At 44.0% G+C, this 144,179-nt stretch overlaps 1 protein-coding gene and 1 long non-coding RNA gene across 3 annotated transcripts; one reads left to right on the top strand and one right to left on the bottom strand.

Annotated features, from left to right (window-relative positions):
- Window positions 1–28,453: 28,453 nt before the first annotated feature.
- Window positions 28,454–35,186, bottom strand: LOC143942902 (uncharacterized). The gene is made up of 2 exons (XR_013264855.1): window positions 34,658–35,186; window positions 28,454–30,795 (listed from the first exon to the last, which is right to left on the bottom strand). It is a non-coding gene; the product is annotated as an uncharacterized LOC143942902 (long non-coding RNA).
- A 9,101-nt stretch (window positions 35,187–44,287) lies between these two features.
- Window positions 44,288–99,264, top strand: LOC143942901 (NACHT, LRR and PYD domains-containing protein 12-like). Of its 2 annotated transcripts, XM_077464312.1 has the most exons (12): window positions 44,289–44,585; window positions 50,486–50,646; window positions 55,100–55,277; window positions 57,633–57,698; window positions 60,619–62,332; window positions 63,332–63,418; window positions 66,959–67,129; window positions 73,014–73,184; window positions 84,607–84,780; window positions 90,895–91,065; window positions 91,888–92,046; window positions 97,389–99,264. In XM_077464312.1, the coding sequence occupies exons 1-12, from the start codon at window positions 44,570–44,572 to the stop codon at window positions 97,456–97,458; spliced, it is 3,138 nt and encodes a 1,045-aa protein (XP_077320438.1). In that variant the 5' UTR covers window positions 44,289–44,569; the 3' UTR covers window positions 97,459–99,264. The 2 variants fall into 2 exon arrangements, with proteins under 2 accessions (XP_077320439.1, XP_077320438.1); XM_077464313.1 differs by lacking the exon at window positions 57,633–57,698 and having other exon boundaries at window positions 44,288–44,585.
- Window positions 99,265–144,179: the final 44,915 nt, after the last annotated feature.

Raw genomic sequence — 144,179 nt, 5'->3', positions numbered from 1 at the left:
TGACCGCTATGACCTAGGAGTTGGAAGTGACGTCACTTCAGGTTTAGGGTAAACAAGTTTTTTTTTTTTTTGGAAAGCATCGGATCAATGTTTTTATTTTATTTTTATTTTTTGAGCTATGTATGTTCTGTTTTTATTTTTCATGTGTCTGCCCTTCCATGTGCTCCTTGCTGTGGAGGCCAGTTATAGGTGGGGGCGGGGACCTTTTGGTTGTTGCAGTGTGCTCCTGGTCCTTTAAGGGGGATTGGGCTTCCTCCATGGTCCACCTGCCCCTCATCTATCCATTAATGCATGTGCTTTCATTGTGGAGACGCTTATAAACATAAATTCATTAGTGTTAGGACTGCAAGCATACACAGGGTGCCGTGAAGAGGCCTTGCAGCTTATGAATGCATTTGCAAATATGTGCTAACTAAACCTCTGTTTTTAACGCAGACTGTTGGACAGGTTAATTTGGTCAGTTAGCAGACTGGTTGGTAAGTTGAGCTATGGTATGTTCTGTCTTTGTTTTTTAAACTACAATTATACATAATTTAGGTGTATTTTTGTTCAGTCATCTGTTGGAAAGAAGATAGAACTAAAGATGATTTATATGCGTCAGTAACACAGTGCCATCTTGTGTTCATATAAAAGAATGCAGTTTTTACACCATTATAATTTGTAATTCTTCTGACCTAAAGAATTTTTGTATTTAAAGCCAATGAAAACATGAAAAATATATTTCAGTGGCGACAACTGCATGTGGTATTAATAGTGTGGCATATTATTAATGGTTAATGCAGATAATGTTATGTTGCAGTGCTAGGGAACTGATTGTTTTAGGGCATACAGGCTAACCGAAATAAAAATGAAAAAAATTGATATTTTTACAGATTTAAAGACAAAAGATATTGATTGTAAAAAAATTTATGAATATGTTAAATAAACTGTAAAGAATAATATAACCTTGGTCTAAACACACACACACACACACACATGCACACACAAACACACACCTAAATAAAAACATCACCCTTTTATACGATCTAATAATATAATATAATACAATATAATATATCCACTCATTAACAGTTATGTCTGTAAATATAACCCCCCAAGAAGCCAGGTTAATAACCATGACAATGATGCCAAGAACAGAACTCAACCAACAACAGAGTAGCTCAAACAGGAGAATTTTGTATTTTTGTTTTTTTAACTACTTAAATTCCGTGCACTTATACATCTTCCTGCCCAGACCAATTTTGAGCTTTCAGCGCTGTCGGGTTTTGAATGACAATTGAGCAGTCAGGCTACAGATGGACACTGATAGGTGGCACTGATGTACACTAATGGATGGTACTGATGGATGCCAATCAATGCCAAACAATAATGCCTGTCAATCAGTGATGCAGATTGTAAGCACTGATTGGCATCCATTGTGGGCATTGATTGACATCCCAGGTGACCATGGGTAGCATACCTGATGATGTCTAGTGGTGGGCATCCCTGGTGGTCCTGGTGGTCCAGTGTGGGCATCCAAGGGGGGGCTGTGCTGATAATAAATCAAATACAGACCCCTCCTGTCAGAAGAGCAGCCGATCAGCTCTCCTCTACTTGCGTCTGACAGACACGAGCAGGGGAGGGCTGGCAGCCTTAGGCCTGGGGGGCAAGTCCAGTCAAGTGGCCCATAGAACCGGTGGTGGCAAAATGGTGGATCGGGAAAACAGTCTCTAAGGTTTTTCATGATCGCAAAGGTGGGGGGTGCAGGGAGGACAATGTGGCCCTCCAGGGCCTGTGGGGGACTTGTACTACCATGGCCTCTAGGAACTAAACCGCAAGCAAGTCCCTGTATGAATCCCTCAGAGCTGAGGACCTGCCCCCCACCCGCAACTAGACAAACTACAAGTCCCAGCATTAACCCCTGAGATCTAAGGATGTGTCCCCTTAGATCCCACGGATTCATGCTGTGCCCTGTAGTCCTTCACTTTTGGGGTGTTACATCCCAAAAAGTAAAGTACTTCAAGTTTCAGCATGAACCTGGCTGAGATTTAAGGATGTGATCTCTTCCTCTGCTGCTGGCTCATGCTCCCATGACACACGTATGTTCTAATTCATTCACTTCTCCCAACCTCACCTCAGGCAGCTTGACCATAGGGTCTAATATGCTTCAAAATAGGGTGGACTCAGAGCGCAGATCATTGTGCTCAGAGCCCATCCAGGCGTGTTAGAAAAGCAAATTAATATTTGCTTTTCTAACACTGAACTGCCTCTCTGCCAATCAGGAAGAGAGGGTCTGATATCCGTCACCTGAATGGCTGAAAGGACAGGCGCTCCTATTGGATGTCTAGCAGGAGGAAAAGCATGGCGTAAGCATAGAGAACACAGGAGCCGCTGCCTGTCCCACAGCTCCCAGCCATCACTCGCTGCCTGACCTGCCACCCAGATGAGGTAAGTGCCGGTCAGACAGCGGGCGAGGTGGGGTGCTGGTTAAATGCCGATGGGGGGTAACATTGGCTACATTTGACGGGGCACAGCGAGGCTGTATTTGATGGGGCACAGCGAGGCTGCATTTAATAGCAGAGTGAGGCTATTTTTCAGTATTTTTTAGTTTGCACCAGACAGAGAGAGACATCGCTCCAAATTGTCCGCACAGAGAGACCACTCCTCAAGAAAATTGCTTGATTCCTTTATCAACATAGTAAAGCCTTGTACACACCACTATTGTTTTTTTTCTCAATCCAGTGAGTTGAACAAAAAAAAAAAAAGCTGACAGCTCGGGTTGGAGCTGCTGAGCATTAGCAAAAGTGACCTGGGCATTGATCACTTTTCAGTGGAGTGGCAGTGCCTGCTGCAAGTGTGTACAAGCCTTTCATCGCACACTGGTGTGCTGCAGTGCTTATGCACACAGTTTTCCTTAGCCGCAGTCCCATAGGCTTATTTTAGGTTGTGCATTTTTGCTGCAGTTTTTTTATAGCACACCAAAGATGCAGCCGTTTTTGTGCACTTTCAGAAAATGCAGCAAAAATGTGCAAACTAATAGAAGTCTATGGGACATGCAGGAAGACCATCAGATGACCAACACTGCAGCAGACCAGTGTGAGCTCACATTATAGTACATAGGAGCAGGTACTGCACATGCTGCTGAAAGAAACCTCCTTATCTGCAGAGAGAGAGGGGGAGAGGAATTTGGGAGAGAGAAGGGAGAGGCCGGTCACTGCTCACTCACTTGGAAGGACTCAGCAGGCAGAAGGCTCGGTTATCAGCTTCCAGAGCTTCCCATACAGATCACCAAGGGATCTCAGTTTGAATGTTCCCGCCCACATGTCTGATTGAAAGACGCAGCACACAGGCTGCCCCGAGTGTGGGCGGGCACAGTGAGAGAGGGGGCTGGAGGAGGCGGAGCGGATCCACCCTCTTACATTCGGCTGTGCTCAGTCTGAATGGAATGGACACAGACTGTCAGCTCAGAAGCAGGGAACAGCACTGTGACATGACAGATGTCCAATCACAGCGCTAACGTTCCTGCATGCTTCTGGGCTGTTATCCAGCCCTGCCGGCCTCCCTCAGTAGTAACACTCTGCCAACTGCACATGCTCAGTTCTCAGCTGGCAGCACATCGGCCTTTTTACGGGGATTTAGAGAGCAGCCTGGGGGGAAAATGCATCCCTGCCCCCTGGCCCAGCCCGCCCCTGGACACGAGTAAGGAAAAGCCTATCAACGGCTCTTCCTGTTTACATCGTGATCAGCCGTGACTGGACATGGCTGATCACATGGTAAAGAGTCTCTGTCAGAGACTCTTTAACTAGATCAGAATTGTGGTGTGTCAAACTGGCACACCGCAACAAAAATCGCAGCGATGCGTGCCCCCAGGGGTGACTTGATATCCTGGCGATGTCATATGATGTCCGGTCAGGATATCGCAACCACTTTGCCTACGTCATATTGCTATATGGCGGGCGGCAATTGGTTAATCTTAATTATTTTATATTTTCTATTCAGTAGGTTTCATTATTAACATGTACATGGAAAGGAGTGAAACATTGTCCCTGGTAAGTACAAAAGAAAAGATAGGCCAAGTGATATACAGGAAACCTATTGCAGAATCAACATTGTCCAAGTGTGGGAGCATAACGACTGAGCCTCAACTGAGAGATCAGAACCTGAAAAGTGGCCTGAAGGTTCTGGGGCCTGGTATTGAGACAAACAACTTAAAGTGGTTGTAAACCCTTACAACCAACTTTGACCTACAGGTAAGCCTAGATTAAGGCTTACCTGTAGGTCCAAGAAATATCTCCTAAACCTACACGGTTTAGGAGATATTTGCCGAAAGACAGGCACCGCTGTCTACGGCGCACGCGCCATAGACAGTGGCGCGCACCGAGCACGCCGCCATCAACGGCGATATGCCGCGAGTGGCGAGTGACGTCATCGCGGCTTCCGAATGACAGCGGTGGAGCAGCGAGACCCACCGAGAAGATGGATGCGCTGGACTACAGGGGACAGCGGTGACTTCGCTGGCTTCTGTGTCAGGTAAGTGACACATAATGGACTACTATGCGATGCATAGTAGTCCATTATGCTTTACCTTTGCAGGGAATGAAAGAGGAAATAAACTCATCAGGGTTTACTTCCTCTTTAACAGACTGATATTAATTAGGTGGTGACCAAGGTGGGCAAATTTGACAGAACTTTAAGGTATCCTTGTTGTATTGTAACCTCCACTGATATGATTCTAATGAGGTTATCCAGTATAGCTATAAGAATCAGTAATATGAACTGGGCATAGATGTCTGCTTTCAGTGTTCGATTATAAAATAAGAACTGACTTCCGGTAGAACTACAAGTACCACCAAGCTGAACTGTGTAAATGATGTCTGAAAACAGTGTCTTATAACAACAATATGGGCTATGCCCGCTCACTACTCAGGAACTCAGATACTGTACAGCTGGCAACTAGGTAAGTGATGAAGAAGACTATCAGGAACTCTCTCTGTATCCTGGCTCAGGGAAATGGCACCTACCGCGCCACACTGCGGACTATTTGGATCTGAAGTGCAGGTGTCAATGGATGACCTAGAATACCCTCCGCTCCACAGCAAGGTAGAAGCGATGCTGTCCACAGAGGCCCCTCTCGGTATAGCTGAACAGTTCCCCGCTATGCAGGCCACAAATAAACAGCAGCTCACTGTCACCAGACCTCCTGCTGGCAGAGTCAAATGGCGTTCCAAGAGACTGATCTAGGTCCCGACATCCCATTTTATATCCTTTCCCAGCATTCTGTTCTGTCCACTCAGCATTCTGTTAATTGAAGTTCAGATCAGTCATGCTGGCGTTGAAACTTCAGCATCCTGAACTACATATCCCATGATGCTTTGCTCTGAATCCTATCACAAGAAAAGGAAATGACACATAGGGGCTGATTTACTAAGATGAATGCGCTGTGCCGGTTCATACCTCAATTTGCCAGATAAATTATTAAGCGAGCTTATGAACCACACACACATAAGCGCAACAGATAATATGCGCACGCGATAATAATCTCCCATTGATAATATCGCACTCCGTATCCTTAACAGTCCATTCACACAGGGGAAACACGACTTCCAGCGTGACTTTGGGAGGCAACTTGGACACAACTTGAGTGTGAATCCCAGCGCAACTTGGGGCAACTTACAACATGACTTTAAGTCGCCACCCAGGCCAGGCGACTTTAATAAAAAAAAAAACACATATAAATAATGATATAGCGCTCTATCCAAAACAAACATAATATATGAAATAATTGAAAGTTCATAAACAAAAATAAAATGAATGGCTTCAAAATGCGATATCCTCAGATATGGTAATCACATCCATAGGCAGAAGAAGGAATAGTCATGATCCATTTCATACGCTGAAGAAGAGGGGAACCATCACCAATACCCAAAATCACTGACTCTTACCATAAGTCTGCAGATAAAAACGCATGTAGTAAATCACCAAGGGGAAGGCAGTTTTCTATGCTGATTTCCCTTCGTCTACAGGAACGCAATCATCTCAATGGGAGTCATCCAATGGGGAAGGGAAAGAGGATTCCTATTCCTGCTTAGTGGGCAATCTCCAGACCAACAATCCTCCCAAAAACCATAGAAAACATAAAACAAAGTGGCCTCATTGCGCAGGTTTACTGATAAATCAATAATCTTTTATTCTCTAAAAACGTAGTTCAACTCACATTTAAGATGAGGTATACAAGCGTCAAATGACAATCGGCTCCTTCTGATGTCACAAGTCCCAAAATACGCCCGACGTTTCACCACCAACGTGCGTCCTCAGGGGCATGACCGTGACAGAAGAAGGAGAGCTATAAATACAGATAACTATCAAACAATTAGTGGCCTACCTTGATTCAGGTGTCTGCCTGTGGCTGCAATGTGCAGCCCATTAGAAATCACCGCCGTCCCGCCATGTTGCCAGCACATTCAGTTGCATTCAAACAGGGGGAAGGTAAGCAAGGTGACCACTTCCGGTGCGCCGTGCGTGTCAAAACACCGGAACTTCCGGTCTAAAGATGCGCTCCGGCGAAAAGAAAAGCTCCAAACAAAAACAAAAGAACTGAAAAAAAGTGTCCCACACAGAAAACCCCAAACAGACTATATTAGTTCACCCAACGAGTACCTCAGGGCATCCAGCTCCTGAGGTAACCCCGTCAGGTCACTCAGTATACCCGGAAGTGAAGTGCGTCACACGGCGCACCACTTCCGGTGTATATATGCGTTCCACCTCTCAGAGCCACCGCATGGATGACAGACTTCCGGTCCTGCGCAGAGCACTCAGCAGCGAGGGAACGATTCCCTCAATTCCAATGCGCTCAGCAGGAGTAAAAACCGCCCACAAACAAGCAGTCCACAACGGAGACGCCCAATCCAGCTAATCCATACAAAGAACATACAAAAAAAAAACACAGCATGGGTTCCTCTCCAAGAGCATACCAGGACCTTCAGGTCTGGCATAGATTTGTAAGGGGAACACCGCACCAAAAAAACCCCCTGCCAGTTTGCGTGCTCGGATAAGGGTCTGGTATGGATTTTGAGGGGGACCCCCATGCCATTTTTTTCTTTTGGCGCAGGGTTCCCCTTAAAATCCATGCCAGACCTGAAGGGTCTGGTATGGATTTTCAGGGAGAACCCCATGCCATTTTTTTTTTTTTGGCGCAGGGTTCCCCTAATATCCATACCAGACCTGAAGGACCTGGTATGGAATTTTGGGGGACCCTCACGCATTTTTTTTCTTAATTTTTTTTTTCTTAATGCTAACATGACCTGTGTGCAAATAGCCTTGAAAAAACCCATAGAAGTGAACCAGTGCAAAAAAAAGTTGAGAGGTGCGCCTGTTCAGCTTATGCAAATTAATCTACGTGGCTTGACATTTACTAAGATTTTGCCGACGCAGTGAACCAGAGCACTTGAATGTGTGCAAATGTTGCTTGCACATGCGCAGTGCATAAATTGACCTTGCATGTATTTGCAGGCGCAGCAAGCTTTTTCAGAGAAAGTTACTTTTCCATTCTATTTTGGGCAAATTTGTTACTTGGGCAGTTATAATTATACTTCCTCACATTATCCTACATCACCCCCATAATATTGGCTCTTCCAATTGCTTTTAATTCTGAGTTGAATAATGCGTGCGCCAGGTCTATAGCGGCGCACATCTCCCACACGCCGCCATGTTATTAGTAAATGGGGAATTGCGCTGTGTTACAGGCGCGAATGCTTCGTGAATACGAAAACGGCCGTTGCGCATCAGCGTGCACCGCAACTCATGGCGCAAACCTTTTGTAAATCAGCCCCATAGTGTCCAGCAAACACTAGAGGGAGCCAACCTAGCATTAATACCACAGAAAAATGTCTCTGAATTGCAGGCATACTAGTCAGCTTCTGGCTACAAATATGTGAAAAGTGTTGGGTACATTTGTATTCAGACCCCCTGAGTCAATACTTTGTAGAACCATCTTTCTGCAATTACAGCTGCAAGTCTTTTTGGGATGTCTCTACCAGCTTTGCACATCTAGAGAGTGACATTTTTGCCCATTCTTCTTTGCAAAATAGCTCAAGCTCTGTCAAATTAGATTTAGGTCTGGACTTTGACTGGTCCATTCTAACACATGAATATGCTCTAAACCATTCCATTGTGGCTCTGGCTGTATGTTTAGGGTCGTTGTCCTGCTGGAAGGTGAACCTCTGCCCCAGTCTCAAGTCTTTTACAGACTCTAACAGGTTTTCTTCTAATATTGCCCAGTTTCCCTGTCATTGCTGAAGAAAAGCATCCCTACAACATGATGCTGCCACCACCATGTTTCAAGGTGGGGATTGTGTATTCAGGGTGATGTGCAGTGTTAGTTTTCCACCACACATAGAGTTTTGCTTTTAGGCCAAAAAGTTCATCTAACCAGAGCACCTTCTTCCACGTTTGCTGTGTCCCCCACATGGCTTCTCGCAAACTACAAATGGGACATCTTATGACTTTCTTTCAACAATGGCTTTCTTCTTGTCACTCTTCCATAAAGGCCAGATTTGTGGAGTGCACAACTAATAGTTGTCCTATAGACAGATTCTCCCACCTGAGCTGTGGATCTCTGAAGCTCCTCCAGAGTTACCATGGGCCTCTTGGCTGCTTCTCTGATAAATGCTCTCCTTGCCAGGCCTGCCAGTTTAGGTGGACGGCCATGTCTTGGTAGGTTTGCAGTTGTACCATACTATTCAATTTTCAGATGATGGATTGAACAGTGTGCTGAGAGATGTTCAAAGCTTGGGATATTTTATTATAGCCTAACCCTGCTTTAAGCATCTCCACAACTTTATCCCTGACCTGTCTGGTGTGTTCCTTCGCCCCTTCATGATGCTGTTTGTTCACTAAGGTTTCCTAACAAACCTCTAATGGCTTCCCAGAACAGCTGTATTTATACTGAGATTAAATTACACACAGGTGGACTCTATTTACTAATTAGGTGACTTCTGAAAGCAATTGGTTCCACTAGATTTTAGTGGAGGGGTGTCAGCGTAAAGGGGGCAGTGTCACAGATCAGCTGCGGAGCTGATCTGTGTCTCACCTTTACTGCAGTGGCTCAGCTGGCATCTGTTGTCCACTGTTTGTTGTTCAGCTCTGTGCACTCTCCAGCTATGGGTGTCGACGCCCTTCACCTGTTGCGTAATATATGATTCCTTCCTGCTACTTCCTGTCCAGCCCTCATGTGCTTTTCTATTTAAACCCCTTTCAAACCTGCTACTGGTTGCTTGAGCAACGTTTGTTCCTAGCTCCCCTGTGTAACCTGTTTATCTGTCTTCTCGTGATCCCCTGACCTTGGCTCACTACCTGGCTTTCCTTGCTTCATCCATCCATCCTTGTCTACAGTGTCTTCGGGTTCTTCCCTAGCGAGCAGGGTGAACCCGGGGGTTGTGACCTGGGGTCAGCACGCAGCTAAGTCCAAACCTTCGTGAGAGGGTCACTGGCGGAACACCGGCTGACTCTTAGATTCCACGCCCTGGGGGATCCCGTGTCACCTGCTCACCTGAGGGTTTGCTGTAAGTAGTACCGTGACAGGCAGAATAAAAAAAATTGAAAACCATTTTTTTATTTTCCTTCCACTTCCCAATTATGTGCCACTTTGTGTTGATTTATCACCCACGCAATTTTTGGATGCGTAGTGTCACTGTGCAGGAGGACCACAGCCATCTTGTCCGATTTAAACCACCAGGAGCTTTTATGTGACATGCCTGTTTACATCTGCCACTATGTTAGTATAAACATGTGCTTTTAATAAATTTAAATGGTTTTGATATACTACACCATGATGGGTTTTTTTTTGTCTTTACACCGTTCAACATGAGGAGTGATGCCTGGATTCATGCTGGAGCAGTCCGCGGTGGATTGATGTTTTGTTGTTTTTGACCACCTATAATCTAGTGGTCCATTTGTGAGGGTAAGAGGCTGGACACACTGTGCTGTTGGCGGAAAATTACTGTTCACCATTAATTAAGATTGATTCACCTACTGGGTGACTCTCGGGATTGATGGACGTTTTCTTTGTTACCAAGGACATTTAGGCGTTGCATCTCTCTATTAGATACTTGTAGATTGTTGCCCACAATTTATGCTAGTTGCAGTCTGCCTGTCATTTTTTAGCCTGAGCACAGTATTATCTATTTTTATATTAATAAATGTGGCTAATCTAGACTAGTTCAACGGGATGGATCTGCAGAGTAAGAGTCACACATTAATAATGCAGAGAATGTAGTGTTGTTCTAGATCAGGGGTCTCTGTCCTTCAGACATTAGGGAGACCAGACTGTGACTGTCGGGTGTACAAAATGTCCCACCATCAGTGGGAGTGAACAATCCCTCATTGGTGTCGTTGGGAGGATCTGTGCCCCTTCATTGGTGTCATCGGGCCCCATTGTTGGTGTAATTAGAAAGAACTGTACCCCCTTGTTGATGTTATTGGTAGGAATTGTGCCACATTGTTAGAGCCATTGGGTGGAGCTGAGCCCCATTGTTGATGTCATTGGTAAGAATTTTGTCCTATCATTAGTGTCATTGGGGGGAACTGTGCCTCATCATTGATGTAATTGTTGGGAATTGTGCACCACCTTTGGTGGCAATGGGAGGCCCTTAATTGGATTCAGTGAATAAAATAGTGTCCACAGGCTGGATGATAGCAAGCAAAGGGCTGCCTCTGGTCCCTCCCTGTGCCACAGTTTGAAGACCAATGTTCTAGACAAATGAAAAAGGAAAGCCACAGATTACAAAAAAAGTGGACAGATAAACCATAACCTTGATCTGCACACACTTAAATAAAAGCTATGTGCCTTTTTAAGCTCTAGTAGATTGATCCACTCAATTAACATTAGTTAATACTAGTTTTTATCTGCACAGTGCTGTGCATACTGATGCATGTTTTACTTGATGCTTCCAATGGAATCATTGTACCTCTTGTTTAGAGCAGGTTGGCTAAGTGTCTTCACCCTATATCCACGAAAAGCCTTGAGAGGGGCATTCAATAAAGTAATAAGGAAACTTTTCTGGCAGTAGAGCCCCATTAACAAAGCTACATAGTTACATAGTAGGTGAGGTTGAAAAAAGACACAAGTCCATCAAGTCCAACCTATATGTGTGATTATATATCAGTATTACATTGTATATCCCTGTATGTTGCGGTTGTTCAGGTGCTTATCTAATGCCGCGTACACACGACCGGACTTTTTGACAGCAAAGGTCCGACGGAACGAGTCCGTTGGACAATTTGATCTTGTGTGGGCTCCAAAAATCCGGCGGAGTTTAGAAATAGAACATGTTTTACATTTTTCCACCGGAACTCCGCCGGACCGAGAAATCACTTCGTGTGTATGCTAGTCCGACGGACAAAAACCCACGCTAGGGCAGCTATTGGCTACTGGCTATGAACTTCCTTATTCTAGTCCAGTCGTACGTCATCACGTTCGAATCCGTCTGACTTTGGTGTGATTGTGTGTGGCCAAGTCCGTTCATTCGGAAAGTCCATCGGAACTCCACCAAAACTCCGTCGGAAAGACCGCCGTACCTAGTCCCTCGAAAAGTCCGGTCGTGTGTACGTGGCATAATAGTTTCTTGAAACTATCAATGCCCCCCACTGAAACTAATGCCTGTAGAAGGGAATTCCACATCCTTGCCGCTCTTACAGTAAAGAACCCTCTACGTAGTTTGAGGTTAAACCTCTTTTCTTCTAATTTTAATGAGTGGCCACGAGTCTTGTTAAACTCCCTTCTGCAAAAAAAGTTTTATCCCTATTGTGTGGCCACCAGTACGGTATTTGTATATTGAAATCATATTCCCTCTCAAGCGTCTCTTCTCCAGAGAGAATAAGTTCAGTGCTCACAACCTTTCCTCATAACTAATATTCTCCAGACCGTTTATTAGCTTTGTTGCCCTTCTTTGTACTCGCTCCATTTCCAGTACATCCTTCCTGAGGACCGGTGCCCAGAACTGGACAGCATACTCTAGGTGCGGCCGGACCAGAGTCTTGTAGAGCGGGAGAATTATCGTTTTATTAGCCTGCACCTAATTCATGAAAGCTGTGCACCAATTTTAGTACCGGTACAGATACATGCACCAGATTTGGGTAGTTCTTACAACCACTTTTAAATCCTGTTGCTATAGCTTTGACAAATTCCAAAAGAACTATCACCAATTTGTGAAACCAGTGGTAATAATTCAGACCAGTCGGTATACAGAGAGACACCAGTGCTCAGCATTGAGCATATGTGCTAGGAAGCTGTCATTACTGTGACTACTTTCTTCACATGACTTACGGGTTGCTTAGACACTGGCGCCGTCAGCTGATGACCCATGCACAGCCCTGTTCTGGCTGGGAGATTCCCATGCTGACAGCTAGGGATGAGCTTCGAGTTTGAGTCGATTGCATGTTCGTCTCTAACATTGCCTGTTTGGCAAACAGTGAACAATTTGGGGTGTTTGTGGCAAATTCAAAAAGCCGCGGAACACCCTGTACAAGTCTATGGGAGAAATCTAAAGTGCTAATTTTAAAGGCTAATATGCAAGTTACTGTCCTAAAAAAGGTTTGGGGACCGGGGTCCTGCTCCAGGGGACATGTATCAATGCAAAAAAAAAGGTTTTAAAAACTGACGTTTTTTCAGAAGCAGTGATTTTAATAATGCTTAAAGTGAAACAATAAAAGTGTAATATTCCTTTAAATTTCGTACCTGGGGGGTGTCTATAGTATGCCTGTAAAGGGGCGCATGTTTCCCGTACTTAGTACTATGCCTGCACAAAGTGTAATTTCTGCAGGAAAAAAAGTCATTTAAAATCACTCATGGATATAATGAATTGTCGGCTCCCCGTAATACAGAGAACACTCATTGAAAGTCATTGATAAAAAAATAAAAAAAAGCGTGGGCTTCCCCCAAATTCAATTACCAGGCCCTTCAGGTCTGGTATGGATATTAAGGGGAACCCCACATCAAAAAAATTTTTTTAAATGACGTGAGGTTCCCCCTAAATATCCATACCAGACCCTTCAAGTCCGGTATGGATATTAAGGGGAACCCGCGTCAAATTTTTTATAAAATGACATGGGGTTCCCCCTAAAAACCCATACCAGACCCTTTATCCAAGCATGCAACCTGGCAGGCCGCAGGAAAAGAGGGGGGGGGACGAGAGAGCTCCCCCCCCCTCCTGAACTGTACCAGGACACATGCCCTCAACATTGGGAGGATGCTTTGGGGTCCCCCCTGGCCGGCAGTTGTGGGGGTCTGCGGGCAGGGGGCTTATCAGAATCTGGAAGCCCCCTTTAACAAGGGGACCCCCAGATCCCGAGCCCCCTGTTTGAAATGGTAAAGGGGTACAAAAGTACCCCTACCATTTCACAAAGAAAGTGTAAAAGAATGTTAAAAAAGACAAACACACTTTTTAAAAAGTCCTTTATTAAAAATAAAAAATAAATAAAAAAAGATTCCAGTGGTGGTAATCCACTCTTGCTATCCAGCGACGGATGATCAGCACAGCGCAGTCCATCCATCCTTCCTCTGTCTCCACTGGCGGAGACACTGCGGGATTCCAGCAGCTTGACATTTCTTATATGAGGAGGGCGGGGTCAGGTGACGGGTGGCCTGGCTTCCCCAATGACGAATGGGTGACCCTGCCCCCCTCTGATGTAACGCAGGTTTCCATTACATCAGAAGGGGGCGGGGTCACCCACACGTCATTGGGGAAGCCAGGCTTCATAACCACCGGCCAGGGTTGTGGGGATGAGACCCTTGTCCTCATCAACATGGGGATATGGTGCTTTGGGGGGGACCCCAAAGCATCCTCCCAATGTTGAGGGCATGTGGCCTGGTACGGTTCAGGAGGGGGGGGCGCTCTCTCATCCCCCCCTCTTTTCCTGCGGCCTGCCAGGTTGCATGCTCGGATAAAGGATCTGGTATGGATTTTTAGGGGGAACCCCACGTCATTTTTTTTTTTATTTGACGTGGGGTTCCCCTTAATATCCATACCAGACTTGAAGGGTCTGGTATGGATATTTAAGGGGAACCCCCACGTCATTTTTTTTTAAATTTGACACGGGGTTTCCCTTAATATCCATACCAGACCTGAAGGGCCTGGTAATTGAATTTGGGGGAACCCCACGCTTTTTTTTTTTTTATCAATGACTTTCAATGAGTGTTCTCTGTATTACAGGGAGCCGACAATTCATTATAGCCATGAGTGATTTTAAATGACTTTTTTTCCTGCAGAAATGACACTTTGTGCAGGGACAGTTCTAAGCACGGGAAACATGCGCCCCTTCACGGGCATACTATACACACCCCCAGGTATGAAATTTAAAGGAATATTACACTTTTATTGTTTCACTTTAATCATTTTTAAAATCACTGCTCCCGAAAAAAACGCAGTTTTTGCATTGATACCTGTCCGCTGGGGCAGGACCCAGGTCCCCAAACACTTTTTAGAACAGTAACTTGCATATTAAAAGCGAGAAGGGACTTTCACTGTGTCAAAAAATGTGGCCTGGCGGTCCCATCCCTAAATCTAGTTCAAAAAGAAAACCCCCTGAATGGGACTTTAATAGACCACCAACACCACCCAAATTTGCAAGTAAAACTTATATTTTATTTATACAATACAAAATGCTAAAAAGAGACACCCAGACAAAAAATTTCTCCAATAAAATATACAATAAAAAAGGTACACAAAAAAACATTTATACAAAGACCACTAATATCATTGGTATCCCAAACCCGACGCGTTTCCAGTTTCTGTTGTTACAGAACTTTCATCAGGGGTGGAGAGCAGGAAATAACAATACCGTGGTAATTCTACAATAAGAAGACAAAAAAGAGAGAGACATGAAAAAAAAAAAAAACCTCCTACACGGTTAGTAGGGAGTGGTGTTGGCGCATGTTTGTTTGTTCACATACATGATCTCCATTATATCAAACTATGGTCCTTTCTTTTTGCATTTTCTGAGTATACGGTTTGGTGGAGGCTGCTATGTACCTTGAGTCATTTTGGACTTGGACACCTGCATATATCCATATCTAAGACTATTTAAATCTTTTATTAAATGCAGGTTATAGTCTGACACTTCCTCTTTTTCACGCTTTGTTCTTCTAAACTTGTATTTTCCTTTTACAAACACTTTCCCCTCTCCCCTTCCCCTTTTTTTTATTTTTATTTGGGGAGGACAGATGGATAGTTCTGTTTTCTATATATAGTTTTTCTGTGTTATAAGGAAGCGGATGTATACGTTACATCCCCTACAGTGAAATAATTTCAGAGGACTGTGCCGAGACCATGAGTTATTTTCCAGCAAAAGGCCCTTAAATTGCGGCCAAATGATCTTGGCATCTTCAAGCGTTCCTACCTTACATATATGAAGGCGTGCTGTTGATAAAGTAGGTATTAGGCCAATTTGCCGTTTAGGTGGTCCATGTTAGGGGCATGAATGTATAAATTTGTAAATTAATTTAAAATTTGTATTTTTTTTTTCATGTCTCTCTCTTTTGTGTCTTCTTATTGTAGAATTACCACGTTATTGTTATTTCCTGCTCTCCACCCCTGATGAAAGTTCTGTAACAACAGAAACTGGAAACGTGTCGGGTTTGGGATACCAATGATAGTATTAGTGGTCTTTGTATAAATGTTTTTTGTGTACCTTTTTGATTGTATATTTTATTGGAGACATTTTTTTGTCTGGGTGTCTCTTTTTAGCCTTTTTGTATTGTATAAATAAAATATATGTTTTACTTTCAAATTTGGGTGGTGTTGGTGGTCTATTAAAGTCCCATTCAGGGGGTTTTCTTTTTGTAACTTGCATATTAGCCTTTAAAATTAGCACTTTTGATTTTGAATGTTCGAGTCCCATAGACTTTAATAGGGTTCTAAAGTTCACACAAAGTTTAGGTCTGTTCGCAGGTTCTGGTGCGAACCGAACCGGGGGGTGTTCGGCTCATCCTTACTGACAGCTGAAAGTGAACAAAGAAACGGGATGCTGGCGACATCATTGTCAAAATATGGCCAAATTTGGGTAATGACATTGGTCAGAATCTCCAACCGAGTTCTTTTCCTTTCAGCTTTTAGCTGGCAGCTGATTGGAGCTGAGGATGAGTCAATGTTTGCTGCTATGCAGTCACCTGCAAAGCTAACATTGTATTAGCTAGCAAGGCGCTGATCATGCACCAGGGATGGGACTGTCTGCAATATGGACACTCCAGGCTCAGTTCCATATTGCCCTCTCCATGCAACAGATTCATGTACCTTAAAAAATGTAAAAAGCACTGCTCCACATGAAAACATGCAACAACTTGGTGAATCCAGTACCATCACGTCCTGGCATCCAACATGGCTTACCCAGCCTCCAGAAAGCTAGTTGTCCAAAAGGATAAGGATCAGCCCAGCTATAATGTGTAAAAAAAATCAGCTTGTCTTCTTCCAAGCCACGCCCCTCTGGCGTCTTTCAGGCTTAGTCTTAGCCCTTGTACACACGGTCGGACATTCTGCCAACCAAATCCGTTGGATTTTGTCCGACGGATTTTGTCCGACGGATTGTGTCCGAAACTGTTGCATACACACGGTCGGACCAAGTTGTCGGAAAATCCGATTGTTCAGAACGTGATGACGTTTTTTCGTTACGACGGAACTACGTTCACGCTAGTAGCCAATAGCTTTGGTGTAGGAATTTGATCTGAGCATGCGTGCCACTTTGTCCGATCGGAATTCTCTACACATGATCGGAGTATGTCCGATCGGACCAGTTTGTCGGAAAATATTTCCAACAAGTTGGAAAATTGGGTCCGACGGATATTCAGACGGAAACAGTCCGATGCATACCACACACAGTCGGATTATCCGATAAAACGCTCCGATAGGACACATTTCGTCAGAATCTCCGACCGTGTGTACAAGGGCTTAGAGCCCTAGATGCTCTATGACTAAGCCTATGGGTGATTGAAATGCGTTAGTGGGGCGTGGCTTGGAAGAAGACAACCTAAATCCAAATCTTTACACAACTACTGGGTTGATAACCAGTATGAGGCTCCTTATCCTTTTTGACAGCTAGATTCATATGCCTGTTCCAAACAGATACATAAATCTGTTGTCTGCACCAAGATTTGTTGTGCAGAAGAACAAGTGAATTCTAAAGAGTCTACAATAATCTTTGTAACTTTTCCAGCATGTGGCCTGTTCATTTTTTACTCCTTCTCCAACCTCACATACATGCAAACTTTCAACCTCTTCTTTAAAGTAGGACTTTAATCAGAAAATAATATTGTGGAATGTATGTTCCTTGCAAAAGAACATTATTTTTTATCAGGTTGTGATAGGTAAAGTTCTGTTTTAATTAGATTGGATCATTGTAATTCATTTGCATAGACCAGCTCAATCTAGAGACAAAAAACATGTTTTTCTTATTAATTTTACTTTTTATTTTTAATTTTTACACTGTCCTTTTAAAAAAAATGTTTGGGTCACTTTTATTCCTATTGCAAGGAATGTAAACATCCCTTGTAATAGAAAAAAAGCATGACAGGACCTCTTAAATATGAGATCTGGGATCAAAAAGACCTCCAATCTCAAATTTACACTAAAATGCAATAAAAAAATTTAAATGTCAATTTTTTTTATCACAAAAAAAAAAAATCCCCTTTAAGAGCATTGGGCGGAAGTGAAGTTTGACATCACTTCCGCCCTCCAATGCTATGGAGCCAAGTGGGGGCCATCTTTCCCTCACTCAGCATCCAGGCAGTGAGGGGTAAGGATCGGAGCTGGTAAGCGGTGGAGACGACCGGAGCGTGGTGGGAGGGGGAGAGCCCCCCCCCCCCTCAGATAAAAATGAGCTCACGGTGAATCTGCCACTGAGACCACTTTTAGCTAAAAGAGGACCGCTGGCCATTTAAAAAAACACAGGGGTTATGACAGCTAGCTGCTGCCATAACAATGGTATTTTACGCCAAAATAGCGACGTATAACAACAGTGGGCAGTCTTTAATGGCAGTTAGAATTTGAACTATGGCTATCTCACCTTAATTTCACATAAATGCAGTCAACCCTTTGGCATAACTCCCAACTTTCTGAGATGAGAAAAGGGGACACATTTTAGGACAATGCAAAGGACATACCCCTGCCATGCCCCATATTTTTTGGAACACAAAGAATTACTATGCAAAAAATGAATGGTTAACCACATGTAGCGGTACCCCCCATGGGGTCTGCTGGGTTGTTCATTATCATCTTGCCAATCACTCCACTTCCATTCTCCCAGCACATGCACATGACACCAACAGTCAAAGTTTTCATTTTTACACTTTATTCGTGGAATAAGTCCAGGGTTGTTCACTGAGAGATATGAGATGTTCCACCAGACCCCAGTATAATAGGGTGCAATCCATAGCCGTAGCTTTGTTACTGGACTCCCCTAGAGCAATCCTTCCCTGATTCTATTATTTCCTTTAGTGCAGCACTCCCAAGTTAAGCAAAAAAGGCAGTACTCTGAATAATTCCCTTCGCTGAACTGAACTGATCGATTTTCTTTGGGTGTTGGGCCTAGAGCCACAGGCCATCATCACCTATTTCCATGACTCACACGCCAACATCCCTAAGTCATTGGAAGTACTGTCTTATGATTTATACCGCCGTCCTCACAGTATATAGTTCCAAGCACGTCTGTACTAGTTTCTCTGGGTTTCCACTGACCTGTTCTCTCCCAATCAACAGTCCATGTTTCACTCACAGAAAGTCGATTACCGGGTCGGGGTGGTGGAGAATCTAAGGGGAAACCGTAAGTCACTTCTCTAGCACTACCATGGCCGGACTTACCATTGGGCTTGCCTGGGCTCAAGCCCATGGGCCCCGCCCAATAGGGAGCCCTGCAGGCCCCACCAAGATACATAGCCGAGTGTACTCGGCTCTGCTCCACTCACAGTCATGCCCAGTCCCGCCCTTTGATGGACACAACACAGGGACTGGGCGTGACTGTGAGCCAAGTATACTCGGCTACTCTCGGCTTGGGACTGCGAGAGGACCCGAGAGCCGCTGTAATGACATATTTGGCGACCCATTGCAGTTTGCTACACCCCACACTCGTCCACAGTAAGGATACACTAAGAAGGTGTAAAGCGGACATGTTGTTACACCCACCGGAGTTTTGTATTTTCAACGTATTTATAACAGTAAAGTTAGTATATAGTGAAATACAGTACTTACAACTCCGTCTGACTACTTAGATGTTGAATTTTAAAAGCAGCGAACTTCTGTCAGATTAGCAAACCTGTGAGATGAGCAGGGTTGCCGCTGCTTTTAAAATTCAACATCTAAGTAGTCAGAAAGAGTTCTATGTCCTGTATTTCACTATATAAATTGACTTTACTGTTATAAATATGTGTAAAATGCAAAACTCTGGTGGGTGTAACAAAATGTCCACTTTACCCCTTCTTAGTGTATCCTTACTGTGGGCCATCTTGGGGTGTACCAAGATGGTGGTGACGGAACGTCACTTCCGTAGCAAACTGCGAGGGGCCGCCGAATATGTCGTTATACCACCGAGAGAACCCAAAAGTCATTTTTAAACTTCAAGACTGCAATGACAAGGCTGCAGATGGACACTGATAAGGCCGCATTGATGGTCATTTAAATGTATGTTTTTTCCTTCAACTTCCCTCCTAAAAGTTGTTTTCCTTAAAATTCCCTCCTAAACTTGGGGTGCATGTTATACGCCGGAGCGTGTTATACGCCGGAGCGTGTCATACGCCGATAAATAGGGTAATGTATAGAAGGTAGGGCCCGAAAGTGACTCAAGCCCAGGGGCCCCAACCACCCAAGTCCTGCTCTGATCACTACAGATGTATATAGGACATCACTAATAAGTCTGGCACAATAAGTCTTTACCTGAATTTCAACTGACCCCAGATACAGAGGTGTGAAGCAGGAAAGGGGTATATTATTTACACCACATAACTTTTGAAGAACTCCAAAATCCATATATGCTCCCTAGATCCATGTACTACAGATTTCCACAACTACGCCATGCAGTACACTCCCAGGTTTCCCCAGCCCAAGCCCCCCCCCCCCCCCCCCCCGCAATCTGCCTCTAATGTTCTGGTGGCGGTGATCAAGGGATCTGACCCACGTCGGCTAATTTCTGATTTCTACAGCATTCTCCATACCTCATTGGCTACTGTATTATCATACATCCTTAAGCCAAGATGGGAAAGGGATGTGGGGCCTATGGAGGATGAGGAGTGGAGTGAAGAGCTTGATGCCTGCAAGACTGTTTCCCCATAGCTATCTGATAGTCTATCGCAATTATATATCTTGCACCGAGCATACCTTACCCCTCTCAGAGTCACCTGTTTTAGGCCTGAAACCACTGCAACATGTATGATGTGCACACAAGAGATGGGTACATTTTTCCATTTTCTCTGGAAGTGTCCCATGCTTCAGGGTCTATGGAAACAGATTGCAGACTTCCTCCATGACAATATGGGCTCCACCCTGTCCTTAGACCCAAAACAATGCCTATTAAGCATTTTCCCTGACCCTGGCCTTGACAAATTTACCAAACTGTTTCTCCATGAGACACTCTTCTCAGCTAAGAAAATCATAGCCCGACAATGGATGAGATCCACTCCCCCAGCTTCAGTGGAAAGCAGACATGAATATTAACTTACCGTACAAAAAATGTATGAATCTTAATAGAGGCTGTCCTGATAAGTATAATAAAATCTGGGACAGATGGCTTAAGTCCTCTAACGCATGTATGGATCACCCCTTAGGGTTGCAGATCATGGTATAACTAGGTCCTGCTTTTGATAGGGAGTTTGTACATGTTTTCAACCTGGCGCCCCTCCCTCATTCAGTAACATCTATATGAAGTCTTCAAGATGTATCTTCACCAAACCCATCTGTGTTAATACATGTATCTACCGTCTCTGTTGGATTTCTCTGTTACTACTATTGCCATGTGACTTGCAATGTTATGTTTCACTTGTACAATGTTCAATAAAAAATGTTTAATATATATATATAAAAAATTGCTGTCCCCTCAAATTGCTCAACACATAGCCATTAATGTCTAAACCGCTGGCAAAAAAAGTGAGTACACCCCTAAGTGAAAATGTCCAAATTGGGCCCAAAGTGTCAATATTTTGTGTGGCCACCATTATTTTCCAGCCCTGCCTTAATCCTCTTGGGCATGGAGTTCACCAGAGCTTTGCAGGTTGCCACTGAAATCCTCTTCTACTCCTCCATAGCAACATCACAGAGCTGGTGGATGTTGGAGACCCTGCTCTCCTCCACTTTCCATTTGAGGATGCCCCACAGATGCTCGATAGAGCTTTGGTCTGGAGACATGCTTGGCCAGTCCATCACCTTTACCCTCAGCTCCTTTAGCAAGGCAGTGGTCATCTTGGAGGTGTGTTTGGGGTCATTATCATGTTGGAATACTGCCCTGTGGCCCAGTCTCCAAAGGGAGGGGATCATGCTCTGCTTCAGTATGTCACAGTACATGTTGGCCTTCATGGTTCCCTCAATGAACTGTAGTTCCCCAGTGCCAGCAGCAACCATGTAGCCCCAGACCATGACACTCCTACCACCATGCTTGACTGTAGGCAAGACACACTTGTCTTTGTACTCCTCACCTGGTTGCCACCACAAATGCTTGACACCATCTGAACCAAATAAGTTTATCTTGGTCTCATCAGACCACAGGACATGATTCCAGTAATCCATGTCCTTAGTCTGCTTGTCTTCAGCAAACTTGCGGGCTTTCTTGTACATTATCTTTAGAAGAGGCTTCCTTCGGGGATGACAGCCATGCAGACCAATTTAATGCAGTGTGCAGCATATGGTTTGTGCACTGACAGGCTGACCCCTTCAACCTCTGCAGCAATGCTGGCAGCACTCATACATCTATTTCCCAAAGACAACATCTGGATATGACGCTGAGCACGTGCACTCACTGTTCTAAGTGGAACCTGTCCTGTTAAACCTCTGTATGGTCTTGGCCACCATGCTGCAGCTCAGTTTCAGGGTCTTGGCAATCTTCTTATAGCCTAGGCCATCTTTATGTAGAGCAACAACTTACAACGTACAAGGCCAAGGTTGGAGTTAAACGCATATTTCTGGCAATAAACTTAAATTAATTCTGCACTGAGGAAAGATGGTGGTGGCCATTCCTAGTCTCTTCAAACTTTCAAACTTTAACTATTGACCCAAAACAAGTTTTCCTATCAGGAGATTGTAGTAGGCGTTTTTGTTGCATCAAATAACATGGGCTGCAGTGCCCACACACAGATAGAGTCTTCACTAAGAATTTGTTGGAGCTGATATGTTGTCAGCTGAAATGGAATATTACTTTCTCCATAAGGAATAGCTGACATGGCTAAGAGTAAAGCATCAAACCACAGCAATGCACATCAATTAAGTGTATTGTATGTCAATTGCTATCTAAGTTTCACATCGGAAATGACTGCGGATCGCACAGGAACGCTATGCGCCCCTGTTCTCCATTTCAGGGATGAATCTGGGCCGAATCTTTGCCTGAATTTGGCCCAGAAACAGAGCCAAAGATGCACAGTGCAAGCCGCGCCACAGCCGCCCTGGATATATGTGAACCGGCTCATAGAGAGATGGTCACATTCTCCTGTCATGCGAGTCGGATGCAGCAAATCCGCATAGGTGTGAACCCAGCCTTATGCCCCGTACACACGGTCGAATTTCCCGTTGGAAAATGTTCAACGGGAGCCTTTTATCGCAAATTCTGACCATGTGCAGGCTGCATCGGACATTTTCCATCGGAATTTATGTTGCATAAAATTCGAGATCTGAAATTTTCAGACAAAAAAATCCATTTGCATAAATTCCGAGCGTGTGTACACAATTCCGACGCACAAAGTGCCACACAAGCTCGGAATCAAGTAGAAGAGCCGCACTGGCTATTGAACTTCAATTTTCTCGGCTCATCGTACGCGTTGTACGTCACAGCGTTCTTGGCGTTCGGAATTTATGACAACATTGCGTGACCGTGTGTATGCAAGACAAGTTTGAGCCAATATCTATCGGAAAAAATCCCATGGATTTTGTTGTCGGAATGTGCAATCGTGTGTACGCACCATTAGAATACAGTTTATTACAAATATAACTTGATGTTATTATGCCATCTACTGGCAAAATTATAAAACTGAAGGTGATTTATACATGCCAGTAACACACTACCATCTTGTGGTCATGTATAAGAATGCACCTCTGCACTGTATTCTATTGTATTGTGTACTACTTATGTCCTAAAGAACTCTCATTTTGAAAACATTTAAAACTTTACCCAAGGGTAGTTAAATACATGCAGTTTTAACAAGGTGCATATTAATAAATGGTGCGGCTAATTTAAACACTTGCACTGGATGGATCTGCAGAGTAACACAATAATAATACAGGGAATGTGCTGTTGTAATGTTAGGCAACTATTTGTCTTACCTCATAGTATTTCCAGGGAAATAGGAAAAACACAAATGATAAAATATATTTTTACTGATTTAGAAAGGTCAACTCCATACAGGCGTGTGGAGGGATCGTACATCATTTCTCTCTCTGTTCTCTTTTAAGTGTGGCCCTAATGTCTCTCCTACTGTATGGCTGCCTCTTTCTCCCTTCATTGTCATCATGTGTGACTACTGGAGTCCACATTTCCAGAAAGTGAGGTAGTGATCACAGTATATGTAAACATTGTCGAGGTGCACACAAGGTTAGGACATACACAGAGCACATACAAGGAGCTGGCAGACAGAGCACATGCAGTTGAAATACACACAGACCTAGCAGATACAGTCAATGCACAAACAATACTCAGAGCACACTCACACAAAGCACTCACAGCCAGCATATGCATATTAGGCACAGAGACCACACACAGGCAGAGCACACACTACAAACACTAAACCACTTAATAATATTTTGGTGAGCACTATAGAAGGGCATGGCAGTATTGCAAAATAACTATTAATGCCCTTAGCATTGATCTTTTGTATGTAAGATATTTATGTGCACTCCTCTCTCTGTTTTGTGTCACCTACTTTTTTCCCTTTTGTTCCTTTGCTGTGGCTTCTTAGACTTAAAGAGAAGTTAGGCTCTTAGGGCTCATTTAAACTTGCTTCGGCTTCAACAAGGCTTCGGACTGGCTTTGTTAAAGTGGTTGAAAACCCTTTACAATTACTTTAAACTACAGACAAGTCTATAATTAGGTTTGCTTGTAGCTGCACTTGTTATCTCCTAAACCTGCACGGTTTAGGGGATATCCCTGTATTTGCATGTGCCGACGTCATGCAGCACATGCGCACTTAAAGTGGAGGGCCACCCTGAAAACAAAAAAATATTAAAAATTAAAAAAAAATATAAAAATGAAAAAAATTTTTTTTTTTTACTTACCAGAAATGCCTGTTGCTAGGCACTTTCTCCTAATCTTCCTCTTCCTCCTCCGCGGAGATCTTCTGTCTTCTCTCTTCGTCGCGGCGTCTTCTGGGTAATGGGTCGCGCTGTGTTCTGGGAACTGTGTGTTCCAGAACACAGCGCGTCCCATTCAGAAAGCGCTGCGGGACTCGCGCATGCGCAGTAGCTGCGGGACTCGCGCATGCGCAGTAGGAAACGGGCAGTGAAGCCGTAAGACTCCACTGCCTGTTTCCCTTACAAGGAATGGCGGCGCCGGGACCCGAGAGCAGAGGGACGGGTCGGCCTCGGGCGGCCGACATCGCGGGTGCCCTGGACAGGTGAGTGTGTTTATTAAGTCAGCAGCTGCAGTGTTTGCAGCTGCTGACTTTTTTTTTTTTTTTTTAAACGGACCTCCTCTTTAAGAAAACGGAAGCAATGGCAGTATGTGCCGTTGCTTCAGTTGTACTGTGCCGTTCCTGGTGGCTCCCGCGCGCATGAGCGGGAGAGACGTCATCGCGGCTCCAGTCAATCATGGCACCAGAGCCGTGATAGCCGGATCAAGCCCTGGGTAACATGTCGGTGGCCTGAGGGGGAGACAAGGATGGCTGCGGGGGATTCGTTCTTGGGTAAGTAATACATAATGAGCTAGTATACTATGAATACAAGCTCATTGTGCCTTTATCTTTTAGGGTGTTTTTATTTTATTTTTTGCAGGAGAGTTTACTTCCTCTTTAAAGCTCTCTGAATGCTAGTGAAAGCTCCTGTCACTAAATAAAATGGTTAGCTTACAGCCCTGTTTACACTTGTTTATACTTTGCTTTGTTTCAACTTTGCTTCAAAAAGTATACCCCATGAAGCTTCAGTGGTACTTCAAAGCGTCTTCCAAGCCTTCATAGAAGTCTATGGCAAAGCTCACTTGAAGCTCTACTGAAGCCCCACCGAAGCCCCACGAAGCCTCCTCACTGAACTTCCACTGAAGCCCCACCAATGCCCCATCTAAGCTCCACTGAAGCCCCACTAATGCCTCATCAAAACACCAAGCAAAGGCAGGTGTAAACAGGACTGAAAGCTAACCATTTTATTTAGTGATAGGAGCTTTAACTGACGTTCAGAGAGCTTTAACAAAGCCTGTCCAAAGCCTTATTTTCAAGCAAGTGTAAACTAGCCCTAAAAGTGAAATTAAAACCTACAAATTTTTTTTTTTAACCACTTGCTTACTGGGCACTTAAACCCCCCTCAGTCCCAGACCAATTTTCAGCTTTCAGCGCTGATGCACTTTGAGTGACAATTGCGCGGGCATACAACACTGTACCCAAATGAAATTTTTATCATTTTTTTCCCACAAATAGAGCTTTCTTTTGGTGGTATTTAGTTACAGCTCGGAGTTTTATTTTTTGCTAAACAAACAAAAAAAGATGCAAAAAAAAAAAAAAAAAAAATCATGTTTTAATAGTTTGTTATAAAATTTTGCAAACGGGTCATTTTTCTCCTTCATTGAAGTGCGCTGATTAGGCGGCACTGATAGGCTGCATTGGTGGGCACTGATGGGCTGCATTGGTGGGCACTGATGGGCTGCATTGGTGGGCACTGATGGGCTGCACTGGTGGGCACTGATAGGCATAGTTAAGGCGGCACTAATAGGCACAGATAAGGCGGCACCGATGGGCACAGATAAGGCGGCACTGATGGGCAAAGATGGGCACAGATAAGATGGCACGGATGGGTGGCACGGATAAGTGGCACGGATGGGTGGCACGGATGGGCACTGATAGGTACCACAGATAGATGGGACTGATGGGCACTGATAGGTGGCACTGATAGGTGGCTCTGATAGGTGGCACTGCTGGGCACTGATGGGCGGCACTGCTGGGCACTGATGGGCGGCACTGCTGGGCACTGATGGGCGGCACTGGGGTGCAGCACCTTTGAGGCAGATTGGGTGGCACTGTGGGTGGCACTGTGGGGTGGCACTGTGGGTGGCACTGTGGGTGGCACTGTGGGTGGCACTGTGGGTGGCACTGTGGGTGGCACTGTGGGCACTATGGGCACTGACAGGGGGCACTGACGGGGGGCACTTACTTTTTCTTTTATTTTTTTTCAGGATGGCACTGCGGGAGGCAGGTGGGCACAGGCAGGTGGCAGGTGGTCCCTTGTATTGATGGCCGTGATCGGGACTGATGTCCCGATCACGGCCGCCGGTGATCGGCTTTTTTTTTCTCTCCTCGCGCTGTCAGCGCGAGGAGGAATAATAGCCGATTACCGGCTCCGTTCTATCACATGATCAGCTGTCATTGGCTGACAGCTGATCACGTGATAAGGGGTCGGGATCGACCCCTTACACGGATCGGTGATCAGGCGAGTCTCACGGACTCGCCGATCACAGAGCGCGCCGCGCGCGCCCCTCAGGGGGCGCGCAGGCCGCTCGTAACCAGGACGACGTCAATAGACGTAGTCCTGAAAATGTAGGTCCGCGCTAATGCCGTCATTTGGCAATAGCGCGGATCTGAAGTGGTTAAATTATAAAAACATACTGGCCCTATTGGTCTCTTCTGTCACAAATGTTTTCTCCTGTCTGTCAGCATATACATGCACTGAGCCACACATGCACAGCTCTGCATACATTTACAGCACCACTCTGCGTGTTGTGATGCTGTGACTCCCCTATGCACGTGCGGAGTGATGTCATCACAGCCTAATCAACCAAGAGGCCAAAGAGTCGGAACCCAGAAGGAAGGCTGGGAGAACATGGCAGTGTCCTTGACCAGTGGGAGCACTGACAGTGCAGTGGTGCAGTTTTTTTTCTCACAACCTCATGGCTGCACTTTATAAATGCCACCTTAGTTATATAATGATAGACTTACTTTCATCTTTTTAAAGATGGCCTCTGTGTCCTGCCAACTCCACTTCATGTCAGAGAGGCACCTGCAAAGGAAAGTGTCCGTGAGATTAGTAACAGACAATAGAATGACAGGACATATATAGGAATGCACAAAACTCAACATTTGATTTCTAAGCAGCATGTATATATATATATATATATATATATATATATATATATATATATATAGTGGAAAAAAATTGTACGCACAGAATTTCTCTCTGACTTCCTGGGCCACCTCCATTTTGTCAGAGATCCAGTGAATGGATTATCTGATTGGTAAGGGGCGGTGATATTATAAATGGCCGCCTAGACTTCATACAGAAGAGCAGTAAAGGATTACACTCTTCTCTGAGCAGGATACAATTTCACCATAGACAAGTACAATAAAGGTTTTGTACCACCAAGAAAAACTAGGCTGATAGAAAAGTAAAAACTGTTGTCAAAGGACTTGTGTAGATATATTTTGGCCTTGTGCCTATCGCATCAGTTTGATATAAGAGCCTCTAGTGGAGGCATATGGAATACCTACCCCCATAGGTTCCATGGGCGCATACAGTACCTGGTGCATTGGAAAGGGTACGGTCCGGAGGAACACTCTTGGGTCTCATCCTCTGACGTACATGCCTCTGTCCTCCTCCATGATTTCCATAGACGTTTTCCTCTCAAGCCTGGTGGTCCTCCAAGGGGGAGGGGTCGTTGAGGAGGGGGTACTGTCAGGGTTGGGCTCAGCCCTTCCTTCTCAAAGCTGGCCGCTCAGCTGTCGGCTAATTGCCAGCTCCCTTCTCTCCGCAGTGACTCACCTGTTGATGATATCCTGCTTGTCAGTCCTGCCTACTTAAGCTGTCCAGCCCAGATGATCTCTGGCTTCGCCTTGGTCACAGCTCTAGAGATCCTCTCCTGTGTTGCTGTTAAAGACTTGCATGGCATTCCTTCTGGCTCCAGATCCTGCTTGCTGTTCTACTATGCTCATCTCTGGCTCCCTGATGTTTTGGCTTGTCTGACTATCTGTTCCTGAACTCTGGCTATGTTTTGACTATGTTTACTGTTAGGTTGCTCGTCTTCTGTAAGTAACCCCTGGTAGCCTAGGCTAGGATTGAAGAGCGGAGGTCCCTTTCACCGGTGGACAAAACATTACACATACACACTATTGTACGTGAATAATGAATGTGCCTATTGAAGCACACACAACAGTTTTATTTAGTTTGAGCAGAAGGACAGCCCTATGGTTTAACCAATCAGGTAATTCATACATACATCGACATTTTTCTTAAACTCATGACATTATCTAAGTCAAAGGTGAAATACAGTCTTCTGATAGTTATTTCGTCATTTCAACATCTGCTGACTGACCATATTCTTGCGTAACCAGTCCTATCTTAGCTTTGTACCTCTTACCGCAGACAGATGCATCCTAATATGTCAACATCTTGCATCTTAATTCTGAACTTAGTGAAATGCACGCCTAAGCATATTATCTTAGACCTTTAACCTAGTACCGTATATCTTTTGGTAACCTTAATAAGTATTCCCTTATAATCCTTCCTTTGATCATTCTGTGATTTACATAATGATCATTCCTTTTCTAATTTAATAGCACAGGCTTCATACTCCGAACCCTTGTGCTCTTGGTTTCTATACCATACCGTTGGATCCTTAACAATGGAAGTGAGTTTCAGATCCTTCGGAGCGACCGTGTTTCCCTTTTTACATAAACATTTGATTATCTTATAACAGGCATATAAAAATAGAATGAAGAGAATCACAGTGACAATTGTCATGGCAGCATTTCGGAGCCAAGATATTAATCCCCCAAAACTAAAACTGCTCGAGAAGGGATCCCAGTTTTTTCCTATGTTCCTTGCCTCTTTCTGTAGTTTATTTACCTCTTCCCTGTGTTGGGCAATAACGTCATAGTAGTCTGGGACTTCGATGCTGGTATTATGAATCCAGGTACAGCACTCATAATCCTCAGTAGTCTCACAGAGGCCAGTAAGGGCTGCACTCATACTTTCTATAGCCAACTCATGTAGTTCTAGTTGCTTCCTAATTGCCCTAGTTTCTAGATTTAGTTTGGTTATGTCATCAGAATTTTCCTCCAGAATCTCATCAATTATGCCAGTGTAATTATTTAATCTTTTCATTAGGTCAATTCCCCACCCTGTCCAGGAAGGGAACCATGCCCAGGCCATATCTTTTTCTAAAAACAATTCTCGTTTATTACGGTGTCTAAGGGGATATCTAGGATGCATGCTGGCTTCAAGGAGGTGACTTCCCTTGTTATCCCCTAATACCCCCATGATAGGAACCAGGGCTGCAAGGCAACACCACCCCTGGGGTTTGGTTGGGATCCAGGGGTGACAGAGTTTGCCGCAGCATATATATATGGTATTTCCTAGAGCTAGGGGTCGTTTATGGAACACGTTCCTAAGAGTATCAGAAAGGCCAGAGAGCACCAGTATTGACATTAATTGGTGTATTGTAGTCTTGGTACTGGAGCTAAGAAAGTCTAAAAAGGTGGCATTTAGGGTGGGATCTGAAGTATGGAAGAAAGAAGGACTGTTAAATGATGTCATTGAAATGTTAAGTTTTGCTTGTTTGCAAACCTCGGCTCCATCTGTGGTGTTTCCCAGTCGGAAACACCAGTCTGGGAAGTGGCTTCTACCTATAATTTGGAAAGTGAGGGTTTTATTTGGACGGGTCCTAGTAACATTCGTTAGGACGATAGGGGGTGTTCCATTAAGGAGGGGGGTAAAATTCAAGGGGACTGCCATGAGAGGGATTCTAGCTGTACTGGGATGTAGCTTGCTGCAAATCCAGCATTTCTCAAAACCAGATTTTTGAGCATAGCTATATTTGAATTTTAGTAGTAACATCTTGTTAGTCAGTCCCTTAGGTGACTCATTAACGGGTACAATACTTCTACTATGTCTTTGGCCGGGGGTATTATTCATCTTAGGTGGTCCACATATCCCTTTTAATAGACCTAAGTCTTCTGGATGATATATACAGTTGGCTATAAACCATGTGGGCAGGAATACAAATAGTACCAGACTACCCCAAAGGCATACAGCCTTCCCTGACACTGATGGAGAAAGCATCTTTTTTTAAAGTTCTGATTATTTGTTATCTAAGAGTTCTGTTCTTCTTCTTCGTTTCTCATCCCGGCAGTTGTTGGCTCTGTTTTGTCCTTTTGAGGGGGTGTGGGATCTTCCAGGGAAATTTGTTCTATGCCTCTCTGAACTTCTTGTAGATCTTGTTCTTGGGAGTTGCTGCTCTCTGTCACTGCCAGGGGCTCTGGAGTCGAGGGAAGCTGGGGACACTTTTTAAGACGGCTGGCGTGGATCCAGGTGTTTCCTAGGTCTGTTAACACTGCGGTCCTGGATACCTTTTCCACCTTCCATGGTCCTGAGAAAGCCGGTCCGATACTCTTTCTTTGTGCTAATTGTTTGATCAGCACTTTATCCCCAGGGATGAAGGGATGCGTTGGTTCTGTGGGAAGAGGGAAAAAAGGTGACAGAAACTTGTTCGTTTATTTCGTGGAGCATACTTACCAGGTTTTTCACGTACATTTCCTGTTGGGAATAAATGTCAATATCAGTGTCTTGGTCTAATGGGGGTAATTCTATGTTTGCGGGGATTCCCATGAGGACCTCAAAGGGTGATAGTTTTGTTCTTGCATGTGGATCTTCCCCTCTTTTGACCAAAGACCTTCAGGGTCTTTGGTCAATCCTTCCTTTGTCCAAAAATGGACATCATCTTCTGTGGCCATTGATTGCATCTGTGCTATGACAGTTTTAAAGTTAGGTGCTGCGAAGTGTTCCTTGAAAAACATTGTTGTGGGGGCAGGTGGGTTAGGGGAAAAGGCAGCAGCTCTTTTAGCTTCTCTGTCAGCAAGAGCATTCCCTTTTGAAACACGACTGCTGTCAGAGGAGTGTGCCTTTACTTTAATTATGGCTACCTTTTTTGGAAGAAGAATGGCTTGGAGGAGAGCACTAATCTGTGTGGAGTTGCCAATTATTTTGTTGTCTGCTGTTTTAAAACCTCTATTGGCCCATATCACACCAAAAATCATGCACCACTCCAAAAGCATATCTACTGTCTGTGTAGACGTTCACCTCTTTACCGGTGAATAGAATGCAGGCCCTAGTGAGGGCTTCTAACTCTGCTACCTGGGCTGAAGAAGGAGGTAATGATTTTGCCTCCAGTACGATGTCTGGTAGTTGAACAGCTGCATAACCGGTTAAAAAGGTGGAGTCAGAGGGACGTGAGCAGCTACCGTCAATGAAAACATCCTCTGCACCTGAGATAGGGGTGTCAGTGAGATCCGGTCTGGGACTGGTAATAGCAGCAACCTTTTCCGAACAGTCATGTATAATGTCTGGGTCATGTGGTAAACGCAACATGGAATGCAAAAGGCGCACAGCGGGGTTGCTGGCAGGCACATATTTGAGTGTGAGGTTATCAGTGTTCATCAGTGTTATCTCATAACCACTAAGTCTTTGCGAGGTCATATGTTGGGTATTCATGTTCTGAATAAGATGCGTGACTGAATGAGTGGTATAGAGAGTCAATGGGTGACCTAGCACTAATTTGTTTGCATCTTGTACAGCCATTGCACAGGCAGCAAGATTTTGGAGACAGAATGGCATTCCCTGTACTTGGATGGGGAGTTTTTTTTTTTTTTGATAGATATGAGACAGGGCGATACCCTGATCCATGTTGTTGTGTTAGCACGGCGGCAAAAGAGCTTCCTGAAACTACACAGTACAGCTGAAAAGCTTTACCATAGTCTACCAATCCCAGGGCGGGAGCATTTGACAGACTGTTTAATAGAGCTTGAAAAGCTTGTAGTCTGTCTTCAGTCCAATCTATTAATTTAGGGGCTGTCGAGCCAGTAGCCTCTCTTAGGATACTATCATAATGAGAACAGTCAGGGATCCATTGGCGGCAATATACAATTGCACCCAAAAATGAGAGTAGGGCGGCCTTGTCTTTTGGCGGACTGAGAGCTTGTAGGGCTGCGGCACGTTTAGGTGACACCAGCCTTGTTCCTTCTCTAAGGATACAACCTAAGTATTCAACCTGGGACTGGCACCATTGCACCTTCTTCCTGGAGGCGAGGTGTCCAGCTCGGGCTAGGTGTCCCAACAGTGATGTTGAATCGACCGCACAATCTTCAGCAGTTTGACTGCACAGGAGCAAGTCGTCCACATACTGTATCAGTACCGACCCTCGCTCAGATGTCCAAGACTTGACAGTCTCGTTGAGCACCATAGAGAAGGCGGCTGGACTGTCTACATACCCTTGCCAGGTTAGTTGGCCCCCGGCCCAGGAGAAAGCAAACATAGGTTGGGCTTCCTCTGCAATGGGAATGCTAAAGAAAGTATTCGCTAAATCAATTACTGTGTAGCATAGAGAGTCTGCCGGTATGCATGAGAAAATAAAAGTGATGTCTGAGACTAGGGGTGGGAGGGGAATCACTTGTTTGTTTACTGCTCTGAGGTCTTGGACGAGTCTCCACTCGCCACTGGCCTTCTTTACAGGGTAAATGGGTGTGTTCCAGGGACTGATGATTGGTCTCAGGATACCTTTTGATATGTAATCATTAATTTGAGGGGAGATGCCTTTGACTTTCTCTGGGGGTAGGGGATACTGTTTTTGATATTGTATCCCTGCATCTGACCGCATTTGGGGTGCATATGGTGTGCAATTAATAAAGCCCACACTACCTTTGTTTTCTGCCCAAATTGTGTGATGGTCAAGGGAGGAAGGTATCATTAGAAAGAAACTCCTGTGTGCATGTCTTTTTGGGAACCCTCTGTGTGCATGTCGCTTAGGGCCATGTAAGTCACATAATGGTGAACTAGCGGTAAGGGAACCTTCTTTATTAAACTTAATGGTAATACACAGTTGTGCCAAGAGGTCCCGTCCCATAAGGGGCACAGGGCATGAGGACAAGACGGCAAAAGTTTGGGTACATAATTTCTGTCCTTCTGGAGTGGCTACAGTCAGTGGTGGAGTGATGGGATGGGTGACAGGTGTCCCATTAATACCAACAGAGTTTCCCTCGGTGCATTATTTGTGGCTGTGTAGGATATTGGGGTAGTGGTTGACGAGGGTTCTGGTATGGCAGATAACGGGGATACTGTGGGCGGGTCTGGGGGTTAAATCCCCTGCCTCTGCCTCTTGCTCTAATCTGTCCAGTCCTATAAGGGCACTGGGATTTCCAATGTCCTTGCTGTCCACAATTGCCTATATTTTCCAAGGCATTTGTTCCATGCACAGAAACAATCCTTCATGTATTGTGGGTCAGCCCCTTTGCAGGGAGGATAAGAATGCTTATGTACCTGACAAATTTTACTGACTTCTTGCCAGTCTTCCTCTGAACAAGGACCTTATGGCCCTGGGTCATGTATCCCCAATTGCTGACACCTTTCTCGGACTTGTGTCCAAAATGGTTCTACCTGGGGGCCAGGGATCATATTACTGACAAATTCATAGGGTGATGGGGTGGCCATAGCTTGGGTTGCTGCAGTATTCCCCATCTAGTAGTCTGGGCAATGTGTGTCTAGTGGCAGGACACAGGTGATAACACCCGGTTTGTCCAACAATCCGGTCTCTGGTCTGGGAGTAGGATCCCTGATCTTTTTTGGGGCAGATGGACTTATATAAAACTATGAAGATTTACCCTTAATATACGATGAAGGGTAAATTTTTCCTGGTGGCGGGATATACCCCTCTTACACCAAGTCTGCAAGAGAACCCCCCTGGTCTGGTGGTCAGTAAAATCCACTTGTCATCTATTCTTAGGAAGAGTAGACCTAACGTGCAATGGGGGCAGGCGGATGCTATGTCACTACAAGAGGGCTCCTCATATTCTGCACTCATTTAAACAACAACAATTATTTTCCTTATACTCTATATTAAAACTTATACTCTATATACTTACACGTGTACCTAGAGAGAAACAGACATATTCTTAATATACTTTAAGACATGACATAACCGTATTGCAATACATTTATCAATTTATAGTGCACTTTTTTTTTAAAAAAAAAATTTTTTTTCAAATGGGCGTCCACTCCACCAATCCCTTTGTCACGGGCGTAATCTACTACTTCCCGTGTTAAAAATATTATCACCAATAGTTTTAAGTCAGACCAACCTAGTCGGACTCCCCTAAACCTATAAATTCCTTGCGAGCCCTTTTAACCTCCCGAGGGACCAGCCTAGTCCACCGCGAAGGCACAGTTACTTCTTTTAATTTTAAACTAAGTTCGTAGCGGCCGCCCGGACAGAGTAAGTGTTTACACCATTCACCAATCAGGTAAAAAAGAGTAAAGTGACTTACCTGTCGCAAGACGAGACGAACCCCACTTTGCTGGTACCAAAACTGTTAGGTTGCTCGTCTTCTGTAAGTAACCCCTGGTAGCCTAGGCTAGGATTGAAGAGCGGAGGTCCCTTTCACCGGTGGACAAAACATTACACATACACACTATTGTACGTGAATAATGAATGTGCCTATTGAAGCACACACAACAGTTTTATTTAGTTTGAGCAGAAGGACAGCCCTATGGTTTAACCAATCAGGTAATTCATACATACATCGACATTTTTCTTAAACTCATGACATTATCTAAGTCAAAGGTGAAATACAGTCTTCTGATAGTTATTTCGTCATTTCAACATCTGCTGACTGACCATATTCTTGCGTAACCAGTCCTATCTTAGCTTTGTACCTCTTACCGCAGACAGATGCATCCTAATATGTCAACATCTTGCATCTTAATTCTGAACTTAGTGAAATGCACGCCTAAGCATATTATCTTAGACCTTTAACCTAGTACCGTATATCTTTTGGTAACCTTAATAAGTATTCCCTTATATTTACCTTTTTATTATTATTAAACAAGTGTGATTTAACCGTACTTCTGTCTCAGTCTTATTTGTGGTTTTTGACACCCACTGACTGTCCGTCTGGCTCTTTAATTATTAGCCTCTAGTTTGCTATTTTCAAATCAGTCTCCCAAAGACTATTACTTTAATGTGCTTCCCAAAAGCACAGCAGTTTACAATTTTGCACTATACAAGGATGCGGTATTGTCAGAGGGAAGGCAAGAAGAACAGTGTCAACAAAGTAGGCACAATTCATGTACCCCAGATGATCATCGCATTCCACATGCTGCCACCAGTGACTGTAAGGGTTAAATCTGCTTAGACCTGGACAATCAGTGAGAAATTTTGTCAGATCTCTGGAAGCATTCAATGCACAAGACAAAATAGCCGTTTCAATGAATGCTTAGTTTTAATGGCAGGTGAGCTGTACCTTTTATACAAAATATGGACAAAGAATATTGCACAACTTAACCACTTCAGCCCCGGACCATTTTGCTGGCCAAAGACTAGACCACTTTTTGCGATTCGGCACTGCTTCGCTTTAACTGACAATTGCACGGTCATGAGGCGTGGCTCCCAAACAAAATTGATGTCCCTTTTTTTCCACAAATAGAGCTTTCTTTTGGTGGTATTTGATCACTCCTGCGTTTTTTTTTTTTTTTTTTTGCGCTATAAACAAAAATAGAGCGACAATTTTGAAAAAAACGCATTATTTTTTACTTTTTGTTATAATAAATATCCCCCAAAAAATAATAAAAAAATAATAATTTTCCCTCAGTTTAGGCCGATACGTATTCTTCTACATATTTTTGGTAAAAAAAAATCGCAATAAGCGATTATTGATTGTTTGAGCAAAAATTATAGCGTTTACAAAATAGGGGATAGTTTTATGGCATTTTTATTAATATTTTTTTTTACTAGTAATTGCGGCGATCAGCGATTTTTATTGTGACTGCGACATTATGGCGGACACATCGGACATTGTTGACACATTCATCGGACATTGTTGACACATTTTTGGGACCATTGTCATTTATACAGCAATCACTGCTATATAAATGCACTGATTCCTGTGTAAATGTTAAGTGTTCCTAGGGGTGTGTTACTAACTGTTGGGGGCTGGGCTTTCATTTAGTGAACACTGATCTCTGCTCCAATCACATGGAGCAGAGATCAGCGTCACTAGTTGCTAGGCAGAACGGGGAGATGCTGTTTACAAGGGCATCTCTCCGTTCAGCCGCCCTGTGAGACGATCGCGGGTATGCCCACAGCGATCGAGTCCGCGGGACCCGAGACTGGACTCACAGGGGTCCCGACCAGCACACGAGTGCGCCGCCGGTGGCACGGTCGCGATGGCAGGGCAGCAAATTTAAAGGGACGTACAGGTACGCCCATTTGCCTGCCCGTGCCATTCTGCCGACGTACATCGGCATGCGCTGGTCGGGAACCAGTTAAAGAGAAAGAAGGGAGAGAGGAAGGACAAAGACAAAGTTCATCACATGACACATAACATCTCAGAAATAATTTAAACTATTTAATACTGACGATTTGACTTTGTCTGAAGACATCATTTCAAAACCAATTCTTACCAGACCTTATCAATCCTGTGGTCATTGTGACAAACAGGACCCTAACATAAAGATATTCCTCTGTCAGCTATTTTAAAGTTTTAGTTATGTTAACTCTTTCTCACTTTTCAGTCCTGAAATAGGTTCTGACATTGCGATCTAGTTTAGATCTAGTTGCGATCTGGTTTTCTGAGCCCCAGTATAGGCAATAAATCTGCTTACTTAGGCTAGGAAATTAAAGCAATCAATACAGCAATAACCAAAAAGCCAAATCACTGACTATAAACAAGAATCACAGCAAACCTAACAGCATCAACTACTCATACTTCAACATGCTCATCCAGCTTGCCACTACTCCTGTGCTACGCATTAGACATGTGCATTCGTTTTCGTCCGAATGCATTTTCGTCCGAATTTCAGCTATTTTAGTTTTCGTTTTGACAAACGATAACGAAAGCACAAAATCCGAAAAACGAAAGATCCGACATAAATAAATGCTTTATTTTCGTTTTCATTGTTACAACAGTTCGATATAGAATAGGAGATTCGACATGACTCTGACAACAATCTGTGTCTATAGAACCTGTGGTCGAATGTGCTTAACCTTACCTCTATTAGTCCAAGATTATATAGAGAAAAGATTCGACAGAGAAAAAAGATTTGACAGAGAGAAAAGATTCTGCAAGTTACTGTCCTAAAAAGTGTTTGGGGACCGGGTCCTGCCCCAGGGGACATGTATCAATGCAAAAAAAAGTTTTAAAAACGGACGTTTTTTCGGGAGCAGTGATTTTAATAATGATTAAAGTGAAACAATAAAAGTGTAATATTCCTTTAAATTTCGTAGGGGGGGGTGTCTATAGTATGCCTGTGAAGGGGCGCATGTTTCCCGTGCTTAGAACTGTCGCTGCACAAAGTGTCATTTATGCAGGAAAAAAAGTCCTTTAAAATCACTCGCAGCTATTATGAATTGTCGGCTCCCGTAATACAGAGAACACTCATTGAAAGTCATTGATAAAAAAATAAATAAATAAATAAAAAAAAAAGCGTGGGGGTCCCCCAAATTCAATTTCCAGGCCCTTCAGGTCTGGTATGGATATTAAGGGGAACCCTGCCTCAAATTTAAGAAAAAATTTGACGTGGGGTTCCCCCTAAATATCCATAACCAGACCCTTCAGGTCTGGTATGGATATTAAGGGGAACCCCGCGTCAAATTTAAAAAAAATTTGACATGGGGTTCCCCCTAAAAATCCATACCAGACCCTTTATCCGAGCACGCAACCTGGCAGGCCGCAGGAAAAGAGGGGGGGACGAGAGAGCGGCCCCCCCTCCCTCCTGAACCGTACCAGGCCACATGCCCTCAACATTGGGAGGATGCTTTGGGGGTCCGTGACCCCTCAAAGCACCTTGTCCCCATGTTGATGAGGACAAGGGCCTCATCCCCACAACCCTGGCCGGTGGTTGTGGAGGTCTGCGGGCGGGGGGCTTATCAGAATCTGGAAGCCCCCTTTAACAAGGGGACCCCCAGATCCCGCCCCCCCCCCCTGTTTGAAATGGTAAGGGGGTACAAAAGTACCCCTACCATTTCACAAAGAAAGTGTAAAAAATGGTTAAATAAAACAAACACACTTTTGAAAAATTCCTTTATTAAAAATAAAAAAAAGATTCCAGCGGCGGTAATCCACTCTTGCTATCCAGCGACGGACGGTCAGCTCTCCATCGATGTCTAATGTCATCCAGCGCAGCGCAGCATCCTTCTTCTGTCTCCTCCACGGAGACACTGGAGGCATTCCGGCGCTGACGTTTCTTATATACGGAGGGCGGGGCCACCCGTCACCTGACCCCGCCCCCCTCTGACGCAAGGGGAAACCCGGGGTTCCCTGTGACGTAGGGGTGACCCGCACCCCTCTGATGTAACACAGGCAGGTTTCCGTTACATCAGAGGGGGGCGGGGTCACCCATACGTCACGGGGAACCCTGGGTTTCCCCTTGCGTCAGAGGGGGGCGGGGTCAGGTGACGGGTGGCCCCGCCCTCCGTATATAAGAAACGTCAGCGCCGGAATGCCTGCAGTGTCTCCGTGGAGGAGACAGAAGAAGGATGCTGCGCTGCGCTGGATGACATGAGACATCGCTGGAGAGATGACCGTCCGTCGCTGGATAGCAAGAGTGGATTACCGCCGCTGGAATCTTTTTTTTATTTTTAATAAAGGAATTTTTAAAAAGTGTGTTTGTTTTATTTAAACATTTTTTACACTTTCTTTGTGAAATGGTAGGGGTACTTTTGTACCCCCTTACCATTTCAAACAGGGGGGGGGCCGGGATCTGGGGGTCCCCTTGTTAAAGGGGGCTTCCAGATTCTGATAAGCCCCCCGCCCGCAGACCTCCACAACCACCGGCCAGGGTTGTGGGGATGAGGCCCTTGTCCTCATCAACATGGGGACAAGGTGCTTTGAGGGGTCCCGGACCCCCAAAGCATCCTCCCAATGTTGAGGGCATGTGGCCTGGTACGGTTCAGGAGGGAGGGGGGGCCGCTCTCTCGTCCCCCCCTCTTTTCCTGCGGCCTGCCAGGTTGCGTGCTCGGATAAAGGGTCTGGTATGGATTTTTAGGGGGAACCCCACGTCAATTTTTTTTTTAATTTGATGCGGGGTTCCCCTTAATATCCATACCAGACCTGAAGGGTCTGGTTATGGATATTTAGGGGGAACCCCACGTCAAATTTTTTCTTAAATTTGAGGCAGGGTTCTCCTTAATATCCATACCAGACCTGAAGGGCCTGGTAATTGAATTTGGGGGACCCCCACGCTTTTTTTTTTATTTATTTATTTATTTATTTTTTTATCAATGACTTTCAATGAGTGTTCTCTGTATTACGGAGCCGACAATTCATAATAGCTGCGAGTGATTTTAAAGGACTTTTTTTCCTGCATAAATGACACTTTGTGCAGGGACAATTCTAAGCACCAGAAACATGCGCCCCTTCACAGGCATACTATAGACAACCCCCCTCTACGAAATTTAAAGGAATATTACACTTTTATTGTTTCACTTTAATCATTATTAAAATCACTGCTCCCGAAAAAACGGCCGTTTTTAAAACTTTTTTTTGCATTGATACATGTCCCCTGGGGCAGGACCCGGGTCCCCAAACACTTTTTAGGACAGTAACTTGCAAATTAGCCTTTAAAATTAGCACTTTAGATTTTGAACGTTGGAGTCCCACAGACTTTAATAGGGTTCTAAAGTATGCTATATACGAGCTCCATCGAATCTTCTTTATACATTCGACAGACACCATAAGCCTTCCAAGACAGATTCGACCGTAATTCATGTGGATTTTCGGACGAATGCAATTTTTGAACGAAAAACGAAATAAATAAAAACGAATTTCGGGAGTAACTAAATAAATTAAGTTTTCAGACGAAAACGAAATTCCGAAACGAAATATTTTACTCTGCACATGTCTACTACGCATGTGCAAATTTGCAAAATCCAGTCTCCCCAGTCATAGCTGTAGCCCTACTTACTGGTTGTTACTGGTGGTAACCTTGTGTTGTGAGAAGGTCCTGTCCGGATCCAAGGGTAGGCCAAAGGTCAACCCCCCCCCCCCAGACTGGGGAGCTCTCACCAAGTCCACGACTGCATAGCACTCCTTCTCCAGCTTCCACTCAAACAACTCCTCCCCAGCTGTGCTGACCCTAAGTATTTAGGAAGGCCTGCCTGCTGCCAATCCAGGTTGGGGATTGGTCAGGGCTCCTTAGAACACTCCAGGCAGCTCCACCTCTCCTCCCCTCCTTCCTTTCCAGAAGAGTCCAGCATGTTCTAGAAAGAAGTGGGAGGTCTTAGTGATGCTTGCCTGTGAGTCACCCAGCTCTGCCTGAGACACTCCCAACCCAGATAAAAACAAAGGCTTGGCTGCCAGCCAAACCTAAAATGTACCTACACTACAGAAAGAAACCCTAACCACTGTAGCAACCTAACAACAACACTAGAGGGTGCTACACCAGAATACTATGGAAACCCCCCCAAATGGCCCCTTTTTTAAAGTAGACACCTGAACAAATTTTTGGCAACATTTTTGAGAAATTAACTGCTTCAATACTGGGCACTTTTACCCCCTTCCTACCCAGGCCAATCTTCAGCTTTCAGAGCTGTAACACTTTGAAAGACAATTGGGCGGTCATGCAACGCTTTACCCAAATTTTTTTCACACAAATAGAGATTTATTTTTGTGGCATTTAATCACAGCTGTTTTTTTTTTAAACTTTGCTAAAAAATAAAGGCTGAAAATTTAGAAAAATAATATGTTTTTGTAAATAAGTACTTTTTCTCTGTCACTGATGTGCGCTGAGAAGGCTGCACTGGTGGGCACTGATAGGCGGAACTTATGGGTAATGATAGGTGACACTGATAAGCAGGCACTGATGGGCACAGATTGGACTCACTAATGGGTACAGACTGGCATCACTGATGGGCACCATTGGGGCTGCACTTATAATCAGTGCACTGATTATATGTACAGGTCTCCTCTGTGAGGAGATGCTGCTGATCGGTTCTCCTCTCCTCACACTGTCAGTGTAAAGCCGCGTACACACGGTCGGAGAATCCGTCGGAATGCGTCTTATCGGACCGTGTCGTCAGATAATCCGACTGTGTGTGGTATGCATCGGACTGATTCCGTCCGAATCTCCGTCCGACCCAATTTTCCAACATGTTGGAAATATTTCCCAACCAACTGGGCCAGTCGGACGTAATTAGATCATGTGTAGAGAATTTTGATCGGACCAAGTGCCACGCATGCTCAGATCAATTACCTACATCAAAGCTATTGGCTACTAGCCTGAATCTAGTCCCATCGTAACAAAATTACATCATCACATTCTGAAAGATCGGATTTTTCCACAACTTAGTCCGACCGTGTGTATGCAACAGTTTCGGACACAATCCGTCAGACTAAATCTGACGGACAAAATCCGACGGATTTGGTTGGCAGAATCTCCGACTGTGTGTACAGGGGCTAAGGCGAGGAAACTGATCTAATTTCTGTGTTTATATGTGATCAGCTGTGATTGGACAAAGAGCCACGTCATCGGCTGTTTACCGAGATCGGATTGCACCATGTCACAATGACACAGTGTGTTCCAATGACACAGCGTGCCCCCATGCAAGCACAATGAGACTGGGGCAGCGTCATATGATGTAAAGTAAACACAGAGGGTTGATTTACTAAAACATATTCACTCAGAATCTGGTGTAGCTGTGCATGGTAGCCAATCAGCTTCTAATTTCAGCTTGTTCAATTAAGCTGTAACAATAAAACCTGGAGGCTGATTGGTTTCTTTGCAGAGCTGCACCAAATTTTGCACTCTCCAGTTTTAGTAAATCAACCCCACAGAGTCCAGGTTAGGCATTAGCAATACACTGAAGGAAGGTCCAACAACACAGTTAGGCCTGACGGGCAGGCACGACTGTCCAGAGCCCCTTACGAACTGTAACAGTGCGCTGTAGACTTGAAAGATGTTGGCAATGTCTGCAACGAGGGGTGGAATGCGGCCTGGCCGACTCACACCCAAAGCAGAGGTTATCTGAAGCAAGATAGACGTAGTCATCTCACTGTCTCTACTCCTCCGGAACCAATACATACCTTTATGTACTGTCTCTGTCAGATGAAGAACCTGTCCCTACACTAGCCATTCGCATACAGTGTGCCAAATCCAGGAGTCAGAGTCTTAATAGACTTTTCCTGACCCAAGAAGGCCGCCAGAGTCATACAGGGGGGGGGGGGTCAGCGTCCAATCGGTTAGCTGTCTCCTGTGACTTCAGGAAAATCAAAGAAGAACCAAGTTGCTCACAACTTCCTTCCACAGTGGTGCTTCAGTCGTGTACCACTCACAGTAGGGAGTACAGACTGCACCTGCCTACACTCAGGTCACATGCAGTGGCAAAATTGAGATCAAGGGGTGAATGTTCAAATGTGCAGGTTAGGGAAGGTGAAAGAGTTAGTATACAGGTCACATGAAGATGGATAGTAAGTGTAGGAGAGGAGGGGGCATAAAAGGGTTAATAAAGGGTCCCTGTATTGGCCCTTGGATCAGCTGGTAGAGGTATTTCCTACTGACAGCTCGGTATGCAGCAATTATTGGGGCAGATCCGCCACTGGATAGCTATTTATCCAGTGATGTCTATGAATGACACTGGATGAATAAAGGATCACTGATCCGCCGTTTAAAGAAGCACCGCAAGAGCAAAGGGATTCCTTCCAATCGGTCTCCAGTAATCCCCTGTACTCAGAATGGGAGAGGAAAGGTCAGCACTCCAATCAGGTTTTGGGTATTTATTTGGGGTGGAGTGGGGAAGGATAAGATCCTCTATGGATTTTATTACAATATTAGTGATAGTGGCAGCATTGGGGCACTTTCCCCTAATTTCCTGTCCTGGTGCCAACATTGTCACAAAAGACAGGAAGTGAAGAGAACTCGCCAATGGGATAATGAAAAGCAATACAAGCTGATTGTAGTTTTAGCCTTCCTCTACAAAAAATATTGTCCAAATTTGTGTTCATACCGGGACAGGAAATGAGGGAAATCTCTCCAATGGTGCCACAGACAGTATTACATATATGAAAATGGTTCTAATACTTTCCCAATCTGTCAAAAAAATAAAGTTGGTGTGGAGTTCCACTTTCCACATTTACCTTACATTTATCAGGGGAGGGACTGATTTCTTTAATTTGAGAAAAGGGAGGAGAGATTGATGACTCAATGTGAAATTTAGGTGTGATTAAGGACTCTAAAGTGAAAGGGGTGTGGGGGGGGGGGGGGGGGGGGACAGTGGTGGAGTGAGGAATTTAAAGTGAAAAAGGGGAATAAGGACATAGTTTGAATGTGGGGGGGTTGAAGTCAGAACACTAATATAAATGGGTGGGCATGAGGACTTGGGGGGGCAGGGGAGTGTGTTTGAAATTGGAGGTGGTGAAAAGGAGGGCTTTAATGTAAAAAGGTGGTGTTTGGTAGGAGGAGGCGGGACTGAGGACTCTAACTTGAATGGAAGAGGGGGATTTGAAGACTTGATGTGAAGGGGGATGAGCACTGTAATCTGTAATGTGAAAGAGGGGAGAGGGGGTAATCTAATGTGTGTGTGGGGGGGGGGGGGGGGTAATAGTGGAATGAGCACTTTGATGTGAAAATGGTGAAGGGGTTGAATTGAGGACTGATGTGAAAGAGTGAGTGAGAATGCTAATGTGATAGGGCAAAGGGCTGCAGTTTAAACTGTGGCCCTTTGCTAGCTTTTATCCAGCCCTTGGGGTACTATTCCATCCACTGAAACCAAAAAGTTTTACAAAATTGATTGTATCCTTTCGACACTTGAGCCATGGACGTTTGTAAATTGTAATACGTTAATAATTGTACTTCCTGTGTCTGCAATTCCTGTGTCTGCAGACATGGCACAAAGGTTGTTATATTTCACACTAACGTAAAGATGAATTGCTATCATTAATCGGGTGAAGGTCAACAAATGATCTTAAAGACTGCAGTAGAAGAAAACAAAACAGGAATTGACGTAAGATTACATAGAAGATCAACTGATATATGCCTATTACTCAGAGGAAATGGACTTCTGGAACTAAAATGTGTCGAGGTAGTGAGACCACAGACACTGCTAAAAAAATGCTTTAAAGCTATCGTTGAGTAGTGTTGAAGTTAACACAGTTAAATATACCCAATGATTCTAAGGAGGCAGTTCCGAGTGGCTGCCAGGATATGACACAGAGAAGGCCAGTTGTATCCTCTGTGCAACTTAACTCATGGACACCATAGCAGGTAAGTCGTGAACTGAATGCAGTGGTACCTGTTGTTCCTTCTAGAATGTTTGTCTCTTTCCTCTTCATTATTCAAATGGAATAATCATGGGGCCATTAGTAGCTAAAAGATACTTCCATGTTTCCAAACTCTGTGAAAGATTGTGTGTGTGTCATTAGCACTTCTTTGAATGGAAAAAAAAACACATTCTTTTAGTGTATCCATGAAAGTAGTTTTGATTATTATTGTTTGCTTGGCATCTTAGATCTTTGTTGCCCCATGTACACATGGCCAAGTGAGGCTCCTTATTAGGGTGCTGTAATGGGTGCAACTGAGCCTCTCCTGCCTCTGGCTCACCTCAGAACATTCCTTCCAACATAAGACAGGATCATGAAACTGATAGCCCAGCCCTGCAGAATACACAGAGGAAGCAGAACTCCGAGTATGATCAATTGAACCCCACTGTCGGTGCAGTTTGAACCCCACTCTTTAACAGGAGTGCCAACAGTGGCCTCCACAGAGTGTGGGAGGCTGGCTGTTTAAGGTGCAGTCCTTCATTTTCTCTCTGTGCCCCTCCCAGGACCTTCTGCTTTTGAGCTCCCTCAACATCTTCTCCAGAGCTTCTCCCATCTATTGGAACTCCCTACCCCACTCTGTCCGGCTATCTCCTACTTTGTTTGCCTTTAGGCGATCCCTGACAACATATCCCTTTGGGGAAGCCTAGCCAAATCTCCAACTAATGTGTGAGTTTTTTTGTTCTTCATCAACTCATCCCTCCTAGTTATTACCTTTGGTAACACTTGCCCCTCCTTTTATATCGCAAGCTCTCACGAGCCCTCCAAACCCTCTTCCATTGAATTGTATTTAACAATTTGTATTGTATGTAACTTTACTGTCTCCCTATACATTGTAACGGAAACGTAAAGATATACTAGACGTTTTGACACTAATGGCTGTGTTTGAGTTATTTTGAGGGGACAGACAATTTATACCATTATACAAGCTGTACACTCACTACATTACATTGTAGCAAAGTTTAGTTTCTTCAGTATTGTCACATGAAATGATATAATAAAATATTAAAAAAAATGTGAGGGGTGTACTCACTTCTGTGAGGCACTGTATACTGACAGTCAGTAGAGCAATAGATGGTGTCAGTCGGGTTTGAGATTGGTGTCAGTAGGGCAGTGGATGTGTCAATAGGTTTTATTTGTATTATTTTATTTTTTATTATTTTTTTACAATTGTATTTATTTTACAATTTTTTTATGAGCCCCGTTAGGGGGCTTTGGTGAAATATCAGGGGTTTACACAGGGGGAATCTGCGTCACACAGGGTGATTAGGGTGTGCCCAGGCACACTATGTGCACACGCCTATGCGATTGCCTGTTCCGGTCTCTTGTACAGACCTTTCTTATGCAATTTAATGTCACACTTACCCCTAACACAGGTGCTCAGGCACTATACAGTAGCTAGCTTATGCGTTCTTTACCTAAAGCAGCCCCTTTCACATAAGGCAAGTAGGCCTACCGGTACTCGGTTGCCCCCAGGATTTATACACAATGTTATAGTACCTAGCCACCTAGTCGGGGCAGGGGCGAACTGAGCAAAGCAAACAGGTACTTGTGATTGGTATATAGGCAGAGTGGTTCAATGACAGTCCAGGTACAAGGAAGTCAAGGTTCAGAATAGCCAAGGTCAAATCCATAGAAAAAAATGTTCTAAATATTGCGCTGTCCAAAAAACGGGAGGGAAAGCTGCCAGCACCGCAAATGACAATTGCAAAGAGTAAAAGTGGAAAAGTGATGGTGCAGCGCTAATAACAATTGGGTGATCTATACCATATGTATAAAATGCAGTGAAATCAGGTGATTACGATTTAATCAGAGAATCGGAAAATATGGGTACAAGGGCAGTCATGTCCCTAGATGTGGTCAAAGCTTTTGACAGCTTAGAATGGGGATATATTTGGCGAGAGCTGAGAGAATTTTGATTTGGCCCCTCATTTTTTAGCTGGATAATAACTTTGTATAATGTCCCTAGTGATAAAATAGGGGTTAACAAAGACTATTCAGGCAAGATCTAGTTAGAGAGGGGGACAAGACAGGGGTGTCCATTGTCACCCCTGCTCTTTGCACTTGCGATGGAGCATTTGGCCATCGCAATGAGATCGAATATAAATATTGAAGGTTTCTGGAGAGTGATGTGCGAGGAGAGAATCACATTGTATGCGGATGATGTCCTCCTCTTCCTTGGGGATAAAGAGCAAACCCTTGGGCAGGTGATTAACATCCTTATGGATTTCAGTAGACTCTCAGGACTAGTTATAAACTGGGAAAAATCAGCCCTTATGCCTGTGGACTCCCCTGAGAATCAGAGGTTATCGGCGATCCCTCAGTTAGAAGTGGTTGAGAGAATGAAATATCTAGGCATATGTATAACAAGAGACTCCAATAAATACATAAACAACAATATAGTTCCACTTTTAGCTAAATTTAAAAGTAAAATTTAAATGGTCGCAGGGAGATGCAACCTGATCAAAATGCTGTGGATGCCACAGCTATTATACTTGTTGCATAACTTTCCGATATGGATAGATAAAAAATGGTTTAAAAAAAATCAATGTATTATTTAGAGAACTTATATGGAAAGGCCAGCCTAGGATTGGTTTGCAGTTACCAACCAGGGGGGTGGGGGGGTGGGGGGGGGGGTTTCAGTGCCGCATCCACGGAGTTACTTTTTAGCAGCTCAACTGCAACATCTAGGAGCAAGTAAAGACTCAGGAGGAGGCACAAACAAGGGATTAATGATTATAGGAACACCCCATAAGACAATAGTGGAAGTACTGGAGGCAAATTCATTTATTAATAGAAGCCCCACTGTAAGATTAGTCTTAAAAGTGTGGAAGGCAGTAATGGCATTAAAGGGACTAGGTGGTGTGACAAAATATGCCCCCCTCTGGAATAACAAGAACTTGCAGGAACTGGAGGCGATAGGGAAAATTAAAGAATGGGAAATAAAAGGGATAGATAGGTTGGTCCAGTTGTATGAGGGAAGTATGTTAAAAACATTTACTGCACTGAGACTGAAATATGATATACCTAAACTCATTTATAAATACTTTCAAATTAGACACGCTTTAAATATACAATTTGAGAAACAAGGACCGGTTTGGAGTAACTCCCCTATCTATCAAAGTTTAGGCACCCCCGGTAGGACAGGGGAATTTATAGCAGAAATATACCCACATATATGTGGAGGGAGCATAGAAAGCCCGGAATGGCTTAAAAGTAGGGGGAAATGGTAGGAGGACCTAGGAACAATTTCGGGTGAGCAGTGGAAGAGGATATTAGAGAGAGGACACTTGGTATCGGTCTCGCCCACACAGAAGGTCTCATATATGATGTTATTACATAGGACATATTATATGCCTAAAAGACTGTTTAAGTTTGGGGGGAGGGTGGATGCCAAGTGCCCTAGGTGTCAGGATACATTTGATACATATGATCTGGAAGTGTCCAAAATTGTTTCGTTATTGGTCAGAGATCCTCAACACTCTGAATATGACATTCGACGTAAGGTTGGAAATGGACCCTAGACTATGCATACTGGGATTGGATGAGGGAATAGGAGGTGCGACCCGCACACTTAAAGTAGTGATGAGGTGTCTGTTCCAGGCAAGAAAATTAATAGCGCAGAGATGGCAGGCAGAGAAACCCCCCTCGGTAGGCGATTGGGCTAGGTTAATTACAGGAACAGCTTGGAAGGAAAAGGTAGTTTATACAAGGAGATGAAACCTTAAGGAATTTAAAAAAATGTGGAAACCATGATTGGATAGGATGGGACACCCTTTGTTGTGGATAGGTAAGGAAGAGATGGAGGGGAAAGGAAAGAAAGAGAGGAGAGTAATAACAAATGGCCCCATAGAAGTAAAATAGTTAGAAAAGCAAAAGGAAAGGGAAAGGAAAGGGAGAGGAAAAAAAAGGAAAAGTGAGTGAGATATAAAGAATACACTAGGAGTTAGTATGGGGGGGGATAGATAGAGTGTTAGAGGAGATATTAGTAAACTGTGAGAAAATGTCTTTCTTTTATTGATTATTGGATATATATTTATAAAGAATGTATTTTGTATAATAATAAAGAAAATTAATAAAGATTATATAAATTTAAAAAAAGATATGTATCAGGTTATCTATGCACTTTAGATGACCTAATTGTTATTAGCGCTGCACCATCACTTTTCCAAGGTCAAATCTATAGTCAAAAGGCAGGCAAAGTTCTGAGTTCTAGTCGAACCAAACCAAGGTTATCAACGAGGGAATCCAAAAAGCAGGGCAGATAAACAGAGAGCTTGGAGCATGTGTTACAAATGCAATATCACAAGTATGGGACTGCTGGTTTGGCTGGCTTAAATCAGGTTGGCTATGTTAATCACCTTGCAGGTGGGCAGGCAGACATGGAAAATGTATCATGGCCATAACCAGGATAGGATACTGGACCAGCAGCTATGTTGGAGCAGGAGCACACATGCTCCTGACAGTAAATATAAGTGTTGGGGAGGAAGGCAGCTTTAAGTGTAGTTAGGGTTAAATTGGAAATCCACTTTGAGATCAGAGGTACCAGCACAGGTAAATTTAAGTGGCCTATTCTGTAAGCTAGGCCTATTTTTTTTGATCTGGGGGCAGGGGAGTGGTTTGGTATAGCAGTAGGTGATTGACATATACTTTAACTCTTTGGTGCCTCCTCTGTTTCCGGGGATAATGTTCTGTAAAAGGGGCAGGGCAGAGAGCTGGAGTGACATGGGGTGTATGTGAGGAGCTCTGACCAATCCCCAACTAGGATTGGCAGGGGACAGGCCTCCTACATATACCCATGGTCAGCCTGCTGGGGGGGAATTGTAGGCTGGGTGAACTGGATGATGGGGAGTTAGTCTGTTGTTTCTCAGGTAACCCCCTTTCTGGGGGAGTGTACCTCAGGTGGGGAGCTCGCGAGCTTGGAGGGAGCCTCTCCTTACACGGTCATGGAGAGGTGTCCTGGAACAGGAGCTGGAGGAGACAGTTGGTCCGCACGTCCGGAGTAAAGTCATTCAGGAAGGATCCAGGGCAGGTGTGGGTGAGTGAAAAGCACAGTGGAAAGCTCTGGAAGAGTCATGCCAGGGGAGCTGGATGTAGAGCCAAAGGGAGAGACTGTGTGAGTTTTGTGTCAAGTCGCTGCAGCCAGGAGGGCGGGCATGATTTGCAAGTCAAACTTGCTGGGATCAGTAGTCCATCTACATTTATTCTTCTCAACTAAATCTTTGCTGCCACAAAGGGGTACTGCAGGCCCTGGCCTACAAAGGACTATCAAATTAAGACACTGGGACTTATCCAGAATGAGGCCTAGTCATGTTCTGATGGTGTGTCAGGATTATAAAATTTGGACAGTGAAGTAGTGTGCTGGAGGAAGGGAGCTGGAAGAAGTGTTCTGAGGTAAAAGTCTGTAACGTTTAGGGTCAGTTACTTTTTTTCTACAAAGTAAACTTTATCCTATGGGCATCCCATGTCCCCTTTCCCCAACCAAGTGCAATCCATTAATAAAAACAACAAAAACAAGCAAAAGACTTTGACTAAGAAGTGTGTCTAATGGAGGCCTGGGAGCAGGGTGAAATGTGTGGATTCTGTAACATGTAGCAAACCCATGGGGGTCATCGCTACATAATCATATTGTCCATGGCCAAATTTAACTCACAGTAGACCTCTGCCTGGGGGCAGAAGAACATATGCAACCTTACCGTTCAATTCATATTTTCTTTCCTGTCTTGTGGCCCTTCCAGAAGAGCCATCAAATGTTCTGTATAGATTGGGGGATGAGTTAGTGGGGAGATGAGTACATGATTGGTTTCCTGCAGTCTTATCATTTCTCTGGTTGTGTCTATTATTCAGGTGACAAGTGGAAGTTCCGCCAGCAGTTATCTGCATATGAGGATTGGGAGCTTGGTAAGATATATGAGTACTTCAGAGATGACCTTAACGTCATTGTGGAATCATTGAACATTACCCAACTTCTTGCTGAACTGCAGTCTCGGACACCCCAAAATTGGGAGGTAGGTGGATACAACAGTTACAGCTGAACTGCAGACAAGTAATGTAGTTCTGTATGCAATAATACATCATTAAATGTATTTTTGGGAAATTCAAGCAGTGGAAGGCCCTAAAATGTACCGACACCCAAAGACCAATTTTTCTGCAGCTGTTTGACAGATGCATATCATTTCAATTTTTTTTACAGCAAGACCAATTCTTGTTTTTATCAAAAGTACCTCTATAGCACTAATAATGGAGCCCTTGGCGATTGCACTTCGTTCCTCCCCCCAGATTCAGGGCATTAAGGTAGGCCCCCTAACTGAAACCACAGCACTGCACAGCGGACAACTTGGTTCTGTTTGTCAGTGACACCGGACCTTCGTTACAGGCTGCGTTGGCACTCTTAGGCAGATTCACACTGGTCTCTGGGCTCAAGGTTAACTGGTCTAAATCCAAAATACTCCCATCCTATCCTCGAACAGGCTGACCCCAAATCTCCATACAATGGGTCTCCCGAATCAAATACTTAGGGCTCCAGATCACTAACTCGGTGTCTGACTTCATCAATCTTAATATTTCCCCTACCAATTTTTCTGCACCTGTTTGACGGGTGCATATTATTGCAATTTTTTTACAGCAAGGCCAATTCTTGCTTTCATCAAGAGTACCTCTATAGGGTTACGGTGGGAAGGCGCCAACACTCAAAGACCAATTTTTACGCACCTGTTACTTCTATCCAAAGTCAAAGTGACACCAGAATGTATCCAAAAAATCTCTAATCTTGTTCCCAGTGCACTCCATTGTGCCCTCCTCATACACACTGGCTCCCCAGCTGTTGCAGAGCAAAATAAAGGCAGCTTGCAGGGAAATTTTCTTTTTTTTGGCTTTATAAATGCAATTATTGCTGCAGCAGATTCTAGACATGGTACAGATCTGTCACTTTACAGGTAGACTAATGGGACCCCCAGGTACTATATTGGAAGGATTTTTTTCATTTTTATGCTTTCACTTTAAAAATCAAAAAATCATTGCTCATTTAAAAATGAAGTTTTTGACAAACTTTTTTTTTATTGATACATGTCCCCCAGGGCAGGACACGGACCCCTATAATTGCTGTATGTCCAATTACTTGCATTTAAGCCTTCAAGATGGTCACTTTTGATTTTTGACATTTGGGTCCCATTGACTTTAATGGGGTTCGTTATTCGGGTCTGAACTTTCGTGGTGTTCAAAAGTTCTGGTGCGAACCGAACTGCGGTCCATTCGGCCCATCCCTAATTAACACAGAGAAACCCTTGAAATAGTTTTCATGTCTCAGGGGAACCCCTGATAAACGATTACATCTTTAGCTCACGACACATTAGTGAGGTCAAAATGTTGTAAATAAACCTTTTAATACATAAAATTACAAAGAATGTAGTGAATCTAACATATTTGATACTAAGAGCAGATAGTTGTTTTTTTTAACATTACCCTTTTTTATAAGAAGAAAAATCTTTCTATAACAATCATGAAATGGAACAAATAATAATAATGGCTAAAGAAAAACCAATGGTGACAATTGTAGTGCCTTTTACATTGACAGTCAGTATAAAGGTGCCTTCTTATATTGGCAGTTGGTGTAGTGGTCTAATATATTGGTGGCCAATGGGAGAGGGACAAGGAGCTAGAAACTCTTCATTGCTCAACGAACCCCTATCAACCTCTGGAGGAACCGCAGGGTTCCACAGAACCTTGGTTGAGAAACTCAGTATTTGACACTAACACACTTGGGTCAGGCATGTCAACCAGTACAAAAAATTAAATGAGCCTTTAAGTATTGATTGTGGTGTTCAGTATGGTGATAGCCAGGTGTCTCTTAAGCTAGTGTATACTTACCTTTCACCCGAGGACTCCAAGATGTTTTTGGTTGTACAAAAACTGTTGCATATACCAACTTCCAGACAGTGAAAAGTTCCTCCATGACTCTAAAGCTGTAAGTTTTGTTCCTTTTTAGGACCAGAGTGCAAGATTTATTGTAGCAGCCATCTGTAGGCTATACAGCTGCTGGGTTACTTCTATGGTGCTTCTTTATATGCACAGCCTATATCTGGGCACTCACGTCCCTGTGCTCACCTGCTCCTCCTGGGAGCCTGAAGACACATCAGGATGATCGGTGGGGATAGATAGAGGAATGTCAGTTTCTCCATCTTTCCTTTAAAATGTGAACCTTGAAGTGCTCAGCTCTAAGTACTTTAGGGTTCAGAGCCATCAGCTCCCGGCTAGGAGAGCCAGCTAGAGCAGCTGACTGATGACACTGTTTCCTCAAATTTGCCTGGGTGCAGGGGAAGCATGAGGGGTTCCAAAGACACAGAATGTCCCAATAAAGAGTACCTGTCACTCAAAAAAGTGCGATCACATAGGGGATATTGTGATAGCAATAGAGATAAAGATAAATAAAAAGAAACCAGGGCCGTCTTTAAGGCAGGGCAAAAGGGGCAGCTGCCCTGGGCCCTGTCATTGTTGTGGGGCCCAAAGCAGCTGCCTCATACTTGCCATCTATCCCAGTTTAAATTCCCTTGTCCTCTAAAGTTTTAGTCCTGTGCTGTATCCCGATATCTCAGTGTCAAGTGCTGATAGTAATGCTGCCCAGCTCTGCCCTTTTGTTGTGTACAGATGACTCACCTGCAGACCCTGTGTTTACATGTAAATAACAGCCATTCATATGTAAATAGTGGCGGCATTCATACATAAGTAGCTGCAGCCAGTGGCATTGATATGTAAATAAAGGCGGCATTCATATGTATATCATGCCCCCCTGCAGTGAGGAGATGATGTGCTGTAACCTCTAGCAACCAATCACTGAGCTGTGATACTGTACTGTAATCTCTAGCAACCAATTAACAAGCAGAAATCATTTGCTGTAACCTCTAGCAACTAATCAGTGAGCTGAAATGTGTGCTGTAACCTCTAGCAACCAGTCAGTAAGCAATAATGATATGCTGTAACCGCTGGCAACCAGTCACAATTGCTGCTTGATCTGATATAGTAAACTGATTTTAAGTCTAGCTGCTATTTCTTTTATGTCTCAGAGCAGAGGGAGAGTGAAATTGAATGGGGGGGGGGCCCAAGAAATGTTTTGCCCAGGGTCCAATCTATATTAAAGATGGCCCTGAAAGAAACAAAAAACCTGTACCCTTGCACACACACACATAGGGGGTACAGGTGTACATAAATGAAGTTTGAACAACACATGCTGTGAATCACCTCTCACGCCAAAATGAAAACAAAATTCCAGGCCCATCATTTATGGTTGAAGTGGTTCTAAAGCCAAAATTTTTTTTACCTTAATGCATTCCTTGCATTAAAGTAAAAACTGTTTAGGTATCAGCACCCCCTCTCAACCCCTCTTTTACTTACCTGAGCCCTCATTTGATCCAGAGCTGTGCACGTCTACAGCTCTTCTCTCCCCTCACTTTCGAGTCTCATTGGCTTTGCTGGGGCACCGAGAGCAATTGACTCCCATTGCTGTCAATCAAAGCCAGGAACGAGAGAGAGGGGGGCATCTGTGTCAATGGACGCAACAGTGGGGCTCGGGAGCGAGCACTCATGAGTGCCCCCATGGGGTCCGTGGGGGGCACTGAACAGAGTGGAGGAACCAAGAAGGCTGTTGGGGGATCCGAGAACTCAATTGCACTGAGCAGGTAAGTATAGATATGTTTTTTTTTTTTTCGTTTTGTTTTTATTTGACCTTTGCAATCGCTCTAACTCTAAGTAGGTGACCTATAAAGGCTTTTAATCATCTTCTATGTACAATTTTGGTTTTTTTAATTTTCACATTTGTTACCTATTCATTCAAATCTGTCATTTCTTTTATATTTTACAGAAAAAATCTAAGATGTTGTGCTTGAGTTCATTAAAATGTATTTAAATACCTTTTTTTTAACCAAAAATATAAATATTTGATGAAACAGTTGTACTGATATCATGCACTATAAAAATTGAAACCACCATATGTTTTATATATATTATATTATATATATTATTTAGATATACTGTATACATATATGAGGTGTGACAATTTAATTCCCAGAATTGACTGTGAAAATAAGTTTGCTTACCTATACACTAATAGCTGTTGTCTCCTTCAAAATAGTACTTGTGAGGCAAAGCACTTTTCTAGATGACTGTGCCATATTTGTGTCGGGATTTTTTTTTCCAGAACGCTACACAGTATCTTTGTTTTGGCACTCTGGATGTCCAGAATGTTTTCAAATCTGTGTCCTTTTGTTCATTTTGGAAACAGCAAAAAGTCGCAGGGTGCTAAGTCAGAGAACTAAGGTGGTTGGTCAGGTTTCAGAATGGATTTTCAGGGCCAGGAACTTGGTAATACTTAATGCATCATGTGTATATATATATATATATATATATATATATATATATATATATATATATATAATATTCTATTTCATGTCTACTATAACTCTTCTTTAGGATCACGTGAAAATTAAAGAAGATTTGGGAGCTTCTGAATTCTCAGTGAAGTTAATTCAGGACATTCTTCATGCAGGAAGAGAGGCTATACTGGGATTCTGGGAGAGTCTCCATGTACTATGCACTGACGCTCCATCCCCTAATCTATCCTCAGTACTGGATGAGATCATTAAGACAGGTAATGTAGAAATATCTTTGTCTTGCTGCAGCCTACCTGTTTACTGTCTTAAATTCATGATTTATATAACAGCCTCTCTGACTTGACCAACTCCAACATTATTATTATTATTATTATTATTATTATTATTATTATACAGCATTTATATAGCACCGACAGTTAGAACAGCACTTTACAACATTAGGGCAGACAGTAGAGTTGCAATACAATTCAATCAGAGGGCGTTGCCCGTTAGAGCTTACAATCTAAAAGGGAGGGTCAAGAGATACAACGCTGGATGAAAAACGGTGATAATAGCATTTTTGTGCCAGCTTCTAGTAGCGTTTTACTAGCTTTCGGAAGCTTTTTGACAGTACATCAAGCTAAAAAAAAAATAATAATTGCTTGAAAAAAGCTTTCAGGAGCGTTTTGAAGCTTTTAGGAGCGTCTAGCGTTTTTTTTGTTTTCAGCTAGAAAAATGCTTCCACAAACTCTACAAAAACATTTTTTTCTGCTCATAGACGCTAAGCCTGTCACACCGCTGCAGTTCAGACACCGCATGTAATTCGCACAGGAATCACAGCACATTCCTGTGCGAATTACATGCGTTGTCTTTGGGGTGCGAATTGAGCCAAACTGGTGCAGGACCCTTTTTTTGTTCGCACCAGAATCGGATCACATGGGGGTTCATAAGCTAAAAAAAAACGTTAATGCCCTGTACTCACGACTGGATTTTCCAGCAGACTAGGGTCTGACAGAGAGCACCCCCCTTCCCCAAAGCACCCACCCCTCATGTTGAAGGCATGCATCTTGGTACGGCTCGGGGGGGGGGGGGAGCCCTCGCTCGTCCCCATCCCCTTTCCTGACCGGCCGGGCTGCATGTTCGGATAAGGGTCTGGTATGGATTTTGGGGGGGGGCACGCCGTTTTTTCGACGTAGGGGCTTCCCCTTAAAATCCATACCAGACCTAAGGGCCTGGAATACCCCTGGAGGGGCATTCCCCCTCGCGCTCGCTGCAATAGGAAAATGTGTTTTTCCTATTGCAGCGAGCCCGAGATGTACAGTACCCTGTCGCCGAGAATCTAAACATTCTCGCGGGCAGGTGCTGCATTTGCCCGTGCGTCCTATTTGGTCCATCGGACCTGCATACAGACGAACAGGTTTCCCACTGGGAACTGAGTCCGGCGAAGTTCTGGCGGCAAAATGTAAAACATGTTCTATTTCTAAAGTCCGTCGGATTTTTGGCAAGCAAAGGTCCGATAGAGCCCACACACTATGGACCTTTGCTGTCAAAAAGTCTGGTCGTGTGTACACGGCATAATAGCCTAAAGTAGTGTGCATGGACACATAAGATAACACTATTTAGCTTGTATAAGCAGAAACCAATGCTAATAACAGCTTCTAGAAGTTTTTTTGGGGGATTAATAAAGCAGGGTAGATATAAATCAATGATTTTTTTTTAAAATCAATAAAATCTGCTTTTTGTAATTTAAATTGGATTTTTTTTTTATTTAAATAGATTTTATTGATTTTTATCAAATTCATTTTAATAAAATGTTTTTGGAGTAAAAATATATCTAAAGATAGTTTTTTATTTATTTAAGATACATTAATCATTTCGTTTATTCAGCATGAAATGGAGCTTGATATTTATGTAGCATGAAGCTGTATATTTTGCAATATTTACACTTTTGGTAAACCCATTCAATGAATCCAAGCTCTGCAGGCTGAGATAACATGCACTACATTGATGTGTTCACACAATTTCACAGTAACCATGAGATAAAACAAAGTTTAGGAATATTCCTTTATCCTATTGTTTTGCAAATCTATGTACACTACAAACTGTATGATTGAATTGTTTCTGATATCACTGTTTTACTAACCTGACAGCTTATTATTCTAAATAGGAAACCTTCAATTTGTTTGCAAATATTAAAGATTCTAACTACCAGCAAGAAGAGTTCTTACATTTAAAGAGCACCTGTCATTTCAGATCCATCATGGCAGCGCCTGTTAGCGGGCATCTACTCACCAGCTGCCGCCACGTCTCTCACCTTGTTGTGTCTCTGTCACATCACCAGCCGTCCCATTAAAGTGAATGGGACTGTCGTTGTGTCAACAAGAGGAGTCGCTGCGGGACAGAGATGACAGTTGCTCTTTAAAAATTATGATTTAAATCGAGTTGATTTAAATCAAGCTTTTTTACTAGTGATTTAAATCCACCCTGGTAAAAATGCATAGTAATATTTTCCTATCCTTAATATGTTCCTGAAAAAATATATGACATACACGTAAGGGCCACATAAATATATAGTGAACTTAGCAACCACTAAAGGTTAATGTTTGCATCATGGATTGATGTTTTGTGTTTAGGTGAAAATCTGGTACAGCAAATCTTATTGGATGAGTGTGGCCACTCGTTTATTCCGGAAATTAGAGGTAAATAGTTAACTGAATTTGTGCTTAAAGGGGTTGCAAAGGTTCATTTTTTTTTGTAAAATAACAAACATGTCATACTTAGCTCCTCTGTGCAAGGGTTTTGCACAGAGTGGCCCTGATCTTCCTCTTCTGGGGTCCCCCAGCGGTGCTCCTGGCTCCTCCCCACATTGAGTGCCCCCTTGGAAACCCATATTCCAAGGGGATACACGTGCGGGCATGCTCCCGAGTCCTGCTGCTGCGTCCATTAATACGGATAGCAGAACTCTGCCTAGCCCCCCCGGTTCCCGCGTCACTGGATTTGATTGACAGCAGTGGGAGCCAATGGCTGCGCTACTACCAATCGATCCATTGAGGACCCGAGACAGCAGCTGGAACTGCTGTGCTCGTTCTCATCTCTGGAAAGATTGGAGTCAGGTAAATAAAAGGGGGTTCTGGGGGGATGCTGAACTACAGAAGGTTGTTCAATCTAATGCATAGAATGCATTAAGGTGAAAAACCTTGAGGGTTTACAACCCCTTTAGGCCGCGTACACACGGGCGGACTGTTCGCCCAACTTTGTCCGCTGAACAGTGTTTGGGCGGACAGTCCGCTCGTGTGTGGGCTTTCAGCGGACAGTTTCAGCGGACAGTTTGACGGACAAGGTTTTTCGGAAATTCCGTAAAACTGTCCGCTGAAACCTTGTTTCAGCGAACAGTCCGCTCGTGTGTAGGCTTGTTCGTCAAACAAAGTTGCGCGCATGCTCAGAAAGGATTTTCACGCCGAAAGCTATAATGCAGTGTATAGGACGTCGTATTTTTCGTCCCGTCGTACGTGCCGTTCACGTCATCGTGCACGGTTTCAGCAAACTGTTCGTACGTCGTGTGTGGCCATGTCCGTCCATGCTAAGTTTGAGCGGACTGTTTGCCGAAACTGTTGGACGGACAAAGTTGGGCGAACAGTCCGCGCGTGTGTACGCGGCCTCAGTTGACTGCCTTCTATATTACACTAATTCTCTTAAACTGGCAAACAAAAGCACTAAAAAAATGAAAATGGGGATGCGTATACCCACACACCAATGGCCAATGACAGAGTAAGAGACTTCACCTTTCTTAGGTTTTTAAAAGGGAAACAAGTGTGTGTTATGCTGCGTACACACGAGCGAATTGTCCGGCGAACTTAGTCCGCCGAAACGCATTTCAGCGGACAATTCGATCGTGTGTGGGCTTCAGCGGACTTTTCCAGCGTAAAGTCCGGCGGACTTAGAAAGTAGTTTTGCACTCCAATATTTCTGCCGGTCTTGGGTTTCAGCGGACAATATGTTCGTGAGTATGCTAGTCCGGCGGACTAAGAATGACGCATGCTCAGAAGCAAGTACTATTAGGAAGCTATTGGCTACTGGCTATTGAATTTCCTTTTTCTAGTACCGTCGTACGTGCTGGACGTCATCACGCTAGCAAACGCCGGACTTTCTGTGTGTCCATGTGTGGCCAAGTCTGTTCGGTAGAAAGTCCGCCGGACTATCCGCCAGATTGTTTGCCAAACTAAGTACGCCGGACAATTCACTCGTGTGTACGCGGCATATGTGTGTATACTTTTAGGATAGGTGACATGTGCACGAAAGAAACAATAATTGATGAATAATTGTATCTCCGCTACTACAAGGTTGGAGGTGCAGATCCAACCCAAAAGGTATCTATATGTTTGTCACAGGATACCAAAGAAGAGTGTAATTTGAAACAAGAGAGTTCCTTCTCTGCAAAGTTACAAACACAGTGGAAGTTACTAGCACCGTCCAACCATATACAATATGACCACCTACTATAAAGTTACAACATTGGATGGATTATGTGCTAGACTTCTATATCCTTTCATTGATCAAAGTTTACAATGATACTGTAAGAGAGAGGAGGGGGATTGAAATGTACACACAAAATATAGCCTAAATCCACCTCTCTACTGCGATTTGTAACTATCCGATTGACTGACCAATTACTGTGATATGGTGTCATGCATCCAAGCCACTCGGTCAAAAATGGATCAACTCAAACTCCAATACCTCCATTGTAAAATGCTCAGTCCCCATCCTAGTAAAACCACACTTCACCCCAAAATTAAAGTGAAACTAAAATAAGGTGCAGTGAACTAACTCAACTCTACATGCTTGGCTCATAAAACATTGTTACATACATAATTGGTAAGGTTGAATTAAGACCCCAATTTATCCAGTTCAACCTGTTGTGTGTTTGTGTATGTGTTTATGTCAATAGTAAATCATACAGTGCCTTGAAAAAGTTTTCACCCCCTTGGCTTTTTACCTATTTTGTTACATTACAGCCTTTAGTTAAATGTTTTAATCATGTGCTTAAAAAAAACCTATTGAAATCTATGCGTCTGGCACCCTGCATGTAGATTAGGGTCCAGGCGCATGGATTAGGAGGGCTGCACCCTGTATGGAACAGGCTACCACTGCTGTAGAGCAAGCAACAGGCTGGTTCTTGGGAGATGTTATGTAAATATCAAAAATGCATTTATGGGTGGATATCAGTCTAGAGGGGTGGGCATTCCTGGACAGACTGCATTTGCATGCGGACTGCCCTTGGTAATGCCCACATGTAATGCTGGTCCTCCATGATGGAAAGGACTGAAATCTAATGAGTGAAAGAGGTGGACCAGGGACAATCAGGTAGGGGAGGGAAGGGCTAAATGTTGTTGTATGTCCTCAAGCCAGGGTAGGCTCTATTTGACTGCATTTGCATGTGGACTGCTCTTAGTAATGCCCACATGTAATGCTGGGCCTTCATGACTGAAAGAACTAAAACCTAATGAATGAAAGGGGTGGACCAGGGACAATAAGGTAGGGGAGGGAAGGGTTATTGTTGTTGTTGTAGGTATGGCTGGAATTCAACTTTAATTATTAATTAAGCTATTAATTCATTTTTAGAGATTCATGAATATCATAAGAACTGCTTACTGAGGGCAAATCAGAATCTTGTGGAAAAGCAACCCCCCAGGTCTACTTTTGAGCAGCAAAGTTTCCAATTTTCAGAACGTTTTGTAAACCTAGTTGTGGTCTCCAGCAATCAGTTCAGACAACATTCTAAGAACGAGCTAATTGAGACAGGGATAAGGCATGAGAGATGCTTGTATACAGCATCAAGTAGATTAGAGCATATTTCTCCAAACAGACTCTTCCGCTGGTGTCATCTGTCAGGGCGTGTGCCTCGTATGGTAATGATAAGCGGAGTACCGGGAGTAGGAAAGACCACACTGATGCAGAAATTCGTTTACGACTGGGTAAATGGAAAACACTACCAGAGGTTTTCTTTTGTCTTCTTTTTCAAATTCCGAGAGCTCAACAAAATGACTGAGATCAGCTTGGAGAGGCTGATCCTTAGCCAATATCCATATCTGCAACCACAGCTTGAGAACATTTTACAAAACCCAGAACATATATTGTTTATCTTTGACGGGTTAGATGAGAGTGTCCACCAAATGGATTTCAGGTCAATTCCACTTTGCTCCAACATGAAACATGCCAGAAGTCTCGGAGTACTTGTGGTCAGCCTGGTAAGGCAGTCACTTCTCAAGGGTTGCTCTGTGTTAATGACTAGTCGGCCAACCAAACTGGCCTCAATAGATCTGGAGGCTTTTCAGCGAGTATCTGAGATCATGGGGTTCTTTTCCAAGGAAAGGCAATTGTACTTTGAACAATTCTGTGTAGACAAGAATGTAGCCATTAAGATGTTTCAATACGTCAAGGAGAACGACAATCTATACACTTTCTGTTACATTCCATCCTACTGCTGGATCATTTGCACAGTATTATCAGCTTGCTTTAAGGGCAATAAGCAAGCTGCTAATGACCAGCTCATGTCCTCAATGCCCAGAACAGTGACACAACTCTTTGTAACTTATATTGCCAACATTCTGTTCAATCACAGCCAGGAGTGTAGTGGTGCTCGCCAACTCTTATCATCCATTGGACAGATGGCAGAATACGGTGTTATGAACCACATAGTCATTTTTGATGAAAAACATCTGAAGTCATTTTCCGTGGACATCCACTCAAAACTTTTATCAAGTTTTATGGCAGAAGCTGGTCAACCTCCAGCAGTGACATTTTCCTTCTTACACCTCACAATTCAGGAATTTTTTGCTGCTCTAGTTCATTATATTGACTATTCTCCTGAGAAGTTACAGAAATCCCTTAGAGAGGCCAAATCATTTGAGGACAACCGCGCTGACCTTTTTCTTCGTTTGCTCTGTGGTCTTTCGGACTTCTCCACTAGTAAGCTTTTCAAGCCGTATCTGGGGGAACTATCTACTGCAACTCCAAAGGTGATCATCAACTGGCTCCAGAATTCCATTCGTGAGGTTTGGATGTTAGATGAGTACAAAGACGATAACCGACAACTTCTCACCGCTTTCGTGTATCTTTCTGAGACCCGGAATAGAGCTCTTGTGTTGGAATCTCTTGGATCAAACAAAAGTTTTGACTTTTCCTATGTCCCTCTTAGTCCTTTGGATTGTAGCCTGTTTCCATTCATTTTGGAATCCTGCAAAGAAACAAAAAGGCTTAATCTAGAGTCCAGTAGTATTCAGAAGGAGGGTTTGGAGAGACTTGTTCAAGCTCTACATACAGTGGAAGACCTCAGGTAAAGGCTATACCACAACCATGTTTTTTTCATTATTAAAACTCACCCACATTTTTTGTTATCAACAGGAAACTCCAGGAGTTATATATATATATATATATATATATATATATATATATATATATATATATATATATATATATATGGAAAGGACAGCGTTAGGTAGGTGTAAATTGTTTATTACACTTACCTAAGTTCTGTCCTTTCTGAGAAAAAGCCAAAACTGTTAGCTCATTGCTTGTGCTTTCCAGTTTTGGTCCCTGTCAATGTGATTACTTATCTATGGGACTTTCAATGCAACAACTAATTTAATTTAGATAGTAAACATGGTGTGGAGCTGCCATACTTCCAGTTTTAAATTAACCTTAATGGTATGTTGACAGAAAATATTACAAGTCCCAAATTCAACAGGTATTTGACTTTTTGCAAGATGCATGCTGATAGGAAGAGAGAGCAAAGTGACAGAATGATCAGCTTGTCACTGGGCTGGTTCTTTTTACTGCCTTGTCAGAGGGTGAGGGTGGAGAGGAGACCTGAGAGTGAAAGGGAAACTGCAACAGAAAAAAATCAGGTCGATTTTGTTGCCAGAGAGGACTGTGCTGTTTGGCAGATCTATAAAACTCATAATTGGATGAACAAATATTTTTGGCAGGTAAAGCCAGACCTCGTTTATATATTTCATACCTAAACGTCAGCTTGAGCCCTGGTTCACACCAGTGCAATTTGGTATGTAATTTGAAAGTTCAAAATCGCATGACAAGTCTAACCCCACTTCCGTCAATGGAACTGTTCAAATTGTTGCGACTCAAGTCACATAGTATCAAAGTATAATTTGAATGAAATTTGAGGTCCAAAGCGCATTGATCTGCAGCTTAGAGATCACGCTGAAGTAGCAAAATGTCTAAGCCGCACTAGTGTGAATGTGGCTTAAGGTTTTTGAATCATTGTAGATTGCATTAGGGTTATAATAATACTTCCTTTACCATCTTATATTTGCAGCTTACGAGATAATAATTTGAAGGATGAGGGCATTAGGATAGTATGCACTGTTCTAAAACACCCTCGTTGCAGGATCCAGAAGTTATGGTAAGTAGCAAATTACTCAATGGATCTAGTTATTCCACAAAAGCTTTTCATGCTGCACAGACTTATATGCAGTGTCCTGAAAAAGTATTCATACCCCTTGACATTTTCCACATTTTGTCATGTTACAACCAAAAGTGTAAATGTATTTTATTGGGCTAGACCAACACAAAGTTACACATAATTGTGAAGTGAAAAGAAAATGATAAATGGTTTTCAATTTTGTTTTACAAATAAATATCTAAAAAGTGTGCATTTGTATTCAACTCCTCTTGGCAATACTTTGTAGAACCCCCTTTCACTGCAATTACAGCTGCAAGTCTTTTTGGATATGTCTGTACCAGCTTTCCACATCTAGAGATTCTTCTTTGCAAAATATCTCAAGCTCTGTCAGATTGGATGGAGAGAGTCTGTGAACAGCAATTTTCAAGTCTTGTCACGGATTCTCAACTGGATTTAGATCTGGACTTTGACTGGGCCATTCTAACACATGAATATGCTTTGATCTAAACCATTCCATTGTAGCTCTGGCTGTATGTTTAGGGTCGTTCTGCTGAAAGGTGAATCTCTGTCCCAGGCTCAAGTCTTTTGCAGATTCTAACACAGTGGTCATCAACCCTGTCCTCAGGGCCCATTAACAGGCCAGGTTTTATGTATTACCTAGTGGAGATGCAGACTAGAATTCTGCAATCACTGAGCAGCAAATGATATCACCTGTGATGTATTTCAGTTATCTTGCAAGCCTGGCCTGTTATAGTGGGCCCTGAGGACAGGGTTGATGACCACTGCTCTAACGTTTTCTTCTAAAGCCTTGTACACAGGGTAGGATTGTTGGCCAACCGAGCATCTGATTTTTGTCAAAAGGGCGTGTGCCAGAATCTTGTCTTGCATACTAACGGTACACAATTGTCGTGCAACAAACATGAACATAGTGATGTACTACTAAGAATTTCAGCTCTTGAGCACCACCCTTTGGGCCCCTTCTGCTAATTTCGTGTTTGGTGAGCATTGATTCCGAGCATGCATGTTTGTACTTTCAAATTTTGTGTGACAGATTTGTGTACTGACAATACGAAAATCTGATGTCAAACCGTTGTCCTCCGAAAATGTACTAGCCTGCCATCCAACATTTGTTGGGCGAAAGTTGGACAACAATTGTTCGTATTAACAGTAAGATTTTAGGACAACAGTCTGTCAACAGACAATCCCCTGCCAACAATCGTACCGTGTGTATGTATGAGGCTTTAGATTGCCCTGTATTTGGCTCCATCCATCTTCCCATCAACTCTGATCAGCTTCCCTGTACTGCTGAAGAAAAGGATGGTGTGTTTAGGTTGATGTGCAGTGTTAGTTTTCCGCTATACATAGACTTTTGTATTTAGGCCAAAAAGTTAAATTTTGGTCTCATCTGACCAGAGCAACTTCTTCCACATGTTTGCTGTGTCCCCCCGCATGGCTTTTTGCAAACTGCAATTGGGACTTCTTATGGTTTTCTTTCCACAATGACTTTCTTCTTGCCACTCTTCCATAAATGCCAGATTTGTGGAGTGCGTGACTAATGCCCCGTACACACGGTCAGACTTTCCGACAGAAAATGTGCGATTGGATCGTGTTGTCGGAAAGTCTGACTTTTTCAGTCGGAATTTCCGACACACAAAGTTTGAGAGCTGGATCTAAAATTTTCAGACAACAAAATCCGATTGTTTAAATTCTGATCGTGTGTAAACAATTCCAAAGTTCCACGCATGCTCAGAATAAATTACGTGACAAAAGCTATTGGTTACTGCCTTCTATATAGTCCCACCGTACGTGTTTTACGCCCACCTCGTTCTGAATGAGCGGATTTTCCAACAACTTTGTGCGACCGCGTGTATGCAAGACAATTTTGGGCCAAAATCTGTTGGAAAAAATCCGATGGATTTTGTCGTCCGAATGTCCGACCGTGTGTACAGGGCATAATAGTTGTCCTGTGGTCAGATTCTCCCATCTGAGCTGTGGATCTCTGCAGCTCCTCCAGAGTTACCATGGGCCTCTTGGCTGCTTCTCTGATTAATGTTCTCTTTGCCCGGCCTGTCAGTTTAGGTGGACGGCCCCATGTCTTGGTAGGTTTGCAGTTGTGCCATACTCTTTCCATTTTCAGATAATAGATATTTGGGATATTTTTTTATAACCTAACCCTGCTTTAAACTTCTCCACAACTTTATCCCTGACCTGTCTGGAGTGTTCCTTGTCCTTCATGATGCTGTTTGTTCACTACGGTTCTCTAACAGACCTCTGAGGGCTTCACAGAACAGCTGTATTTATACTGAGATTAAATTACACACAGGTGGACTTTATTTACTAATTAGGTGACTTCTGAAGGCAATTGGTTGCACTAGATTTTAATTAGGGGTATCATAGTAAAGGGGGCTGATTACAAATGTACGCCACACTTTTCAGATATTTATTTGTAAAAAAAAAATTGAAAACCATTTACCATTTTCCTTCATCTTCACAATTATGTGCCACTTTGTGTACCACATAAAATCCCAATACATTTACGTTATTTGCTGTAACATGACAAAATGTGGAAAATTTCAAGGGGAAAGCAATACATTTCCAAGGCACTGTATCTCTAGCCAAGTGTTTTCTAGTATTGGATAGAATAGCGAATACTTAAGACCCCTACTAGGTGTTTATTGATATCTGGGGAGATTCACCATCCTTATTTTTCCTGGAGAAAAGTGATATTTTATATTTATTGCGAGCCCATAGTATGGTGCGCAAACAATGGTGGCTGGTGCTCATAATTTTTGGGGGGGGCGCAAACAAACTGAAAAATTCTGAAAAATACTGAAACAAAAACATCAAATGCAGCCACTGTGCCCATCATATGCAGCCACTGTGCCCATCATAAGGGGCCACTGTGCCCATCATATGCAGCCACTTTGCCCAGCATATGCAGCCACTGTGCCCCATCTCCTGCAGCCACTGTGCTCATCTCCTGCAGCCACTGTGCCCATTAAATGCAACCACTGTGCCCATGAAATGCAGCCACGGTGCCCATCATATGCAGCCTCTGTGCCCATAATATTCAGCCTCTGTGCCCATCATTTGCAGCTACTGTGCCCATAATTTGCAGCTACTGTGCCCTTCATATGCAGCCTCTGTGCCCATGAAATGCAGCCTCTGTGCCCCATCAATTGCAGCCTCTGCGCCCATCATATGCAGCTACTGTGTCCCCCCTACCCGCTGTCTGACTGCCACTTACCCCATTTTGGTGGCAGGTCAGGCATCGGGTGACAGAGACATCTAAACAGGCAGTCACAGGGGGGAATGAACTTTGACTCATTCACCTGTCTATGTAAATTAGAGTTTGAGCTATTGTGTCGCGTTAACAGTATTTTTTTTTCAGCAAAGCAGTTCAGCCTGGAAAGCATACCAGAAGGATCTAAAGCCATTGATTTGACAGACAGGGAACTAATATTTTCTGAAGGAACATTTTTTTCTTTATCCAGACACTGCTATTTATGTAAATATTGTATAATATTGTTTCTTCCACAGTCTGAGTAGCAATGGCCTAACACAGAATTCTTTTGACCATCTGGCACCTACCATCTGTATTAACCAGTCCCTGAGGTCACTTGACCTGTCTTATAACAATATGGATGGATCTAAACTCAGTGACCTGATGACAGCTCTTTCCAGCGAATCTTGCAGGATAGAAGAGTTACTGTAAGTATGAAAGACCTTTCCTTCCATCTCACAATTTAACTATCTACCTTGGCACAGGGTAAAATTTGCAAAGTGCAGGTGCTATCTCAACAGTCCCCGGCATCCCACAGTAAACAATGCATAGCACAGGTCCTGTACAACCGTCAATCCAGATTACAAAATGGAATCACTGGAGCCGTATGCAAATGCATGGCCATTTTGTAACCTGGAGCAGAGGAACTGCGGAAGGTGCATCCCTGTTATATATAGTTTACTGTGGGCTGCCAAGATACAGGGGAACAGATGAACAGGGAAACGAACGGGGACAAATGGCATCCCGGTGTTTCACTATTGACTGCATATCTATTTAAACCTCCATTGCTGTCTTCTTCTCACTCTCCAATTAAACAATATAACTGTGTAGTGCATGGAAGTAATGGTTTATATCGAGTTTAGTTTATAAAACGTGTTCTTTATCTCAAATCATTCATCTATATTTTATATAATAGGGAGATTTACTAAAACCGGTGCATGTATAAATGACACTGGCAGTCAAGGGGTTAAACACTAAGGAGCGATCAAAGGGTTAACTGTGTTCCCTGGGTGTGTTCTAACTGTGTGCGGGATGGGCTCACTGGGACAACACAGAAATCGCTGTTCCTGATCACTAGGAACAGCAGATCTCCATGTTGTCTCCTGTCAGAACGGGGATCATCCTTGTTTACAGATCCCCATTCTGCCTCTCAGTGGAGCGATCACGGGTGGGAGGATGACATCGCGGCCGACTGCCACGAGCTTTGACTCTTGCTCCGTGCCACGCCCACATTATCTATTACAGGTATGTCTTTTTGCGCAATAGAGCCACACTGCCACATTATATCTGCAGCGGGCGGTGGTTAAACAAGCTGAAGTTAGAAGCTGATTGGCTACCATGTACATCTGCACCAGATTCCGAGTGTTTCAGTTTTACAAAAATTCCCCCTATGTGGTGCATATGATCTAATAATGGCTTTCCTTCTTACAATATGTATCTCAATTCCATAGCGCTACCATTAACAAATAGTGCACTTGCTATAACAATAAATAAATACCACGTGAATATACATAAATAGATAAAATTCATGAAAATTCATAAAAAATGGGGTTCACCACAATCATCTGAATAGGTATGAGTTCCAAAGAAATTCATATAAAGTGCCCTCTTGAGGGTCGAAGATAAATCAGTACCTCCATGGTTGCCCCCCGGCCCTGTGAGTTCTCTGACACCCTGGGTCCATACTTTCTTTTCCTTTCCTCTAAATGACAGCAAAAAAGAAGTAAATACACCAGAATTGATTCAATTAGCAAAATTTACTTAATGAGATAGAAGGAAAAGAAACTAGAGAGTCAACTCAAGTTTACACTTTAAAATGTTGTTTCCTACAGGAATTTATCAATAACTAAATAACAATCACTTATCAGATTCAAACATTTAACAGTAAACACTATGATCTCTGCGTTCAACCAAGCACATACAGTATAATGTGAAAAGGCTACAGGAGGGCAGAGGCTCTTATTAGTGTCAGACCCTCTCTACTGCTCTTTCACACATAAATGCAGAACCGTAAATAACAAATACTACTTTTAGCAAAGAAAACTTTATTGCAATTCAACCTGCTCTTACAGAGAGTTCTTGGTCTATGAGCTTCAGTAAAACAAATCCCTGAAGTGGGGAGGGAGGTGAAAGTAGTCCCGTGTTGCTGTGAGGCAATCCAGTTGATCTTCAGCTAGCCCTTTGATGTTTAATTGCATACAAGGAAACTTTGGATGGTAAAGTAAAGCAACTGACTCAATAAGTTGTGAATAAATAGCAAACAATCTTCCTGTGTAAATTAAACTGTAACTGGATTCACAGTGATCACTGACTTAAAGATGTTACTTTCTGTGGATCTACAAGCAACAGCAGAACAATGGATGGCAAAGATGTCTGTATATAGTGTCTATGATGTTTGGTCTAGATCCTTGGAACCAGAGGCATAGCTTGAAGCTTGTGGGACCTGATGCAAAAGTTGACCTGGGCTCTCCTCCTATTGCCTCGCTGAGCTCCGTTACCATTCCATGTTGCCAGCACACAGCACAGACACTTCCCCATCCTGGGCTGTTCTCACCTTGTGCTCCTCTCCATTAAGGAAATGGCTCACAGCTTCTCCTCAGCCAATGGGAACAGAGGGGTGTGGACTGTGGAAGGCAAAGTAGAAGCCCAGTATTTGGAGCATGGCTGTGGGGCCCTAGGGCATATCGGACTTTGATTTTGTGCAGGATATGATAATATAATAGGGAGGCTGCAGGGGCCCCCTGGAGATAGGGGCAGGGTTGCGATTGTGACCCCTGCAACCCCTTATGCTACGCCCATGCTTGGAACTAAAGATGACAAGAAGTGCAGGAGACAATGGTGTCTATATACAGTGTCTATAAGATTGGGCTGTTGCCCACTCACCACACTGGAACAAGAGATGATGATGATCTCTCAGGAACGTGGCTCAAGGGATGACCTTCGACCTCTGCTGCACTGCACCACAAGTCACCTGAACCTCATACCACTGCAGGATGGATGGGATATGAATGGTCTCTAGGCTGCCGCTGCACAGCTAGGGGTAACTGTCCACAGGTGTCCGTCCAAATATCCGCTGGATAAATCTGCCAGTACAGGCAACGATTTAACAGCAGCTCACACTATCACAAATTCCCTGCACACAGTTCCACGCCGGGTCCCAAGAGTGTGCTCCAGGCCTCAATCCATCCCTCTTATAGTCTCTCCCAGCGGTCTGCTCTTCCCCATCAGCCCAGCTTGTAGTTGTAGATCCACATAATTCAACCAGAGGGCAAATCCAATCCATACGGACTACATATCCCAAGATGCTTTTCTCTGCCTTGTCTCTGATTAAGAAGATAACAGGTCAGCATCAAACTCAACACTAGAGGGAAATGGCTCCCCCTGAAACAACGCCACACAGTGTCTGCTGATTGTAGGACTAGGTATATATCCAGCTCTTGGCTACAGTGCTATAAACAAAGTCCAAAACCAGGAAAGATAGTGTATGAATAAGTCAGAAAGGACAGCCCAGATAGTCCCATAAATGCATAGACTCTTCACCGCTTCAGAACACCAACAGAAGGTGCTTACCAGATTTTCAGACCTCAAACTGAAGGAGGTCTGACCACACATTTAGGGAATAATACCCAAAATGGATGGATGGATTATGGTTTCTTAGTACATCAGATGCCCGTTGAAGGGATAAATAAGCAGATAGACATTAACCCTCCTATTCAACGGATAAATGGATAATAAGTGTACTCCCATTGTCTCCACCAATACACTCCGCTTATCTCGCCAACAACACCGATCCACCACAAACAATGCCACCAGTAATTTAGTCAATATATGACATGCAAGAGGAAGAAGAACTCACATGGTGCAGTATTATAAAAAAAAAAAAAACACATTTTAATAATATATGGCAAATACTCATTATTTTAAAGTATTAAAACAACATCACTAGTATAACACGATAAACGGTCCACTAAATCAGAGGGTTATTGTTCATCTGCTTATTTAGCCTTTCAGTAAGCTTCTGATGTGCTAGATAGCCATCATCCATACATCCATTTTGGGCATTATTCCTTAAAAGTGTGCTCAGATCTCCTTCAGTTTGAAGTGTGAGAATCTGCTAAGCAGACTTTGTTGGTGTTCACAAGCAAAGTCTGTTTGTTTTGGGAACCATCTGGGCTGTCCTTTCTGACATATTCATACACTATATTCCCTTGTTTTGGGCATTGTTTATAGCACTTTATATGAATTTCTGTTGGACTCATACCTATTCACATGATTTTGTGGAGCACATTCCTTATGAATTTTCATTAAAGCGGGAGTTCCGCCGTTTTTTTTTTTTTTAAAAGCCAGCAGCTACAAATACTGCAGCTGCTGACTTTTAAAATAAGGACACTTACCCACCCAGCGCGCCCGCGATGTCGGCACCCGAAGCCGATCTCTCGATCGTCTCTCGGGTGCTGCCGCCGCCATTTTGGCTGTGCAGCTTCATTTCCCGGTTCCCTACTGCGCATGCGCGAGTGGCGCTGCGCAATAAGGATGGTCCCCACCGTCTCTGGGATCTGTGTGTTTCCCAGCAGACAGCGGGGGACCTGCGGAAAGGGGCGTAGATTCTGCGGAAAGGGGCGTAGATTCTGCGGATATCTATGCCGGAAGTGGGTGCAGATACCTGTACTGTACAGGTACCTGCACCCCCCTCCCCCCTGAAAGGTGCCAATTGTGGCGCTGGAGGGGGGGAGGGTTCCAATGAGCGGAAGCTCCACTTTAGGGTGGAGCTCCGTTTTAATTTGATCCATTTATTCACTTTGTATTTATTTATTGTTATAGCCCATGAACTTTTTGTTAATGGTAGCACAACGCAACTGAAATAAATATTGTATGAAGGAAAGCCATTTTTTTTTTAAAAGCCAGTGGCGTGTGAAACACACCCAAAAACTCCACTCGGTGCCAAAACAAGTGCACACACATAAAGAGCGAAACACAAAATGTGCAATGGGTGTTACACTGTCCTCCACATGGAAGGACCTTACCCTGATCCCCCGGGGAGTTAGGATCCAGATGGGGACTGAGGTACTTAACTTGGTCCATTGGGCTGAAACCAGATAGACCCCTTCCTCTGGAGGGTCTGCTGAAACAAACCCACCCAAGCACTTGGTGGGGCTCCCCTGAAGGGAGACCCCATAAGAGAAGGTGAACTAAGCAAAAAGGCCATGTCCACCCCCATCTCAAGACTTTCAGGGTTGACCCAAGGACCCACATCCTACTCATCACACAGTGACAAACGTGTAACACATCAACAAACACATACAAATAAGTGACAACACAGGGCTAAAATAAATAGTAAAGTGGGGAGAAGGAAGTGGGAGAGTGAAAGAGCGACCATTGTGCAATTCAATGGCCAGACCCTTCGGCCAGGAATAAAAAAATGTTCCCTGGTCCTAGCCAAAGGGCTTGGCCCTAGAGGCAGGTGTAAAGAAAAGGGTGTATGGTGAAGTGACCATGATGCCATAAATAAATGTGACCCTCACTCACAATGATTGTACGGCACCCTTGAACTGTTACTTCAGGGGCACATTCACCACAGGCTTTTCATACAATCCTGACCAACAACCCAGAACACAGCGGCCTCCACCCCAGCCAGGACGGCCTGAAGTTCTGGAAGCTTGGTGAGAGCCCTTTGCCATCAAGCTCCACTGTCGCTCCCATCACTCTTACCCAATTACATCGGGGGAATACTAACCGCTCCTCTCCCTCCAGCAAGAAAGGAGCCGGTGTTCTCTCCTGAAAAAAACTGACTGGAGCTAGAGCTACCCCAATCTAGGCCAGAAGGCCAGGGACCCAACCCTTTGGGTCAGTCCCAATGCAGCACCCATCCTCACCAGGGGCACCCCTCCAGACGGCTTGGACTCAGCCCCGCTGATGTCTCGGTGGGTGTCCAGACACCGGCACTGCCGAACTGCCCTTCCAGGTCCAATGACACCATTGGATTTGAAAGCCATTATTAGATCATATGCACCACATAGGGGGAGATTTACTAAAACTGGAGCACTCAGAATCTGGTGCAGATGTACATGGTAGCCAATCAGCTTCTAACTTCAGCTTGTTGAAAGCTTTGGCAATTTGCATGCTCCAGTTTTCGTAAATCTGCCCCATGCACTTTTTGTTAATGGTAGCGCAAAGCAACTGAGATAAATATTGTTTATATTTCATATGTGGAGACATAGTGAGTGCGGTTGCTTTTGATATTTATACATATTCACATGTTTTTTGATGACACTTTAGCTCAAAATCCTTGGTTCTAATATTTCCTTCTTGCAGACTGAATTGTGCCAACCTAACGCACACTTCATGCTCTCAGCTGGCATTAGCAATAAAAGAAAGCCAATCATTGAGGAAACTTGACCTGACTGATAACAGATTGGAGGGTCCTCATTTCTCAGACCTGATGACAGCTCTGTCCAGTCCCACCTGCAGGATAGAAGAATTAGTGTAAGTATTATAGGTATTCATCATGTTACATTATAGATATACTTGAAGTTTAAGTTTAGATATGGCAATTTTTATACAATTACATTGTCTATGCAAAGCTACTACTGTGATCTCCACTTGCTTCCAGGTCATGAACTGAGTGGGCACCTTTCAGAGAGCACTTTGCATTTTCTCAATGAATGCAAAGCATTCTCTGATAGGATGAGGAAGAGAGTGTGATGTCACCATGGTGCCTCTCCACCTTTTCCAAGATATTCTTTATAGATTTATGAATAATTGATGCATTTTTAGATGTAGGTAGTTCCTGAGGAAGCTGAAAAGCGAAACTAGTCGAAATACCTCACCTGCTCCACGAATTCTGGATATTTTGGATTCTGTAATGGTTTTTATTCAATAAACTGTATTACAATTTTTTATGCAAAACCTGTTTTTCTTCATGTGATGTATTATTTAATTTATATGCACCGCAATAGTCCCCTAGCTCACACTCTTTTGACACCTCTGTTTGGAGACCAGAGGTCTCATACATTCAGTTCTACATTATCAATTGAGTCAGATTTTTGTTAGTGCCCATGTCCCCTTTTCTTGAACAACTTCCCAATAGAAACAAAAAAAGAGCTACAGAGTTTCAAGTCCCTGCTATGCTCCTCGGTCCTTCACTGCTGTAGGTGCCGGCTTTAAAAGCCCATCCTGCTCAGCATACAGTATGTAGCAAAATCAATAGACAAAGTCACACTCCATAAAAGTCACCCCATAAGGTTTAATCAACTTAGTTGGCTTCCGACACAGTCCTCATCTAAGTCACACCCTACTGACGCATTTCATCCCCATTGGGCTTATTCATAGAGGTATAAGAGCGATAAGTCTAGTAAGGGTGAAATGCTTCAGTGTGCATGGCTTGGAGTGGGGGACTGAGCCAGAAGCCAGCTACATTGATTAAACTTCATCAACTCTGGTTGAATGGAAAAAAAAATGAATCTTCTATGGGCTGTTTAAAACTCTAAAGGGAAGGTGAGTACATTTTCTTTTGCTGTACTAAATAGACAGCATTGTTGGGAAACTCTACTTTTGTTAATGCTCTATTGAAGTCAGAGAAAGATAACCAGTGAAATAGACATTGATCTAACAACTTCTATCTTTAAAGTCTTATCTCCACTTAGAAATATGACATAAATATGACTTTGCAGTTCATAAAAACATAGACCGAACGTACTCAGTATTCAGCAATCATTAACTGGTCAGACACATCCTCTCTCTTGTGTCTGCAGACAGCAATGGAGTGGTAGTGCAGAAGGTGGAATTTAATATACTTAAAGTGGAGGGCCACCCTGAAAAACAAAAATACATTAAAATTTTGAAAAAAATCAAAAAAAAAAAAAATCAAAAAAAAATTATTTTTTAACTTACCAGAAATGCCTGTTGCTAGGCGTATCGTCTTAATCTGCCTTTTCCTCCTCCGCGGTGATCTTCGGTCTTCCCTCCTCCGTGCAGCGTCTTCTGGGTAATGGGGCACTGTGTGTTCTGGGAACTGTGTGTCCCAGAACACAGCGCACCCCATTCACAAAGCGCTGCGCGACTCACTGCCTGTTTCCCTTAGTTAAAATGGCGTCACCGGGACCCGAGAGCCGAGGGACGGGTCAGCCTCGGGTGGTCGATATCGCGGGCGCCCTGGACAGGTAAGTCTGCTTATTAAAAGTCAGAAGCTACAGTGTTTGCAGCTGCTGACTTTTAAACATTTTTTTTTTAAAACTGGCCCTCCTCTTTAATGTAGATCTAAATGCATTTTTTTGCATTTTGAATAGATAGGTCAGCACATTACAATGTATCGTATAGAGTGCAGCAATTATGTGTCATGGTGTCTCTTTTACTGCTGGCTCTATGGTTAGCAGGAGGAGAAATGTTTGGCTTCAGTGATCAGTGGGAGGAAAAATGCATGGTGTCACTGGTGAACTGGAGGGAAAAAAAACATGAGATAAAGACATTTTTTATAGTAGAAAGGTCAGCATGATTTAATGTAAGAATCAATTTACCAGGCAGCAAGGTGGCTAAGTGGTTAGTACTTCTGCCTGGTTCAAATTCCAACCACTACACTATCAGCACAGAGTTTGCATGTTCTCCATGTGCCTGTGTGAGTTTTCTCCCACACTGCAAAGACATGCTGGTAGGTTAACTAGCTTCTGTCTAAATTAGCCATAGTTTTTGCATGTATGAATGTGAGTTAGATACCTTGAGGGCAAGGACTGATGTGATTGTACAATATACTGAATATATATAAAGCACTGGGTAAATTGACGGTGCAATATAAGTACCTAAAGTATAGAGTGCAGCAGTCATAATGTCCCTTATACTGCTGGTTAGGGGAGGAAAATGCCTTCAGTTAGTGAACAGATGCAGGACAAATGCCTGGTGTCAGTGGGGGACAAAAATGTTTGGCCCGAGTGGTCAGCAGGAAGGAAAATGTCTGATGGCTGGACATTGCAGCTCACTTTTCTTTCCACTGCATATATGCATTATGCAGTCGGAAAGAGGTTAAAAGAGCCGTTTGCCCCTCCACCCCCTAAAAAAAAAAAACATGGTGCTTGGTTTAAGATACTGTCAGAGGTGAGGATAACATAGCCGTTCCTCTAAACAGAGCTAGGAACTGAAATAAGCTTCCAGAAGGTGGACCAATTGAGGTATTTGTTAAGGCAATGGTCTGCTTACTGGTGGATTTTTTTTTTTCTTCTGTTGGGCAGGCAGGCAAGCAATAAAACAATCCTTCTGTTGGCCATGGAAGATCTGCTATAAAGAGTTCAGGTGTTATATCTGGAAAATAATTTTCTGTTCACTGGTCTTGTCAGGCAGTGTGCATTCTATTCCATGATATACTGTATAAGTCTAGTCTGAGTGCTGTAGATCAGGATTTTTTCAACTAGGGTTCATCCGGAGGTTGCTAGGGGTTCCTTGAGCAATGAGAAATTTTCTGCCGCTCAGATAACTTTCCACTGACACCATTGGCCTTTTTAGCTTTCTTAAGAGGGTAATGCCGCGTACACATGACCAGGCTTTTTGACAGCAAAGGTCAGACGGAACGAATCCGGCGGACAAATCGATGATGTGTGGGCTCCATCGAACCTTTGCTGTCCAAAAATCTGACGGACTTTAGAAATAGAACATGTTTCAAAAATTTTTCGGCAGAACTCTGCCAGTCCGGTCCAGCTGAGTTCCTATCGAGAAATCCGCTCGTGTGTATGCTAGTCTGACGGACAAAAACCAACGCTAGGGCAGCTGTTGGCTACTGGCTATGAACTTCCCTATTCTAGTCCGGTCGTACGTCATCACGTTCGAATCCATCAAACTTTAGTGTGATTGTGTGTGGCCAAGTTCATTCATTCAAAAAGTCAGTCAGAACTCCGCCGAAAGTCCGTCTGGAAGACCGTCGGACCTAGTCTGTCGAAAAAGTCTGCTCGGGTGTACGCGCCATTATTCTTTCCAATGACCACAAGTGTAAGGAGAATTCTTCCCACTGACTATCACACTAATGCATCATGAATTGTAGCTATATGAATCAATCGCAAGGGTTCCCTGAAGCCAGAAAGTTATTTCAAGGGTTCCTCTGTGTTGAAAGGGTTGAGAAAGGCTGCTGTAGATCATGGCACACAGCTCAGGTATATATCAAACCAATCCAGCAGCTGAGATTTGCCTCTCTCCAGAGCTGCCTATACTGAGCCAAAATGGTGGACTCTACAGGACTTACATTGGCTGCATTCTTTGCTGAGGGTTTCTGCTGAGGGCTTCCATGGTAAGGAAAGGGGTAACTGTTTTCTTCCTCTAGAAACTGCTGTGGTCTCTGCAAACACTTCCCTAGGCCTCGCCCCCCTCTGGGTTCCAACATGACTGTCACCAAGAAATCACCACAGCACCCAATGTCAATGTCAGTAGCAAGATTTGGACCTCTTTTTTGAGGACCAGGGGCGTAACTATAGGGGGTGCAGCAGTCGCGACCGCAAGTGGGCCCTGTGATGCAGGGGGCCCATGCAGCCCCCTCTACATATGGCCGGCAGCAGCATAGGCAGCTGGGGTACCAGTGCACTATTCACATGGGTGGCTGGAGGTGGAGGGTGACTAGCAGAGCTCCATGCTCGACTATCGCACTGGCTGCTCTTTAATTGTGCAATCCCCGCATGACCTGTGTCCTCAGCCGGCTCCTCAGAGTACCCCTCTCCTGCTCCATGCATTGCCGCTCAGTCCGATGTCTGTTCTCCCCAGCCAGAGTCCCACCCCCCCGAGTCCGGACCACACTGCACTGCATACTTCTCCCGGGTAAACAAATTTTAAGCACACAGATGCAGTGCAGCCCTATGAGAGCCGGCTCCCCGGAGGACACTGCAGGCTTGTCTGCCAGCCCCCCTCCTCCCCCATCATACACAGATGATGAAAGGTCTTTCTGGTAGATAGGCTGATCACCCGTCCAGCACACTGGATGGAGCCCAGGCCAACATGGATAAGTGCGCAGCCTGCAGCTTGGTCATGGTGAGTGAGAGAACCCCATCCCCCACACACCATTACATACCCCCTCCATCTCCCCCTGGGGACAGGGACCCCTTCTCACATGGGGACAGGGACCCCTTCTCACGTGGGGACAGGGACCCCCACCTCCCCTGGGGACAGGGACCCCTTCTCACCTGGGGGCAGTAACTTCATCTGCCCTGGAGAATAGGACCTCATCTCTTCTGGTGACGGGGAACCCCATCCTGCCTAGGGACAGTCCCCCAATGGGGCACCTAAAAATTAAAAAAACTTATAAAAAAAAAACTACTGATACCAGTGGTGGAACTACAGGGCTCACAAAGGTCATACCTGTGACCACGCCCTGGAATTCCACCACCGGACTTGGAGGGAAGGGCCCTGGCTGGGGTTCAGGGGGGCCCTTCATGGTTTCTTGCATCGGGGCCCTGAAGGTTCTAGTTACTCCACTGTTGAGGACTGTCTAGAAAATCCAGTACCAGGACTAGGGATGAGCCGAACACCCCCCGGTTCGGTTCGCACCAGAACTTGCGAACGACCCCCGCGTTCGGTACGAACGTTAGAACCCCATTGAAGTCTATGGGACTCGAACGTTCGAATTGGAAAGTGCTAATTTTAACGGCTAATATGCAAGATAGTGTGCTAAAAAGGGTTTGGCGACCTGCCTCCTGCCTCAGGGGACACGGGTCACTGCAAAAAAAAGTTTTAAAAACTACCGTTTTGGCGGGAGCAGTGATTTTAATGACGATTAAAGTGAAAAAAAAAAAGTGAAATATTCCTTTAAATATGGTGCCTGGGGGGTGTCTATAGTATGCCTGTGAAGTGCCACGTGTTTCCCGTGTTTAGAACAGTCCCTGCACAAAATGACATTAAACGGAAATAACACCATTTAAAACTGCTTGCGGTTTTAATGTTATATCTGGTTCCTGCAATATGGTTGAAAATCATTCAGAAAAATGGCATGTGTAGCCCTCCCTGCCCATTACCAGCCTATTTGGGTCTTGTACGCATATTAAGGGGAACCCCGTACCCATATTAAAAAAAGGAAATGCGTGTGGCCCCCAGGCCCTATATACTCAGAACAGCAGTATACAGGCGGTGCAAACAAGACAGGGACTGTGTAGGTTTGTTGTGTTAAGTTGAATCTGTTTGTCATTTTCAACCGGTACATTTTTAAAGTGTAGCTCCAGTCAAAAAAAATATCTTTAAGCTTTTTGGAAAACATAGGGAAGGGTTATCACCCCTGTATAATTTTGTTTTGTCGTCCATCTTTTTTCATCTCACTTGCTGCTGTCTCCTTGCGTTTGCAAGTAGGAGATGTTTGTAAGTTGGATGTTTGAAAGTAGGGGCCTGCCCTATATTATAGCGGTATGTACTGGGTACAGAGCACGCAGACTAGCTCTATTATTAACCACTTGTTAGCCCAATGTTTGCATAAAGTGAAAGATGAAGTTATGCTGAGTAAATAGATATCAAACATGTCACTCTTCAAAATTGCACATGCCCGTGGAATGGCGCCAAACGTCGCTACTTAAAAAATCCCCATAGGCGACGCTTTAAATATTTTTTTACTGGTTACATGTTTTGAGTTGCAGAGGAGGTCTAGGACTAGAATTATTGCTCTCGCTCTAACATTCTCGGCGATACCTCACATGTGTGGCACATGCGAGCACATGGGGACATGGGCGCTTTAATTTTTATTTAATTTTTTTTATTGTTCATTTTACTTTATTTTAGTTTGACATTTTTTTTCCCAAAAATATATTTTTGATCACTTTTATTCCTATTACAAGAAATGTAAACATCCCTTGTAATAGGAATATGGGATGACAGGTCCTCTTTACAGTGAAATCTGGGGGGTCAATATGACCCCACATCTCACCTCTAGGCTGGGAAGCCTGAAATAAAAAATAAAAAAAAAAGATTCTGGCTTTGATCGTACTGGCGAGTTGGTAGAAGCACCAGAGGGCGGTGAGGGGTGGGGGGCGTCTATGGCTGGGTACTTCAGGGTATCACCGAGTATGGCTGGGTATCTCTGAGTATGGCTGGGTATGGCAATTTATGGCAGGGTATTACAGAGTATTGGCGGGGTATTGGCGGGGTACTACAGAGTAATAGCAGGGTACTGCAGAGTATTGGGGGTACTGCAGAGTAATGGCGGGTACTGCAGAGTATTGGGGGGTACTGCAGAGTAATGGCGGGGTACTGCAGAGTAATGGCGGGGTACTGCAGAGTAATGGCAGGGTACTGCAGAGTAATGGGGGGTACTGCAGAGTATTGGGGGGTACTGCAGAGTAATGGGGGGTACTGCAGAGTAATGGCGGGGTACTGCAGAGTAATGGCAGGGTACTGCAGAGTATTGGGGGTTACTGCAGAGTATTGGGGGTTACTGCAGAGTAATGGCGGGGTACTGCAGAGTAATGGCAGGGTACTGCAGAGTATTGGGGGGTACTGCAGAGTAATGGGGGTTACTGCAGAGTAATGGCAGGGTACTGAAGAGTAATGGCAGGGTACTGCAGAGTAATGGCAGGGTACTGCACTGCAGAGTAATGGCAGGGTACTGCACTGCAGAGTAATGGCGGGGTACTGCACTGCAGAGTAATGGCGGGGTACTGCAGAGTAATGGCGGGGTACTGCAGAGTAATGGCAGGGTACTGCACTGCAGAGTAATGGCGGGGTACTGCACTGCAGAGTAATGGCGGGGTACTGCAGAGTAATGGCGGGGTACTGCAGAGTAATGGTGGGGTACTGCAGAGTAATGGCAGGGTACTGCACTGCAGAGTAATGGCGGGGTACTGCACTGCAGAGTAATGACGGGGTACTGCAGAGTAATGGCGGGGTACTGCAGAGTAATGGCAGGGTACTGCACTGCAGAGTAATGGCGGGGTACTGCACTGCAGAGTAATGGCGGGGTACTGCAGAGTAATGGCGGGGTACTGCAGAGTAATGGTGGGGTACTGCAGAGTAATGGCAGGGTACTGCACTGCAGAGTAATGGCGGGGTACTGCACTGCAGAGTAATGGCGGGGTAATGCAGAGTAATGGCGGGGTACTGCACTGCAGAGTAATGGCGGGGTACTGCAGAGTAATGGCAGGGTACTGCAGAGTATTGGGGGTTACTGCAGAGTAATGGGGGTTACTGCAGAGTAATGGGGGTTACTGCAGAGTAATGGGGGGTACTGAAGAGTAATGGCAGGGTACTGCACTGCAGAGTAATGGCAGGGTACTGCACTGCAGAGTAATGGCGGGGTACTGCACTGCAGAGTAATGGCGGGGTACTGCACTGCAGAGTAATGGTGGGGTACTGCACTGCAGAGTAATGGCGGGGTACTGCAGAGTAATGGCGGGGTACTGCAGAGTAATGGCTGGGTACTGCACTGCAGAGTAATGGCGGGGTACTGCACTGCAGAGTAATGGCGGGGTACTGCAGAGTAATGGCGGGGTACTGCAGAGTAATGGCGGGGTACTGCAGAGTAATGGCGGGGTACTGCAGAGTAATGGCAGGGTACTGCAGAGTATGCACTGGTATTGCAGAGTATTGGCAGGGAATTGAGGGGTTAAATTCGGTGAGGAGCGATGTGGGCACTGCAGATGCAGCCCACATCGCTGCTGACACCGATCTCTTTCCCCTCCGCTGTACCGATCGGTACAGAAAGGGGAGGGAGGAACAGGCGTCATAACATGACGCCGGTTTGTTTCCAAGTGATCACTCCGTCATTTGACGGAGCAATCACGTGGTAAACGGCCGCTATGAGCGGCCGTTTACCGTGATGCGCCGGGTCCTATGGACCCGGCGGTCACGGATGCTCTTGAGTGCGCACACCTCAGGGCACGCGAGAGCAGAATTCTGGGAGGCCGTTAATTAACGGCCTCTCTGAGTTAAACAACCGCCCTGAAGCCGTTAATCGGCAATGGGCAGTTGTTAAGTGGTTAAAGCTAGATCACTAGCTATATAGGTGAGGTGAATATAGTGGTGTATACTGCAGTCAGGGCACAGACAACAACCACTACACAGCAGCAAGATAGGAAATCAGCCAAAAACGATTGGTCTGTACTGTGTTGAAGGTACACAGAACACCCACTGCTTCAGATGCAAAGTAACACACTACAGGAGGCCGCCTTAAAGGCGGCCTTATATAGTGTGGGGCGTGCACTACACAGTCTGAGCTATGATTGGCCACAGGCAGGATGCCTGTGGCCAATCATGGCTCTCCTCGCTGCCGGCGCTGCGATTGGCCAAGCATGCGGGGTCACAGTGCATGCTTGGCCAATCATCGGACAGCAATGCACTGCGCCAACGCAGTGCATTGTGGTCCGCGCGCGCGTCACTCGAATTTTGACGCGAACGGCCAAAACGTTCGGAATTCGCCGAACGCACGAACGACCAATGTCGTACGTTCGACTCGAACACGAAGCTCATCCCTAACCAGGACAGTTAGTAAATATGATGTAACTGTACATGGCAGAATGTTCTGCCACCTGAAGCTAATCTTTGAGATACTCCCAGACTGCTGAGAGGTATACCTCACACTGTGTTCCTGGGACATACCCTTTGCGGGACAACATAGCAAAAATTGGGACTCCCCAGGCAAATCCAGGACAATAGGTAAATATGCTGTTATGTGGAAAACTTTTCTGACACTATAGACTAATGTGTTCTTAACAATTTGCCAGCAATATTCTCCAGGCTACTACAAAATGACCACCACAATTTACCACTATGGGATAGCTACTAAAAAGAGAGGCACATGTGCCAGCCTGTAGAGTGAGTGACATCCAAAGTAGGAATGTTCTGCAACCCAGTCTGGGAGGAAGGAGAATGGTGGCAGAACTTTCTGGAAGAATGCCACTGAAAGAGACGTCAGGGAGACAACCTGTTGGAATCTCCAGTACGATTTCTATTTGTTCGGTGCCTAGAGACCAGCGCAGAGGAGCTGGAGCCAATTTTGCCTGTCTGTCTAAGCCCTTGTACACATGATCGGAGATTCCAACGGAATGTGTCCTATCGGACCGTTTTGTCGGATATTCCGACTGTGTGTGGTCTGCATCGGACTGTTTTCCAACTTGCCGGTAAAATTTTCCGACAAAATGCTCCGATTGGACATACTCCGATCATGTGTAGCCTACTCCGACGGACAAAGTGCCACGCATGCTCAGATCAAATTCCTAGACCAAAGCTATTGGCTACTAGCCTGAACGTAGTCCAGTCGTAACGAAATAACGTCATCACGTTATGTACAATCGGATTTTCCGACAACTTAGTCCGACCGTGTGTATGCAACATCACTTCCGGACCTCTTCCAGAATTAATCTGTCAGAATTACTCTGACGGATTTGGTTGTCGGAATCTCCGACCGTGTGTACAAGGGCTAAGAGGACTGAGGAGAGTTGACTGCTGGATTGTAAGCTCCACATGGTTTTCAGTAGTTTCTTTTGCCACAGTGACTGTTTCTGATAATTCAAAAATTATACTATTTTGCTGCAATACAGTTCTGCCATATCTGGGCTATCTGTTCTATCCTAGAATATATCTGTCCTAGAAATAGAACATGTTTCAAATCTATCCGACGGACTCAAGTCCGATGTTCTAAAATTGGGAAAACCATTCGTCTGTGTGCTGGTCCGACAGACCAAATACAACGCAAAGGAAGCTATTGGCTACTGGCTATTGAACTTCCTTGTTTAGTGCAGTTTAGTCCCGTTTACGTCATCACGTTCAAAGCGAATGGACTTTCGAACAGACTTAGTCCGTTCATGTGTGGCCAAGTCCATTCGTTCAGAAAGTCCATCGGAACTCCACCGAAAGTCAGTCGGACCTAGTTTGTCGGAAAGTCTGGTCGTGTGTATGCGGCATTAGTCCGTACATTTTTTGATTTGGTCAATCATTGAATATCCTCTTTTAATTATTGAACCTATTGCTCTGTTTGCAGTAACAATTTCTCCTATTTTCCACATGCAGCTGCCACGGAATAAAGTTGCATATATTTTATATATTAATGGGTTAATATATAAGGAATTCATATTGTCATCCAGCACTCACTGAAACAAAAAGCTGAAAAATTCCACATTCAGCCACTAGAGAGAGATAAGTATTATAGGAATGTCTTATAATACTTAACACCATCTAGTGGCCAAATGCAGAATTTTACGTATAAAATCAATGGTTTACATTGAAACAGCACAGGATATAGCCTATTCACATGTTTTGTTTGGGGTTTTCTTTGCCCCATTCGCACAAAATTATTGTACATGCGCTTTCACTTGGTGAATAGCTAAGTAAATCCTTTATAACTCAGTGCCATAGTGCCTGTTTTACTGTAACCACATACTTATCAAAGCCAATGCGGTACTCCATGATGCTTGGATCTTTTATCAGTTCTTTATAATGTATAATAATGTTACTTTGCCCTGTGCAGCTAATAAGCTGATAAGTTTGATGACAAAGGTCTGTGTTTGTCTAGTGTAATACCATATTAGTAAATTATTAATAAAGTGCAAGTCTAGAAATACCATCTTTATAGTAATTTAGAATATAGATTTAGGGGAGGTCTTGTCGGGTTTTTACTGATATTTGAATCTCCATTGCAGAGATTTGCCTTCTCTTCCTTTTTAGGTGACAACAGTTTCACCATACAGGAAGTTTTGAAGAATCTGCAAATGGTAATCAGCAGAGGTTCTAGACTTCATGGATTCTGCTAAAAAAAAAAAAAATATATTACATTTTATTTTTTTGTTGCTGTTGGAGAATTTTCCCTTACTTTCTGTTTGGTAATACCATTGTCACCGGATCCTTAAGTGAGGATAATTCTAGATTAAGATTTTAACCCTTTCTTGATTTATCGAAAAACAGCTTGATATACACATCAAGGCACTCTTCCTAACCTCACACATTATAATTATTATGTGTTTTTCTACAGTTTGAGCTGTGATAGCAGAAAGCTGGAGAGTTCCGGCATCCAACTCGACTTTGCAATATGTTCGAGCCAATCGCTGAGGTCTCTGAACTTGTCAGGAAGCTGTCTGATTGGTCCTCTGTTCACTTGCATAATAGAAGCTCTTTCCAGCCCATCATGTAAACTCCAAGAATTAATGTAAGTGCAAATTGCAGAGTTATTTTATATTATATAGGGGAAAAAGTTTGAGCCTCAGTGTTTTTTTTTTAATGGCGCCCGTGGCCCCACCTAGGGAGATTTTCTTTCACTTCCAGTCCTGGTGACCACATTGTCACAGCAACAGGAAGCAAGGAGAAAGCACCCTCAGGTGATTGTGCATAGCATGATACTGGGGGTTATTTACTAAATGAAAATCCACTTTGCACTGAAAGTGCACATGGGAGTAAAGTCGCTGTAGATCCGAGGGGGACATGCAAGGAAAATAAAAAACAGCATTTTAGCTTGCACATGATTGGATGATAAAATCAGCAGAGCTTCCCCTCATTTCAGATCTACCCCTTAGATTTAGAGCGACTGCACTTCCAAGTGCGCTTGCAGTGAAAAGCGGATTTGCCTTTCGTAAATAACCCCCAGTGTGTCTCTGGTTGCAACCTTTTCTTCAAGCCATACACTTTAATGGCGCAGAGCAGTACAAATAGATGTAAAACCAGTATAACCTTGACTATGGTATTAACTATGGCTTAACCTGTTACCAATAAACCCATCCCTCCCCCTAATGACCACAGTGAATTGGCCACAGCAGCCATTTTATTAACCAATATATAAATTTCCATAATTAACATAAAAATAACGTAATAACCTTTTTATCTATCTATCTATCTATCTATCTATCTATCTATCTATCTATCTATCTATATATATATAATTTTTTTTTTCAGTTTTATCACCACCATGGGGCACAAGGTCCAATAGGCATAACACATAACTGTACCTGCTAGCCACTTCTTAGGCCTCGAGTCGCTAAAGCCTCCGACTAGCAGGTACCCATATACCAACTGGGAGCCGCCCTCAGACGGGTCCCTAAACCATGCCCTTTAGGTGCCCATATGACCTTAACAAGTAACTTGCACCCCGCCAAACAACCACCAACCAGTATTCTGGCCCCCCCCCCCTCCAGACCATCACACCAATCTCCTCCAATCGTAGGGCAGGTGGGTGGGAAGCTCCTTACCCTCATGGCTCCTCATGTAGTCTAGCACCTCCCCTTCCGCTTCCTGCCTACCTAGCAATGTATGGAGCCCGCCCCATCCTCTAAGCCAGTCAGCCCCATCCAGTCACCCCCTCCATGGCTACGCCCCGTTAACCCCTGTGATGACGGCCCTTCGCCGAATACCTTCGGCATTGCTCCGAGACTCTCTTTTTAAAAATTGTGCTGTACCAAAATGCATGGTATTTTGTTACCATGGGTTTTTCCACAGGTGAATGAGCGTAAAAGCATGGTGTGTGGTTGTGCCATTGCACATCTGAAAAAGGGGCTGTGTGTTTTTTTGTGCATTGCAGGGATGCACGCAATTTTGCGCAAATTCCTGCAATGCAAAAATATCTACTTAGGGCAGGGGAAATGGATTCAAATTCTAGGAGGTTGCTCAAATTTTCTTCCAGCCGAGGTCTGAAATGCTCTCTAATATAGTAACATAAAAGTAGGCGAATCACATCCACATTTCAAGTAAAATAAAATAAAACCACCTAACATAAAGTGTCCCCATCAGAGTCCCCCTTTACATCTTCCCCTATACATCTAGTGTCCCCATCAGAGTGCCCCTTTACATCAGGTGTCCCCCATCAGAGACCCTATTATGTCATGTGCCCCATCAGAGACCCTCTTACATCATGTGCCCCATCAGAGACCCTCTTACATTATGTGCCCCATCAGAGACCCTCTTACATCAGGCGCCCCAATCAGAAGCCCTCATACATCAAGTGCCCCATCAGAGACCCTCTTACATCAGGTGTCCCCCATCAGAGACCCTCTTACATCAGGTGTCCCCCATCAGAGACCCTCTTACATCAGGTGCCCCCATCAGTAACCCTCTTACATCAAGTGCCCCCATCAGCCACCCACTCACATCAGGTGCTCCCATCAGAGATCCTCTTAGATCAAGGGCCCCCATCAGGGATCCTCTTATATCGGGTGCCCCCATCAGAGATCCTCTCACATCAAGTACCCCTAGTTGTCCCCCCCCTTTTCCTCTGTACTCACAGATCACAAACTGTAGAGAAAGCAGCTCTATTTTCTTCATTTCCCACAAATAGAGCTTTCTTTTGGTGGTATTTGATCACCTCTGCCATTTTTATTTTTTGCGCTATAAAAAAAAGAGCGACAGTTTTGAAAACATTTTTTTTTTTTTACCTTTTTCTATAATAAATACTTCCCCAAAAAATGTAAAAAAAACGAATTTCTTCATCAGTTTAGGCCAATATATATTCTTCTAAATATTTTTGATAAAAAAAAAAAAAAATATGCAATAAGCGTATATTGATTGGTTTGTGCAAAAGTGATAGTGTCTACAAAATAGGGAATAGATTTATAGCATTTTATATTATTTATTTATTTTTTACTAGTAATGGCGGTGGGCTGTGATTTTTAGCGGGACTGCGACATTGCAGTGGACAGATCGGACACTTTTGACACTTTTTGGGACCATTGACATTTATACAGCGATCAGTGCTAAAAATAGCCACTGATTACTGTATAAATTACACTGCCAGGGAAGGGGTCAACACTAGGGGGGCGATCAAGGGGTTAAATGTGTTCCCTGGGAGGTGTTTCTAACTGTGGGGGGAGTGTACTGACTGGAGGAGGAGACAGATCACTGTTCCTAATCACTAGGAACAGTAGATCTCTCTCTCCTCCCCTGTCAGAACAGGGATCTGTCAGTTGAAATTGATAGATCCCGTTCTGGCTCTCTTCCCCGCGATCACAGGTGGCCGGCGGACATTGTGGCCACCAGCCACATGCATTGGGTCCCCCCCCCCCGCCATACAGCGGATGTACAGCTATGGCGATTCGTGGGAAAGAGCCGACCTGCCACAGTATAATGATGGCGGCTGGTCAGCAAGTGGTTAATGAAGGTACAACATTTAGCAACTCACATGGTTGATGATTAAAACAGGCACATGTAAGTATGCAGGCATGCGGGGTAAGGCTGGCCATACACTATACAATTTTCTTGTTCAACTTTCCTGTAGATTTACCAAAACCATATATTAGGTGGTCAAACCTAAACACTTTCAATTTGTATGCAATCAGGCAGGCCTTTGCACTACATAGTTGAATGTAAATCTAAAGGAAATCGAATAAGAAAATTGTATAGTGTATGGCCAGCCTAAAGCTGTCCTCATAGACCATCCTCCATACCGCCATCGATGTCGTCCCTTCCACGCTGTGCTTCAATCGCACTACTGCAGGGTAGTCTTCCTGGTCACGATTGCAGACTGACAGCGGTGAGAGCCAGCGGTGTGGAAGACGGTCTATGTGGACAGCTTTACCGGATGCCTGCATACTTAGATGTGTCTCTTTTAATCATCAACCATGTGAGTTGCTCAATGTTGTACCTTCATTAAATGCAACCATATTGCTACACTTAGAGGAGCCTCTCTTCTCTTTTATACTCTGGAGCACCTGCTGGATGTTGCTTCTAATTCCGTTGTGGAGGCTTCCATTTGTGGATGGACATTTTATGGTAACACTACCTGTTCACATTGCTATATTCTTTTTATATGGACTAAACTAAAGGACTCATTAATAAATGGTTGCGAAACTAATCATTTGAGTTTCCATTATTTCTTATGGGGAAATCCACTTTGCTATACGAGTGCTTTGGATTACAAGCATGTTTCCAGAGCGAATTATGTTCGCAATCCACGGTTTTACTGTATACAGAAGTATTGTAAGCGGTGCGAGTCTAACTAATCTTTTTCTGCCATCTTGTGGACAGATTTGGGTACTGCAGCTCATAACACTCCTACCAGCACCAGGCTTAAGGGATTGTAAAGTACATTTTTTTTTTTTTTAAATAACAAACATGTTATACTTACCTCCACTGTGCAGCTCGTTTTGCACAGAGTGGCCCCTAACCTGCTCTTCTGGGGTCCCTTGGCGGCTGTCTCGGCTTCCTCCCGCAGGTACTTTTCACATTCATGCGAGCTCCCTCGCATGGTGAGAAGCACTTGCGGGCGCACTCCCGTGATACAGCCGGCGGCTATAGCCGCTCGCTGTATCACACGGCCCCGTCCCCCGGCGCTCTGCATCATTGGATGTGATTGACAGCAGCGCGAGCCAATGGCTGCGCTGCTTTCCATCCATCCACTCCAGCCAATCAGCGGCCAGGCTGAGTGGTGAAGAAGAACGGCGGGGGAGAGCGCGGGATTTTCGAGGGGTCAGGTAAGTAAAATAGGGGAGCTCGGGGCGCCGGCACTGTCAGATGTTTTTTCACCTTAATGCATAGAATGCATTAAGGTGAAAAAACATTTACCTTTACAACCCCTTTAGGTCTCTGGCACACAGTACCGATGTTTGAACATCAGCCTATCTGGACATAATTTCAGGCGTTTATGTTGGGTGTATTTGCATGCATTTGTGCATATTCATGCATATGGCAATGCAGGTTTTTCCTCTCTTTTTTGTTAAATTGAACAATACACACTGCTTGATTACGTGCGCAATGAAAAAAACAATGGGCTGCATTTTAGATTCATGAAAAAAATGGTGTATGCCTGAAAACTGAGCGTTTTCAGGCAACAGTGCACAAAAGACCTTATGCCCCATACACACGGTCAGATTTACCGATGGAAAATGTGCGATCTGATCTTGTTGTCGGAAAAATCAGAATCTAAAAGGAAAAAGCAGAATCTAAAATTTCCAGACAACAAAATCCGATTGTTTAAATTCCGATCGTGTGTAGACAATTCTGACAGACAAAGTGCCACGCATGCTCAGAATAGACTAAGAGACGAAAGCTATTGGCTACTGCCCTTTTTATAGTCTCGACGTACGTGTTCTAGGTCACACGATCAGATTTTCTGACAACTTTGCCTGACCGTGTGTATGCAAGGCAGTTTGGGCCAAAATCCATCTGAAAAAATCCTTCGAATTTTGTTGTCGGAATGTTCGACCGTGTGTATGGGGCATAACTCTCACTTTCAGTATGTAGTGCTAAGATACAGTTAAAGTGATTGTAAACTCAAAAAGGATCTTTACTTTCCAAAATCCTTGACACTCATCACTTATGAAAAGGGAAAAAGTGTGTATAATATATATATATATTTTTATATCATTACACAAATGTTTTGCCTTTCATATCTATTTTAACCCGAATGAGTTGTTTTACAAGGTGAAGGTTTACATATACTTTTAGTTTCACTTTAATGTAATGATTACAGTGGTTTGTGATTCTAATTTTCTTGCTGCCATCTTGTGTTCAAATAATGGTATTGTCACTAATAACATCAATTCTTTCTTTCTATTTTTCTTTCTTTCATTTCCTTTTTTTTTTCTCTCTTTTTCTTTCTTTCTCTCTTTCTTTCTCTTTATTTCTTTCTCTCTTTCTCTCTCTTTCTTTCTCTCTTTATTTCTTTCTCTCTTTTTATTTGTTTTTCTTTCCTTGTTTTTTTCTTTCTTTCTCTCTCTCTGTCTTTCGTTCTTTCTCTCTCTCTCTCTCTCTCTCTCTCTCTTTCTTTCTTTCTTTCTTTCTCTCTTTTTCTTTGTTTTTCTTTCCTTGTTTCTTTCTTTCTTTCTTTCTTTCTTTCTTTCTTTCTTTCTTTCTTTCTCTCTCTCTCTCTCTCTCTCTTTCTTTCGTTCTTTCTCTCTTTCTTTCTCTCTCTCTTTCTTTCTCTCTTTCTTTCTTTCTCTTTCTTTCTCTTTCTCTCTTTCTTTCTCTCTCTCTTTCTTTCTTTCTTTCTTTCTCTCTCTCTCTTTCGTTCTTTCTCTCTCTTTCTCTCTCTCTCTCTCTTTCTTTCTCTCTTTCTTTCTTTCTTTCTTTCTTTCTCTTTCTTTCTCTTTCTCTCTCTCTCTTTCATTCTTTCTCTCTCTCTCTCTCTCTCTCTCTCTCTCTCTTTCTTTCTTTCTCTCTTTCTCTCTTTCTTTCTCTTTCTCTCTCTCTCTCTTTCTTTCTTTCTTTCTTTCTTTCTCTCTTTCTCTCTTTCTCTCTTTCTTTCTCTTTCTCTCTCTCTCTCTTTCTTTCTTTCTTTCTTTCTTTCTTTCTTTCTTTCTCTCTTTCCCGCTTACATGGTCTTTACATTTTTCTTTTTCAGACTGAAGGATAGCAGCTTAACAGACAGGTCCTCTTCACAGCTGGCATCCGCATTAAGTCAAAATCAGTCTCTCAGGAAACTTGACCTGTCCTATAACCACCTGGTTGGCCCTCACCTCGGAGACCTAATAACAGCTCTGTCCAGTCCGACATGCAGGATAGAGGAACTACAGTGAGTAATCTCAGAGTCCTAGGGGTGATCTGGCTAGTAACACTCCTCCTGTATTAAGCCCCATACACACTATAAGTTTTTATGCAGATTTTTTCCTTCAGATTTACCAAAACCATATAATATGAGGTCAAACCTTAGGAGTTTCAATTTGTATGCAATCAGGCAGGCCCTTACACTACATGGTTTTGGCAAATCTGAAGACAAAAATCAGCAGAAAATCTGATAATGTACAGCGCTCCCACTCTGGATGGAGGAGCACAGGGTGTACCTTTGAACAGCAGCATTTTCAGTCTGAGGGGAGTGTAAGGTGTACTAGCAGATTTAAATACAATAAACAATGTGAAGTCAGACTCAAGCTAATAAACAGTTACAGAAAAGTTTTTTTTTTTACTTTTGGGATAAAGATTTTACATAAATCTATTTATGTAAAATCTTTATCCCAAAAGTAAAAAAATAACTTTTCTGTAACTGTTTATTAGCTTGAGTCTGACTTCACATTGTTTATTGTATTTAAATCTGCTAGTACACCTTACACTCCCCTCAGACTGAAAATGCTGATGATTGTCAGTGGTAAATGGTTTGTCTCATCCCTGTAACTGCAAGAGAGCTTGTTCTAATGAAAAACAAAAGACTTACTAGCTGGACCACCAGAAGAAAATATAAGAATACCAAAAATAAAACAAAACTAATGCAACCATCACATCTAAGAATTGGAAAGCTACTATATAATAAATGTTTGGGCTTTTGGGTTTAGTATTGCTTGAAATACAAGGTAGTCTTTCTGACTTTTGTGAACAAGGATTATTTGTGTTTCTCCGATAGGCTGGAGAAGGTTGGGATGACCAATGAACACGCCCCATTGCTTCTTTCACTGAAGAACAATAAGAGCCTCTCAGTCCTGAATGTAGGACGGAATTCTTTTGGGGACAATGTGCCCGGAAACATCGCAGACCAGTTACTGGGGAACCTGAAAGAGCTTCGGTAGGTAGACCAATGCTAAAGAGGACCTGTCACACCTGTTTAAGTGTACCGTTATAATAAATTACTTCACTTTGGTCTGTTTTTTGGCACATTCTTTTTTGGGGCATTTGGCTGATTTAGCCTGCTTGTTATGGCAAGTCATACACAGTGCAGCTTGCAGCAGCTTCAGGACACATATGCTAAAAGATGGCTTGAGAAAAACACTTATTTTTCTATGTTTTTTTCGGAAAAAAAGCACTTGCCTGGCAGTGATGCTGACCCTTAAATTGGCTTTGAAGTGGTTCTAAAAGCTGGACATTTTTTTTTAACCTTAATTCCCTTTATTAAGGTAAAATATGTGCCAGTAGTAGTATTGCCCCCTCACCCCTGGGTCCTATCTTGATCCAGTGCTGTGCCCATCTGTTGCAGCGCTCTCCTCTCTTGCTCTCCTCACAGGGATGTAGGCAGCAGCAGGAGCCATTGGCCATTGGCTCCTGCTGCTGTCAATCAAATCATCAAATCCTGCGAGCGGGGAGCGGGGCCGAGCTGCTTTGTGTGTGTCTATGGACTCACACAGTTCAGCTCGGGAGCGAACCTGCACATCTGCACTCATAGCAATCAGTATGCTATGGGGCAGAGACAGAAGTGGGAGCCTGGGTGGGGGACCCCAGAAAAGGAGGTTTGGGGCCACTTTGTGTAATACCATTGCACAGAACAGGTAAGTGTAAGATATGTTATTTGAAAACAAAAAAATTCCACCCTTTACAACGGCTTTAATTCTTTCCCAGTCACTTACCTGGAAACAGGGATGCAGATGAGGAGAGCCAGAGAAAAATCACAAATTCTTATCTGCATGCTGTCAGTTACAGTATAAAAAACAGAAAATCACTATAATTATCATTTAGCTCAAGAATTAAGCACAAGCCTCTTTTCTTGCTGTAAATGGCAGTTCAATTTAACCGCTTGCTGACCAGCCGGCATCCTTTTACCGCGGCAGGTTGGCATGATTCTGAAAACCGTCGTAGCTATATGTCGGCTCGCGGGATCGGGATAGCAGGTGCCCGCACCTGCTGCACTGCGGGAGTACCCAATGCTCGTGGCCGCCAGCCGCCAGTCGCGATGACCGCCGGCCACAAGCGATTGCGAGGATGATGGACAGAACACAGAAGTGTGTGTGTAAACACGCAAATCCCTGTTCTGTTCTGACAGGAGTGACAGATTGTGTGTTCCTATTAACTAGGAACCACAGTCCGTCACTTCCTCTAGTCAGTCCCCTCCCCCTTCATTTAGAATCACCTCCCAGGGAACACAGTTAACCCCTTGATCGCCCTCTAGTGTTAACCCCTTCACTGCCAGTGACATTTTTACAGTAATCAATGCATTTTTATAGCACAGATCACTGTATAAATGTCAATGGTCCCAAAAAATGTGCCAAAATTGTCCGATGTGTCCACCATAATGTCGCAGTCACAATAAAATTCACAGATCGCCGCCATTACTAGTAAAAAATAATAATAATAAAAATGCTATAAATCTATTCCCTATTTTGTAGACGCTATACCTTTTGCACAAACCAATCAATATACACTTATTGCGAGTTTTTTTTTTTTTTACCAAAAATATGTAGAAAAATTCATATCGGCCTAAACTAAGAAAAAAAATGCTTTTTTTTTAAAAAAAAAAGGGGGATATTTATTATAGCAAAAAGTACAAAATATTGTGTTTTTTTTTTTTTTTTTAAATTGTCTCTTTTTTTGTTTATAGCACAAAAAATAAAAACCGCAGGGGTGATCAAATACCACCAAAATAAATCTCTATTTAAGGACGTCAATTCTGTTTGGGTGCAGCGTCGCACGACCGCCCAATTGTCAGTTAAACGACACAGTGCCGAATCGCAAAAAATGGCCCAGTCATTCAGCAGCCAAATCTTCCGGGGCTGAAGTGGTTAATGTCAAGCTAAAAATGTGGGGAAGGATTAGAACTCCTGTTGGGTTTCTTACTGCTCTCCATAGCTCCATTAGGTCTAGACATGCACAATTTGTTTTGTTCCGAATTTCTTTAATTTGGAAACAACCGATTTAAAGAAAACCCGTTTAACGAATATTCATAAATTTAAAAAATTGTAAATTCGTAAATTGTAAATTAGAAAAACCAAAAACCCGAAAATTAGAAAATCTGAAATAACTAACTTTTAAATTTATATTTATTGGAATTTCCTTTCAAATTGGGCTGTTAGTGAATGTAAGGAATACGAATTTATCCGAAGTTACGAATTCCCCGAAATAACGAATGCCGCATCTAAACGAATGGAACATAACAAATTAATAATAATGGATAACAACAATAATAATAAACTTTTTATTAATATTAATTATTATTAATTTTGTTCTGTTCTGTTTGTTTAGATGCGGCATTCCTTATTTCATTTAATTATTAACTTCACATAAATTTGTATTTGTTATGTTCACTGACAGCCAAACTTGAAAGGAAATTCCAATACCTATAATTTAGTTATTATAGTTATTATTAGTTAGGTAGTTATTATTTAGAATTTTTGGATTTTCTTTCTTATTTTCGGATTTTCGATTTTTCTAATTGATAAATTTACAAATTGAGATCATAACAAATGACCCATGAAATGAAAATGAACAAATTTTTCAGCAGTGCACGTCAGTGTTAATTTTGGCCGAAAATTTCGATTTAGTTTTAGTCTTATGCCGCGTACACACGGAATTCTCATCGGAAAAAGCTATGATGGTTTTTCCGACGGAATTCCGCTCAAACTTGGCATATGCACAGTCACACAAAAGCTCGCTGAACATTCGACTGTCAAGAACGCGGTGACGTACAACACTACGACGAGCCGAGAAAATGAAGTTAAATGTTTACAAGCATGCGTAGGAATTTTGCGCGTTGGAATTGCTACAGACGATCGGGATTTCCAATCAAAACTTTTTCCGCCGGAAAATTGAGAACCTGCTCTCAATCTTTTTGCTGGCAGAAATTCGGCCAAGTAAAATTCCGATAGAGCATACACACGGTCGCATTTTCCGATAAAAATCTCTCATCGGTCGTTTCCTGCAGAATTTCCGATCGTGTGTATGCGGCATTAGTCTAAGCCCTTGTACACACGGTCAGACATTCCGACAACCAAATCCGTCTGATTTTGTCCGACGGATTTTGTCCGAAACTGTTGCATACACACGGTTGGACAAAGTTGTCGGAAAATCCGATCGTTCAGAACGTGATGACGTTATTTTGTTACGAAGGGACTATGTTCAGGCTAGTAGCCAATAGCTTTAGCCTAGGAATTTGATCTGAGCATGCGTGGCACTTTGTCCGATCGGAATTCTCTACACATGATCGGACAAGGTCCAATCGGACCATGTTGTCAGAAAGTTTTATAGCCAAGCTGGAAAACTTGGTCCGTCAGATATTCCGACAGAAACAGTCCGATGGAGCCCACACACTGTCGGATTATCCGACAACACGGTCCGATCGGACATTTTCCGTTGGAATGTCCGACCGTGTGTACAAGGGCTTAGGACTAAAAGGGCATTTTTGTCCCATTTTAGTCTTCTGCAATTGTTTTAGTTTTAGTCGTATTTAGTCGACTAAATCTCCAGTAGATTTTAGTCGACTAAAATGTCCTACGTTTTAGTCGACTAAAATGTCCAGTACAAATTAATCGACTAAAACAAATTTTCTAAAATATAATGGGTGTAATTAAATTGTAATACATTAGTTAACATTTCTCTACAATTTCCAAACTCATTATATACTGCTGGAGTGAAAAATCTTGTATGTTATTTATTATGGCATTGAGGTATGAGCAGGCACTACAGACCAATGTTAATTTTGAAGTCAAATTTCAATTTAGTTTTAGTCTTATGCCCCATACTCACAGTCGGACATCTTAACGGATTTTGGCCCAAACTGTCTTGTATACACACGCTCACGCCAAAGTCCGACCGTCTAGAACGCGGCGACGTACAACACGTATGACGGGACTAGAAAAAGGAAGTTCAATAACTAGTAGCCAATAGCTGCCCTTGCGTCGTTTTTGGTCAGAACAGCATACAGACGAACGGTTTTCCCGATAGGGATTGATTCCGTCGGAAAGATTTGAAACATGTTCTATTTCTAGGTCCGTTAGAATTTTTGAAAAAAAAACAAAGTCATATGAAGCCTACACACGATCGGAATATCTGATGAGATGATTCCGTCTGACTTTTCTGCCGGAAAGTCTGACCGTGTGTACACGGCATAATAGTCTTTGGAAAATCCCCACAGAGACCACCGCCTGTGGAAGGGAATTCCACATCCTTAAGCCCCATACACACTATCAGTTTTTCTGCTGAGTTTTTCCTTCAAATTTATTAAAACCATATAATATGAGGTCAAACCTTAGGGGTTTAAATTTGTATGCAATCAGGCACACTATCAGCAGAAAAACTGATAGTGTGTATGGGGCTTTACTGCTCTTACAGTAAAGAACCCTCTACGTAGTTTAAGGTTAAACCTCTTTCTTCTAATTTTAATGAGTGGCCACATGTCTTGTTAAACTCCCTTCCGCAAAAAAGTTTTCTCCCTATTGTGGGGTTATCAGTATGGTATTTGTACATTCAAATCATATCCCCTCTCAAGTGTCTCTTCTCCTGAGAGAATAAGTTCAGTGCTCGCAACCTTTCCTCATAACTAATATCCTCCAGACCCTTTATTAGCTTTGTTGCCCTTCTTTGAACTCGCTCCATTTCCAGTACATCCTTCCTGAGGACTGGTGCCCAGAACTGGATAGCATACTCCAGGTGCGGCCGGACCAGAGTCTTGTAGAGCGGGAGAATTATAATTTTATCTTTAGAGTTGATCCCCTTTTTAATGCCAATATTCTGTTTGCCTTGTTAGTAGCAGCTTGGCAATGCCATTGCTGAGCCTATCATCTACTAGGACCCCCAGGTCCTTTTCCATCCTAGATTCCCCAAGAGATTCCCCCCTTGTATAGATTGCATTCAGATTTTTGCCCCCCAAATGCATTATTTTACATTTTTCTACTTCAAACCTCATTTGCCATGTAGTTGCCCAATCCATTAATTTGTTTAGATCTTCTTGCAAGGTTTCCACCTCCTGCGTAGAAGTTATTGCCCTGATACCATTCAGTATCATTAGCCTTTGATGCTACAGAATGCCAGAAGCCATAATCCTTATTTACTTCGCTTCTAGCAAACCCTTCCATCTTGGTGCCAGGAAATTGGGATAGACCAGCTAAAATCAGGGCTGGAGACACGTATGAAGACATGGATGAACCTCGTTCTCCCAGCAAGTACAAACAATAACTATCTTTTTTTTTTTTCTTTCTGTTTTAGAATTGCTTTCAGTACACTTTATGGAAAGAAGGCTGAGAGGCCACAAACTGGAAAAGAAGATCCAATTTAACACCGACAGGCTGACAGTTTTCGTTATTGCAGCCAAAACATTAAAGCAGAACTCCAGCCAAAAATAGCAAGATAACAATAACCCATTAAAACCAGCTTTTGTTATGATTTTTAACTTCAATCCAGAGATTTCCCCTGCAGTTCCTTTTTGTCTGCCACTAGATGTCCTCAGGCTGATGGCGAAAATCATCCAACCCTCTTCCTCTGAGCCAAGGTCATCCTGGATTTACCTACACCCTGTGTGACTGGACAGTGAAAGGAGAAAAAAGTGATGAGCTCATCTCTCCATCACCCTGCTTTCTCCTCCTATGAGCATGCTTTCTGTTAGCACATGAACTGATTGGCTCTTTGTGCTGCATATTTCTATCACACTCCAGCCGGCCAGAGGCTGATACCAAGTCAAATTCAGATACTTACAATTTTTTATTTTCTCTGCCTGAAGTTCAGCTTTAAGTAAACCTGTCATTGGTAAACATAGGGGTTGCAATAGCTGACCTTCCTGTAAATATTCTAGTGGTCTGGCCGCTATGCTGTGGTATATTTTTATGTACATATTTGCAAATGTTTCAATGCCCCATAGCTTACTACATGTAGTATCATTTTTTTTCTGAGTCACGGAATCAAAAGCAACAGGAAAGTCTTATAGAAGTCAGAAGAACTTACCGTATCTACATTGTTCTGGGTTAGCGACTTTAACCATATGCTGACCACACTATAGCAGTTTTACTCATACAGGGCAGCAGCTGTGCAGTGGATCACATATAAATACATGATCCATGGCGCATGCAGAGGCCAATCTTCGGGTGCCGGGGACTACTCACCTATGCATTTGCGTCTGCACGCGAGCTTGGCAGGACAGGGTGCATTTAAAAAAAAATATTTTCTTATTTATTTGACCTTTTATTTCTACACTGTTTAAAAAAAAAAAAAAGAAACGCAGAGGTGATCAAATACCACCAAAAGAAAGCTCTATTTGTTGGAAAAAAATGACATACATTTTATTTGGGTACAGCGCTGCACGACCGCTCAATTGTCATTTAAAGCGGTAGTAAACCCACTAATTTTTATTAATTTTTTTTACCACCTGCAAAGCAAAAGGCATAATGAGCTAGTATGCACCGCATACTAGCTCATTATGAAATACTTACCTTAGAACGAGGCCCCGACATCTGCATTTCTTCCGGGTATCGCGGCTCCGGCGCTGTGAGTGGCTGGAGCCGCGATATCACCACTCCCGCGCATGCGCGCGGGAGATTTCATCCCAGCCGGGTCCAGCCACTGCCGGACTTTCAGCCAAGAATCCCCTTGTGCGCATGCGCCGCTGCAGTCAGCGGCGCATACCGAGGGGAATATCTCCTAAACCGTACAGGTTTAGGAGATATTTTTTTTACCTACAGGTAAGCCTTACTATAGGCCAGTGATGGCGAACCTTGGCACCCCAGATGTTTTGGAACTACATTTCCCATGATGCTCATGCACTCTGCAGTGTAGTTAAGCATCATGGGAAATGTAGTTCCAAAACATCTGGGGTGCCAAGGTTCGCCACCACTACTATAGGCTTTCCTGTAGGTAAAAGTAAAAAAAAATGAGTATACAACCGCTTTAAAGTAACTCAGTGCCGTATTACAAAAAGTGGCCTGGTTATGAAGAGTAAATCTTCCAGAGAGCAAGTGGTTAAAAATGGAAACAAGAAGACTAGCGTGACAACCAGTAAAATAGTATACTCAGAAGAAGTTTGTAGTGGTAAGCTCTATGGTTTAGTAGTTTCATGTCATGTTTCCTTGAATAAACCAAAGTCAGGAACTACTGTGGTGTGTGGTGGTCACTTTGAGAACTGCAGTTGTAAACAAATTGTGGTCTTTTTTTGTAGTTGACTTGGTGCAGCAATGATGTATAAAGTTTTATATATATGTATACATACATACATACATACATACATACATACATACATACAGCACATAGTAACCTTTCCTTAATCCCCTCTAGGTCCAGCCTATGTTGGCAACTTTAAAAAAAATTGCAGGTAAAAGCACAAAAATAATACGTATGTTAAATGCTTACGGGTGTCCAAACTTTTTTCAAAGAGGGCCAGATTCGATGAAGTGAACATGTGTGAGGGCCGACCATTTTGCCTGACATTCTTTGAACCATTAAAATTCGGTCATTCGAGCACTCATACCTGGCCCAACAAAAATTCTCGTGCCTTTGTTGCGCTCGTTTGCCCGACACACAGACGAATGCTCTGTTCTTTAGGGGTACCGTTAAGTCTTAATGGTACCCCACACATTGGAAACATGGGGTGCTTTTGGTGCAGCGCAATAAAAAAAAAAAAAAAAGCTCTGGGACTTCTTTCCCTGCATTTTTGTGGGTATGGAAGCCCATTGAAATGCATGGGCTGCCCTACACACAGCATGCAGCCATGCAGATGTGAACCAAGGGCTTATTGGAGGGGCAGTAAAACTACATGGTTAAGCTGTTTTTACCACCCCCAACTTCTCCCCCTCTAGCTGCAGAGGGAGCAGCTGGGGGTGTACACATGCTGTGGCTGCAGCTGGAGGTATGCTCAGGGTGAATGGGCCTGCACTGCAACTACCCCGCAACTGTGTAGACTGCACAGTTGCGGTATAGTGATGCTACATTTACGGGCTTAAAACAGGTGGTGAGGAGGCAACATAATGCCTCTTTACCACCTTTCAAATGCCTCTGAAAAGCGATCTGTATATGGATTGCTTTTCAGAGGAGCAGCAATCCTGGCTGCTATCACACACACAAGCACCACAAAAGCAGTTCTGATGGTACAAGAATGGGGGGGGGAGGTCTGGATTAAAAGTAACACACATGCATACACATACACACAGACATACACACATACAGACACATGCATACACATACAGACACATGCATATACTTACATACATACAGACACATGCACACACACACATACAGACACATGCACATACATACATACATACATACAGGCACATACATACATACATACACGCACATACATACACGCACATACAGACATACATACACACACACACACACATACATGCACACAGATACATACAGACACACATGCTGCACATACATACAGACACACATACATGCACACACATACAGACAGACATACACGCACATACATACAGACACACATGCACATACGCATACATACAGACATACATGGACACACACACACATGCAATCATACATGCACAGACACACACACACATGCACATACAGACACACATACACACACACACACATACATACAGACAGACATGCACACACACACACATATAGACACACATGCACACACATACATACAGACATGCACACACATGCACAGACACACATACATACAGACACACATACATACAGACACACATGCACACACACACATACACACATGCACACATACATACATACAGACACACATGCACACACATGCATACAGACAGACATGCACACACACACATACATACATACAGACATGCACACACACACATACAGACAGACATGCACACACACACACACACACATACAGACACACATGCACACACACACACACAGACACACATGCACACATACACATACAGACACACATGCACATACATACAGACACACATGCACATACATACAGACAGACATGCACACATATACATACAGACACACATGCACATACATACAGACAGACATGCACACATATACATACAGACACACATGCACACATACAGACACACATGCACACACATACATACATACAGACACACATGCACACACACACACATACACATAAATAAAGCCTTTTTAAAACGAATCTAGCTTGTAGTACAGTACCTTTCCATTCCATTTCCTTATTCAGCCGGGTACTGCACTGTAGGGGGAAGCAGAGAGCACAGCACACTCCTCTGCACTTTACTTTCACTTTTGAAGCCGACGGAGCTTCTCACAGTGACGGGGATCGGCTCATTTGACAGCCCTGATCCCGCAGCACACGAGGCGGGCCGTTCAAAACCGGACCGCGGGCCGCGATTGGCCCGTGGGCCGGACTTTGGACATGCCTGGCTTACGTGCAGCTTTCTTATTTTCCATAACCAAATGTTATTGCAATATGCCTCTGAACTTGCTAGAGAACTGATAATTTCCAGAAAGGGGCCAATTCCCTAGCGCAGCCCCCTCTTTCCTTTGCATGACATAGCCATCTCCTCTTCTGGGAGTGTCTAATTACTGCGTCAGGACCAGGAGCTGAACCCACAACCTCTTCTATGTCTAGCAGTAGCTCTCCTTGCTGAGCCACCAGAGATGCTGGAAAGTCTCCCTGTCTGATGCCTTAGGACAATGTTGCCTTGTCTCTTGTTTCTGGTGAACCTCGAACGCTTTGCTCCTCCCATGAACTTCCTGATTTAAACCATGTATCTGAACGTCCTGTTGCCAAATTATTGTGCTTTCTCTAGCTGATAACTTGCTCCCTTTTGTACCTACAGCTGTCTTTATCTCCACCACCATTTATTACTGACCTTTGACTTCTTCCTCAATTATGCTTCTGCTTGATCCCAACCTGCAAACACTCATTACTGACCTTTGACTTGTATACTGACTATGCTTCTGCTTGATCCCTACCTGCAACCTCCCTTATTACTGACCTTTGACTTGTATACTGACTATGCTTCTGCTTGATCCCAACCTGCAACCACTTATTACTGACCTTTGACTTGTATACTGACAATGCTTCTGCTTGATCCCAACCTGCAACCTCCCTTATTACTGACCTTTGACTTGTATACTGACTATGCTTCTGCTTGATCCCAACCTGCAACCACTTATTACTGACCTTTGACTTGTATACTGACTATGCTTCTGCTTGATCCCTACCTGCAACCTCCCTTATTACTGACCTTTGACTTGTATACTGACTATGCTTCTGCTTGATCCCTACCTGCAACCACTTATTACTGACCTTTGACTTGTATACTGACTATGCTTCTGCTTGATCCCTACCTGCTACTTAACCCTGGCTTGCTCATCTCCTGGTGGGGAGATCTTGAGGACCACAATCTGGTAGTAACACATAGGAAAACCCATCCCTGCATGTTCCATCAGGATCTCGGGTAAATATCGGTTAGTGCTTAGGCTCTGCAAATCAGGTGAGCCCGTGTTGTCCACAAGGGTGACCTGCTTGTGTACTTATCCAGCTGGTCAATGGGAGCCTCTCTACTGCTATAGCTACTGGTCCCCGAGCCTGACTCCTGACCGTGACATACTATTGTGTTGGCCCAGTTCCTCTGCCATTCTCCTCTACATAAACATTTATGTAGCTGTTGGTGAAAGCACAAAGTGAAATACAATGTATTGTCATTTGAATGAGAGTTCTGAGTGGGGATTTCTGCTGAAAATGCCGATGTCACATCCAAGAAGGTGGCACCCAGCAGAAGTCTACACAAGGGAGGCTTTTACAGGTGTAAATAACATGCATAACATACATAAATGCACATATAATTATATGATAAGACTCTTGCAATAGGATATTTTTAACCACTTAAGGACCGTGCCTCTTTTTTAGAGGTGTTGTTTACAAGTTAAAAACTGTTTTTTTTTTTTGCTAGAAAATTACTTAGAACCCCCAAAAATTATAATTTTTTTTCTAACACCCTAGAGAATAAAATAAAATTTCTGTCACACCGTATTTACGCAGCGGTCTTACAAGCGCTCTTTTTTTGGAAGAAATACACTTTTGTGAATTAAAAAATAATACAACAGTAAAGTTAGCACAATTTTTTTTATATTGTGAAAGATAATGTTACTTTGGACACTGTTTTCATATGCAGGCGCTACTCACGTATGCATTTGCGTCTGCACTCGAGCTCGGTGGGACAGGGTGCATTTAAATTTTTTTCTTTTCTTATTTATTTTACCTTTTATTTTTACACTGTTTTAAAAAAAATTGAGTCACTTTTATTCCTATTAAAAGAATGTAAACCTCCCTTGTAATAAAAAAAAAAAAAAGCATGACAGGACCTCTTAAATATGAGAAAAGACCTCAGACCTCATATTTACACTAAAATGCAATTAAAAAAAATGATTGAAAAAAAAATGGCCCTTTAAGAGCTATGGGCGTAAGTGACATTTTGACGTTGCTTCTGACTTGCAGCGTCATGGAGACAGGTGGGGGCCATCTTCCCCTCACTCGTCTCCATGCCACTGATGTGAAAGGACCAGATCACCTCCGTCATTGCTGACGGCTCCGGTAAGGGTCAGAGGGCACCGGAGCGCTGCGGGAGGGGAGGGCCCTCTCCTGCCGCTGATAAAAGTGATTTTGCATTAAATCCACTGCAGAGACCACTTTTATCTTGTAGTGGATTGCCGGCCAAACAAGGGGATGCCGGGGTTATGGCAGCTAGCTGCTGCCATAACAATGATATATGTCCTCAAATTGAGGACGTACAGTATATTGGTGTTCGGCGGTCGGCATGTGGTTAATGGAAGCCCCATCAGCCGCACATACTCACCATTCCTTCACTCCCCACTGCTCCATTCAGTACAGGAAATACTGGGTTATGGACGAGCATGTGACTCACTTTATCTCATGTGATGGCTCTGGTGCTTGGAGATTGGTCCAGTACTGTCAACGGAGAGCAGAGAAATATTACTCAGCCTTGTCTAGGTTCTGATTACAACATACCTCCCAACATTTTGAGATGGGAAGGAGGGACACCTATTAGCAAACATATGTAGGCATAGGACATGCCGCCTGCCACACCCCTTTATAGGAGAATTAACCAAAAACAAAAGGTTAATTAAATCCACAAGGGCTTTTTTTTACCACTACTATTCCTTTCTATTGGCTTTTAAAATTTACAAATGTAGCAATTTGGATACTTGGAAACACTTTTTGAAAGATAAAAAGTGCATTTTATATACAGCTATATGGATCAGACCAAAATGAGGGACAAATGAGGAGGAATGAGGGACAGAGGGACATTGCTACAAATCAAGGACAGTCCCTCGAAATCAGGGACAGTTGGGAGCTATGTTATGTCATGGAACTTACAGAAGACTTCCACTCCATTGCTTCTGTTAACTGAATAGAGCAACGGTGAAATGAAGGAAAGGTGAGGATTCCCTGCTGGGTCAGGGGGGGCTTCACACTGAACGTGTTGCTTTGTTTTGCATTGGAATAGCACAGGTTCAGTTGACAACTACTAAAATAAAATATGATGCAGTGGAGGCCTCTTGGGAAAATGTTGTTTTTGCTGATGAGGTCTTAGCCCCTGTACACACGGTCGGAGATTCCGACAATCAAATCCGTCGGATTTTGTCCGTCGGATTTTGTCCGTCGGATCTTGTCCGAAACTATTGCATACACACGGTCGGACTAAGTTGTCGAAAAATCCGATCATTCAGAACGTGATGACGTAATTTCGTTACGATGGGACTACATTCAGGCTAGTAGCCAATAGCTTTGATGTAGGAATTTGAGCTGAGCATGCGTGGCACTTGGTCCGATCAAAATTCTCTACACATGATCGGAGTATGTGCGATCGAACCAGTTGGTCGGAAAATATTTCCAACAAGTTGGAAAATTGGGTCCGACGGATATTCAGACGGAATCAGTCCAATGCATACCACACACAGTCAGATTATCCGACAACACGGTCCGATAGGACACATTCCAACGGATTCTCCAACCGTGTGTACAAGGGCTAACACACAAGCTCCGGTACACATGGTTGATTAAGGAATTCCATACAGAGTGGTGTGCATATAAGTGTTTTCGGTCCCCTGCTCATCGCTAATCACTGCTTTCATCATCCAGGTAAATAAAGGTTCTCATACTCACAACAACATGTTTGAAAATGTTTTCATCAAGTTGTGTTCCTCCCAAATGCAATTGATCTTGACATTATAGTTCAAAGTACAACCTTCCATAGGTGTTTCCCCATACTTACTACTAAGATGATATGTTGCTAAATTATGGCAAATGCAAAGGGAAGGTAGATATTTTGCGTTATTATTCTAAATTTGGGGTTATTATTGTAACGTTTATATAAGAAAAACATTTTGTGATCTTTATGTATTTGCTGCTCATTATTTTTATGACCTGTAGTGTGATTACAGACACCGAATCCCTGTTGCATAAATGTGAATGAGATGGGTAAAAAATGGCTTCAGCTCCTGTTCTCCACCTCCACAATTAAGCCCAGAAAAGGGCAAAACATGTCTGAGGAATTCTCTAGTCCTCTAAAGGTGGAGAATATATTTATATTTGAGATATATATATATATTTTGTTTGGAGTTTATTGAGTTGTTAATAAAGGCTGTTGTGGCCAGTTTACTCCAAAGCAAAGGTGTGGTCTCCTCTATTAATCGGGAAAGGTATAAAGGCTGGTAAGGGACATTTAGTCTACAACGGTCATGATCATTCTACAAACTGTTACATCTTATTCCTCCTGGATTTGGATGTTTTCTTTTAGGTATCCTATCCAAACCCCCCTCTTTTCCCCCCAGCTGCCAAAGAATAGGGACATGGTTAGATTTGTTTTCAACCAAAATAGATCCAGTGTGTGCATGGAGATGGGGTGTCATTTAAGGGGATGTGGCAGGGATGTGATCTATGCCTACCTACTTTTGCTAATAAATGTCCCTCATTCTTATCTCAAAAAGTTGGGAGGCATGCATGTCTAGTTCAAGAAACACCATTACCTTGTCCATTCCCTGACTGTTATGCCGTGTACACATGATCGGACTTTCCGGAAGACTTGGTCCGGCGGACCGGAATCCGTCGGGCAATTCGATCGCGTGTGGGCTCCATTGAACTTTTTCTTCCCAAAAGTCTGACGGACCTAGAAATAGAACATGTTTTAAATCTTGGTCTGCCGGACCCAGTTCCTATTGAGAAGCCCGTTTGTCTGTATGCTGGTCCGACCAAATACGACGCAAGGGCAGCTACAGCACCTGCCCGCGAGAATGTTTCCAGCACAATCCTATTGCGCTAGTTCTCGGTGACAGGGTACTGTACATCTCACGCTCGCTGCAATAGGAAAAACACATTTTCCTATCGCAGTGAGCACGAGAGGGAATGCGAGAGGGAATGCCCCTCCAGGGGCATACCAGGTCCTTAGGTCTGGTATGGATTTTAAGGGGAACCCCTATGCTGAAAAAATGTCATGGGATCCCCCCAAAATCCATACCAGACCCTTATCTGAGCACACAGCCCAGCCGGTCAGAAAAGGGGGTAGGGAAGAGTGAAGCAACCCCCCCCCCCTGAACCGTACCAGGCCACATCCCCTCAACATAGCGGGTGGGTGCTTTGGGGAAGGGGCCCCCCCACCCAAAAGCACCTTGTCCCCATGTTGATGAGGACAAGGGCCTCTTCCCAACAACCCTTAATAAGGGGGCCCCCAGATCCCGGCCCACAACCCTATGTGAATAAGTATGGGGTATATCGTACCCCTACCCATTCACCTGGGGGAAAGTGTCAATAAAAAACACATTACACAGGTTTTTAAAGTAGTTTATTAGGCAGCTACAGGGGTCTTCTTTCGACTTCGGGGGTCTCTTCTGACTTCTCCTTGCTTTCGGGTTCTTCTCCCGCTCTCTGGCCTCTTCTCCCGCTCTCTGGTTCTTCTGCCGGGCTCCTCAACTATTTTCTGCTCTTTTGCCACTCTTTTGCTAGCGGTGGACCGGCTTTCTCCTTGGTCGTTGCCATCTTCTTCTTCTTCTACCTTCTTCTGTTCTTCCAATGTTGACACAACGCCCTCTCCCACTGTAATGCCATGGACATGGTGCGTGACGACTTATATAGGCATAAGGGGTGGGGTCACTGTGTAGTCCATCAGACCTAGTCTGCCGGAAAGTCCGTTTGTGTGTGCGCAAGTCCAATAGAAAATCTGTTGGACCGCCGCCGAAAGTCAATCGGACCTAGTCCGTCGAAAAGTCCGGTCTTGTGTATGCGGCATAAGTATTGTCCCTGAAAGACAGGTGCTCTGTCCCTACCCCAGCCACTCACAAAAATGCATGCCAAGCCCAGGAGACAGAGCCTTAAATAGTTTCTGCCCTATAACAGATGTAAAATTTCCAGGAATTTTGAAGCCATGGGGAAAAAAGACATGCTTTTTACTGGAAAAAATTGAAATTTTTGAAAAAATGTATAAAAAATTCAGTGTGGAGTAACTTTACAAATTGAAAGTCATCTTGTTACACTGGGGATGTCAAATGCAGTGTACTGCATATACAAGTATTATGCTTGAAGTGAAATAACAGCTTATTCAGTAAGTAGATCAAAGTTGCTTTTTAAAATTGAATTTTTTATTACAAATGGAATAATAAGGACTGTATATGTTAAGAACATTTCAGCCATACATGAGAATCCCCTTTCCCTCATAATATTGTAAAGACCCCCTGCCAATATGCAAAAATGTGTTTTGTCATCCTTGTAGTATTTGGAAAAGAATATTTCTTCTCACAATATTTGCAAATTGCAGCTTTGCGCTCACCAGAAATTGAACTGTAGAAATATTTCCAAACTCTAGATATTGGCCTCACCATTTTCCTGAGAGGAGGAAAAGAAAGACCAACTTATTGATCAGACTATAGGTAAACAGTATGCTGTGAAGGCGAAGATCATTAAAAGGAATAATTCAAAGGTTAAAAAAAGATAAACGAATTTAACAAATGTACACTTTTAACTGTCAATTAGGGCCTGGGAGACGGAACCTTTTATCTTCTGTATCCCAAAAATCACCCAACTGTAGGAGGTACAAGATGATGCCCACAAGTAAACTTAACTGGGTCCTTATGCCTGCAGTGCCCCATAATGGCAACATTTTTATATTTCTCTTGTTTAAGAACTGAATTAAGAAGCACAGTGTTACTTGAACTGTATTGCAGGATTTGCTTGTCTTCAGCTGAGAGAACTTGCAATAATTTAAGGCTTTACATAGTAATTTTTAATTAAAGGGGAGATTCACCTACAAAAAAAATATTAAAAGCCAGCAGCTACAAATACTGCAGCTGCTAACTTTTAACCACCTTCAGACCGGACCATTTTGCTGGTAAATGACCAGAGGTCTTTTTACAATTTGGCACTGCGCTGCTTTAACTGGTAATTGCGCGGTCATGCAATGTTGTACCCAAACAAAATTTGCGTCCTTTTCTTCCCACAAATAGAGCTTTCTTTTGATGGTATTTGATTGCCTCTGCGATTTTTATTTTTTGCGATATAAACGTAAAAAGACCGCAAATTTTGAAAAAAAATGATATTTTCTACTTTTTGTTATTAGAAAAATCCAATAAACTCAATTTTAGTCATACATTTAGGCCAAAATGTATTCAGCCACATGTCTTTGGTAAAAAAAAAGTCAATAATTGTATATTTATTGGTTTGCGCAAAAGTTGTCACATCTACAAACTAAGGTACGTTTTCTGGAATTTACGCAGCTTTTAGTTTACGACTGCCTATCTCATTTCTTGAGGTGCTAAAATGGCAGGGCAGTACAAAACCCCCCCAAATGACCCCATTTTGGAAAGTAGACACCCTAAGGAAATTGATAAGTGGCATGTTGAGCCCATTGAATATTTTATTTTTTTGCCTCAAGCGATTGAATAATGACAAAAAAATATATTTTTTTTTTTTTACACAAAGTTGTCACTAAATGATATATTGCTCACACATGCTATGGGCATATGTGAAATGACACCCCAAAATAAATTCTGCTGCTTCTCCTGAGTATGGGGATACCACATATGTGGGACTTTTTGGGAGCCTAGCCGCGTACGGGGCCCCGAAAACCAAGCACCGCCTTCAGGCTTTCTAAGGGCGTAAATTTTTGATTTCACGCCTCACTACCTATTACAGTTTTGAAGGCCATAAAATGCCAAGATGGCACAAAACCCCCACAAATGACCCCATTTTAGAAAGTAGACACCCCAAGCTATTTGCTGAGAGGCATTTTGAGTCCATGGAATATTTTATATTTTGCCACAAGTTGCGGGAAAATTACAAACTTTAATTTTTTTTTATTTTTTTTTCACAAAGTTGTCACTAAATGATATATTGCTCACACATGCTATGGGCATATGTGAAATGACACCCCAAAATAAATTCTGCTGCTTCTCCTGAGTACGGGGATACCACATATGTGGGACTTTTTGGGAGCCTAGCCGCGTACGGGGCCCCGAAAACCAAGCACCGCCTTCAGGCTTTCTAAGGGCGTTACAGTTTTGAAGGCCATAAAATGCCAAGATGGCACAAACCCCCCCCCAAATGACCCCATTTTGGAAAGTAGACACCCCTAAATTTAGGGGTACACTAGTGAGACTAGGTAATAAATGGCGGGTGCCCTGAAACTATAAAAAAAATAACTAACCAATCAGCGTCACCTGTAACAGTTATATGGTGATCACTGGTGAAAGGGTTAACTAGGGGGCAATCAGGGGGCTTTATGCGGTAGTATATGGGGGTCCCTGGCGCTATAAAAAGCTGCGGCGAACCTAAATACCTACCTGCCTAACTAGCGTCACCTGTGACACTAATACGGCGATCAGAAAAATGATCGCTTATTAGGCTGGGTTCACACTGGAGCGATGCGGGAACGCCACGAATGCGCGGCGGGTTCCCGCATCGCATGCCTCCCGGCGGCAGTTCACACTGCCCTATGCGAACTGCTGGGAGTGTCAGTGAAATGTTAATAATTAAAAAAGAGTCCTGCGCAAATAATGCCACAAAAAATAAATAATGTATAAAAATGTGAAGAAAAACAAGAGTCAATGTAAATATTTCAAAAATAAACACACCAATAGTGTAAGTGTGTAGTGAAAAAGTACTGGAGAAAGAACAGGACCAAATGTTCCAAAAGATCAGGCTCCCAGAACTCTCACCTCAGAGATGGAATAATAAGGCAAAAGAAAGTAATTCCAGTGGACTTCTCCTTCACTTCTCTGTGCACAATCATCAAATGGTATAAACTTCTACCACTAGAGGGCCGATTCAATCTCTTATGAGTAATGCTGCAGCATATGTATCCTCGTGGTATGAAACTTAAAGAAAACACAGAGGGGAAGGGGGAAGGGAGAGAGAAAGGGGACTCCAATAGTGTAGTGGTTTCCAAAACTGAATAAATTTATTTAAGAGAAAGCAAATGGACTCTCACATTTAAAAAGAAAATATCAAACAGAAAGAGATCTGGCGTGTACAGCCAGTCTTACGCTCGTTCCGGTATTCCTACGGCCACTCCCTACGCGTTACGTCACCACGTGACTTCTTCATGGGGATGACGCTAGACCGTTCGTAACGTACTTATATACGAGAAAGCCGGAAACGATCGGACCGGAAACGTCCGAACGACCATTTTGAAAGAGGTAAAAAGCGTCCGAACGACCATTTTGGAAGAGGTAAAAACAGACATGTTGGCCGGATGTAGAAACTCCGCCATCTTGCTCCTCCAAAATGATGAAAGGGAAGTGTATGTACACCACCATTTTAGACCGGAAATGATTCTTCGGCCATTTTAATACAATATGGTGTAAAAAAAATATGCATTCTCCCTTTAAAGAGCAAAAAGGATCCGAACACAATATAAAATCCGAACGAAATATAAATACTACAAAATATAAAGCCTAAAAATCGAAAAGTAATAAAATTGAAAAATAATTGAAAAATAATATATATCCAGTAATTTATATTAAGATCATCAAAAAATTATATATAAAAACCGCAATAGACATGAATGTATAAATAACATAATATACAAAATAGGAATATATAAACCATGTGGATAAGGAATGAAATATCCTAGGGATTTAAAATATTCCGTCACTGTATAGAAAATGTATATATATAATATAAATAGCGGCAATAGATAAAATATTTAAAAATATTTAAAAAATATAAAAAATATATGTAAAAATAGTAGATATAGTCAAATATAACTCAGACTGTTCACCAATTAAAGTGCCAAAAAATAATGGCATACCGGGAATAGAGCAAGACTTTACATGAAATATCCTATCATAATAAAAATGTATACAGTATAATGCATAAAAAATATTTAAAAATTGTTTAAAAAACAGTTAAGATCAAAATCAACATTTAAACCATCAGGATAAAAAGATCTCATAGTAAAAATCCACCTAGATTCCTTCTGACTGATGGTTCTAATTTTATGGCTACCCCTCCATGAAGGATTAAATCTTTCAATACCCCAGAATTCTAAATGGGAAGGGTCCCTATTGTGAACTTGATCGAAATGTCTGGAGACACTGTGTTGTGGAAAGCCCTTTATGATATTCTGTATATGTTCTTTTAGTCTTACTTTAAGTGCTCTTTTTGTTCTTCCAATGTATTGTAATTTACAACTACATTGTAAACAATATACCACGCCTTCTGTATGGCATCCAATAAAATCACGTATCTTATGTGTTTCTCCGGTAATAGTACTAGTAAAATCAGATCTTTTATTCTGAAATTTCTTGGCATGACGACATGTGAAGCAATTCTTGCAAGGATAAAAGCCTTTTCCAGTAAAAAAAGTAAAATCTCTTTTAGGGGGTAAATCAACCACGGATTTGGCTATAATATCTCTCAACGTGGGAGCCCTTTTAAAAATAATATTAGGTTTTTGCGGCAAGAGTTTGCCCAGATCTTTATCTTTCTTCAATATGTGCCAATGTCGACTTAACAAACGGGAGATTTCTTTGTGTTGTACATTATAATCCAATATAATCGAAGGTACTTCTGGATTACTTTTACTTTTGTTCTTACTGTTGTTTTCAAGCATCTTGAACCTATCCATACTTTTAACATGTTCAATTTCTTTTCTTATAAAGGCGTCATCATATCCTTTTTCTTTGAATCTGGTAGCAATTAAATCAGCTTGTTCTAGATAATCATCAATTTTGCTACAGTTTCTTCTAATTCGAACCAATTGTCCTTTGGGTATATTAAACAACCATGGCTTAAAGTGGCAGCTGTTGATGGAAATATAACTATTAGCATCAACGTTTTTAAAATGGGTTTTCGTGATAATCTTATTTTTATCCAGGGAAATATCTAAGTCTAGAAAATTAATTCTATTATTGTGTATTTTCCATTCTAAATGGATGTTTTTGTCATTCACATTTAGTTTTGTTAAATATTTCTCTAGAGCATCTTGGTTACCATTCCATACTATGATGATGTCATCAATATACCTTTGATAAAAAGTTAGCTCTGCTGGTGTGTTTTTGTATATGGCATCTTCTTCCCAATAGGCCATAAATGCATTTGCAACACTGGGCGCAAATTTAGCGCCCATAGCTATCCCTATAACCTGTCTATAATAAGTTTGATTATGCCAGAAAAAATTGTGTTTTAGGCAAAAATCCAAACATTTGATCAGGAACTTCCGTTGTTGGCAGCTTAATGTAGTGAAGGTTCTCAAAAGCCATTTAATAGCAGAACATGCTTCATAATGTGCAACAATAGTATATAAGGAAGAGACATCTGCAGTGGCAAGCAAAGTTCTTCCTTCTAAAACAGATACAGTTTCTAGTAATTGAAGTGTGTGTTTTGTATCTTTAAGGTATGCTTTAGTCTTCTGTATGGCTGGTTGAATAAAAAAATCTAGATATTCTCCCAATCTGGAAGTGAGAGAATCGATGCTATTCACGATCGGTCTGCCGGGTGGGTTATCTCTATTTTTATGTATCTTTGGAATCATATATATAATAGGTACTCTGCATGATTCAGGAAGAAGATATTTGCTTTCTCTTTTACTTAAAATAGCTTTCTTACTTCCTAAATGAATTAACTGTTCCAATTCCTTTTTATATTTCGTGGTAGGATTACCCAAAAGTTTGGTATATGTATTGCTGTCTTGTAATTGCCGATCCATCTCATCTAAGTAGGATTTTTTTGATTGTATAACGACTGCGCCTCCCTTGTCAGCCGGCCGAACAACAATATCTTTTCTTTGTGTCAATGTTTTAATACCTTTTTTAATGTATCCTGGATCGGAAACTTTTTTGATCTTCATGGTATATATATCATCCAACACGAGTTTTTTGAAAACTTCGACATGTTGATTACCACTGACTTGTGGATTAAAAACTGAATTATTGCGTAAAGTGCTAAATTGTGCAGGATTAGGTTCATTTGCTGTAATAGTATTGGATTTAATAGGATTGTTCATAATGTACTTTTTGATGTTGATTTTTCTAATGTATTTTTGGATGCCAATGTACGTGTCAAATTTGTTCAAATTTTTTGTGGGGGCAAATTTGAGACCTTTATCAAGAACGGCTAATTCTTCTGGGGAAATGGGAGTATCGCTCAAATTGACAACTCCTTCTCCAATCATTCTCTTTTTCGTTTGGATTCTCTTTCCCGCTCTGCAGCCTCTCTTCGTTCTGGGCTGTTCCGTATTCTTTCGTTTTCTGTTCTTCTTATGGGGGAGTGATACGGTTCCTGTGGCGGTCTTCTTCCCGGCGAATCCCTCCTCCAATGTGTCTCCTGAGGTCTCCTTGGGGAGTAGTCTCTCCTGTCCCGATCTAAAAAATGATGATGATCTTGTGTATCTCGAGGATGCTGATGATACGAGTGCTCATAGTGGTTTTGTTCCGGGTAATTTCTAATGGGTTCATATCGGTTAGACGTTGGTATGGGGCTTCTATCCCGTCTTCCCTGATAGTCATTTTGATATGAAGGCCTTCCATTATTTCTTTGGTGCCAGTTGTTATAATAAGGTTTCTTAAATTTTTTAAAAGGTTTTTTCCACCCTTTTTTAGGGGTCTGTTGTGTGTAATTTCCCCCATATGCATGGTTGTCATATGGGACTGGGGTGGCATATTGGTTATTATACGATGAATCATGTCTTCTCGGTGTCTCAGGATAACCCCTGTTATAATGTGTAACAGGTGGTTTCTCTGTTCCAAATCTACCATTATGTTTTTCCCATATAAGATCATTGGCAACATGAGAAGATGTGGGATCTTGTATTCTTACTTCTCTTTCTGGAGTAGATTGTGTAGACTCCGGAATAATTGGTTCCAGTTTACTTTGCCATTTAAATATTTTATTGGCTTTATAATCTGTAGTATCACGGTGATATTTTTTCATTTTTCGTTGTTGGACCTCTAGATCTTTAGCAATCAGGTCTTTATTAAGTTGTGTAGCCATTTTATTAAATTCTGGCGATTCCTTATGTGATTCTAATTTGCTCCTAATTTCCTCAATCTGTTTTTCAATTAAGTGAGCCTTTCTTTGCTTTCTTTTCAGTAAAAATTTAACACATTCTACACTTTTACTATTGAAAATTTCAAACCACTCCTCCATAGATTCTTTGTCAATCAGACCGTCATTAGGTGGTAACTCCCACCTGATGCGTCTTGGAGCAATGTTTTCTCTAATATATTGGTCAAAAGTGATGGTATCCCACCAAAGACTGATCTTTTTCTCCATATGATGTCCTAACTTTCTCATCAGACTATCAAGATCAGAATTGCGTGCTTTAGTATGTGAAAAGATTTCATCCAAATTAATATTTCTATTTTCTAAAAACGTGAACACTTCCATAATGGCAGCAAAGGAAAAATGTGTTGAAATATAAAATGTGTAAAATGGACCCTCGCGCCACTATGTGCTAGACGTGAAATAAATCTACGTGCATAACAAAGTATAATGTAACAATCTGTGGAATAACAAAAGTGCAAGTGCTACTAAATGAAACAGAAAATGCAGCGGGACAAAATAGTAAACACAAACTATCACTTGAATAATTAAAAAAGAGTCCTGCGCAAATAATGCCACAAAAAATAAATAATGTATAAAAATGTGAAGAAAAACAAGAGTCAATGTAAATATTTCAAAAATAAACACACGTTCGGATTTTATATTGTGTTCGGATCCTTTTTGCTCTTTAAAGGGAGAATGCATATTTTTTTTACACCATATTGTATTAAAATGGCCGAAGAATCATTTCCGGTCTAAAATGGTGGTGTACATACACTTCCCTTTCATCATTTTGGAGGAGCAAGATGGCGGAGTTTCTACATCCGGCCAACATGTCTGTTTTTACCTCTTCCAAAATGGTCGTTCGGACGCTTTTTACCTCTTTCAAAATGGTCGTTCGGACGTTTCCGGTCCGATCGTTTCCGGCTTTCTCGTATATAAGTACGTTACGAACGGTCTAGCGTCATCCCCATGAAGAAGTCACGTGGTGACGTAACGCGTAGGGAGTGGCCGTAGGAATACCGGAACGAGCGTAAGACTGGCTGTACACGCCAGATCTCTTTCTGTTTGATATTTTCTTTTTAAATGTGAGAGTCCATTTGCTTTCTCTTAAATAAATTTATTCAGTTTTGGAAACCACTACACTATTGGAGTCCCCTTTCTCTCTCCCTTCCCCCTTCCCCTCTGTGTTTTCTTTAAGTTTCATACCACGAGGATACATATGCTGCAGCATTACTCATAAGAGATTGAATCGGCCCTCTAGTGGTAGAAGTTTATACCATTTGATGATTGTGCACAGAGAAGTGAAGGAGAAGTCCACTGGAATTACTTTCTTTTGCCTTATTATTCCATCTCTGAGGTGAGAGTTCTGGGAGCCTGATCTTTTGGAACATTTGGTCCTGTTCTTTCTCCAGTACTTTTTCACTACACACTTACACTATTGGTGTGTTTATTTTTGAAATATTTACATTGACTCTTGTTTTTCTTCACATTTTTATACATTATTTATTTTTTGTGGCATTATTTGCGCAGAACTCTTTTTTAATTATTCAAGTGATAGTTTGTGTTTACTATTTTGTCCCGCTGCATTTTCTGTTTCATTTAGTAGCACTTGCACTTTTGTTATTCCACAGATTGTTACATTATACTTTGTTATGCACGTAGATTTATTTCACGTCTAGCACATAGTGGCGCGAGGGTCCATTTTACACAGTGAAATGTTAATGACACCCCCAGATCAGTTTGCATATCGCAGTGCGATCTGCAAACTCGGATCGCATGGTGTGAACACCCATGCGATCCGATTCTGCTGCGGACCAAAAAAAGGGTCCCGTGCGAGTTTGCGGCGGGTGCGACACGAATTCAGCCATACTATCTGTATGGCTGAACTCGAATCGCACAGAGATCGGATGTGATTTGCACTGCAGTGCGGTGCGAATCACATCCGTTCTCATAAACCGCTGCAATGTGAACCCAGCCTTAGTGACACTGGCGACGGGGGGTGATCACGGGGTTAAACCTTTATTGGGGGGGTTAGGGGGGTACCTTAGAACTAAAGGGGGCTAACCCTAACTGCCCTAACAGTTATTACAGTCACAAATGACACCCGCCGGGTGATCAGGGGGTTAAACCTTTATTAGGTAATAAATGGCGGGTGCCCTGAAACTATAAAAAAATAACTAACCAACCAGCGTCACCTGTAACAGTTATATGGTGATCACTGGTGAAAGGGTTAACTAGGGGGCAATCAGGGGGCTTTATGCGGTAGTATATGGGGGTCCCTGGCGCTATAAAAAGCTGCGGCGAACCTAAATACCTACCTGCCTAACTAGCGTCACCTGTGACACTAATACGGCGATCAGAAAAATGATCGCTTATTAGGCTGGGTTCACACTGGAGCTATGCGGAAACGCCACGAATGCGCGGCGGGTTCCCGCATCGCATGCCTCCCGGCGGCAGTTCACACTGCCCTATGCGAACTGCTGGGAGTGTCAGTGAAATGTTACTGACACCCCCAGATCAGTTCGCATATCGCAGTGCGATCTGCAAACTCGGATCGCATGGTGTGAACACCCATGCGATCCGATTCTGCTGCGGGCCAAAAAAAGGGTCCCGTGCGAATTTGCGGCGGGTGCGGCGGGTGTGGCGGGTGCGGCGAATGGCTGAACTCGAATCGCACAGAGATCGGATGTGATTTGCACTGCAGTGCGGTGCGAATCACATTCGTTCTCATAAACCGCTGCAATGTGAACCCTGCCTTAGTGACACTGGCGACGGGGGGTGATCACGGGGTTAAACCTTTATTGGGGGGGTTAGGGGGGCACATTAGAACTAAAGGGGGCTAACCCTAACTGCCCTAACAGTTATTACAGTCACAAATGACACCAATGCAAAAAAAAAAAAAAAAAAAGCAATTGGTGTCACTGTGACTGGGGGGGCAGGGGTAATTGGGGGGTGATCGGGGGGTAAAGGGGGGGTGTGAGTGTGCCTGGCATGTTCTACTGTGTAGTGTAGTGCTTGTGCAACTCACCGATGCTCTCTCCTCGGTGCCGGAACGAAAACTACCGACACGGAGGAGAGAATACATCACTTCCTCTCCTGTGTTTACATTACAGGAGAGGAAGTGATGTCACCGGACAATTTCATTCGCCGGGAGCGATCGCGAGGGGGTGGCCATGAATGAATGGCCGTCCCCTCGTCCGGGATCGCTCCCGAACGAATACCGTCCGCCGCAGGCACCGGGCGGGGGCCCGATCGGGCCCCCGACCCGCGGGAGGCAAGGGACGTACATGTAAGCCCTTATGCCTGCCCGTGCCATTCTGCCGACGTACATCGGCGTGCGGCGGTCGGCAAGTGGTTAATAAATGGACATTTACCTGTCCCAGGGTCCAGCGATGTCGGCAGCCGAGGCCGATCAACCGCTTGGCTCTCGGCAGCTGCCGCAGCCATCCTCAGTGAGGGAATCAGGAAATGAAGCCTTGCGGCATCCTAACTGGTTCCCGCTATCTCCTGGGACCTGTGTGTTTCCCAGGAGACAGGGGGGGGGGGGGGGGCATGACTCTATTCCCAGAAGCGGGTGCAAATACCTGTATTATACAGGTATCTGAACCCCCCTCCCCCCTGAAAGGTGCCAAATGTAACACCGGGGGGGTTCCAAAAAGCAAAGGTTCCAGTTTTTGTGTGAAGCTCCACTTTAAGGTCTTTACATTACATTACAGTATATAGTTTGAATACCATGGCATAGATATATTACTTATTATTGTAAAAGAACATATTCCTCCCACTTTGTGGAAAAGAACAAAAAATGGCTTTGAAAAACCCCCAGGAAAAAACATGTTTTTTTTCCCAATTTTTCCATTTTTTATTCCAGGCCTTCCCATCTTTATGCCCTACTCAAGATGGCCTGCCAAAGTCACATGGGGAGTCAGCATCCAATCGGATAGCCGTTTCCCTGTGAACAAGGAAATCATAGAGGAACCAAGTTCCTCACAACTTTCTCCCCATCTGCCTTGCCTCTACGGTCGAGTATCACCTGCAGTGGAGATCATAGCTACACCCCTTACTAATTTTGCCAGCACTCATCCACACTTCTGCTACCTTATCTAGTGAATTACCCAGTACTTCAGTATATGGGAGAGCATGTGACCTCCTCCCATATGACAGTGCTCAAGTCTAAAAAGGAATTGCTAGGTTTCAGCACCATCACACAATTGAGGGAGTGATATCACCACTCTCCTTAGCATCTGACACCAGCAAACACCTTGGATTCTGACGCTGGCTGTGGTGGAGAACCACTGGCAAGGTAAGCTGGAGTGGGTCAGGTGGCTCATTTACAGAGACGCTGAATGGACGAAGTGACAAGACTTCTTCAAATTTGCCTGAATGGTAGTGCATTATCAGTCGCTCAGAAGCCAAAATCTATTCAATCTAAATTAACTTGTTCATCATAAGTAGGCACGCATTTGCTTTCATGAATAAAAGCAATCAAATTGCTTGTAGCCACCTGTCTAATATTTGCAATTAATGCAAGTAATAAGTAATGGTTGACATGGGCAGCAAAACTATTCCAAGGTACCTACAGTTGGGAAAACCCAACCTGTTATCACAAAGCTCTGCCTGGTGAACAGTGATACCCCAACAACAACCAAATGCCCTTCCTAGAGCTAGCAAAACACGACACAACACAATGCAGAACTTTCAGTAATAGGTGTCTGCTAACCTGATATAAATGGCGCAATATTGTGTTGAGCTTAGTGCCTCACCAGCATGGAGTTAGGCAAGATCGGAGTTGAGGTGATGTTGTCCCCGTATGGGCCACCAACTGAAGTAGAATAATAACGTATCGAATCAGGCAGGACCTCAGTGATGCAGGTTTATTAACAACAGTGGGGAACATACAGATTTTTTGTTCAAAGTATTACAAGATGCAGGTCTAATTTATACAGTTTCTTACAATGCATATTAGGTACAACATGATGGGTTGCTAAGATCTACGTCAATGACCAAACATTACATTAAAACTGCAAGCAGTTTTAAATTACTTTTTTCCGTTAGAAATGTAATTTTATAGCAGGGACTGTTCTAAACACGGGAAACACATGCTACTTCACAGGCATACTACAGACACCCCCCAGGCATGATATTTAAAGGAATATTTCACTTTTTTTTTCACTTTAAGCATTATCAAAATCAGTGCTCCCGAAAAAACTGCAATTTTTAAAAAAAAATTTTGCCTTAATCCTTGTCCCCTGAGGCAGGAGCCGGGTCCCCAAACCCTTTTTAGGACAATAACTTGCATATTAGCCTTTAAAATGAGCACTTTTGATTTTTAATGTTTGAGTCCCATAGACTTTAATGGGGTTCTAAAGTTTGCACAAATTTCCGGTCCGTTCGCAGGTTCTGGTGCAAACCAAACCAGGGGGTGTTCAGCTCATCCCTAGTTGTCACATGGAAATATATAATAAATATAATAAATATTTACAAAAATTTAAGGAATGTACTTTTGTGAGCTACTGTGTGTGTGTGTGTGTGTGTGTGTGTGTGTGTGTGTATGTGGGTATATATATATATATATATATATATAATGTTGCTTATGTTTTCTCTTTCTATTCACGCATAATAGTTGCCTTAAGCTCCTCAAAAAGCAATTGGGGTGCAACATGTAGGGCGAGCTATGTCCCAACCCTACAACACATCAAGCACTCTGGAGTCAACCTGACCGTATAGAATGTATTCTATTCCTATGTAATGCACTAGGCTGATGTTAGAGTGGTGAATATGTAATATACAGGCAGTATATTTAGCGTGAATTTTAAGCTCAACTCTTTATCCAATTTTATATTATGTATTAAAGATATTATGTTTTATTCTAAACTGTATACTGGTGTGCCTATAAAGTCCAAAGTCCCATATTCTATTATCTATTTCTATATAATCAGAACGTGGAACATGCACCATTTTTTTGTATCTACAGTAACATTCTGTGGTGATACAAGTAATTTTTTGTTACACATTACGTATCTGTCATTTAATTGCATTTGGGGATTATCACAACCGAGTTTTGGCTGTTTATCCAGGACTTGCCTAACTAATACCCTGTTTAAGACTCTTCTCTTGATTAAGTAAATCTGAGAGACCTAAAACAAGCTGTATTGTGTCAGTGTGTTATTTAAAGGTATATGCAACATGTCTGAACCTAGATTGTCAGTTGGGCTGGAAAGCTCACCGGGTCAAGACTACGCAAATGAACATGCAATTCTAAGCAACCCCCAAAGGGGGCAGTGCTACATATGATACTGTTTTCACATGTGATAACATTTAGTGAATTGACCTCATAGACTTGCATTGTGGGAAGGAGCAGTAAAGCACAATCTGTGTAGCACTGCAGAACAGAAAGCAGATCTGACTACGTGATGAGCAAATGGCTTCTCCAAAGTACATAAATACTTTATTACCATTATTTACATCAAAGCTTATCTCTTTTATGTTTTTACTATAAAGCCATTTAAAAAAAACTAAACATTTGAAACAGTATATTGTATTCTACAAATAATTAGTTCTGGCACATTTTCACTGTTCAAATATTACATGGTATAACTTGAATTTCCCTGTTCTGTGATTTCAGAGCCTGTCCCAGACCCAGTTATAAATTTTGTAATTGATAAGAGGACCAGTCACTGGTGTAATGTGACTCTTCAATTTTCTGTACCAACAAACTCATCACTATTGAACTATAACTGGATATACAAGCACACTGACTCGGTCTATGAAGATAGTGGAGACACAATCCACATATCACTGAACTACTCCTGGGACATGGAGTTCCAGTGTATAGTGCACAATCCTGCTGACCGGAAGAATGTCTCCAAACAAGAAAGATGTAATGCAAAAGGTAGGACATTCATTCTTAATGGCATACCAATGCAGCTGCATTGCAGTGCACCACCACACATGGTGATGCACTGGCATGCATTGTGGTACACCACATTACATAAAATAATGTATGCACTTTTTTGAGTGTATTAGACAGTCTATTCAAATAACATTTAAAGTGGATGACCAGGCTAAAATTCCTGCATTTATAGCCACCAACATTCTAACACTAACCTCTCTAGCCCTGAAAAGAAAAAAGTCAGTATATATACCTTTTATGCAAGCGATCCGACCCGATCTCCAGCAGCGGAAGCTCTGCAGAGGACACGGCCGACACAGGGGCGGATCCAGAGCCTAGTCTCGGGAGGGCCACTGCCAGAAAATATGTTTTTTGGGGGTAAATTTATCAGGGAAATTGCTGGTGTTAGCGATTCAATCATCACGGCGCCATGGTTGCTATGGTGTCAGGATGATTGAAGCACATTACTATTATTACATTGTTATAAAAAATTAAATGGTTCAACTTACCATAATGCAGAATCAGTGGGAGCCCCGAGTGTGTCACCTACCGCTGTCACCTGCCACACGTTGCGGAATGTCACTTGCCACGTCGCCTTTCACCAGATGCAGATTGTCACTTGTCACGTCACCAGATTGTCACTCACCACGTCCCATGCCACACGTTGCAGATTGTCACTTGCCATGTCACCTGTCACAAGATGCAGATTATAAATATAATAATATCGTAGCCTATATATATAATAATACGTATAATATACTAGGCTACGTATCGTATCATAGCCTAGTATATTATATATAGGCTGTATGTGAGTGATATGAGGTGTATATGTGTGACATGGGCTGCATATGAGTGACATTATACACAGAAAATGTTCACACATATACTAATGTGTCATGTGGGGGGGGGGGTCTTGTTGCGTCACCTCCCTGAAATTATTTTTTGCAGCTTGGGATTAGGGATGAGCTCCGGCTTATTCACACACTCTACGTGCAGAGCCCACTAGGAAGTCATCACAGCGCACATCGGGGCAATGTCTCGTTGCCTGTGATTAGCGCTGCGCCAACTTCCTGGCGGGCTCTGCCCGTGGAGTGTGCGAGCACGCCAGAGCTCATCCCTAGTTGGGATGTCTGTGACTGTGAGCTAAGCTGAGTACACACGGCTACTCTCGGCTCCGCTTGGGACTGCGATAGGACCCGAGAGCCGCAGGACTCTGCATCTTGGCGGCGCCATTTTTAAGCTTCAAGACTGCAATGACGACAAGGCTGCAAATGACACTGGGGCAAGGCTGCAAATGACAAGGCTACACTGACAAGGCTGCAATTACACTGACAAGGCTGCAGATGGACACTGATAAGGCTGCATTGATGGGCATTTAAATGTAAGTTTTTTTCCTTAAACTTCCCTCCTAAACTTGGACTGTGTGTTATACAATGGCGCGTGTTATATGGTAATGTATAGAAGGTAGGGCCCGAAAGTGACTCAAGCCCAGGGGCCCCAACCACCCTAAGTCCTGCCCTGCCTGTCATGCAACTTGGTCCTTGGTACACAGACCCACCTTCCCGGAGGATCCAGTGGAGTGACCCTGCTGCAATCTGCTGCTCAAGTGTGACAGCCTAGGTCCTGCACCGCCAGCTATCAATGGCTTTCAATGGAAGGAACACCAGAACAAAGAGTCCATATGTATTTATTGGTTTACACTAAAAACTACTTTGCATGAACTCACATCATTGTTCCAGCATCTCTCTGATGTTTTTTCTTTCATTGGAGTCTTCTGGGTTTATGTAGCTGACCCATGATGATGAGCACTGGCTCTGCCCACTGACCACTGTTTGTTCTACTCCTGCAGCCTCCTTGGATATGTGATGGAAATATCCTAAGAGGCTGGAAAAGCAGGATATTTTTTCCTCATCTGGGCAATAAGACAGGAGGGTCTGGACCAGACCAAAAAATGTAAAACATTGCAAACAGCAACAAAAAAAGGGAAATTTGGGGGGGGGGGGGGGGGGGGAGGGGATTACGACAGATAGATAAATTCACTAGAGCGAACAAAGGTATGCTTTAAGCTAACTCTGAACACATATGCAGATTAGGTGTACCTACTCATGAAACTTACTAAAGAATCCTCATAACCTGGTATTATGAGTGTTTATAATTTATTTATTATAGTTAGTTTTATCTTAACTGGTGTTTGTGTATGAAAGTATAGGTAGAACACACATTTTTTAGATGGAAGATCTATCCATGTATTGGCTGCTCCTGTTATCTTAGACATTTGTTCCAAGTTTAAAAGGTACAATGGAAAAGCTGCTGGGTCAATAAACCAAACATAATATAACCAGGTCAACTGTACTGATTTTTGGGGTGCTCAGATGGATCATGCAAGGTCATGTCCCCATAACCATCATCAAAACTCAGCAGCCTGCAGAGAATGATGGCTGTAAGCTATGAGATCCACACATAGATGTGCGCAGCCTATTGCATAAGGGTGTGCACCCAAAAACTTAAACACATATGCGTGTGTGCCCATGTGTATATACACTGACAGTGTCAGGAGAGAAGAGATTGGTGTCAATAAGACAGTGGCTGGTGTCAGTATTTATTTATTTTTTTAAATAATTTGTATAAAATTGTATTCCTTTTATTATTATTATTACTATTTTTTTTAGGAGCCCCATTAGGGGGTTTTGGTGAAATATCAGAGGTCTAAACGAGAAATCTGCCCCTACAGGGTAATTAGAGTGTGCCCAGGCCAAAGGTGGATCCAGAGGGGGGCAACAGGGCAATTGCCCCCCCCCCCCAAATATTAATGACTCCCGAGTCTCTCTCACATCAGCAACAGGCCAGCAGCAGCGCCGAGAGAGAGACCCCGTTCTCTTCATACCGTGCTGGAGCCTGGAGAAGATGAAGGGAGGAGGTGGGTGCCGCTGGCCTGGCCTCTCTAATGCTGCTGTACTGGTTGCTAGCACCTGTGCCGTCTAGCATCTAGCAACCAGTGACATCAGGCCAGTCATGTCCCAGCCAATACTGAGGGAGAGGAGAGCAAGGCACCGCATTCAGAACCCTCTTCCTCCCCCGCTCCTAGTGTGAGAGGTTAGGGCTGTATGATTTATTAAATACAGTTCTGTAAGCAACACCTTATTTTCTGGCAGTGCTCCTCCCGAGACTAAACTCTGGATCCGCCCCTGGCGCTGTCACAACTGGCACACCCTGTGTGCATGCCTATGGATCCACCTAAGCCCCTGTACACATGGTCGGACATTCTGCCAACCAAATCCGTCGGATTTTGTCCGTCGGATTTTGCCCGTCGGATCTTGTCCGAAACTGTTGCATACACACGGTCGGACTAAGTTGTCGAAAAATCCGATCATTCAGAACGTGATGACGTAATTTCGTTACGATGGGACTAGTAGCCAATAGCTTTGATGTAGGAATTTGATCTGAGCATGCGTGGCACTTGGTCCGATCAAAATTCTCTACACATGATCGGATTACGTCCGACCGGCCCAGTTGGTCGGGAAATATTTCCAACATGTTGGAAAATTGGGTCAGACGGAGATTCGGACAGAATCAGTCCGATGCATACCACACACAGTCGGATTATCTGACGGCACGGTCCGATAAGACGCATTCCGACGGATTCTCCGACCGTGTGTACGCGGCATTAGAGGTAGGCTGTGTGTTCATACGTGTGACTAGTACAGGAGCAGAATTGAATGTAAACACTAATATTTTAAGTGTTTTTTAGTCCCTCTCACTATAATCAATGGGGCCAAAAGCAAGCAATTCTACCCAAAAGAAGCCCATGTACTTTTACAAGCTGTAGGTATCAAGCAACACAACAAGTATGAATGGACCATTGAGAATGCTAGAATTGTTACTTTTGATTATTGTTATGCTGCATATTGTGTGACAAAACACTCAGGTTTGAATGGGAGCTTACTAAAGTTAAGTAAAGGCCACTTTGTATTCTTTTAAACTATGTATAAGTGAGTTATTATTTACTAGTACTATACCGGGAGACTTAAAGTGGTTGCAAGACAAAGGCATAATGAGCTAGTATGCATAGCATACTAGCTCATTATGAAATACTCACCTTGGATCGAAGTCCCCGCTGCAGTCCCCGCTGCAGTCCCCGCACACTGCTCCACCCGGCGACATCGTGGTATAACAGGCTCCAGCGATGTGATTGGCCAGAGCCACGTCACTCCTGCACATGCCTCGCTGGTAATGGCAGGTCAGCTGTAGCAACGGGACGGACGATCCGTTGCTTCTGTGTGCATGTACCGATGACGTCAGCACATACCAGGTTTAGGAGATATCCACGGTAGCTACAGGTAAGCCTTATTATAGGCTTACCTGTAGTAAAAAGTAGATTGTAAGGGTTTTCAACCACTTTAAAATGAACCCCTATGAGATATTTGTTGTATTATGTATTATTATTGTAGCGCTACCCTCACCGGGGCCGCTGGTAATTTTGGGTCCTCTGTTTTCTTTAGCCCAAGGACTCACCTTTTCTGACACCACAAGAACACCTTAGCTGGAATTACCCAGCAGACAAAGAAAGATTGCACGCACTGCCCTTTTAAAAAGATAAACGAACTGTATTGGCCGAGCAAAGTCACAAGTATAACAATGCAGTTTGGTACATCAATATTCCTGTGCATAAATACAATAAAAGCAGATACAATGCATCCAACAGAGGAACCTCAGGAATCAAACCCAGCATATACAAAAGTACCCGGGGCATAAATAGTAACTCTACGTATGAGAGATTATGGCTCAAGTTACCAGGAAGGATTATAAAGAGAGGAATTTATATAGGTGGCATGGATAGGCGGGAAATGATGGGTGGCACTGATGGGCATTGATGGGTGTCATTGATAGGCAGCAGTGATGGGCATCACTAATGGCCACAGAATTCTGGCACTTGTGGGCATTGATTGCTGGCACTTGTGGGCACAGATTGGTGGCAATTGTGGACACTGGTTGGCACTGATTGCTGGCAGTGGTGGGCAATCATTGCTGCCACTGGTGGGCAATTAATTGTAATTAGGGCACTGATGATCAGTATGATTACATACCTAGTTGTCCCCTATGAGGAGATGCCACTGATCGGCTCTCCTCTCCTCACACTCGATTACTGGCATCTCTGTGTTTACATGTGACCGGATGTGATTGGACACAGTCGATCACATGGTTAAAGAGCCGTTGCCATGGCTCTTTACACAGATCAGGGGGTCACACTGTGTCCTAGCAACACGGTGTGGCAGCAATCTCCATCCCCGGGGGCGTGACGGGAAGCCGTCATATGGCGTCCACCCGGAACGAGATCTGCACCACCTGGTGGTCATTTGACGCTGGTCGGGCGGCAATTGGTTAAAACTATATCCCTTAGGCTGCCTCTAGCAATTTTTCAGTCACAGCTAAGCAAAACTAGCTGGTACCACCATCTTAGACAAATAAAGTTCTGAAACTCAGTAACATTGTCCAGTGTTACATTATCATTGCATTATATTGCCTAATTTTATACAGTATCTCACAAAAGTGAGTACACCCCTCACATTTTTGTAAATATTTTATTCTATCTTTTCATGTGACAACACTGAAGAAATTACATTTTGCAATGTACAATGTAAAGTAGTGAGTGTACAGCTTGTATAACAGTGCAAATTGTCTGTCCCCTCAAAATAACTCAACACACAACCAGTAATGTCTAAACTACTGGCAAGAAAAGTGAGTACACCCCTAAGTAAAAATTTCCAAATTGGGCCCAAAGTGTCAATATTTTGTGTGGCCACCATTATTTTTCAGCACTGCCTTAACCTTCTTGAGCATGGAGTTCACCAGAGCTTCACAGGTTGCCACTGGAGTCCTCTTCCACTCCTCCATGAAGACATCATGGAGGAGTGGATGTTATAGAACTTGCGCTCTTCCACCTTCTGTTTGAGGATGCCCCACAGATGCTCAATAGGGTTTAGGTCTGGAGACATGCTTGGTCAGTCCATCACCTTTACACTCAGCTTCTTTAGCAAGGCAGTGGTCATCTTGAAAGTGTGTTTGGGCTCGTTATCATGTGGGAATACTGCCCGGCGGCCCAGTCTCCAAATGGAGAGGATCATGCTCTGCTTCAGTATGTCACAGTACATGTTGGCAATCATGGTACCCTCAATGAACTATAGCTCCCCAGTGCTGGCAGCACTGGGAAGCATGATACTCCCACCACCATGCTTGACTGTAGGCAAGACACACTTCTTTCTGCACTCCTCACACGCTTGATGCCATCTGAACCAAATAAGTTTATTTTGGTCTCATCAGACCACAGGACATGGTTCCATTAATCAATGTCCTTAGTCTGCTTGTCTTCAGCAAACTGGTTGCAGGCTTTCTTGTGCATCATCTTTAGAAGAGGCTTCCTTCTGGGATGACAGCCATGCAGACCAATTTGATGCAGTGTGCGGCGTATGGTCTGAGCACTGACAGGCTGACCCACCAACCCTTCAACCTCTGAAGCAATGCTGGCAGCACTCATTTGTCTATTTCCAAAAGACAACCACTGGATATGACGCTGAGCACGGGCACTCAACTTCATAGTGAGGCCTGTCCTGAGTGGAACCTGTCCTGTTAAACCTCTGTATGGTCTTGGCCACCATGCTACAGCTCAGTTTCAGGGTCTTGGAAATCTTCTTATAGCCTAGGCCATCGTTATGTAGAGCAACAATTAATTTTTTCAGATCCTCAGAGAGTTCTTTGCCATGAGGTTCCATGTTAAACTTCCAGTGACCAGTATGAGAGAGTGAGAGCGATAACACCAAACTTAACACACCTGCTCCCCATTCACACCTGAGACCTTGTAACACTAATGAGTCATATGATACCGGAGAGGGAAATGGCTAATTGGGCCCAATTTGGACATTTTCACTTAGGGGCGTACTCACTTTTGTTGCCAGCGGTTTAGACATTAATGGCTGTGTGTTGAGTTATTTTGAGGGGGCAGTCATTTTACACTGTTATACAAGCTGTACAATCACTAATTTACATTGTAGCAAAGTGTAATTTCTTCAGTTGTTGTCACATGAAAAGTTCAAATAAAATATTTACAAAATTGTGAGGAGTGTACTCACTTTTGTGAGATACTGTATGAACCACCATGACATTATATAGGGGCTATGCAATATAACAGTAACATTTAAAGGGAAGTGTAAGACTAGAAAAAGGCTATTGAAAAACCACATCCAGATTCTCTATGACTGCGTGTCTACTTATCTTCACCACAAAGGTAAGCAGCTTTAAGCAATACTGATCTTCAATTTTACACTTGAAACACTCTAAATAAATGTATCCAATCACTAAAACAAAAATTTAATATACTGCAGCTTACCAATCCTTAGATGTTGTGGCTACATCCCTTTTCTTTTTTTCTAAGGCTATGGGGGCCTTCGACCATCCTTTTATTCTTTTTTTTTTTACTATTATTATTTTATTTTTCATTATAGAGGAATTTAACAGGAAGAGTTGAAACATGTAACCGTGGGCTGGAAAGAACCCTAAATTCCACGTCCCTACCATTTCCTCTTACGTTTACCCCCTTAGCTCTTGCTAGCATCCGCTCTCACTCTGTACCCCTCCCACCCATAAACCTCAATCATTTCTCTATAGCGTGCTCAAATAAATAATAATCTCAATAAATTGAACAATAAATAATAATCTCAATAAATTGAACAATAAAAAATATGTTTATCCCATTGAAAAGTGAAATAAATATATACCTGTAATTGTATGTATGTCTGGTGCCTTCCTAAGGAGTTTATAAACAACATAATTAATGCACAATGTGTGGGAAGTTGACTTGTTGTAACCAAAGTAAAGCTTAACGGAGCCAAAGGTATAAAACAGACAGGGTGCACCATAATGGCCCTGCTCCTAATGATGTCAGAGTGACGAAACATGTTGGACGGGGCTTGCTGGAGTAATTGCCGTCTGTCTGGTTCCAGACTGTGGAACACAAATAATTTGCATAGATTACATGTGCATGTAGCTCAAGTGATTCAAGCCTTTTTATAATGTGAGTAGTATAACACTTTTTAATAAATTAAGTCACACTATGGGATGTTGTATAGCTTTTATTTCCCTCTCTATGCATGCATATGATGGAGTGATGATGGAGTACTGCTGGCAAAGGAAGTTTAATATTTACACATTTACATTTACACAAGGACACAACAGGTTTAATTCTGTTATAGCAGGCACTGGAAACTTAACATATTTGGTTGCAGCAGGCAGCACTGCAAACTGAAGGGAAATGTAGATTGTCTAGAGGTGGTTAACCCTTCGATGTCTGTTAAAGTGTGATTTTCAATCCCCACAGGCCTGTGAGATTAGCCCATTAAGACAATGACACAAAACAACAAAGTCTCTCCGAGAAAATCTAATCTTTATTCTTTGGTGTGAATATTTAAAGGGGGCTTTCAGAAAGTACCGCCCTTTGAACGTGTCATACAAATTATCCAATCATATACAAGTACAATCTATGACAAAAGTGAAACGAGTGATTTCTCAAAAATCACGTGCTTTCCAAGAAACTAAACAACTAAAGAAGATAACAGTAACATGAGAAACAAAACTATATTAGTAAAACTTGAGCATATCTATTTGTGAAGTGTATGTTAGAGAGACACAAAATGGAAACCGAATTTCTTAAAGAATGTAAGCGGTTATGCTAAATATCCCTTCAATCCCCTCTTAGATCATATAAGATGATCTCTACATTCTGTGTTGTGTTTTAATACTTCTTTGGGATTGTGGCATAGATTGCCTGATGACTCTTCATGTATGTCATGTAGGATAGAACCTTATCATCAGGAGATTGAAGACGGGCAACTATGCAAGTGCAACACTTAAAACAGCGGTAAAGAATCAGAGCAAGGATAAATATAATAACAATAACAATGTTGTTTATCTACAGAGTGGATATGTTAGTCAAGAATACAGGAGGAGTCTCATTGAGAAAGGAGGAAATATTTAAAGGTACAGCCAAAAGGGGAATTCAGGCAGTAGGATGTCATTTGCTACATATCCAACATTCTTCATTCCTGATTTTTGAGCATAAGCATTACATAAGCATAAGCATTTAATAAATCAATCACAGTAAAATACTCTGCATCGGGTGGTATGGCAGTAAGTGTTAATGACACATCAGGCACTATTGGGGCAATCTGTACCATTAGGCTATTGATGGTCCTTAGATCTTGTACAAACCTATAGTCACCATTTGCCTTCTTTACTGGGTTAATGTTAATGTAGGGCAAGACAATTTCCCTTTAAGATCCCCTTCTTTAAGAAATCCTCAACTATTGGCTGTAAGCCATCCTCTTGGATGTCTCTGTGTGTAACCCCTTCTTTGTCCTTGATGAATTAATACATTTTTGAAGCACTGTAGCACTTTTTAAGCACATGAATTTTGTGATTGGATGTGTAAGTACTCATTTGTAGCACATAGCACTTTAAGGAGATTTATTGCACTTTTGATTTGTGCACTCTATTATATATGTTGAATAGCGCCATACAAACAGTGGAGAAAATAATTATTTGATCTCCTGTAGATTTTGTAAGTTTGGCCACTTAAAAAGAAATTAATTGTCTATAATTTTTTTTATAGGTGTATTTTAAATGATAGCGACAGAATATCAACCAAAAATCAAGAAAATGTTATAAATTAAGTTGCAATTCAGTGAGTAAAATAAGTATGTGATTCCCAAGCAAAACATGACTTAGTACTTAGTGGAGAAACCCTTCTTGGCAAGCTCAGAGTCGAGTTAATGCCAAAGAGCTCAATTTTGGTCTCATCTGACCCCAGCACTTTCTCCCAATCCTCTGAGTCAGAGGCGTAACTAGAAACCTCAGGGCCCCGATGCAAGAAATCAGGAAGGGCCCCCCCCCCCCCCGAAAAGCATGATTTTGATACTATATTTTTTTCCACTGTAGAACAAAGTAAAACATTTCTGTGCAGCCTGTGTCCCGAGTGAAACCTGTGTCACCAGTGCAGTGGTGGTACTGGAGGGGGGTGGCAGTGGTACTGGAGGGGGATGGTGGTCCTGGAGGTGGGTGGCGGTGGTGGTCCTGGAGAGGGGTGGCAGTGGTACTGGAGGTGGTGGCAGTGGTACTGGAGGTGGGTGGTGGTGGTGGTACTGGAGGGGGGCTGATGGTGGTACTGGAGGTGGGTGGCGGTGGTGGTACTGAAGGTGGTAGCGGTCCTGGAGAGGGGTGGCGGTGGTACCGGAGGTGGGTGGCGGTGGTACTGGAGGCTGGGTGGTGGTACTGGAGGAGGGTGGCGATGGTACTGGAGAGGCATGGTTGTCCTGGAGGTGGGTGGCATGGTGGTGGTACTGGAGAGGGGGTGGCGGTGGTACTGGAGTGGGTGGTGGTGGCACAGTCTGGAGGGGTGGTGGCAGTCTGGAGGGAGGGTGGTGGGCTGGTGGTACTGGAGGGGGGGTGGTGGCACTGGAGAGGGGATGGTGGCATTGGAGGGAGGGGTGGCACTGGAGGGCGGTGGTGGAACAGTCTGGAGGGGGGTGGTGGAACAGTCTGGGGGGGTGGTGGTGGTGGCACAGTCTGGAGGAGTGGTGGTGGTGGCACAGTCTGGAGGAGTGGTGGTGGTGGCACAGTCTGGAGGAGTGGTGGTGGTGGCACAGTCTGGAGGGGGGGATGGTGGCATTGGAGGGAGGGGTGGCGGCAGTCTGGAGGGATGGTGGTGGTGGCACAGTCTGGAAGGGTGGTGGTGGTGGCACAGTCTGGAAGGGTGGTGGCACAGTCTGGAGGGGTCTGGAGGGGTGGTGGTGGCACTAGAGGGGGCTAGTGGCAGTCTGGAGGGGTGGTGGAGGCACTAGAGGGGGGGTGGTGGTGGCACAGTCTGGAAGGGTGGTGGCACAGTCTGGAGGGGTCTGGAGGGGTGGTGGTGGCACTAGAGGGGTGGTGGTGGCACTAGAGGGGGCTAGTGGCAGTCTGGAGGGGTGGTGGAGGCACTAGAGGGGGGGTGGTGGTGGCACAGTCTGGAGGGGTGGTGTTGGCAGTCTGGAGGGGGGGTGGTGGGCTGGTGGTACTGGAGGGGGGGTGGTGGCACTGGAGGGGGGATGGTGGCATTGGAGGGAGGGGTGGCACTGGAGGGCGGTGGTGGCAGTCTGGAGGGGGGGTGGTGGAACAGTCTGGAGGGGTGGTGGTGGTGTCACAGTCTGGAGGGGGGGTGGTGGTGGCACAGTCTGGAGGGGTGGTGGCACTGGAAGGGGGTGGTGGTGGCACTGGAAGGGGGTGGTGGGCTAGTGGCACTCGAGGGGTGGTGGTGGCACAGTCTGGAGGGGGGGTGGTGGCACTGGAGGGAGGTGGGGGTAGCGGCACTGGAGGGGGGTGGTGGTGGCACTGGAGGGGGGTGGTGGCACAGGAGGGGGGGTGGTGGGCTGGTGGCACTATGGTGGCACTGGAGGGGTGGTGGTGGCATTGGAGGGAGGGGTGGCACTGCAGGGAGGTGGTGGCACAGTCTGGAGGGGCGGTGGTGGCAGTCTGGAGGGGGGTGGTGAAACAGTCTGGAGGGGTGGTGATGGCACTGGAGGGCGGGTGGCACAGTCTGGAGGGGTGGTGGTGGCACTGAAGGAGGTTGTGGGCTGGTGGCACTGGAGGGGGGTGGTGGCACTGGAGAGGGGGTGGTGGGCTGGTGGCACTGGAGGGGGGGTGGTGGCACTGGAGGGAGGTGGTGGCACAGTCTGGAGGGGTGGTGGTGGCACTGGAGGGGGTTGTGGGCTGGTGGCACTGGAGGGGGGTGGTGGCACTGGAGAGGGGGTGGTGGGCTGGTGGCACTGGAGGGGGGGTGGTGGCACAGTCTGGAGGGGCGGTGGTGGCGAACAGTCTGGAGGGGGATGGGGTGGAACAGTCTGGAGGAGGGGATGGGGTGGAACAGTCTGGAGGAGGGGATGGGGTGGAACAGTCTGGAGGAGGGGATGGGGTGGAACAGTCTGGAGGAGGGGATGGGGTGGAACAGTCTGGAGGAGGGGATGGGGTGGGACAGTCGGGGGGGGGATGGGGTGGAACAGTCTGGAGGAGGGGATGGGGTGGAACAGTCTGGAGGGGGGGATGGGGTGGAACAGTCGGGAGGGTGTGGTAGAACAGTCTGGAGGGGGGGTGGTGGTGGCACAGTCTGGAGGGGGGGTGGAGGGCTGGTGGCACTGGAGGGCGGGTGGTGGCACAGTCTGGAGGGGTGGTGGCACAGTCTGGAGGGGTGGTGGCACTGGAAGGGGGTGGTGGTGGCACTGGAAGGGGGTGGTGGGCTAGTGGCACTCGAGGGGTGGTGGTGGCACAGTCTGGAGGGGGGGTGGTGGCACTGGAGGGAGGTGGGGGTAGCGGCACTGGAGGGGGGTGGTGGTGGCACTGGAGGGGGGTGGTGGCACAGGAGGGGGGGTGGTGGGCTGGTGGCACTATGGTGGCACTGGAGGGGTGGTGGTGGCATTGGAGGGAGGGGTGGCACTGCAGGGAGGTGGTGGCACAGTCTGGAGGGGCGGTGGTGGCAGTCTGGAGGGGGGTGGTGAAACAGTCTGGAGGGGTGGTGATGGCACTGGAGGGCGGGTGGCACAGTCTGGAGGGGTGGTGGTGGCACTGGAGGGGGTTGTGGGCTGGTGGCACTGGAGGGGGTGGTGGCACTGGAGAGGGGGTGGTGGGCTGGTGGCACTGGAGGGGGGGTGGTGGCACTGGAGGGAGGGGGTGGCACAGTCTGGAGGGGCGGTGGTGGCAAACAGTCTGGAGGGGATGGGGTGGAACAGTCTGGAGGAGGGGATGGGGTGGAACAGTCTGGAGGAGGGGATGGGGTGGAACAGTCTGGAGGGGGGGATGGGGTGGAACAGTCTGGAGGGGGGGATGGGGTGGAACAGTCTGGGGGGGGGGATGGGGTGGAACAGTCTGGGGGGTGTGGTAGAACAGTCTGGAGGGGGGGGGGCTGGTGACACTGGAGGGGGGGGGTAGTGGGCTGGTGGCACTGGAGGGCAGGGGGTGGCACAGTCTGGAGGGGTGGTACTGGAGGGGCGATGGTGGGCTGGTGGCAATGGAGGGCAGGTGGTGGCACTGGAGGGGGGTGGCGGGCTGGCACAATCTGGAGGGGGGGTGGTGACTTACCGCCAATCAGTCGATGATGATGATGGATTCCCCCTCGATTCCCCCTCCTCAGAATCCTGCAGAGTGACGTAAAGTTCCTCCACGAAGCGTGCCTCCGCTGCTCCTTGCTTCAGAGAGTGCCTTCACTGCATTGGCTGAAGGTTTTTTTGTGTCGCAGAGTCGCAAGTGCCCTGTAATTTTCGCCCACTTCAGGGGGCCCACCGGCAGCCCGCCCGCCGCCCGAGGGGCCCACCTGACTGTCCGGCCGGGGGTGTGCGTGTGCGGTGTTATTAATGTCAGGTTCATGCCGTCCTTCAGCAGCGTGAGAGAAGTGCTCGGTTGGCTCCGCCCACGCCTATCCAGAGCGACTGTAAGGGAGGCGGGGGCGGAGCCAACCGAGCACTTCTCTCACGCTGGTGAAGGACGGCATGAACCTGACATTAATAACACCGCACACGCACACCCCCGGCCGGACAGTCAGGTGGGCCCCTCGGGCGGCGGGCGGGCTGCCGGTGGGCCCCCTGAAGTGGCCGAGAATTACAGGGCCCAGTCGCACTTGCGACTGTTGCGACCCTGATAATTCCGCCACTGCTCTGAGTCATTTAGATGTTCATTGGCATGACTGTACATATGCCTTCTTGAGGAGGGGACTCGCCATGTTCGTAAGAAGGAAAATTCTGACTATGACCCTAAGAACACCATCCTTACAGTCAAACACAGAGGTGGAAACATTATGCTTTGGGGCTGTTTCTCTGCTAAAGGTACAGACGGACTTTACCGCATTGAGGGGTTAATAGACGGGGCCATGTATTGTAAAATCTTGGATGAGAACTGAAAGGTTATGTTAAGCATCCATCTTGTTTTCTGTCAGCCATCTTAATATTGACAAACTTTCATTTTACAATATGTACAGTTTGAACACCCCTTTAATTTCTCAGATAACTGTTTCAACATGAGATTCTTCTAACTCATTTGTTCTCACACACTTATCTAAAACTTTCCCACATTTTCTTAGCATTCCTTCAGCTACTGGAGAAATCATGAACTGTCTCACGCTTTGTTATCTTTTTCTCATATTATTTTAACTAGCTTAGAATAATAGCGTTTTGTCTTGACCAGATGTAATCGTCTTGATGTCTACTGCGCATGTCTTATTCTGTGTGACATGTAATTTACTATATGAATCACTTTGTGTTAACTCAATACAATTAGTTAGCAAGGGACAGCGTGGTATGAGTGTGTTTTTTTTTGTCATTTGAGAATTGATTCCAGGTATATCTGAATTCATACAATACATTGGATCTAAGGTCTGAGAGGTTGAAGGGACCACCCTAGTCACAGGTAGTGATGGCCGAACGGTTCGCCCGGCGGTCGTTTCGCGGCGAATTTCGGCTGTTCGCAGTCCGCCCGTTCGGCGGACTATTGGCGCCGTTCGCCCGGCGGACTTCCGTGTTTACTGTGTAAAAGAACTTTGACCTATGATGACACATCCATCATGGGGTACAGGACAGCCAATTGAGACATTACAGCACATGGACACTTGGACATTCCCCCTAACTTATAAATACACCCGATCTGGCGGCCATTTTACATTCTTTCTTCTGTCACTATAGGGAGAGGTTGCTGTGTGGAGCAGGGAGAGATTGCAGTGACCCAAATCGCTAGCTATTTGGTACACAAAAGTTCTTTTCAGGACTGGTATAGGTGTTAGGTGTATATAGGTTTGCTGTGCTACTGATTGTTGCAGCAGCCTGAGTGTCTTTTGTCAGTTTAGAGAAAGGGACAGGACTGTGTGTCTGCTGTAGGGACAGTCAGTTTAGTCATTAGCTGTTACTATCAGGTCCACAAAAGTGCTATTCTAGTTATTGTTCCAGTAGCCTCTGTTTTGTCAGTTTATATAGGGACAGGCAGGAAGCAGTGTGTGAGGCAGTGAGGGTCAGTTTAATCAGTGGCTGTTACTATATTAGGTCCACAAAGGTTCTTTTCAGGACTGGTATCAGTGGTATGGTAATAGGCTTGTACACGTATAATATTCTTTCTTCCAAATATAGAAAGAATATTATACTTGACTGCTGCACTTCTGCTGCAGTCTGCTAATCATTCACAACTTACTTGTTCCACAAAGGTCCTTATAAGGACTGGTAAGGTAATAACCTGGTGTAGGGTGCTATAGTACATAGGGTTGTGTGAGATACAGTCTTCTAATCTATAAGGACTGGTATAGGTCCACAATACATAGGGTTGAGGTGCACTACTGCTGACCGCTGCCCTATACTGCAGCAGTCCTTCATCGGTATAAGGACTGACGTACAGTCTGCTAATCACTCACACACAACCTACTTGTTCCACAAAGGTCCTTATAATGACTGGTAAGGTATAGGGTACTACAGTACATAGGGTTGAGTGAGTTATAGTCTGCTATTCTGTAAGGACTGGTATAAGTCCACAATACATAGGGTTGAGGTGCACTACTGCTGACCGCTGCCCTATACTGCAGCAGTCCTTCATCGGTATAGGGACTGACGTACAGTCTGCTAATCACTCACACACAACCTACTTGTTCCACAAAGGTCCTTATAAGGACTGGTAACTTGGTCTGTCTAGGGTGCTACAGTACATAGGGTTGAGTGAGGTACAGTCTGCCATTCTATAAGGACTGGTATAGGTCCACAATACATAGGGTTGAGGTGCACTACTGCTGACCGCTGCCCTATACTGCAGCAGTCCTTCATCGGTATAGGGACTGAAGTACAGTCTGCTAATCAGTCACAACCTACTTGTTCCACAAAGGTCCTTATAAGGACTGGTAACTTGGTCTGTCTAGGGTGCTATAGTACATAGGGTTGAGTGAGGTACAGTCTGCTATTCTATAAGGACTGGTATAGGTCCACAATACATAGGGTTGAGGTGCACTACTGCTGACCACTTCCCTATAATGCAACAGTCCTTCATCGGTATAGGGACTGATGTACTGTCTGCTAATCAGTCACAACCTACTTGTTCCACAAAGGTCCTTATAAGGACTGGTAATTTGGTCTGTCTAGGGTGCTATAGTACATAGGGTTGAGTGAGGTACAGTCTGCTATTCTATAAGGACTGGTATAGGTCCACAATACATAGGACTGAGGTGCACTACTGCTGACCGCTGCCCTATACTGCAGCAGTCCTTCATTGGTATAGGGACTGACGTACAGTCTGCTAATCACGCACACACAACCTACTTGTTCCACAAAGGTCCTTATAAGAACTGGTAACTTGGTCTGTCTAGGGTGCTATAGTACATAGGGTTGAGTGAGGTACAGTCTGCTATTCTATAAGGACTGGTATAGGTCCACAATACATAGGGTTGAGGTGCACTACTGCTGACCGCTGCCCTATACTGCAGCAGTCCTTCATCGGTATAGGGACTGAGAGTTTTGTCACAGGGTCATTTAAAAAATGACAGGCAGAGGAAGAGGCAGGCCCTTCCGCAGGGGTAGTAGGGGTAGGGCAAGAGCAACAGGCTTGAGCCAAAGTGGGAAGTTGCAGAAGGTGCGTTCAATTAATTTAAAGGACGCACCAGACTTGGTTGAGTGGCTCACTCAGCCTTACTCTTCTGCACCCTCCTCATCCTCTCGATCTGCACCCTCTTCTTCACTCTCTGCTATGTACACCCCCAAAGACACTACCACCAACAACACCACCACCACCACATACCTTCCGCTTGAGTCACAGGAATTATTTTCCGATCCATATCAAGACATTTCTGATGCGCAGCCACTCTTGGTATTGGATCAGGAAGAGGAGGTAGCAACAACCGCTACTCAGCAGTCTGACGACAGTACCCAGATCAGCCCAAGGAGGAGGTTGGTCCCCGGTGTTGCTGCCTACTTCGAGATCTCTACTTATAGCTGTGGGGAAGGTGACGTCGATGATGACGTGTCTAGTGATGTCACGTGGGTGCCCACAAGAGAGGAAGAGGAGGGGAGTTCAGAGGGAGATATGGACCAGCAGATAGGGAGGAGAAGCAGGAATAACTTACATTGCACAAGAGGGACAAAGCAGACTGCAAATGTATCAGGAGCGAGTCATCGACCATGTACGGTCACATCTGGTGCTCCCAGGACACCGACACATGGCTCCGCAGTGTGGGCTTTTTTTAACGTGTCCGCTGCTGACAATAGTGTTGCCATCTGCAATCTTTGCAGTCAACGCATTAGTCGCGGTAAGCCCAACACTCACCTAGGGACGACCGCCTTAAGAAGGCACATGAGCAGCCATCACCAAGCCCAGTGGGAGCAACGGAACACACAAAGCCACACTCCAGGCTCTCACCGTCCAGCCTCGTCTTCTACTTCTCCTTCTCCTCTCTCCTCACAATTGTCCTCCACTCCACCTTCCATCACGCCAAGCTCACGTTTTTCTGCAAAAAGGCAGGCTTCTGTGGGCCTAATGTTCGAGCGTAAAAAAATGATGACGCCGGATAACCCTCTTGCCCAACGGTTGACGGCTGGCTTGTCAGAACTGATAGCCCGTCAACTACTGCCATATAAACTGGTGGACTCGGAGGCCTTTCGTAAATTTGTGGCCATTGGAACACCACAATGGAAGGTCCCAGGAAGGAAGTATTTCTCACAGAAGGGCATCCCAGAGCTATATGGCCATGTTCAGCGGCAAGTGAATGTATCTCTGGCACACAGTGTCGGTGCCAAGATACATCTGACCACAGACACGTGGTCTAGCAAACACGGGCAGGGAAGGTATATCACTTTTACTGCCCACTGGGTGAACCTTCTGATGGCCGTCAAGCATGTAACCCGTGGCACCCATGTAGATTTGGTTTTACTGCCACGGATTGCATGCAGGCCTGGCTCTTCTTCTCCTCCTCCTCCTCCTCCTACTCCATCCTCCTCCCTCTCCTCCTCGGCTGACTCCTCCTTTTCCGCTGCTAGCGTCTCTTCCGCTGCGCCGCCCAAGCTCCCCAGAACCTATTCGACATGCCAGGTGAGACGTTGCCATGCCGTGCTGCGTCTGTTGTGCCTGGAAGCCAAGAGCCACACTGGCCCGGCACTCCTTTCAGCTTTGCATTCACAGGCAGATCAGTGGCTAACACCGCTCAATTTGAAAGTTAGTAAAGTGGTGTGTGACAACGGTGCCAATCTGCTTAGCGCATTGAAACAGGGCAAAATCACGCACATGCCATGCATGGCACACGTCTTAAACTTGGTCGTGCAGTGATTCGCTGTCAAATACCCTGGGGTCCAGGACATCTTGCGGCAGGCAAGGAAAATCTCGGCCCATTTCAGAAGATCTTACACGGCCATGCCGGTCAGACGTCTTATTTGCGATTGCCCGACGCGATGGAACTCAACCTTCTATATGCTTGATAGGCTGCTCCAGCAGAAACGTGCAGTTAATGTCTACCTGTATGAACTCTGCGGCAGAACAGGTTCTGGGGAGCTGTTTTTTTTTCACCGTGCCAGTGGCTGCTCATGCGCGACGCATGCAGACTTCTGCGCCCATTTGAGGAGATCACCAAACTGGTCAGTCACAGCCATGGTGCCATCAGTGACATGGTACCTTATGCCTTCTTTATGGAGCGTGCATTGCGTCGTGTCATTGATCAAGCTGTGGAGGAGCAGGAGCGGGAAGATGAGGAAGTCGCAATGCTGGATGAATTCCCAGGGGGGGCTACTCTATCTGAGACAAGTCAACAACAGGAGTCTGAAGAAGAGTCAAAGGAGGATGGTGCTGGGGCGGATGAGGAGGAGCAAGAAGAGCATGCTTTAAACCTTTCTGGGACCCCTGTTGTTGTGCGCGGATGGGGAGAGGAGAATGAAGAGGACGACATTATCCTGGATGATGAGCAGGAGCAAGGCCACCACACCGCTTCCAGTTTAGTGCAAATGGGGGCCTTCATGCTCCAGTGTTTTAGTAAGGACCCCCGTATAAAAAGCATAAGGGTCAAGGACCAGTACTGGGTGGCAACATACTTAGACCCCCGGTACAAACACAAAATGGCGGAAATGCTACCGCCGTCACAGAGGGCTGTCAGAATGCAGCACTTCCAGGCCTTGCTTCGAGAAATGCTGCATTCTGCTTTTGCGTGCGCTGGCAGAGGAGCAATTCCCACTCCCAGAGAAGGAGTTGCGGGTACCAATCCAACAGCGCCTGCAAGAAGAGGCCGGTTTGAAGATGTGTTGGTGACTTCGGATATGAGGTCATTCTTTCAGCCGACCCATCGACAGGTGTCATCCGGATCCAGCATCAGGGAACGCCTAGACCAGCGATGGCGAACCTTGGCACCCCAGATGTTTTGAAACTACATCTCCCATGATTCTCATGCACTCTGCAGTGTAGTGGAGCATCATGGGAAATGTAGTTCCAAAACATCTGGGGTGCCAAGGTTCGCCATCACTGGCCTAGACCGTCAGGTGTCCGACTACATCGGGTTAACGGCCGATGTGGACGCTCTGAGAAATGATGAACCCCTGGACTACTGGGTGGGCAGGCTTGACCTCTGGCCAGAGCTTGCCCAATTTGCAATCGAACTGTTGGCTTGCCCCTCGTCCAGTGTCCTGTCTGAAAGGACGTTCAACGCAGCAGGGGGGATCGTGACCGATAAGCGTACTCGCCTAGCTCACGACAGTGTTAACTACCTCACATTTCTAAAAATGAATGAGGCATGGATCTCAGAGGAATTCAACACATGTGACCAGTAGACCATGTATATGTCTATAAACAATTTTTTTAATCGAGCACACAGACCTTCTTTCTTCATTTGGCTCCCTTCCTTGTCCAAAAAAAGCACACCGTACTATATGCCCGTACCCTCCTGTTTGAAGAGGTTGAGCGGTGTCATATTTCTACTGGGGCTGCTTATTATGAGGGGCTCACACCATCCCTGTGCTGTGCTGACATCCTCCTGGGGCTGTACCTCTGCTGTGCATATTATGAGGGGCTCCCACCATCCCTGTGCTGTGCTGACTTCCTCCTGGGGATGTACCTCTGCTGTGCATATTTTGAGGTGCTCCCACCATCCCTGTGCTATGCTCATTATGAGGGGCTCCCACCATCCCTGTGCTGTGCTGACTTCCTCCTGGGGCTGCTTATTATGAGGGGCTCCCACTATCCCTGTGCTATGCTGACATCCTCCTGGGGCTGCTTATTATGAGGGGCTCCCACCATCCCTGTGCTATGCTGACATCCTCCTGGGGCTGCTTAATATGAGGGGCTCCCACCATCCCTGTGCTGTGCTGACTTCCTCCTGGGGCTGTACCTCTGCTGTGCATATTATGAGGGGTTCCCACCATCCCTGTGCTATGCTCATTATGAGGGGCTCCCACCATCCCTGTGCTATGCTCATTATGAGGGACTCCCACCATCCCTGTGCTATGCTCATTATGAGGGGCTCCCACCATCCCTGTGCTGTGCTGACTTCCTCCTGGGGCTGCTTATTATGAGTGGCTCCCACTATCCCTGTGCTATGCTGACATCCTCCTGGGGCTGCTTATTATGAGGGGCTCCCACCATCCCTGTGCTATGCTGACATCCTCCTGGGGCTGCTTAATATGAGGGGCTCCCACCATCCCTGTGCTGTGCTGACTTCCTCCTGGGGCTGTACCTCTGCTGTGCATATTATGAGGGGCTCCCACCATCCCTGTGCTATGCTCATTATGAGGGGCTCCCACCATCCCTGTGCTATGCTCATTATGAGGGACTCCTACCATCCCTGTACTATGCTCATTATGAGGGGCTCCCACCATCCCTGTGCTATGCTGACTTCCTCCTGGGGCTGTTTACGGTGCAGGTGTCAGTGCTGTATATCACGGTGCTGATGTCAGTACTCTCTATCACGGTGCTGCTGTCAGTGCTGTATATCACGATGCTGGTGTTAGTGCTTTATGTCACGCTGCTGATGTCAGTGCTCTCTATCACGGTGCTGGTGTCAGATGACTCTATCACGGTGCAGGTGTCATTGCTGTATGTCACGCTGCTGATGTCAGTGCTCTCTATCATGGTGCTGTTGTCAGATGACTCTATCACGGTGCAGGTGTCATTGCTGTATGTCACGCTGCTGATGTCAGTGCTCTCTATCACGGTGCTGGTGTCAGATGACTCTATCACGGTGCAGGTGTCATTGCTGTATGTCACACTGCTGGTGATCATCTCCTGCACCCTCTTCTTTGCCTACCCTGGTCCCTGACCTTCCCTCTCCTCCATTGCCTTCATGCACTCCACAGTCCTGAATTGTCACAACTATTTCCCATATAAAAAAAGAATGCTTGTAGTTGTCGATCCCAGATTCACCTCATACATGTGTTATGTCATTGGCCATGTGGTGGGACTATGTTTGCACAGCTATTAATTATTTTGTGGCTGCAAATTTGACCTGTAGGTTTGCGAAGTTCGCCTCCCATTGAAGTCAATGGGACCCGCCGCAAACGTTCCGGTTCGTGAACAATCGGCCGCGTTTGCGGTCCGCGTTCGTGAAACGTCCCGTCGGAAGTTCCTCCATCACTAGTCACAGGATTAACCCTTTCAAGAACCTTCTTCACTCAGCCAGAACACTGAACATGGGTCATTGATGAGTCTTTCAACATGACAATAACCCAAAACATACCACCAAGGCAACAAAAAAGTGGCTCAAGAAGGTACACATTAAGGCCAAGGAGTGACCTAGCCAGTCTACAGACCCTAATCCTATAGAAAATGTATGGAGGGAGCTGAAACTTCAAGTTGCTAAGCGACAGCCAAGAAACCTTAAAGGAGTTGTAAAGGCAGAAGATTTTTTATTTGAATGCATTTAATGCATTGAGATAAAATGCCTTCTGTGTACCGCAGCCACCCCAGCCACCCCCAATAATTCCTAATTCTTACTATAATGGAATGTCCCACAATTTGCTTTAGTTCTTCTGTCATATACCACTTCCTCCAGTTTGAATATAGATATTAGATATTATAGCCGCATATTACAACCAAGAACAAGGCAGGACTCGTTTGGCTGCAATGCTGGAACTGTTTATTTGAACAAGAATACAGGCTTTTATACTTAATACTTTATACTATACACTTGAGAAGGAGGTTTCCCCTCCGGATCATATTACCCTAACAATACAAACTGTAACCAGAAACATAAATTAACACAAGCTAATTAACTAGCCATTTAAGCAGCCTAGGTGACTCAGAGATCTGACCTTTCAGGTCAGACATGCTGACTCCAAGGTCACACAACACAATACACATTATCATAAGTATAAACACAGAACTCCTTCAGACAATAGCAGACCTTCTTACAATAAACACCAGACAGGTGGCTTGCTGATGAAATCAGCATTTGCTAGGAGTCCCACGCTGGCAGAGACCATCATGGCCTTTTTAATAATGTCCTTTTGCATTACATAATAGAACATCTTCCTAAATGCTTGTAGCTCCCTCAAATACCAGGGCCCATAGTCTGCAAGAGGCTAGCATTCACTCCCCTCCAAAAACCTCTGTCTGGGGTGAATCTGTT

This window comes from Lithobates pipiens, unplaced genomic scaffold (genome assembly GCF_037356315.1).
Source record: "Lithobates pipiens isolate NorthernLeopardFrog02 unplaced genomic scaffold, aLitPip1_a1.2 Scaffold_30, whole genome shotgun sequence".
In the NCBI taxonomy this organism is placed as follows: domain Eukaryota; kingdom Metazoa; phylum Chordata; class Amphibia; order Anura; family Ranidae; genus Lithobates; species Lithobates pipiens.
The sequence above is the reverse complement of the archived record's forward strand: the minus strand, read 5'-3'. Positions and strand labels throughout refer to the sequence as shown.

Bases quoted from the DNA above. Each gene is read 5' to 3' on its own strand.
- LOC143942901 (XM_077464312.1), top strand. The intron at 91,066-91,887 runs GTGAGTAATCTC...TTTCTCCGATAG, and splicing joins TGCAGGATAGAGGAACTACA to GCTGGAGAAGGTTGGGATGA. The intron at 92,047-97,388 runs GTAGGTAGACCA...TTTCTGTTTTAG, and splicing joins GGGAACCTGAAAGAGCTTCG to AATTGCTTTCAGTACACTTT.